Below are 141,638 nucleotides of genomic sequence, written 5' to 3' on the forward strand. Positions count from 1 at the left end.
TATTCAGGGTGGATTTCCTTTTGGATTGACTGGTTTGGTGTCCTTGCAATCCAAGGGACTCTCAAAAGTCTTCTCCAACACCACAGTTCAAAGCATCAATTCTTTGGCGCCTAGACTGCTTTATGGTCTAACTCTCACATCCATACATGACTATTGAAAAAAACATAGCTTTGACTATATGGACCTTTGTCTGCAAAATGATGTCTCTGCTTTTTAATGTGCTGTCTAGATCTGTCATAGCTTTTCTTCCAAGGAGCAAGTGTCTTTTAATTTCACGACTCTGTCGCCATCTGCACTGATTTTGGAACCCACGAAAATGAAATCTGAGACTGTTTCCACTTTTTTCCCCATCTATTTTCCATAAAGTGATGGGACTGGATGGCATTATCTTCGTTTTTTGAATGCTGAGTTTTAAGCCAGCTTTTTCACCCTCCTCTTTCATCTTCATCAACAGGCTCCTTGGTTTTTCTTTGCTTTCTGCCATTAGGGTGGTGTCCTCTGCATATCTGAGATTGTTGCTACTTCTCCATGTCTTGACAATTGTAAATAGTGCTGCTGTGAAGACTGGGATGCAGGTATCTTCTTGAATTAGAGTTTTGTTTTTCCAGATATATGCCCAGAAGTAGGATTGCAGGATCATATGGTAACTCTGTGTTTAGTTTTTTAAAAGAATCTCTATGCTCTTCTCCATAGTGGCTACACCAATTTACATTTCATGTTTAATCTTTTGAGGAACCTATGTACTGTTTTCCACAACAGCTATATCATTTTGCATTCCCACCTACAATGCATAGAGGTTCCAATTTCACCACATATTCATCAATGCTTGTTTCCTGTTTTGTTTTGCTTTTTGATAACAGCCAATGTATATAAGGTAGAATTCTCAGGTTTTTAACCTTGCTGTGTGTGCTGTGCTTAGTCACTCAGTTGTGTCCAGCTCTTTGCAACCCTTTGGATTGTAGCCCACCAGGCTTCTCTGTCCATGTGATTTTTCAGGCAAGAATACTGGAGTGGGTTGGCATTTCCTTCTCTAGGGGATCTTCCCAGCTCATGGATCAAACGCATGTCTCCTGCTTTGCTGACGGATTCTTTATCTACTGAGCCACTGGGGAAGTTTTGTGCTTATCATATTTTATTAATCACCCTTAATTATCCCTAAACAAAATCTCTGTGGGTGTAACTGGTAGGTCTTTTGAGCTTTATAAATGTATTATCATGCTCTTTGAAGCCTTCTAGGACTTTTTTTTTTTTCTTTCGGAGAAGCAATGGCACCTCACTCCAGTAATCTTGCCTGGAAAATCCCATGGGCGGAGGAGCCGGTAGGCTGCAGTCCATGGGGTCGCTAAGAGTCGGACACGACTGAGCGACTCGACTTTCACTTTTCACTTTCATGCACTGCAGAAGGAAATGGCAACCCACTCCAGTGTTCTTGCCTGGAAAATCCCAGGGACGGGGGAGCCTGGTGGGCTGCCGTCTATGGGGTCGCACAGAGTCAGACACGACTGAAGCGACTTAGCAGCAGCAGCAGCAGGACTTTTTTTTTTCATTCATCATCACACTTTATTCATTTGTCAGAACGAAGAAGCTCACTTCCTAGAGAATGGCAGGAAAAAACCTGTCATTCAGCCATTGGTGTGGAGTCAACTGTGGGACTCTGCATCGGAGCAAGAAAGTTTCTCACAGTTCAGCAAGCATGAGCCTCAGTCCCCAAGCCACATGGGTGACACAATGGACTTTACATGCTGAGAGGCAGAGGGCCAAGGGCTGAACACCTTTTGTAGAAAGCAGTAAACAAGCCAGCTTCCCTCTGTCAGGAACGAAACAGTTACACAGAAGTCATGCTGGAGGGTGGTGGGGTGGGGTTCCTGGCAGTCCAATGGTTAAGACTCTGTGCTTCCTCTGCAGGGGCATGAGTTCAATCCCTAGTCTGGGAACTAAGATTTCACATGCCTTGTGGCCCAGCTAGAAAGAAAAGAAAGTCATGTTGTGTAGCCTATGTGCTTAGCTATGGAAACTGCTTGGTCTTGGGAGAAGTATGACTCTGCAGTCTGGCACAGTCAGCAAAAGCCTGCAGGTGGACTTCCCTGGTGGTCCAGTGGCTAAGACTCCAAGCTCCCAGTGCAGGGGGCCTGGGTTCGATCCCTAGTCAGGGAACTACATCCTGCATGCCACAAGAGTTTGAGTGCCACAACTAAAGATTCTGCATGCCACAACTAAGGAACCAGCATGATGTATCAAAGACCAAAAATCCCTCATGTCATCACAATAGTTACAGATGGAATTCAGCTTGGAAATTTGCAGTCCACTCAAACAAGTGGAATAGGTCAGCCCATCATTGTGATGGACAAGTATTAACAGTACCAGCAACGGACATTGCTGAAGAAACTGTTATAAGTGAAGAAGCGCAAAAGACAATGTATCAAAATAATTGAAAGCCAGGTGGAGTCTCCAGAAATAGAAGTAAGGTGTCTTTTACCCAAACAGATAAATACTTTTAAAAAAGCATTAATAATTTAAAAAAAGAACTTGTAGGGTGCTCAGGACCTGCAGGCTGCCTGCACAGAGGTCACGTAGACAGGTGTGCCTTATCCATTTCATAGCTGTATAATATTCCTCCACTGTGTGAAAATACCATGTCATTGACGCTGCTTGCAATCCTGCCCACATGCAAGACTCTCTTGAGGACAGAGTTACTGAGCTATGGGTTACCCCTGTGGTTTAGCCACTTTTTCTTTTATATTTTACCCTTTTTGGGGGGGGGCATGCAGCATGTGGGATGCTAGTTCCCCATTCAGGGATCAAACTCATGCCTCCTGCCGTGGAAGCACAGAGTCTTAACTGCTGGACCACAGGGAAGTCCCTTACTTTTAGCCTTTCTGACTGTTACTTGCAGCCAAATGCACTTATCAAACTCACTTCCAGGGGTGGATCCCACAGCCCCTACCCTGGCCACTCAAATGTACAAACAATTCCAGGTCTTAGGAGGAAACCTATAGAAGAAACCTCAAGAGGAATCTCTGGACTTTACCGAGGAAACCCTGAGTTGAGTAAGATCCCATTTTTACTCCCTGGTGGGATGGGGGATCAACAAAGTCAAACTCAGATATATAGAAAAATGAAGCTTCATTCTTTGCCCATCCAAGTTGATAACATGAGATTTTCACCTGCTATATTAAAAAAAAAAAAAAAAAGCCTTCCAAACATGCTGGATGGCATCACTGACTCGATGGACGTGAGTCTGGGTGAACTCCGGGAGTTGGTGATGGCTAGGGAGGCCTGGCGTGCTGCAATTCATGGGGTCGCAAAGAGTCGGACACGACTGAACAACTGAACTGAACTGGCATTTGTGTCTTAACTTGTTTGAGCAAAGAGCGACAGCTGCCCAGTATCTTGGGTTCAGATCCTGGCTCCATCCCTTCCAAAGTATCTCCCTTCCCTGGACCTGCTTTCTTCTCTGTAAAATGGGACGGACCATGGTAGTTGTAGTGATTTGCGTTCATAGGCAGGCAGTATATTGAACAGTGGCTGCTCACAGTAGGTGCTTTGTGATTTTTTGGCCAATTTAGGAAGACAAGGAGGTCACCATGCATTGAGGCTGTGTGCTTTTTCTTCTTTTAATGTCTGCTGTTAATAAAATATTTTTACAGAGACCAAAAAGTCAGAATAGTGCCAAACATCTCAACACCGTGCATTCATGACCACTTCTCGTTAGTTTTAAACATTTGTTCCAATATTTACAGAGAAATGGGGACATCTGTGCAGATGCCAGACTGATGGGATGGAATTAAAACAGACAAACAGCATTTTGAGTTCACATTTGCAATCACATGCTAAGAGAAGGTGTGTGGAGGAAGAACCTCCCTGGACTGCATGGCCAGGTTTCAGGGTCTCAAGGGGCCAGGGCCAGAGGTGGGGTCTGAGTTTCCCTGACTGTGTAGCCAGGGATGCCTAGGGACCGTCCGCCAGGGACCTGTGCCTCGCACAAGAGTCACTATGGCTGGGCGGGGGGCGGGGGGCAGATGGAGGGGGTCTTACTTGACACTGTCAGCTTGATTTGTCTCTTTAAAAAAAAAGAAAAGGCAAAGAGAAAAGCAACACGTGTCAGCGAAAATGACTTTGGTCCTTGACAATTATTAGGAAAGGATGTTTAAGGGGACAGCAGGGGTCGTGATGTAGAGCAGCTCTGCAGTGAGTTCCCCTCCCTCTCTGCCTGAGCAGCAGAACTGGGGCAACTCTGGGCTGTCTCCCCTCTGCCCCTGTGTCTCAGTGTTCCCACCTGTAAGATGGACATTGCTGGGGGTGAAGGACAGAAAGGCCTCTGAGGTCCCAGCCAGAGAGGTCCCAAGGATTTCTAGTTGGCCAAGTCTTTTTTTTTTTTTTGCATCTCTGATGGGGGCATGGTGAGGTTTCAGGATGTAGTGCCGGAGAACCAGGATTCGGGGATGCCACTGGGCACCTCCTTATTTTAGGTAAATCTTTTGAGGACAGACTGGAGAGAGCAAGGAGGTTCCTCTTCCTTCTAGTTCTGTTTTTGCCCTTTCTCTCCTGTCTCTGCAGCCCCATCTCTGAATCGCTCTCTCTTCATTTCAAAGTTCTGGCTGTTCCCATCCAGGCACGATCTGATCCTCTGACTTCTTTCTCTGTCCGTCTGCCCACCCCTCTTTTCTCTCCTTCCCTCCCTTCTCTTCTTTGGGTCCTTACTGTCTCCTCCCTTTTGGGGGGGGGATTGGCTATGTCCCTCAAGGTCACCTCCACCCCACCTCGATCCCATTACGAGCCTATTTTATCCTTCTCCTGATCCATGAAAATCTGGAGCGAGTTCCCTGCATGGAGCAAGGTCCCAATGCAATGCCAGGACCCCACTTGTGCTCAGAACCCCGGGCACCCCAGGTGAAATGGTGGAAGCCCAAAGGTATCGTCCAGTGCTGGGTGGCCCTCTGCTCCTCTCTGAGCCTTGTCGTTCCCATAGAGGGACGTTCTGATTTCAAACACTTCCAGTCCCCTCTGTCCTCTCTTTACTCTTTGCCCTGTGGCTCAGCCAGTCTGCTGGGAACACCTCCTGGGTGCCTAGATCTGTGTGGGAGGGGAAGGTTGGTATGGACAGACACACGCGAATGTGTGGGCACACACAGAACTCCCTGCCTGAGACATAATTCAATTAGAACCCCCTCCCCGACATCCCCCTCCCCGGGCCCAGCCTTTGCTCACTGAAATTGGGGCTCTTGAGGGGCTTCAGAGCCCCTCTTGCGGGGAAAGAGTGCCTTTCACAGATACCCTCAGCTCCATGGCATCAGAGACAGAGGCTGCGGGAGGGGCAGACAGAGGAGGGACACTGGCTGGGGAAGTCCTGAGGGGGTCAGAGGTTTTCCACAGAAGGGAGCATTTGTGATGAGTTTTGAGGAATGACTATGAGTTCTCTGGGGAAAAGAAGCGAGAGAAAATTTCCCGAACAGTTTTAGCCTGGGAGTCAGAAAACGTCCTTTGACAAATACTCCCTGAGGCTCTCTCCATGTGCCTGGGCCGGTGCTGGGGAACCCTACACACACACACACACACACACACACACACTCTCACTCACTCACACACCCCTAGACCAGAGCACCTCCCAATAAAGTGTTTGGGAAACATCTTGGCTTTCTCTGGCAGAAGCTCAGCTCCCCCTGCCCTTTCCTGCCAGTCATTCAAGAAGTCTTTCAGAGCCTACTCCAAATCACAGATTAACTCCCCTTTGGATGTTGCTCCTCTCCTCATCTCCAAGTCAGCCATCCAGCCCACCTCCACCTCTTGGATGGTCTGAAGTTCAAATTTCCCTCTTGGGCCTCATGACGGAGACTTCAAGTTCCCCGCAAGACACCTCCAGCCTGTCCGTTGTCCCTGGGGCAGAGGGGCCCTCCGGCCCCACCATCCTGAATGAGAACTTTCATCCTAATCTCTAATTCCGAACCGTCAGTCACCTGAAACTGCCTGAATTTACACACGCTCAAAACGCTGAGTCATGTCCGACTCTTTGTGACCCCATGGACTGTAGCCCATGAGGCTCCTCTCTCCATGGGATTTCCCAGGCAAGAATACTAGACAGGGTAGCCATTCCCTTCTCCAGGGGATTTTCCCAACCCAGGGATTGATCCCGGGTCTTCTGCATTGCAGGTGGATTCTTTACAGTCTGAGCCACCAGGGAATTTAGGGGACACACAAATACTTTCAGGTAAATTAGAAATAACAGCGGCTTCATCCAAACTCTTGTTCACAGATGGGGAAACCATTACCATAAATATACAACCCGCAGTTTGCACATGGCCTCCTTAGAGATGCTCAACCCCTGGGCAGTGCACAATCGGGACATCTGTACCAAGGGGCCCTGGGGCTCGTCTAAGGCATAGTTTTTAATATATCCTCCAAAATCTTTCCAAGAATTAATTTCAGTGTCCTGAAAGCATTTTGTCCTCCCTCCCACCCCCATCACCACATCAGTCTATTCTTCATGAGGTAGCCAGAGGGAGAGTCAAAACCTGAAATCCAGACTCTTCCCAGATTTAAAATCTCCTGGGGCCTCCCAAGCCTCTAGGGTAAAATCAAAACTCCTCAGGGCTTTATACCAGATCCCACCTGGTCTGAGACCTCGGCAGGCCTCCCCAACCTCATTAGCATCCCCTACCACCCCATTGGTTGACTCAGCTCCAGCCACCTGACCTGGCTATGCTTCAAGTCAGCCCACTTCCAAGCCTTTGCATCCGAAGTTCCCTCTGCCTGGAACTCTTTTCTCTCCAGTGGGTGGTTCCTTTACACTTTTCACCTCCACAGAAAGCCCTTCCCCATCTGAGGTAGCCCCCATCACTCCAGGAGCCCAGTTAACTCTCTTCTCATCCCTCTGTTTAAATTTTTCCCTAGTACAGCACAATCCTGTATTTATCAGTCTGGTGGGAAAAAACCCATGGCATACACATACTGGTCCAATGTGAAAAAGCAGATCCTGAGCAAAGACAAGCCATGCCAAACTTTCCCAAAATGTCTCCCAAAATGCCTGTGTGAACTAAAATGGAGAAACTTGGCTAAACTGCCCCAAAATCCCTGGTGGAGGAAGAGTTTCAGGCAGCTAGAGGTGCCACCTGGGGTATCCTGTGGCCTGTGTGTTTAAATGAATGAATGAAATTTGGGGGGAGTAAGCTCCCCAGCAAATTTGTATATTCACTCACACACACACATACACACACACCCCTCAAGTTTCTGGTCCCTTTCCATTCTTTCCTGACTGGAGCATTCTAGGGGAGGAAGAAGTGGTTGGGGCAGGGGACTGGGTTCAGGGAATCCCAAACCTTCACTCTATTTTGGTGGGAGATCAAGAGTTCTCAGGTATCTAACCCTGGTGTCCCAATGGAAAGCAGTGAAGGCAGGGGTTTTGCTTGGCAGCCAGAGGTGGAAGGGGGCACTGGGGGACTTGGCCCTGAACCCCCACCTCTTTAAGGATTGGGGGGCAGTCCCCTGAGGGGGGTTAGCAGCAATGGGGAGCTGTATCGGGTTATCCGATCTCAGCTCACCCTTCAAAGGAGCACACAGGTCAAAGAGAATGGGGAGGGGATGTAGTCCTGGAACCCTCGGCATTGTCTTAAGCAGCTCTCTGGGCCCTGGTTTTGCCATCTGTCAAATGAGTGGGTTGAACTCTATGATATAAGGACTGGATATGTGGTGGGGAACGGGGGAGTCAAAACCCCGTAGGGAAGCTGGGGCAGCGTGGATGTCCCAGAGCAGACCCCTTGGCCGGGTCTGGGCGCCCAAGAGCGCATGTGCTTTTGAAATCCCATCCTCCCCCCTCCCTGTTTATTTTTTGCACAAACATCAAAAGGGACTCTGGTCCACCTTGGTGGGGGGGCTCTCTAACCATCACCCTAGCCCCTCCAGTCCCCACACCACCCCAGGGGGCGCGCCAGGAAACCCTGCCCCTTGCCCAAGGCCCGCCCCTCAAGGGAGCTGAGTTCCATACTTGGCAAAATGGTCTCGGGCCCCAAAGGATGGGACCCATCTTATGGCTTTTCCAGGGGGCAGGAGGCAGGGAGTCCAGGTAACACAGCTCTGGGACCTGGCCTCCTCTATAGGGGCTGGTTTTCCTCCCTTGACAGCTCGAAAAGCCCCTAGACGCTGCGGAGTGGCCTCAAGTAGGGGGATGTGGCTTCTTCTTCCTCTTGCTCTGTCGCACGGCCTCCTGAGGGGGCGGGGCGCTGCCATTCACCTTTCCCCAGAATGGGAAACTAAATCAAAGGCGCAGAGGCAGGATGCCTTCCGTTCAGAGCCCGTAGACTCGCCCTCAGGGAGGTCCAAGCGCGCAGGCACCGCCCCGCCCTGCGCGCTCTGCGCAGGCGCAATGGTGCCTGCCTGCGTGCACCGCACTAGGGGGCAGGCCCGGCACCGCCTTCCTCGGCGGAGCGCGTGTCCGACTTGAGCTTGACGAATTCCTTGGCCACCTCGTCATTGCTGCGTTGCGACAGGATGCGCAGCACCGTGAGGCCCGTGTCGTCCATGTGGATGCGGCGGCCAAGCGGCAACCAGCAGGCGGCGCTCCCGCGCTGGACCAGCTCGCGCAGCTGCAGCACGGCCAGCCCCACGGTACGGTCCTCGCGCGCGAAGCAGTAGTCCTTGACGCACACTTGCAGCTCGTAGCACTCGGGGCCTGTGTCAGCGCTCAGCGTGCTGCGGGAGGGCGGAGAGTGAGGACAGGTCTCGCCCTCCTGGCCAACCAACCCCACCGGTGACTCCGCCTCCCTCACCGGGTCACGCCCACACCCGGGCTTTCCGAGGCTGGGCCACGCCCATATTGAGCGATCCTATTTTCATAACCTGGTGCGAAGAACTGACTCATTGGAAAAGACCCTGATGCTGGGAAAGATTGAAGGCAGGAGGAGAAGGGGACGACAGAGGATGAGATGGTTGGATGGCATCAACTCGATGGACATGAGTTTGAATAAGCTCCGGGAGTTGGTGATGGACAGGGAAGCCTGGCGTGCTGCAGTCCATGGGGTCGCAGAGTCCGACACGACTGGGTGGCTGAACTGAACTGATTTTCATAGTCTTCCAAGAGAATAAGCCTGGCTCTGCCCCTGCCCCAGGTGTCTTGCCTCACAACCCCATGCTGGGCCACGGCCACATCCGCTGACAACTCCTCTACCTAGCATGATCCTTGCCCATTCTCTCCACCTTTCCTTCTCTCACTTCTCACTCAAGGACACCCCCATGAAACTACTCCCAGCCCCCAGCCAAGCCACATCCTCACCCCAAGAGCACCATGTTCCCACCCCATGAGACCAGCGCCCACACCCACAGCCGGCTGAACCGCTGCGTCCACCACCGTGACCCAGAGGTGGCACCCAGAAGACCCTTTACCAGGCTCCCATCTGAACTCAAGTTCTCCCCTTGACGTGGCCCCTCCCCCACGCTCCCTAGCCTACTCTTCTTACCCCCAAGATGCCCTCTCCATATAACCCTGCCCTGATGTCCTACCATGAGTGACTACCCAGTCTAGCACTCTTCCCCCTCCTCCAGGTTACAGAGTTCCTGCAGCTGTGTTCTGCCCTGATGCTGGCTAGTCAAGAACTCTCTTCCTTCTGGCTACACCGGCACTGATCCCTTGCATCTCCTTTCCAGGCAGCATTCCTAGCCCTCAACTACTTGGGCCCAGCCCCAGGAGATATCTGCCCCTACTAGGCGGTGCTCTTGTTCCCTGGTATTGCTTTAGGTGATCTACCTCTCCAAAGTCCTCTGACCAGGAGCTCTTCTCTGATAGGATTGGCCAGGCTCCTGTCCAGGGCCCCTCCCTTCAGCTCTGATGCCCCCTTACCCTGTGGCACTCTGTCCCCCAGGAACACCTCCCCAGTGTTACCCTGCCCCAGTAGGGCTCACATATGATCCAAAGATCTGCCAACCCTCACCCTCACCCCAGGTATACCTTGTTCAGACTTATTTATGTTCCCTATAAATCATCCACCCCTCTAGGTCCCTGACGCCCCTGACCAAGATTACTCTTGCTTGTTGCGAAGCCCCATCTAGATGTGATCTCAGCCCTACCCACTGACATGTATCCCCATGCCCTGGACCAAGCCACATTCCAATCTTGTCCCCCAGAGCAGACTTCTCCAGATGACCTATCCCAATAGCACCAACAAAGCTCATTGCTGACTCCAGGAGGTCCACCCCCATGCCCCTCAGTCCCTCAGCCCCAAGTTTCTTGCCTCATCATGACCACCCACGCCTCTTGGACCAGAAGTTTTAGCCCCAGAAATGCCCCAGGTCAACATGTTCCTTCTGGCCAGACATCTTCTCCCCTGCATGAGCCTTTACTATGTTATCCTGCACTAAGGTGCCTCCTTTCCCACCATCCCCACTTACGATGTGATCCCTCCTGTTCCTGTCCCCAGAAACCATGGTGCACCAGACATCCCTCCCACCTACTGGCCCCTGAGGTTCATACAGGGTCATGTCCCCTAGCCATGCTCCCCAAAGCATCCCAGACTTACAACTGAAAGCTCTCATTGTACTTGGGGGCCCAGCTGTTGTTCTTGGATTTGGTCGCAAACTTGCGTTTCTTGTCACTGAGCTGGGGCCCAATGATGTTGACCTCGATGAATGGCCGGAAAATGCCAGAAGTCTGCCACTTGAGATCATTGGCAGCCACCACTGTTGGGAGAATTAAAAGGTAAGACTGCTTAGGGTTCCCCAGTACATAGCTGCGGTTTTCGAAGCCTGGCTGAAAGATTACATTTCCCAGCATGCTTCTGTAGCTAAATATGACCACGCCAATTAGATGTAAGAGGAAGTGATGCAAACAACTTTCAGCAGGGGAATGCCCCAAAGGCAGGGAGAATGCCCTACATTTTCTCTTTCCCCTGGCTGCAGACTGAGAAGCTGATGGGGGCTGAGTTCTTTGGGACCCTCTAGAGGAAGAAAACGCATTAGGGATAAAAATACAGCAAAAATGTTTGGAGCCTGGATCCCCAACACTGTGAAGCCCCCACATCAGTTCTGGGCTGATTGTTCTTGGAGTTACCCCAGAGTAAGATTCATTCCATCTAATAATATCTTGTTTAAGCCATTGTTATTTTAGGTCTTAGATAAAACAGACCAATCTGTGTTCTAACTAGAAAATTAAAGCCCACAACAGGAAAGCAGAGCTGGGAGAGAAAGTGGAATGAGTCCTGTAACACTCATTGTACCTCTTGATCCAGCTGTGCCTGAAGGCGGATACTTCTGAACATTTCAGTTTTATGAAGGCATTTTTTAAAATGAAAAAAAAATTCTTCCTTAAGCCTGTTTGAGTTTGGTTTCAGTCTTAGAATCTAGTGCATCTTGGCTGAGGCACTCTCCCTCCCACCTCAGGCTACTCACCTTTCACTGTGACCTTGTGTTCCCCAGTTCCTGGATGAGTGAAGAGCTCTACGTGGACGGAGACTTCACCCACAGGGTCTTCCACACCCGAGCCTGGGCGGGGCAGGGGAGGATGCTTGGCATGAGCTTCATTCTTTCCCACCCACCAGAAAGGACGTGGACTGCCTCCCACCCACCATATGCTGGCGGCATCAGGTCATCAGCCATGACAGGTTGGCACTGAGGGCAGGCTGGGAAGATGGGTGCTCATAAGGAGGCTGGGAATCCTCAGCTTTTCACTACTTTGTTGTGTGATCTCAGGCACATCTCTTAACTTCTCTGAGCCTAATGTCCTCTTCTTCATTCCCTGTCATCAGACTCAGTCTTCATCTTTCACACCATCTTGGCAGCCTCTGACACTTTGGCTTTCTGTGCCTCAGTTTCTCCCTTTGGCTGCAACAAGGCTACACTTTTCAAGTTCTCATCTTACAGTTAGTCTCTCCTTCTCACTCTCTTTTTCCATTTCCCACTCCTCTGTTGACCTTCAAACTGTAGGGGCACCTATACCTCAGTCCTCAGCCCCTTTTTTGTTTTCACTTCCTCGCTAAGTACTGATATGGTGGAAGATACTGCCAGGTCTGCCTTCAGAATACATCCAGACTCTGGCCCATCTCCACAGCCTCCATCCTGGTTCAGTCTCCGTCAACCATGTGGCTCCATCTCACACTTCAGGTATGGCAAAATGAACCACAGGTGCCCAATCAGAGCATTCTCCAGCCATGGCTGCAGTGATTGGCTCAGGGATGGTCATGTGACCGGAGCTAGGCCAACAGTTGTCGTCCCAGGGCCAACTAGGCCACTCCAAACTGTTGTAGTAGTCTCCACTGTGGCTCCTGACACTTTCCACTCAGCTTCTTTCAGTACACCAGCCAGAGAAATCCTAAGTCAGACTGTATCCCTCCTCTGCTCAAAACCCTTCCAAGGCTCTCATTTCACTCTGAAATAATCAGAGTCCTTTCTGTGACCTACAGTCACTCCTGATATATCCTCACTGTTACCTCTCCTCACCTCCCTCCATTCTCATCCTCCTCTAACACTCTGTGACATGACCCAGAATTCTCAATTCTGCTGAAGTGACAGCTTGTAGAGATATTTTTTATTTTCTCTCCCATTCCTTTTCCAACAGACCATCTCAAGTTTCCACTGAGGCATGTCCCTACCTCACCTCAGACATTGTAGCTCCATATCGCACTTTAGAAATGGCTAAATGAACCAGGGCTGCCCAATCAGAGCTGTCCCTGGCCATGGCTTCAGTGATTGGCTCAGGGATGGTCATGTGACCCAATCTGGGCCAATAGGAACTGGCCCCAGGACTTTTGTTGTAACTCTTAGGAAAGAGTCTTTGGTTAAGCTGCTCCAAGGCCCAGTGAGGGGAGAGCTCATCCCACAGAGGTCTCAACAGAGACCAATGACCAACGGCATTGTTGGAGACTCTAGATCCAGATGGCAAATCAATCCTTAGGCTTTCAGTTACAGGCTCACAAATTCTCTAGTCTGCTTGAATCAAGGTAGGGAACTCTTCAATTTCAGCCATGACAAGCATCCTGATTGATTGATTCTGATGGGGATCATTGAAGCAGCAGTTTAGAAGCTTCTGTCCCCAACCCTCCGTGACTCTTGGGAAGGGCATCCTGTGGGGCCTGGGGACCTGTGACCGCCAGCACCTCCACCAGGCCCCTCCCCTGCCCCTCAGGAAGCTTACCACGCCTGGAGCACCCCATGCATGGGAGGAGGAACAGGGGGAAAGTTGGGGTGGGGTGGGGTAGGAGAATGGGTCAGTCCAAGGTTGATCAGGTTACCTGGCTCTGTGCAGTTAGTGACCAAGGCTCAGGGGGCAGAAGTCCCCCATTGCCCTAGTATTGGGGTGTGCACCCCCTCATCTTTGCCACCCACCCCAGGCTGCCTTCCTTGTCATGTCAGGCTCCCACCCCACTTCCCCCAACCAGTCACATGCTCAGCCTCACCCCCCCAACCCCCACCCCAGGCTGATGCTTCATAGCAAGCTCAATCCGGGCCAGACTGAGAGGTGCCAGGGGAGAGTCGGACAGTGGTGGGTGGGGTGAGGGGTCAGATCACGGCCAAAGCTAGTAAGAAGGGGGAGGGGGGCAGTGCTGGGCGCCCCCATCCCATGGTTTGCTGGCTCCAAGGGGAAGTGTCTTTCCCAGGCCTCTCTGTGCTTGCCCCAACCCCACCCTCACTCCCCCAATCCCAGGCCCCCTTGAGGGGAAGGTTCCTTGGGCAAGGGGCTTAATCTCCTTTGAGACAGCTTCCTCATCTATGGAATAACGGATCACCCTGAGGGGCAACCTAAAGGAATGTCTTCTAGAATACCGAGAAATGCTTGGTACAAAGGCTAGCTCAGAGTTAGAGCCTGAAAAATGCTCGTTTTCTTTGCTCATAAAAGTGACATAAATAAAAATAACAATAATAATACAACTAACAATTGCTGCCAGCTAGTACATGTCAAGAACTGCTCTAAATTTAATTCATCTAGTGCTAAAAATAATCTTATGAATTAGGGTCCTTGATTGTTCTCATTTTACAGATGAGAAAACTGAGGCTCAAGGAGGCAGCCGGTTGCGGGAGGCGCCCACCCACGGAGTGGCACAGCTGGAATCTGAGATGGGCAAGCGCCTGTCTGGGGGACCCGGGATCTGGGTTAAGAGCAGCACCTAGGGAGAAACGGATTCCAACTCGAATCGCTACTCCTTCCCCACGTGGAACCAGCAAGCCGTCCTTCCCCCTGGTCCGCCTAGGCACCCCTGAAGCCAGTCGGGCCTGGGCGAGGCCCCGCAGGCCTGGGAGGCGGAAGGACGGGCCTTTTACTAGCCGGGCCAGGAGGGGTGCAGGCACCGGGCACCGGGCGCGGGCGGGCGGGCGGCGGAAGCACGTACCCTTCTCAGGATAAATGTCTTCACTAAGGGTAAACCTAGTCCCTTTTCCACCATGGACTAATCAAGGGAGTGGGGAGGTGGAGAAAGGAGGGGAGGGAGGAAGGAGGGGAAAGACGAGCGAGCGAGAGAGAGGCGAGGATGGAGGGCGAGTGTGCGTGGCGAGGAGCAGGGTAGGCGCAGAGAGGGGGCGGCGAGTGAGAGGGAGGAGAAACAAGAGAGAGAGAAACGTCAGCTGCAGACGGACAGACAGACAGCCTCCCGCTCCGGGGGGACACCAGGAACACTAAAAGCAGCAGCGTGGGCTGGGCACGAAGCTGAGCGCAGAGCCCCGACACCCAGGGAGGGCCCTAAGCCCTGGGCTGACTCGGGGGGAAGGGGGCAGCTGGTGGCCGCAGGGTTTAGCTCCCCTCACCCCAGCCTCCTCTTCCACTGCCGGTACTAAGCCTGGGTTAGCGGCCAACCTTCTCGCCCGTGTCTGCACTCTTAGGGCCAATTTTGAAAAGGAGGGTCCCCAGGGAGGGGAACTAGGACCCTGGAGTCCTGCCCCCCAGCCCCAGCTGCTGTGTGCGAACTCAGAGATGGACAGGAGACAGAGGCAAGAGAAGAAAGAGAAAGAAAGAATTTGAGAAATAAGAACTCCCTCTCCGTCCGCCCCCTCCAGGTCGGCGTCCCTCCCATCTCTGGTGCTGTCACTCCTTAGCCCCCGACAGTACAGAGGTCCCTCCCAAGGTACTTTCAACCATTCTTCCAGAGGTCCCTCCCCCGGAACTGCCAATCATTCCTTGGCCACGGGAGGTCAGAGATCCCGCCCCTGACAGGGATGTCAATCACTGTCTCCGCCGTCACAAGCCCCTCCCCTAAAGCTATCAACCACTCTCTGGAACCAAGGAGTCGAGGTCCCGCCCCTAACAGCTGTCAATCACTCCTTGGTCCTTGAGGACAGAGATCCCGCTCTACAGATTTCAATTACATCCTGACCCCCTGACGTCATGGGTTTTCCCAGGAGATGCATTCCCTCCTGGCCCATTGACGTCAGAGGTCCCGCTCCTACAAGCTGTAGATCATTCATTGGCCCGGTGACATCCTGGAGCTCACGTGCGCCCCGGAGCTGTCAATTCTTCCCGGGATCGTGACGTCACAGAGGTGAGTCCAAGGCGACCGCCTCGCAGGGCTTGGGGCTGGGCTGCCCCTAGGGTAGGCGGGATTTTCTTCGCGCTAACCAGCGGCTCCTTACCCTGGGCCGACTGCGTCTGCACGAATGTCTTGATGAGCAGGTCGGTGGCCTGCGTGTAGAGGGACAGGGCATAGCGCAGGGACTGCAGGTCTGGGCTCTTCTCCAGGAAAGTTTTCTTGAGGCCCACGCCACCTGCATGGAAGTATTGCTGTGGGGAGCAGGGTAGAGAGAGGTCAGGCTCGGACCTTCGACCTGCCTTTCGGGCTGGGCAGCCCCAACGCCCCTCCCCTACTCTGCTGCCCTCTTCTGTGATGTGTGGGTTGACAGGGCGGGTCTTCAGAACACCCAGGGCCCAGGATTTCCCTGGTGGTCCAGTGGCCAAGACCCTGCGCTTGGTGTGGTTTTAATCCCTGGTCAGGGGAGCTAGATCCTACATGCTGCAACTAAGAGTTCACTGCTGTAACTGAAGATCCCGCATGCTGCCCTGAAGATCTCAGACCCCGCGGGCCGCAAAGACCCAACACACCCAAATAAATAAATAAAAATAAATTAAAAAAATCCAAACAAACAAAAAAACAGGTCCTGCTACTCCCACCCTTACCCTGCCCCAAACCCACAGGTGGGCTACCAGCACCCTCAATAATATCCATGTCTTGCACCCCGTCCCAGGCCCTTTGCAGCTCTAATCTGCAATCTCCTAACCTTCTTTCTCAAAGTCTTCTCTCATCTCAGGGCCTTTGCACTTTCTCTGTTTGCTGGTGAGAAGGTCCTCCCAGTCCCCACTCCTAGTTTTCCATTTGCCATGGCTGGCTCCCTGTCTTTCTTTAAGTTTTCAAAGGGTTTTCCTTAACCACCCCTCCTTAATATGTTGCCAACCATATTTTGCTGTAATTCTCCATTTCAACAAAACATTTCCTTCTACAAGAGTAGTCTTCACACTTCTTATTTCATGGAAACCACAGCTCCCTTTCATGTCTCCATGTTCTTGGAAGGGCTGGTTCCCTGCCTAAGAATGCTCTATTTGTTTTGCCTTGTGAATTTCTATTCCTCAAACTCCACCTCCCATGTGCTGTCTTCCAGAAAGCCCTCCCTGGACTCTCCCATCCTTTCCAAAACCCTGTCCTGACCCAACAGAGCTGGGGATGTCCACAGGGGTCTGCCCTCAGCCAGCTGGGAACTGACAAAGAAAGGTGATCAGGGAGTGTTTATAAATGGAATGGATTAAGGTGGGTTGCAGCCTAGATTATGTCCACAACTAGCCACATCCTCTGCTTGCCCCACCTGGGATGGGCAGGGGAGGGGCCTCTCACCTTGATAGTGTCCAGGGCCAGCTCAACAACTGCACACTGCTTCGGGGTCAAGCTCTTGGCTTCTTCTCGTACCATGTGGTCCTGGATGGATGAACAGAGGGGCCAGGTGGGCAGTGCAAACTCTTCCTTGGAGATCTGCCTATGTATGTGTCTCATCTTCGCTAAACTCCAAGGAGTTGGACAAGTGGGTCCTTCTTTTCATCACTGTGCTCTCAGTGCCTAGCATGTGGCTGACACATGATAGGTGCTCAATAAACATTTGCTGAATAATTATTTTCCTCTTGATCAAGCTGTATCTGAAGCTGAACCTTACAATACACTGAGAAAATAAATTGTGCTTAAGCCATTCTGAATAGGGTTTCTGTCCTTTGAGCCTGCAAAGCACGCCACTATTCTCAGAACTCTTCCCCAGGAAACCCCCCACCCCTGGCCTCACCTTGAGTTTAGATAGCTGACCCAGCTCTTTGGCTGCATTGAAGATCATCTGGGTTCCCTGTGGGTAATAACCGACATAACCCTGTTAAGGGTGGGGCCCTCCTGCCCAGTGCCCAAGCCCCCACTGACACCCTAGCCCTGGACGCCACCTTTGTTCTTGTCCAAAGGCTCTGGACAACCTTGTTCCCAGTTTGCACCCTGGGGACAGATGTTTGGAACCCCCAGAAAGTGCTGAGGAGGAGATGGTGACCTTGTCCCCAGAAATCTCAGTCCTGTGGGGGGCACTACCCATCCTCCCACCTCCACCATGACCCCAGGTTTATGGCACAGAGAAGAAAACAGGGCAGCAGGAAGGGGAGCCCAACTTGATGTTTTTGGGTATGAGTGGGACTTGCCAGCCCCGGGCCATGGAGCCTTGAGGAAACCACAGGACGGACTCTGGTGAAACCTACCACTCACCATGGGCCCGCTCCCTCTGTGGGAAAACTTCCCCAGTAATCAGAGGGGGTGGGTAGGGGAATGTTAACCTGAACTTTTAAAGAAAGAATCCTCCCCCTTAACACCCACCTCTGGACCCATCTCCCATTCCTCCCCAAAACTGACATCAGCAAGATGACATCCTGGTTATGGCTCCGATGGGCCAGGTGGGCCTGGGTTCAAATCCCAGCTCTGCTGTGTGGTCCTGGGCAAGTCATTGAACCTCTCTGAGCCTCAGTTTTCCCATCTCCAATGGAGGAAATCCTATTCCATTTGTGGCTTAGCTGGGACTAAACATGTCTTTGTTCAGTGTTCACAGTTATTACTACTCGGTTATCAAGGTCATGGGCAGTGCTAGGGGAGACGGGGCCCTGGCCTGGAAGCTATATATCCTGTCTCTCACCCCCGATCATGATGCCGAGTGAACTGAGACACGTCTCAAGCCCTCTCTGGGCCTCAGTTTCCTCCCCTGGCCGCTAGGGGCACCTACACTAGCTTAGGGGATAGTGGGGGGTGGGGCTGAGTATCATTGAGGTTAGAGTCCTGGGGTGGCCTGGGAGTCCTGGGCAAGGCTAAGCAGGGAGGAGGGCCATTTTCAGCCGGGATATTTGGAATCACATTGATGCTTTTCCAAGCTGGCCAGTGGGATCCAGTCACCCTGCCACTAGTGGTATTAGCATTATCATCCTGGCTGTAGCTACTCTTCTTAGTCCTTGTCTGTGATTCCCCGAGGCTGTCACAAGGCACAGTTACTCGGGAGCCCAGGCTGGGCCTCGGTTTCCCCTGCCACCCCCTCCTCCCCACTTGCCACCCGCCCCTGCCACCCCTCACGAGCAAGCCAGACAGACAGAGGAAGAAGAGACCGACAGACAGGGTCACAGTACACCCCCAGACGGCACGGATCACAGAAGTGGAAAGAGGCATGGGTGGGGTTGGGGGGCAAGGGGTGAGGGTGGGAGCCAGACAGACAGTGAGAGGCCGGTCTTACATCTGAGTGGCTTGGCAATTTCACCCTGCCCTGTGGAGAGAATCAGGTGAGGGTCAGAGTTTGGGTTGCTGCTGAGAAGATATTCAGTGGGGTTTCCTGCCCCCCTCATCACACAGCCCACAAGCTCCCTCCCAGGTTCTGGGTCCAATGCTGGACCCCCTCCCCAGCTAGGCACCTCCCCTCAGCCCCTGGTGGGGATTCAAGGTCAGACTCTGAACTGCCAGGAGACTAGAATCAGCCTGGGGACAGGTACCCAATGCCACCGTCAGCCTGCCCCAAGATGGGGTGCCTTGGGGAGGGGGAGGAAAAGAGACAGAGCTTGGGGTCTCTCCTTCCTCAACTCCCAAGGCCTTACCCCAGCAGGCCTGACTCTAAAAGAAACATACTAACACAAGTATCACAAGTTCACACAAAACACAGACACACACCCAGGCATATCCATGGGTATGAAAGTTTACGTACACACACACCTGGGTCAACATACAAAGACACATACACATGCAGAAGAACTTAAGAGCTAAAATACACACAGGTACTACTAAACACTTGCCCACGTGTGTACAATCACACACATAAACCCACACACTCTCCAGCCCCACCGGGATGCACATACATGCACAGAGTGCCTGAACATACTGAACACATATGCCCTCCAAAGGGCTGGGTGGGGGAGTTGGAAGCCCTACAACCTCTGTTCATGAAGTGGAGACACACCTTGTGTGCACAGAGGCACGATAGCTCCTGTATGAGTGCACACCAAGGGAAACTGTTCAAGTAGTACCACAGCTCCCATCTCCTTACAACAAACACCCATTAGAATTAACAAAACATGTCTCAGTCCAGGGCAGTCCCGTGTCTGGACCCTTCCAGAGGCCAAAGAATTTCAGCTGAGCCCAGGACTGGGGTTAGCCCTTTGGGCACTGTTGTGAGAGGACAGGGGCTGTGTGCACACACACACACATACTCCAAGCCGTGTCCCTGGGGATCCACTTTGTTTCTGACTCCTAGTTTTGTGGGACTTGGTTAGGGAGCCCACCTCCTACCCATGAACCCCCAGCTGGCCTCCCTGCCCATGCAAATGGACACACACACACACACACACACACACACGCAGCCACAGCAGAGTCTGGGCCTCAGCACAGGCGAGGCCCTCATTACCTTTTCTAATCCCTTGCCATGCTTTCTCAAGAGGGTGCCCTGCAGAGACAATGTCACAGGGTGATCAGCCTAGCAAGCTGTGTGGGGTGGGAACCCAGGGTGAGAAAACACACTCATGGGGATAGGAAGTAAAGCTCATCTTCACTGCACAGTGGGCTGGTGACAGAGTTGCTGGGGGATAATGTGTGTGCCTTAATGACTGACTCAAAAGGTGTGAGAGCCTGAGAGGCAGGAAAGAGAGAGAGAAGGAGAAATAGAAATACAGAGCCAGAGAGAGAGAGAAGTCACTGCCAAAATATAATCCATTTACATTTACTGTATATATGAGGCTCTTGGTTACTGAGTCAATAGGAAAGTAAATGGGCTCCATGTTCAGACAGACCTGAATTTGAATCCTGGCATATATTTACTATGTGGTTTTAACCAGGTGACTCTTCCTCTCTGACCCTCAACTTTCCTCATCTGTAAAATGGAATAATATCTCTCTCACTCAAACGCGTGTCATGAAGGTAAGCTGAAACAACAGCCATGAGGTCTGGAATACAGGAAATCCTCAACAAATGTATATTCCCTTAGCTCTCTACCCACAGACACACTGTCTGTAGTTGGATAGGCTGCGACCGCGTGGTTACAGTCAGACTGCAGCCACAAGAAGTGAGATGAGCCCGAGCAAGTTTTCGACAAAACTTTGAACTTTATAAGAGCCTTGTCTTGCCCAAAAAGAGGATTCCAGAGTGATTCTAACTGATCTCTGCCCTTTTATGTGTCTACACACTACCACCACCACCAATAATATTAGCTCTAACGTAGCGAGCTCTGCCTCAGTCAGAGTTGAGCACTTGAACACATCATCCTACTTGGTTCTGAAAACAACACTCAGAGAGCTGCTACAATTAACCTCTTTCCCCCCCGCCCCCCAGACAAGGAAATGGAGGTTGGGAGGTGAAGTGACTGCCCAAGGTCACAGAGAAAACGGCTGGGCTGAGATTTGATGCCAAGTCTGCCTGACACCAAGGAGCCACAACATTGTCCCCACCTGGGTGCCTGTCTGGGATTCCTGTGTGTTAGCATGTGTGGTGGGAGTCGGGTGGGCAGCGGTGATGGTGCGGTCTGCCTGATTCGCTAGCTTTGGGAACCGGGCTGGTGAGGGTGTAGTTCGTACGGTTACTAACAGTTCAGAGTGGAAAAGGGAGGTCAGAGAAGTTCCATTGACTTTGAACATCCTTTTAGCTTCAGGGAGAGACCCAGATATCCTGGTGGCGTCTCAGCATGGCAGTAAGGGTGAATTCTAACTAAATCATGTGAACAGATGTGAAGGTGGTGGACCCGGGTTTTGGAAGGCGGAAGGCCCCTCCTCCGTACTTCTAATTGGGCGGGGTGGGGCGTGGCTTCCCTCCCTCCCGGCCCCGCCCCTCCCCATGCCCCGCCCCAGACAGACACAGGCACATCTAGGCGGAAGGTGGGACAGTGGGTGGGGGGCCAGTAGGTGAGGAGGGGGCGCTGGGGGCGGGGTGCAGCCACGCGGTGGGCCGAGTCCAGACACAGAGCGGACGGACAGACAGACGGACAGAGGGGCCTCTACTTACGATCATCTGTCAGCCGTGATGGGGGCGGGGCGGTGGGGGAGGGGGGAATAAGTCACCGTGAGTCTCCCGGAAAAGCCAGGGAGGAGGCGGAGACGGCACCAAAGGGCGGACCCCGTGTCCCAGCCCAGCCCAGTCCAGGGGAGGAGGGGGGCGGGGCGGCAGCTGGAGGTCCCCAGCTTCCCCCACCATCACTGCCTCTCGGTTGCCCCCGCCGCCCCTCCCACACCTCCCTCATCCACCCGGAAACTTCCTCCCGCTCTATGCTGTGCCAATAACCACATGCCCTCACTGTCCTTAGGCCCCGACACCTCCCCAGGGGAAGCCACACCCAGCCACACCCCTCTGAAGATGACACAATCCCTCCACCCCAAGCCAGCAGCCTGACTGATCACTATCCCTGGGCTGTGCCCAGAAGAGTCCCAGCAGCACGGTCCTGGTCTCCAGATGACCACGGGCCTCTGCTTGACCTCTGTTACCTTCCGTGCTCTCTATAACCTCTGGTTGACCTCCTGGAACTCTGTTCTATTGGCTTCTGAGCTTTGAAATCTGGGTATCTCCTTTACTTGCCTCTTGATTGACCACCACAGCCCCCTGATGAACCCACTGACCCCTATAACCTCTGTGACTCATGGATGGCCTTGATGCCCAAGCTGATCTATTTTCTGGGTAATCTCTGACCTTTAAATAAATCACTTGTTCCTCCTATGACCCCTATATCCCCTAGATGTCTCTTTACTTGACCTCTCTGACCCTTAAATAACTGACCCCTGAATGACCTTTTTGACCTTTTATGACTTTTCACCCATGTGTGACCTCTCTGATTTCTGAAAGGTCCCACTGACCTTCTGGTGGACCCTCAAATGGCCCTTGTGCCTGGATGACCTCTAAGCCCCCAGTGCCTTTGACATCAAGCTCTCTGGGCTCTCACAGAGGAGGTGGCCCAGGTGTCCCCTCTGGCCCCCTGCAGGCCTCACCGTCTGGTCAGTGAGGGGTGGCAGGACGATGGTCTTCTCCATGGTGTTCATGACCAGCTTCCATAACTCCTTCAGCACCCGCTTCAGCACCGTCTTCTCACAGATTTTGGCAAAGAGAGTGAGGCTGGGGGCAAGGGATAGGTCTGAGAAAGGGCCCAGATGGTCCTAGCCTGAGGAACCCCTTCCCCTCACTACATGGGCAAGGTGGGAAGGCATGCCATGGACATGCAAGAGGGTCTGATGGGGCCACAATGTGTGACGCAGAGGGGGAAGAGTGAAGGATAGTGGGACAGATCAGCAGGAGTGAGACTGGGAAGGAGCCTCAAAATCCAGCAGGAAGGCCTGGGCCTTAGCATGAGGGTAATGGTGGAGCTGTGGAGTGTTCAAGAGAGAGAGCCAGATTTTTCTATTTGAATGAGTAGAGTGGGGGATGAACTAGAATAGGAAGGTTGGAGACAAGGGGCTACGATGGGGCTGGGGCCCTGCTCAGGAGAAGAAGGGAATGCTAGGGAAGGGGACAACCTTGAGAGGGAAAACAGCAGAGTTCATGACTGGCTGTATGGGGTTGACAGAGGGCAATCCATCATGATCCTTCCAACAATTTAGCCACCCTCCACCAAATCATCCTTCCCCCAACCCTAATGCTTCCTCTATCAATTTTTTGAAAAAAAAAAAAAAAGAAGTGAAATTGAAATGACTCAATGGACATGAATTTGTGCAAACTCCGGGAGATGGTAAAGGACAGGGAGGCCTGGTGTGTTGCAGTCCATGAGGTCGCAAAGAGTTGGACATGATTTAGTGACTGAACACCAGCAAGCATCACTTTTCCCTACCTCCCTTCTTTCCTTTCTTCCATCCTCCCACCCATACATCTATATACCTCTCCTCCAAACAGTTATTCATCCATCCAAATATTTACCCAGCTCTCCATCCATCCACTTATCCATCTATCCATCCATCCTTTTATCCATATACTCTCTATATAGCTTTCTAAGCATTTTTCTTTTAATCAACTCATCCATCCACCCATCCATCCTTCATGTCTTTTACCATCCATTCATCCATACAAATACTGACCCACTGATCCTTCCAATCATTAACCCATTAACCGAATCTTTCCATCTCTTCATGCCTCTGCTCACCCGCCCATCCAAACCATTCAACCACCCAGCAAGCATGCCCTGAGTATCCTCTCCAGGCCAGCCCCAAGGTTACTGAGGCCCCTCCCAAGAGCCCTCCCTTGTGGCCCCAGGCCACCCAGCCTGGCTCACTTGCTATCCAGCAGGTCCATGATGGGTTGCAGCACATTGTCAGCATCCTGGGCCACGCTGCTGCAGGCACTGGCTGGCACATTGCCTGTGCCTTTCACCTGGCTGAGGATGTCACCCATCTGCTTGACACAATCTTCAATGTGCGGCTGGAAGCTGGGGACACAGAGAGGAGGATCTCAGATTAGACTTTCCTGGCCTCTGGAAGAAGGGCAGGATGAGGCTGATCTGTGGACATTTTATCACCAGCATCAGAGAGCCACGGCATATAACAGGAGTGGGGTTTAATAGCAGAATTGGGCATCAGGCTAAGATATTTACTTGTGTTGTTTATTCCATCACATGGTCCTACTCAGGTACTACTGTTAATCATCTTTAACATCTGAGCTTCCCTGGTGGCTCGGATGGTAAAGAATCTGCTCGCAATGCAGGAGACCTGGGTTCAATCCCTTGGTCAGAAAGAGCCCCTAGAGAAGGGAATGGCAACCCACTCCAGTGCTCCTGCCTGGAGAATTCCGTGGACAGAGGAGCCTGGCGGGCTACAGTCCACGGGGTCACAAAGAGTCGGACACGACTGAGTGATCAACACTTTCACATTGTTATCATCATCCCCACTTTATAGATGGGTAAACTAACATTCAGAGAAGTTAAACAACTCACCCAAGGCCACACAGTAGTAAGCAGGGAATCTAGGCTTGAACTCAGCTTTGTATAGCTCCTAAGGGCCTGAGGTCTTCGCCACTACATCTGCTGAGTCTCCAGATGCCCCAGGCTGGGGGCTGTCCCCTCCCTTCTGCTCCCAGCTCTGGAGATGCCCCCACCTGGTAGCAAACACTCGGCTGAGCTCATCCAAGACGTTGTTGAGTTTCACCTGTAGCTCCTTCAAGATGTCACTGGCCTCGGCATCCAGCTGAGGAGGGAGAAGGAACATCAGGTCAGGCTCATAGGGCATCCGCATGGATGGGGCATTTTCCCATCCAATTCAGGAAAAAGGGGCTGGAGAGGAAACTGAAGCTCAGACAGTTAAGCTGCTTGTTTGGGTCTGATGAAGTCGCTCAGCTGGAATTCATCAGGTACGAACTCTGGGGCCTGTGGGGACATGGGGGCGATAGTGACCCCGCCCAGACCCTGGCTCACCTCCTTCCCTCCCATGGCTTCGAACATCTTCTCCAGCTGAACTCTCAGCTGCTGAGTGTTGTTCATGAGGATGCAGGGCTGCAGATGGGAAAAGAGGAGGGAGTCAGGGCTCAGGACCTCTCCCCAGGGCCTCCCCCACCCGCCCCACGGCCAGGGACCTCAGATGGTTACAGGGTCTGTGTCCGGAGGAAGCTGGGGTCCCATAACGTCATCTGAGCATGGAAGACAGCATTTGGGATCAGGTCTCTGGGAGTCCTGGGGGGATCTCTAGAGATCAAGAGAGGGAAGGAGAACTTTCCCTCTGGGTAGGCTGGACCTGGTGAGTCCAGAAGGGCTGGACCTCTGTGTGTAGCAGAAAGGGGAGCTCCTGTCACACACCAGCATTCTTCTACATGGGCTCAAAACTTTGTAAGCTCACGTATATACTCCCTGAGGGCTTCATTCACAACAACCAGACGATGACACATTGAAGACGTGTCCCCTCACCTGCAGATCCCTCCGGACTCACACAGCCAGACACAGAGACATGCACACACAGTCAGACATACATGCAGACACAGGTATCAGAGCCTGGGGAAGGATGCTCTGGGGGTACAGAATGGGGTTGAGGGAAAGAGGACAGGGGCCCCCGCAGGTCACCACTTTCTCCTTCTCCTTGGAGCAGTAGGAAGCGAAGTCCTTGGAGATGATGTCTGCATACTGGAGGAGCACATTACTGATGGTCTGGAGGGGAACACAGAGGGTGGGTGAGACAAGGGGCTGGGCTTAGATGGGCCCAGCAAGAACCGTGAGTGAGATCAGGGATGAACCTGAATCCCTACTAGCACCTAAGACGGACCACCGGGCTGGGCGAATTCTCCACCCAGGATGACCACCATGACGAAGAGGAGACATCACCCATGAAGACGATTGTTTCACACAGACATAGCTCCTCTTCAGAGCAACCCAGCAGTCATATTAACCTAACCCCAAGCACAAGCATAACTCAGTCCCAAATTGAATCCCAATGCCTATCTGCAATCCTTTAACCTCTACCCCAGGTTAAAGTCAATCCAACTGAACTTCAACCCCAGGTCAATGGCCCCAACCTTCAAACTCACCTCAACACCTGCTCACATTCTATATAAATCCAAATACTCACTCCAAACTCAATATTTGATTGAGTCCCAGTCCTAATAGTAACCCCAAAACTAACCCAAATCTTAATCTCACCCCTAATCCTAACCCCAGGTCCGAATTCATCTCCAACATTAACTATGACCCTGACCTCAACCCCAACCTCAAACTCTCAACCCAAACCCTGATCCCAACTTCAACTCCAACCTCAATGACCTCAACCCTAACCTCAACCCAACCTCCAACCTCAAATCCCAACCCCAAACTCCAACCATAACTCCAATGTCTATGGGATGACCAATCCCAACACTGGCATCAACCCCTACCTTAATACCAGTGATATTAACAACCCCAACCTTGACCTCAATCCCACCTCAACACCAACCCCAACTTTGACCCTATTCCATCCCCCACCTGGACCCCATCCACGCCCCCAAACCTTGGCAAAGCGCCTCATGTAGTGCCCCACAATCTGGGGGTCAGGACACTCGAGTTTCTTGATGATCTCAAAGCTCTGGTTGAGCTGGGAGAAGACATCCACCACAGAGCAGGAGAACAGGGCATGCTCTGAAGTCTGCTGGAACTGCATTGGAAGGGAGGGTGGAGGGAGGAGGGAGGTCAGAGCCAGACAGTCTCCGCAGTCCAACCCTCCTGCTTTACAGGGAGAACCAGAATGCCCTGGGGTGACAGTGAGATGGATAGTGGGCAAGGTGAACTCAGAGCCAGGACTCTGAGTTCAGAGGTGGATGCAGGGGGATGGGTCAGGCTTGATAAACTCTCATTCATTTGACAGAGGAACAAAAGACCCATCAACACTGTGAACAAGACAATGATGGACATGTTTTCCAGAGACTGGCCTCATCCCAAGGGCAGTTTTGCCCCCAAATTGGATCTCAATGGACCCCAGAAGTAGTGAGGCCACTGTGGGCAGACTGGAAGCTTGGTGGTGGATCACTTTTCTTACCCCATCCTTCTTGTCTCTCTCCAGGGCTCCATGCAAGAAATCTCGGGACACTTCCTCATTCTCGTCCAGCCACTGGATGACAAAGGGCTCAAACCACCTGGAATGGACAGCCAAGATGGGGCCCTACCATCTCTTGTCTCCCTAATCCTCTGCTCAGACTCACCTATGGCCTGGGTGGCCACTCCCCAGCTCCCCTCCTACTTCACCCTTGAAATGGACTGAATGACCATTGTCAGAGCAAGGCCCAGACATGTGGATCCTGGTGGGTAAACTGCCTTTGGGCAAGTGGGTTTATTCTCTGAGATCCTGATACAGCACACAGTAGGTCCTGGTAAATGGTGACCATCCCACTCTCCAACACAGCCCAGGAGTCAAACGTCCCGAGGTCAAATCCTGGCTCTGTCACTAACTGGGTATCACCTTAGGCAAATCTTTCAGTATTTTATCCTCTACTTTTTAATCCACAAAGTAGAAACGGCAATACTCCTATCTCATAGAATTGGCGAAAGGATTAAAGGAGAAAGGACAAGTGGGGCTGCTCAGCATGGTTCCTGGATCTTCTAATCATTAACTGTCTGGCTAGAGAAGTCCATAGTTCAACAGCTGAGAATGGAGAACACTGGGATTGTACCCCACCTGTGCCCCCCTGATGCCCAGGAAGCTCTGAGGAGGTCAACTCTCCTGCCTGGGACCTCAGTCTCGCTGTCTGATGCCCAGGGAACTCGGAGGATGTCAACTCTCCCATCTGGGACTTCAGTCTAGCTGTCAGCACTACAGTTCTGGCTGGGGCTCAGGACAGGGGACTTACGCAGGGTACTCGGGCACGCGGTCCTTAAAGGCAGGCAGCTCAGCCACATACTCATTGTAGAGCCATTTGACCTTGAAGTGGAGGTTCATGTAGTCGGCACTCTTGCAGAGGCGATGCTTATCGTGCTCTGGTGGGGAGAGCAAGGAGGCAACTTAGCTGGAGGTGTCTACCATTCTCTGCTTTGGCAGTGCCCACTATGGCCATCACTGAGGTCTGACTTCCAATACGAGGGACCAGGAAACTCACAACCTTAGGGGGACACTGAGGCACAGCTAACCGCTGCTTCCAGGCTGGGAGAGGTGGGGGTGGGGGGCACTCACCCTCCATTGCATATTTCATATCCTGGGCAAACAGATTCCACATCACTTCAGCGCTGATTTTACCCACGTTCAGCTCCTGGGGAAACCTAGGGAAGGTCATGAAGTATGAAACCTTGGCAGACAGAAGCAGACAGGCTGCTTGGCCTTCCCAGTCCTAGAGGGTAGTGTGGGACAGGCAAGGGGTCTGGATTCAAGTTCACGCATAGCCACTGACTTGCTAAGTGACTCTGCACTAAGGCCTGCTTCTCTCTGAGCCTCCACCTACCCATCCCTCTATTCATTCGCTACCGCACTCATCCATCTGCCTACCCATCCATTCACCCACCCGTCTATTCACCCATCCTCCCATCTCACCACCTATCTATTCCTGCATTCATTCCTTTACTCACCCAACCGTCCGTCCACCAATCTATTCATCCATCCACCTATTAGTCCAGCCATCTGTCTATCCATCCATCTATTCATTCACCCATCCATTCATCCACCTGTCTATATATCCATCTATTCATCTATCCATCTCCATTCACCTGTCCATACATCCCCTCATCTGTCCACCCTTTGGTCCATTCATCCAAAATCCCTGCTCTTAATATTTAAGTAACCAAGAGTCCCTCCAGAGTCAGGAGCCCTTCTAGCATTCACCTCAGGGAGCAAGAAAACACAATAGCTCACTCAGTTAACACAGATGAAAATTCTACAGACATGTGAAGCCACAAACCAAAACTGTGCACACATTCATACATAATTACCCAATTCACATCACATAGTAAAGTATACGACCGTACACAAATAACAACTAAACCCACAGACCACAACTATACACAAAATTACATTCACACATGTAAGAGATAACGCAGTGTACATGCAAAAGATTTAGCAGAGTATCTAACACACCAGGAATACTCGAGCAACACTACTGTTATTTATGAACCTGCGGACACATAAAATCATATATACATGTACACACTGTTACATACGTCAACACATAGAAAATACATGTCTGACTAGACCAGTGGTTGTGTACATACGCACAATTCTGTTTGTAAATTACGCTGTATTTCGTCCATCCACAACCGCACGCACAGCTGCCCCCATATACACATTTCATATAGAATCAGATAGGGCTGCCTTTATACACAAGACTCAGAATCGTGACACACACTCGTGACGACCTCCAGATAATTAATTACACAGACACAGAACTCACTGGTTGAGGCAGGGAGTGTACGAATTTTTGTCTTCCTCAATGATGGACACTATGAGGGTGATCAGCTTGGACCAGAAGTCGAGGTTCTTGATGCTAGGGCCCTGTTCCTCTGGGGGAACTTCCCCCTTCTTGGCCTGGAAAGAACAGTGGGGATGTTGGTCACAAAGGGTTCAAGGGTAGGCAGCTCAGACAGTTCATTATTGAGGGGCAGGGGGTTCGGGAGGAAGGGCCCAATTAACATGTGTATGATTCAGGTGGGAGGTCTTCTCGAAAAGGAATTAAACTCATGTAAACTGGCCTCAATGGGCATGAGTTTGAGCCACCTCTGGAAGACAGTGGAGGACGGGGAAGCCTGGCATGCAGCAGTCCGTGGGGTCAAAAAGAGTCAAACATGACTTAGCGACTAAACAACAAGGATAAAACAGGCCCTGAGAGAGCTCATGTCCACACAGCTCACGAAGCTTAATTAGACGCATAAAAATAAGTGGAACTGAATTTAGCTGAACAAACTCAAGCCCACTAAACCAAACAGAATCAAAATAAATGCAAATCAGGACTACTCAGCTTAACAGATGGCAGTTCTCAGAGTTAATTCAGTGGAACAGGGCCAATTACACCGAATGAATAGAATTAAACTTAATAGGATTGAATTAAACTCAGATGAATCCAATTGGATGGAACCTAACCAATGTGCCCAAGATCAACATCTATCTAAATCAAAATAATGGAAATACATCAACTTGAACTCAATCCAACCTAAAGTAATCTAATTCAGTTCAACCCAAGTCAACCCAATCCAACTTCACCTACTTATCTCAGCCTAACATACTCAGGCCAACTCAATCCAACTTTGGTCAATCAATGGAAATGAGAATATTGGTAGTTAAACTCAACTGAAATAAGTCCAACTCAACTGAACTCAACTATACCCAATCCAACAGTCAATCTCATCCTAACTCAAGCCAATTCAACCCAGTCAAGAACAATTTCAAATAAACTAAATGGAAATGAATAAATTTTCACTCAACTCAGTCCAACTTGGTGATGCTCACTTAATTAGCCTAGACCAATTTTAACTTAAGTGAATAGAAATAAACAGACCTAAACTGATTATTATATTGATAATTGAACTAAACCAAATTCAGTTTAATCTACTTCATCCCAACCCAGTTAAGAGCTACTTGATTTCAACTCAAGTCATCTGAATGTAAATAAACAGAATAAAAGAAAATTGAGCTGAATTCAGCTTATGTGTTATCTCTTATCAGAAGCCCAAGCTGATGCAAGGGCTTAGCTCCCACAGCCTCTTGTGATTTCTCCATCCCAGTGCTAATAACTCCGGTTGTAAATTTCCAATTTATACACTTTCTCCCCAATAGAGTATAAACTCCTTGACCGCATTGACAATCCTGGGATATTATATGTGTAAACAATGTGTTAAAAGATCCCAAATAAATAAAGAAATACTCAAATAAATTGAGTTCAAGACTGAACTGAAGAAATTCAATTCAACTCAATATTTATTGAACAGGGACTCTACTGAAGGCACATTGTACTATGCCAGACTCAACTAAGTTTGTGCTCAGACGCTTCAGTCATATCGGGTTCTTTGTGATCCCAAGGACTGTAGCCTGCCAGGCTCCTCTGTCCATGGGATTTCCCAGGTGAGAATACTGGAGTGGTTCGCCATTTCCTCCTCCAGGGGATCTTCCCAACCCAGGGTTTGAACTTTTGACTCTGGCGGCTCCTGCGTTTGGAGGCAGATTCTTTACCACTGAGCTACCTGGGAAGCCCCTAAAACCAAACTGACTGAGCTCTTGCTGTGTACCAGATGCTAAGTACTTAACTATACTTTATCTAAAGCTTGCATCTCATTGAATTTCCTCCTCAATCCTGAGGTGTGGGTTTATGACTCCATTTTACAGGGGAAGATATGGAGGTTGAGAAGAGTTAGATCACTTGGGAAGTAAGACTCAGACCAGGGTCTAGTTAGAGCCCCCTGGTCCCTTCTGCCTCATCTGAGGTCCTCACCGGGTCAGTCTGGTACTCTCGACTATAGAGTTCATGACAATTGTTGAAAATGTACTCATAAGTAGAGTTGAGGCAGGCTTTCACACAGTCCTTCACCACCTGGCTGGCTCGGGGTGGGCTCTGGAGTTCTTGTACCTGGAGGGAGGAAGGGAGAAGGGCATGGTTGTGCAAAATTGGGACAGGAGGTACCCAGAAAGTGGCTACAGGTGGATCTGTGTTTAATGAAATGATGTAGGAATATGAAAGCACAGGGTCACTGAGAAAGGGCCCTGCTTTCCAGACAAAATGTTACTTATTTAGGACCTAAGAGTCCTGGAGTATCCTTCTCAGAGAGCTAATGAAACTAGGTCCCCTTACCTACCTTCATCCGAAAGAAGGTGATGCTGGTGAGAAGGTCCACAGTGGATTTGAGGTCCTGGAGTCTCTCTGGGCTGCTGGCTGGGAAGTTATTCTATGGGAGGGAGGTGGGGTTATGGAAGAAGGCTAGGGGTTGATGGGAGATCCTGTTTTAGGAGAGACACAAGAGCCTCCAAGTTTCAAGAGGTGTGTTAGAGGCAACTGAGAACATCTTGAAGTATCTGGGGGTATCTTCTTGGATGTACTAAACGTGCTGAGCAGGTGCTGCCCACAAAGGTGCACGTGTGTTGGAGGAACACACTCCACATGTTAAGACGGGTCCTCCGATATGCATGCTTGCTGGTAGCAGTCCCCTTCAGGCACACACATGCACGTGCTGAGTGAATCGTCATACGTGCACTTCTCACCCGATACATGGAGAGGTCAATCCGCAGGGAGTTATGCAGCTGGTCCAGGAGCTTCACAAAGCGCTCTTTCTGGGGAGGTAGAGGTGGAGGAGGAGGTTGGGCGAAAGCAGGGACTTGGGGATCAAGCGCAGCGGCCAAAGTTGGCTGACATACTGGCTAAGAGGTTGGTAAACACTACGCACACCCCATCCACTGTTGAACTGACCCCTCATAACATCCATTTCCATTCAACACAGGGGCAAAATTAGGCTCAGAGAGGGGAACTGAATGGTGCAAAGTCACACAGCAAGTGAGGTCCAGACTGGGGATCTGGGAGTCACATGAGGTCTGACCAGCACAGGGTCAAGCTCTCCCTTATCTCTAGGCCTCTGCTCCTGGAACTGACCCCAAAGTTGGAGGCGGCGAAGCGGTCGGAGGCAGACACGTTGGTGGAGGCGGTGGTGTGAGCATAATAGGCGTTGATGTTGGCAAGCAGGGTGCTCATGACGGCAGGCACCCCGGGACACATGTACTTGGAAGAGAGGCAGGCAAAGTGGCTGGTAGGAGGGAATGGGAAGCACTGGGTCTGGTGTCCAGACCCCAGAATGCCTCTAAGACAGCCCCCCAACCCGTCAAACCATACCCTTACCCTCTGCTTGATTCTGCCCTCTGAGTTTCTCTGAATTGCCCTATCTCGGCCTCCACCTCCAGCTCTCATCCTTGTCACTCAGGTTCCCACCAATGGCACTTCCCTAGCCTTCAGGAAAATTACAGAACCCCAACCACACTCATCTTCTTTCTGGATTCCTCTCCCAAGAGCCCCTTCCACCCCAGATCTGCCAGTGTCCTCTTGGCAACCACCCCTCCCCCACAGTTTCCTGCACCTCACGTCCACCCCAGCCTGCAGCCTTACGTCATGGCTTGGTAGATGGACTCGACGCCGTAGCGCATGGCAAATTCATCTACAATCTCCTGGGCTGTCTCATCATAGTAAACTTTCCAGGCGTCATCACCTTTGGCATCTGGGATCTTCACGACCCCATTGTTCTGCACGTCTGTCACGAAGTGGAACAGGTTCTGCCACCACAAGGGAGAAGGTGTCATGGAGAATATAAGGGGACACAAAGGGCCAGAGATCCCAGGTAGAGGGCAGCTTACCTCATTCACTGATCTGTTTACTCACTAATTCATTCATCTCTTTGGTCCATCCACCACCCATCCATCCATCCAACTACCCCAAATTTCAGTTATCCCTCATCCATCCTTCCAACAGTTCAACTACACACCCATCCATCTGTATGTCTGTCCATCCACCCATCTACCCACCTATCCATCTAGCTATCCATCTATTCATTTACCCATCAGTACAACTACCCCAAAACCCACCTGTTCACTTATCCACTCTTTCAACAATTCAACCACACATCCATCCATCCCATACATTTACCCACAACTTCACTGTCCATCCAATAATTCATCCTTCTACCCATCAACCATCAATCCACCCATCTATCACCCACCTGTCCGTGCATCTACACATCTACCCCCCTACTCCAAAATTCTCCCATCCACACATCTATACTTTCAGTAGTTGAATCACACATGCATCCACCCACCCTTCCTTCCATCCATTCATCTATCCACTCACCTACCTACCCACCATTCCCCAACCCCAAATTCCCCTATCTACACAAACTTCCCTCTTACTAATTCAACCACACATCCTTCTATCCCATCTAACTACCCACAGCTTAGTCTCTCCATTTAATAATTTATCAACCCATTCAACCATCCATCACCCATCTATCCACCCATCAAGTTATTCATCCATCCATCTTTCCATCATCTATCTGTCCATCCATCTACTCACCCATCTATCTATCCAACTATCTCCAATTCACCAATTCAACTCATCTGTACTTCCAACAATTCAACCACACACCCATCCACCCATCCTTTCATCTTTTCACACACTTTTTATCCACTCAGCACTCCTTCATCCATTCAATCAACAAACTGAGTTCTCTCCAGGAACCCCCAGGCAGTTAGAAGAGACAAATCTTGGCACAAAGAACCTAACTGTGAGTGTTCAGGTCTGAGACAGATGGAAGACCTGGAGTTTGCTGGTGGAAGTCCATTCCCCTTCCCAGAGGAGGGGGGCCTGAAGATGGAACTTGATTGATGGGGAGGAGTTTTCAGAGCAGAAAGAATGGCCTGGGGGACAGTCTCAGAGGCCCAGAGGAGTGTGGAGGGTGTGGTCAGAAAGAGGAAGAAGAAGCTGGGGCAGGTAGGAGTGGTGAGTGGAGGGAACGTGGGAGATGAAGGTGGACTTCAAAGGCAAGGTGGAGCAGCGGGCCTCACCTCGTGCAAACAGGTGTACTGGACGTGGTACGGAGCCACCTTCTCTTCGCCTTTGATCTCCACACTGATGTGCAGCCGGATGGCCCCCGACACAGCAGATTTGTCAGTCCGCTTGTCTGCAGAGCAGAGATGATGGCAGTGTCAGAACTTCCCGATATAGCCCCGGGCTACTTTCACATATGCATAACTGTAGGCCGCCCAGACTCCTTGACGAGGCCTAGGAGTTCCTCCTTAGATTGGCTCCCTAGACTTGTCTCTCCCATTAGACTAGAACTCTTAAGCCCTGTGTCTGCTTTCTAACTAGGATCCCAGATCCCTCTCCCAGATTAAATGCCTTGATTTGCATCTCCTTCTTTATACTCAGAGCCTTGCTTCTTCCCGAGGCTGAGCTCTCAGACTCTGTCTTCCCCATCAGATCAAGCTCCCCAGAATCTACTTGATTGATTCTCTTAGACAGGATTCCTGGATCTGTGCCTCTGTCCTCAGACTAGTATCCTCAGGTCTTGCTTCCTGCCTCCCCCATCAGAATGGGAGACCTAGATTTCCTCTAACCAACCTAAGAAGTTCTGAGACTCCGCTCCCCCCTCTCAGACTGGGGTTCTTCCTCTGCCCTTGGTTTGGGCTCACAGATCCTATGAGTTCTTGGAGTCTATAGATCTTAGAGTTCTTGGGTCTATAGCCCCCGCTCTCAGATTAGGAATCCCCAAATCTACCTCTTCCCTCTTCCCTTAGGCTGGATTCTCAGAGTTCAAGTCCCCTTCTTAGTTTAGATGCCTGGCTCTGTGCCTCTCTCCAGAGGCTCTTGTTTCTGCCTCCCGCATCAGAATGGGATATGGAGATTCTGTCCCTCCCTCACTCTGCCAAACTGAACTAAGAGACGCCTAGGTTCTGCTCACCTCTCAGCGTGGGGGCTTCCTGCTCCTATCAGACTGGGCTCACAGACTCTGCCTTCCTCATCAGATGGGGCCCCACAGACCCTGCCTCCTGCATTAGACTGGGCTCCTAGACTAACTCCTCTGGACACAGTCTCTTCCCTCCAGCCGGGCTCCGCACTTCGGCCTGGGACTCCCCCTCCCTGCCCCCCACCGAACCCCACCCTTGCTCACCCAGGTTGTACCACACGTCCATCTCGCCACTGAGCGTCCGCACCTCGATGATCGTCTGACCCAGGAAGTCATCGGATTCCCTCTTGAACCGCTGCTTGACGCGAGATTTGATATCGTCGTCCTCATCCCAGACGCGCACCTTGATTCGGTCTGAGGAGTTGTGGCATTCACTGCAGAGGGGAGGAGGAGGTCCGGGCAGGGTTCTTGAAGCTGCCCCCCTCCACCCCCACCGCCTTCAGCTGCCCCCATAGGAAGCTCAGTATGGGGGGCCGCAGCCAGACACTTACAAGTGAAAGTTCTCCTCCCACACGGGGTTCAAATTTCCATAGATGGTTTTTGTCCGTTTCTTGGTCTTCCCAACCTGGACGGTGACATAGGGGTCACTGGATCCCGTCTTGTCCTTTGCCTGCAAGCCCTGGGCACAGACCACTGGAAGACACACAAAACAAATATAAATGTGGGCTCCAGGAGTAGGCAGGCCAAGAATAGTCACTCCCACAGGCTCCACAGGGAACCCCTGTGCGGAGGACGGAGGGCTTTGCCCTGGCCACAGGAGCCTTAAGCATACCCACTGCGCATGCAACCTGGGGAAACCTCACCCAGTGAAGAAGGTGAAGGTGCCCCAGGGTCACCCCTGGGGTGGGTCACTCTCAATCATATGCGCTACACTGCCCCCATAAAGTCCCCAGAAGAATTGAGCCGCCACTTGCCCACAGTATGACCTGATTGGCATCCTCCTCTGAGCTTCTTACCTCCCTGCTCCCAAATTCAGGGAGGGTCTGGAAGTCCTGCTTAACTACTTGTTTAAATCCTTCCTGCTGGCATCTCCCACTCCATCCAAGTCTCCATCTCCCACTGGGACTTTCTGGGACAACATCCCGGGTACCCATCTGCCCTGAAAGCCTCATCTTGTCATCTGTTTCCAGGGAAATCCCAAGGAGGATGAGGAACGGATAAACACTACAAGGCCCCAGCTCCTGGGACAGACCTCTCAGGTCTGGGAGCTCAATACTGTCCCCTAGTGGTTGCAGGTGTTCACTACATCGCTTGCTAGGTGGCACCCTGCGCGCACGCTAAATCGCTTGTCGTGTCAGACGCTGCAACCCTATGGACTGTAGCCCTCCAGGACTGTAGCCCTACATCCCCTCTGTCCATGAGATTCTCCAGGCAAGAATACTGGAATGGGTTGCCATGCCCTCCTCTAGGGGGTGTTCCCGACCCAGGAATCAAACTCGCATCTCTTGTCTCCTGCATTGGCAGAAAGGTTCTTTGCCACTAGAGCCAGTTGGTAGGCCTTATTCCCTCCTGGTGTCACTTCCCAATATTCCTGGGTGCTTCCTGGGTTCACCTCCCAGATAAACTGCTTGCCCTCATCTCTTCTTCAGGTCTGGTTCTAACGTCTACGAACCGAGAGTTTGGAGGCATATATGCCCAACTGTGGCTGCAAACGCGTACACCCAGCCACGAGAAAGCCACGGAAACCCTCAGATATGTGTAGCAAAGGGAAGGAAAGAGCGTGGGAGGGAGCACAGGAGGCTAAGATGGGACCCCGCGGCAGCCCCTCCCCCACTCCGCGGCCTCACCAGTGATGCTGATCTTGGCCGACCACTTGGATGTTCCGTCCAGCACGCTCTGCTTGACCGCCTTCATCTGCTGCGTGTGTGCAGTCTTGGTCACCGCGAAGATCTCCTGGATGAGCTCGAAGATCTCGGGCTTGTTGCGCTCCCGTATCTTCATGCGGTCCTTGAGCACCATGATGATGTTCTGCGTCCGGTCCTCCGCCCCGTGCTTGGAGCTCTTCTCCGCCGCCCCTGCGGACGGACGCAGACAGGCGTCACCTTACACAGTGCACCCCGTCCCAGAATCGACAGCCCCGATTCTCACTCCAGGGCTTCCTCGTCTGCTGCCGCAGATACGGGATTCAGGCGAGTCACCGCCCCCAAGCTAGAGATAGCAGTGCGTGCTCAGTTGTGGCTGACTCTTTGAGACCCTACGAACTGTAGCCCGCCAGGCTCCTCTGTCCATGGGATTTCCCAGGCAAGAATACTGGAGTGGGTGGCAACCCACCAGGCTCCTCTGTCCATGGGATTTCCCAGGCAAGAATACTGGAGTGGGTGGCAACCCACATTTTCCTTCTCCAGCGGATCTTCCAGACACAGGGATCGAACCCGAGTCTCCTACATTGGCAGGCGGATTTTTTTTTTTTTACCACTGAGCTACTTGGGAAGCACTAGAGATACCAGAGCTCCTACCAGCTCTCTGAATCCTCCCCGAAACAGGCCTTTCCCTCTAAAGTTCCCACCCTCTGTCAGCCCCTCCTGTCCGCGTGAGTCCCCTCCTGCTCTGACCCCAGCCCTCGCCCAGTCCCTCCCCTTCTCTTACTCCTCTGCCCAACTTGAGTCCTCTCTGTCCTTTGAGTTAACCCTAACCATAATCCATTTTTCTCCGTGGAAAACCTCTACCTCCCATTAAGCCCGCCCCTTGTACAGTTTATTCGCTTTCCAGGTGGTGCTAGTGGTAAAGAACCCTCCTGCCAAACGTGGAGAAGGGCATGGCAGCCTACTCCAGTATTCTTGCCTGGAGAATCTTCGTGGACAGAGGAACCTGGCGGGCTGCAGTTCATGGGGTCGCCGAGTCGGACACGACCGAGCATGCACTCGCATCCTTCCATAGTGTTCAGTTTAGCTGCTCCCTGAGTCCTGCCGCACCCCTCTAGGACCTCCCGCACTTCTCCCTTCCAGATACTCCCCAGCACCGGCCAGCAGCATAGCTCCGCCCCGTCCCGCCCCTCCTCAGAGCCCCGCCCCTACCACTAACAGTCCCTCCCCTTGGTCTCCGCTCCGCTCCCGCCAGCGTCCAGCACTCACGCTGCAGACAGTCTGCATTGAGCAGGTCCTGGCACTTCTCGTGGCACTTGACACCGCACTCGGTACAGCGCATGCCCTGCCGCGCGATGCCCCACAGCAGCCCCTCACACTCGTAGCAATAGGTGGGGGTGGTGGCCGTCCACACCTCGAAGTTGTGTGGCGTCGTGCACGAGATAGGGTAGATTAAGGCTTGCAGGGTCTTCTTGTAAACGTGATTTTTCTGCAGGGGAAGCCGGGCATGTGACATAGAGCCCTAACCTGGGGGCACTGGCTTCTTCCCTCCCCCTCTCCCCCTTCCACCCCGGCTTGCTGAGTGTGGGAAAGTCCCCGTCCCTCCCCCAGCTCCACGCAGTCGGAATCCACGGTTTTGGTGCATAGACTATGCGCTGTGTTGTCGGATTCTGTAAAGTGAGGAGTGCCTGTCTCTGCCACACCCCACTTCCTTTCCTCCAGGAGCCCCCAGCCCAGTCCAGCCTCCAACCTGGGGAAAAGAGCCCCACGCACCAGCTCTTCGTTGTTCAAAGTGCTGGATGCCAAGGCCGAGGTGATGCCTGCTTTTCTGGACTGTACAAGGGACTGGAAACAGGGATGTCACCAAGGCAGTCAGAAGGGTCCATTGACACCCAGGGGTTATCACCGCAAGCAGAATCCGCGGTTTGAGGCCACCAACCACCGATTCAGGTCACAGCCACAAACAGGAAACAGGTCACAGCAGTGAGAGCATAATGGCAAAAAAAAAAAAAAAAATTGGGAAGTAACAGAAGCTCCAGGTTAGAAGAGACCCTGGAAGGGGAGCAGCTCCATGTCTCTGACTCAGCCATCCCTCACCACCATGGACCAGACTCGGGAACTACACTTGGCCGTGGTCACCAGCCTCAGAACAAAACCAGCAGCCACAGCATGAACCAAAGTGGGGAGTCAGCTGCTTTCTTCCCCACCAGTGAGCTGCAGGATATGCCAAGGCTCCCTCCCCAGAACCCATGTGCTGGGGGCCAGCTGGAAGACCCCAGTGCGGGGCAGGGGCCTGGGGAGGACATTCAAGGGCCTGGGTCACCATCACTCACCATGGCCTGAAGTGTCCAGGCAGCATGCAGAATAGAAATCAGATCACATTAGTTTCAGAGAATGCCTGGCCAGCCCCTAGCCCCAGGTCTGCCCTGGGCAGTTGTACAGGCTGAGCACTGCCTGAGGCAGGGCTGCTCTGCTGGGGGAGGGGAGGGCGCAGGCGCTCACCAGGTCGCTCACGAGTGGGATCGGCTTCCTCTTGCGGATGTCCGGCATGCTATCAATGATGATGAGACCACCGCCAGGGCTGCAAGACATCCAGGGACGTCAAGGGCCCAGGGAAGCCCCCCTTCCCTCAACAGACATTATCTTAGCCCTGGGGAGGATACCTGATCTCCCCAGGTATTAAGGATTGAATTATGTCTCTTCAAAAGATACACTGAAGACCTAACCCCCAGTATCTCAGAATGGAACCTTATTTGGAAATAGAGTTCATTGCAGGAATAGTTAAGGCAAGATCATACTGGAGTAGGATTCACTCCTAATCCAATATAAGTGGTATCTGTATAAGAAGAGAGACTCACAAGGAGAAGACAGTGGTGTGATAATAGTGGCAGAGATTGGAGTGACTCGTTTACCACCCAAGGAATACCAGGGACTTCCAACAACTAACTACCAGAAGCTAGAAAAGCAAGGATTCTCCCCTACAGATGTCAGTATGACCCTTGCCAACACTTTGGTTTTGGAATTCTGGCCTCCGAGAACCACAGGAGGATAAATGCTGTTGCTTTAAGGGCCCCCATCTGTGGCAGTTTGTTAGGGCAGCCCTAAGAAATGAAGACACTGGGCCTCAACTTCCTGGTCTGAGGAATGGGGAGATGATGCAGTTGCCCATGTTTAATGAAAGTTCGAATTAAGGCAAATCTAAATAAAAATATATTTAAGAAAATCAATGAAAACTTTATGCTCAAAATTGGAAATATATGTGCATATTTAAAGTCTATCCTGGAAGAAGGGACTTCAAAGCCCATGGGAAGGAGGAAACAGGAAATGGTATATGTGCTATTTCCTCTCTGCTGCTTTGGTGTAGCTGGTGAATTGGAATGAGGGCTGTGGTGGATGCCCGCCGGCCTGTCCAAATCCACTTTACTGACAGACTAATCCCGGAGACAATTCAGGTATGGTTACTCTCCTGAATGTTCCCATTGGCCAATGAGAGTGATGCCTGCTGCCAGTGACCCCGGACAAGCCCTGGGGTGCTATTCATACACCAGCACTCCCTGAAGGATCAGACAGAGGCTTGGAGATGGCTGAACTCTGTCTCTGCTTGGCTGCTTCCCCTGCCTGGCCCTGCCTGTGAGGGAAGCACTCTTGAGAGTGCTTCCTGCATAAATCATGCACACAGGAGCCCCACTTTCAGACCCTGCTTCCAGGGCTCCCCACCTGGGACACTCGCCCACCTGGGAGTCATAGCTTCAAAGTATGTACAAGGGAAAGTAGTAACCCTCCAGCTGCCATTTAAAATATTAGTACAATGTACAGACATCTTTTGCATCCCCTAACCACACTTAACCTCCCCAGGAATTAAGGGTTGCGTCATGCTGGAATGCACAAATGCTGAAAGAGCACCCCGGAAAATCAGTAACTTAAGAAACTAGATATGGAAAATGTTCCCTGTAAGAACAACTAGTGTCATGAAACAGCCAGCAACTGTAGCAAAATTCTGAGAAATGCAGAACTGAAGCAAAAAACTCACTCCAAGGTTGCAGCTGTTATCATGTAGGAAGTGGGTTTCTTCTTTACCTTACATTTTGTCTAGGGGGAAATGGTCTTGAATTATGAGTGGCTTGGGCAAGACCTCTCTGGACTCAGTTTTATCATCTGTAAAATAGGGGTAGTGGGCCCCCCCATGGGTTCATTGTGAGGATTTCATGTGTTACTATCTTTGGCTCATGCTGGTCATGAGTGTCTTTCACTCTTGCTCAATCTGTCTCCTGTCTAAATGGAATCTCTCCCTGCTCTGGTTGGGCTGAGGCTATGGTGCGAACTAGCCTTAGGCTCTGGATTCAAAACTTCCTCTTTCTCCCCACCAAGATCCATTACTCACCCGCCTTTGAACCACAGGGACTTGGACATTTCTCCTTCTCCCCGGGCCTGCAGGACAGATAGATAGAGTCAGTACGGTTGCCCTTTCCCAGGTCAGCACAGGTATCTCACCCACAACCATTTCCCCTTTGTGCTGAGAGTCAGAAAGCCTGCGTCCTAGTCCTCACTGTGTATCCTTAGGGAGCTCACTGACTTTTTCTGAGCCTCAGTTTATCCATCTGTAAAATGAGAAGAAAGGAGATACTCTCTGCCACCAACTGCAGTGAACTTTAGTCCCCTTGTCTGTGAAAATGGAGGACTTTTTTGAGCATCATCTCAAGCAACAGCTCATGCTCTATAGTCCTGGAATTCTTAGAGGCTGGCTCATAAGATCCTATCATTTGATTATCTCACCTGATTATCTGATCTCATGCCCCAGGGCCTTTGCCCACTGCACCTCCTGTTTGTATGCTTTCCCACATTCATTCTCAACCAGCCTCCATCTATCATTTAGGTCTCAGCTAGACCCAAAGTCAACACCTCCCACTATGCAACTAAAGGGTGGCATCATGGGGGCGGGGACGGTGGGGGGTGTGGCGTGGTGGTGGGCAGGGCAGGGAGAATGGTCTGACACTTTCTCCTGAAATACTGTTAAAGTATTTTGAATATCACTTCACTTTAAGTAGCACCTCTTTCAGTGAGTTTTCCTGATTGCCAGATTAGCTTTATGCCCCTTCTATGAAACCCAGAGGTCCTACTCATGTTTATTTTTTCTTGTCATAGTATTAGTTTCATTACAAGGGTAGCTGCTGCATTTTTCATTTAATTTGTTGACTTAGGGAAAGTTAGTAATAGCCTTTTCACAGTATATTCTTTGCTACTCTTTGAATCTAGAGCCATGGGAATGTATAGTAAAAGAAAATTTTATTGCACAACTGATAAGAAATTTGACTTGAAACTTTTGTAGCTCTGATAATTGATGGTCTGAGACTTTGGGAGTCTGTTTAGGATCTCCTCCTCCTGCCAGCCTCACCCCAGTTTGGGAGGTCGCTCTGGATAACAACACTGCTCTGTCCCCAGCCCACAGAAGGCTGAATGAATAAAGCAGTGAATGAATGGCCTCATTCCTGCTGCCCATTAGAACAGTTATCCTGACCCTGACATCAATTCTATTTTTTACCTAATTCCTTTTCCAATACCGATCAGACTTCAGACCTTTCCCTAATCCCAACACTGACACCCAGTGTGACCCCAAGCACTGACCTCTTCCCCTAACACCAAGTCTAACCCTGAACACTAATGTTTGGCTGCTGCCCTAACCCCGATGTCCATTCCTATCTCTGGCCTGTATCCCTGTCCATGAACCTGGTCTCTGAACTTGGCCACAGCCAGGCTCTCAGCTTAATTTCAGCTCCAGGTTCTACTTCACTTCTCCTTCTTCCCCACTTAGAAATCCAGGGCTGCCCTGGGGAGGTTGGACGTGGCTTGGTGGAGCCAGCAGGTTGCACCGAAGAGTAGGTAGGTATGGGTAGGGCTAGGGAGAAGTCAGATTGGGCATGCGCTGAGCTGAGAATGGTGGGGCTAGAGCCAGGGTAGGCGTGGGTAGGGCTAAGGAAGGGGGAAGTGGGTGGCATGGGCTAGCGTGGGCAGGGCCAGGGAAAGGACCACAGTAGTAGACTGGGGCTTGGAAGGAGTGGGGAAATGGGCGTGGCCAGGCTGGTCACGGGTGTGGGTGAGGCGCGGGCATGGCCAGGCTGCTGCTGCCACTCACCTCCTGCAGTTGCAGCCGCACTTTGTTGAAGGCTCGCAGCCAGTTGGCCTTGGCTCTAGACATGGAGTCCTGACCCTCTTGGCCTTCCTCGTCTTCTCGTGGCCTGAAACTTTGGCAAGGGGTTTCGTGATGCTCCAGGACCGGCACTCTCTCCACCCTCCACTGTCTAAGTGATGCTGGGCCCTCCACGGCCTCCCTGGCACTTCAGAGATGCAATGGCCCACCCACGAGCCTCTGGCCATCCTCAGTTTCCCTCCCCACTTCCCACATGCCCATTACCTCTCTGACACCTTCGGGTCCCCCGTGTCCCCTTGCCATCTTCCTGGACCTTCTGCAACTTTGTAATCCTCCCTGCCCAAGATTCTTCTGATGCTTTTGTGACCTCTCCAACCCTGGAAAGCCCTCCAGCCCCTCACAACCCCCAAGATGCCTTCATGACCCTGCTTGACCCACTCTGACCCCACTGAGCCCTTTCTGACTGCCAAGACCCTCCTATCCCTTCCTAGACCCGTGACTCTGTGAGAGCCCTCCTCCCCATTTCCCAGGTCTACACTGACCCTACCATGACACCACTGACCCTGTGACCTTGTGATACCCTCAGCCCCTTCCCATTACCTCTCCTCAGCCTTGGGGGCCTCAGGCTCCTGCTCAGATGCAGGTGCTTCCTCAGGCACGGCTGGCTCAGGGGCCACCTTGGCTACGTCGGGGGCTTCAGTGGGCATGGCTGGGGCCTGGTCCTCTTTCTCGGGGGCGGCAGGTGGAAGGCTGACACGCTTGAAGTCCTTGGGCTCGGCCACAGCCACCTCCTCTCGCATGGCATAGCCTCGGATGTCATCCGGCACCTCCTCCTCCTCCTCCAGCTCTTCCTCGTCTTCAGGGAGCTCCTCCTCCTCCAGGAAGTCCTCCAGGTCCTCCTCCAGCTCCTCCTCCAGCTCCTCATCCAGCTCGTCCTCATCCTGGTCCCAGCGCGGCGAGTCCTTGTGGTAGCTGACCGAACTGTGGCAGGAGTGGTAGGAATCCCGGTCCCGCTCGTCCTCGAGCTCAGAGCCCTGCAGGCTCTGCTCGTCCGGGTCGAAGTCCTCGCTCAGCTGCGAGCTGCCTTGGCTCAGCTCCCCTGAGGAGGCGTAGCGGCTGCTGCCTGTGGGGCTGCAGGGTCGGGCCAGGGCTCAGGGGCTGGAGCACGGAGCTGCTGCCCATCCCAGCCCTGGTCACACAGGTTCCCTCGCCCAGTCACTCCCTGGGCTGGTCACTCCCTTTATTCCCAGCACTGGTGGAACACCTCTGGGCACCAGGGAAACACAGCCGTGAACCAAAGAGACAAAACACCTGTTCTTAGTCACTATCTTGGGGGGCAGGCAATAAAATCAGATTGATGACAAATCGGTGCCCTACTGCACGCCTAGCTAGGCACTGTGGAAGCTGGAAAGCATTCACCCACATGTTGAGGACCCCGAATGAGTGTCCCTGCCACAGCCCCCTTGGAGACCTAGCCCTCCTGCAACAGACTTAGTTGCCCCTGTCCCCTGATGTCTCCCCTACCCCCGCCTCAGCCTGGTTCTCCCCCTGTTGAGCCCCCTCCATTCATCAGGACTCCCCCTCAGCTCCACCTCAAAGACATATGTGTAATGCGTCCACTTCCTTGCCTCCTGGGTCCCACGTTAGTCCAGGCTCTGCCATCTCCATTAGAGGCTATCTTACTCAACGTCCACTTCTCTCCTGGACATTAACATTTTCCATGAAAGCCACGAAGGGGTTTATCGGAATCATAAACCCAATCACAGACCTCCTCTGTTCCAAACTCGACCATAAAAGTAAGTTAGTTGCTCAGTCGTGTCCGACTCTTTGTGACCCCATGGACTGTAGCCCACCAGGCTCCTCGGTCCATGGGATTCTCCAGGCAAGAATACTGGAATGGGTTGCCATGTCTTCCTCCTGAGGATCTTCCCGACCCAGGGATCGAGCCTAGGCCTCCCACATCACAGGCAGATTCTCTAACCCCCCATGCCATGCTCTGCACCTCCTTGTGGCCCAGGCCCTCCAACTTCCCTACCCTCAGCTGCCTCCATCCTCCCTTCTCTCCCCCTGCTCCAGCCACACTGACCTCCTGACTGTCCCTCCAACACCCTAAAGTGCTCCCACCTCTGGACCAGGGGTAAACAATCTGCCTGCCAATGCGGGAGATGCAAGAGATGCAGGCTTGATCCCTGGGTCAGGAAGGTCCCTTATAGAAAGAAGTGGCAGCCCCCTCCAGTATTCTAGCCCGGAAATACCATGGACAGAGGAGCCTGGCGGATTACAGTCCACGGGGTGGCAAAAAGAGCAGCACGCAACTAAACAACAACTGGGCCTTAACACTTGCTGTGCTCCCCCGGGAGCCTCCTTCCTTGCCTGCTTTACCTGGGAAATTCCTTTGGTGCCCACTGAAATAGCACTTCTTTGGATGAATCGAGTCTCCTTCAACCTCTAGTCAGGTCAAACCTACCCCCATCCACATTATATGCTCCTTATATGCACCCTGGATCACACTCAGCATAACCAGGAAAAAATATCTGCGTGAGGGCAGACACACAGGCCACCTCTCAGCCCCTTCTAACCACTCATTCAGACACGTAATAAACAGCGTTCCTTGTCTTAGACACTTCCTCCACTCTCAGTGACGAGGATCCTCTTTCTCAACCAGCCCCTGGGATGCTTTAGGTATCAAACAGGGGTTCCCCTGCCCCGCCCCGCCCCATCCTTATTTGCTCAGCTATGTGTGTGATTGACTGCTTTTCATTGCCTGTTCTTGTAGACAGCAAGGATGGGGGAATCCTTAGGTATTATTGGGCTGGAACAGACTCCCAGCTCCCTCTGCTGGTGAATACTCCCAAAGATCACTCCCACACATTCTGGGTTCCCAAGTGAGGAGCACGCCTAGGACTGGGGTCCCCACACAGGTCCCACCTGTGACACCAGGCACCATGTAAATCGCTCCAGGCCGCAAGACGGTGGGACCGATGGTCCCCAAGACACCTCCCACCTCAGCTCTGACATTCAGGAGCCAACGCAACTCTGATCCCAGACACTTCTCCTGGATCCCATTGAGTTAGCCGCCAAGTACCTCCCTGTGTGATCTGGCCATGTCTACCTTTAGCTGAGCTGTTTTCTCTGCCTGGAATTCTTCTCCTCAGACTCCTCATTTATCCTTCGAGGGCTAGCTCCGGGGCACCTTCCTCCAGGAAGCCCACCTTGCCCTTTCCCACCACCAGGGCGTTCAGTTGTGTCCCTCCCTTAAGCCAAGCCCTGACCTGCAGGATGGGATGTCTGTTCCTCTGGGAACACGCAGTGCCCACACTGGGCAGCAGGACCAGGGTGGCACGGGATGGTGTCTTGAGTCACTGTCAGACTGTTTCTGCCTGTGCTCCCGCTCTCTGCTGTGTGACCTGTTCATGGGGAGAGTGGACAGGGCTCCCCCTTTTCCATTCCCACCCCTCATTCCATCCCAGGGTTGCTTACAATAAACAGACTCTCCCTGGGACATACAGACACACCCAGGGCTAGAGAAGGACAAGACAAGCCCATGCACACAGAATGGGAGCCAGTCTGGGACCAGCTCTGTGCACATCCTGCTTTGAGACCCGGGCAACTCGCTCCTACCCTTTGAGCCTCAGTTTCCCTATCTGTAAGATGGGCACTCTTCTGCTTTTTTCCTCCAAGAGAAGACTTTCCCACCTACTAAACGAGCTCGTATTTTCTTTATATTTGGTATCTTAGTCTCCTTTCAGCTGTTTCCCATACGTTGAAACTTTGTTCCAATAATTGCATGAGTCTGAGCCAGCTTGAATATGCAAGTGAATGACGCTTTACAAATGGTAGTGGTTGCAAAAATGGTAGGAGAGGCTGTTAGGGAGACAGGAATGCTTCTGAAGATATTTGGAATAAGGAAGTCACTAGTACAAACAGAAAGGGATCTAATTCTTTGTTTTCAGGATTGCTCACACACAAAGGAGTTAAATGAAGGATGCTAGAGTAAATCCAGGGTAAGACTAATTCTACTCCCTCTTATATCACTAAGTGGTTTACCTTGAGTATGTCATTTCATTCCCTTGGACCTAAAAAATAAAGAGGCTGGACTAAATGCTCAATTTTATTTTCTCTTTTTTGAAGCCCAGTTGATTTACAAAGTTGTGTTAATTTCTGCTGTACAGCAAAGTGATTCAGTTATACGTTCTTTTTATATTCTTTTTCATTATGGTTTATCAGAAGATATTGAATATGGTTCTCTGTGCTGTACAGTAGGACCTTGTTATTTGTTCATTCGATATATAATAACTTACCTCTGCTAAGCCAAACTCCCATCCCATCCCTTCCCCAAACCCTTCCCTTTGGCAACCACAGGTCTCCTCTCTACGCCTGCAATTCTCCTTCTGTTGCGTAGACAAGTTCATTTGTGTCATGTTTTAGATTTCACATATAAGTGATGCCATATCCTAAATATTTGTCTTTCTCTTCCTGAGTTACTTTACTTCTTACGATCATCTCTACTGCTGCTGCTGCTAAGTCACTTCAGTCGTGTCCGACTCTGTGCGACCCCATAGACGTCAGCCAACCAGGCTCCCCCATCCCTGGGATTCTCCAGGCAAGAACACTGGAGTGGGTTGCCATATCCTTCTCCAATGCATGAAAGTGAAAAGTGAAAGGGAAGTCGCTCAGTCGGGCCCGACTGTTAGCGACCCCATGGACTACAGCCCACCAGGCTCCTCTGCCCATGAGACTTTCCAGGCAAGAGTTCTGGAGTGGGGCGCCATTGCCTTCTCCAATGATAATCTCTAGTTGTATCCAAAAATGCTCTGGAAAAAGTTCCTTCTAACACATGTCATCTATAAACTATCTGAACTTTCTATGGTACGTGCAAAACATAGGCAAGTTTAGCATAAAGCTTGTTTAAATATCTGCAAAAAAATATTGTACTGGATGGTGCTAAAGAGAGTAGGGAGGACTTCCCTGGTGGTGCAGTGGATAAGAACCCACCTGCCAAGGCGGGAGACACAGGTTCGATCCCTGGTCTGGGAAGAGCCCCTGCGCCACAACTGCTGGGCCTGCGCTCTAGAGCCCAGATGCCATGACTACCAAAGCCCTCGCGCCTACAGCCTGTGCTCCGCGACAAGAGAGACCAATGCGATGAGAAGCCAGAGCAGCTAAAAGAGAGTAGCCCCTACTCGCTGCAAACTAGAGAAAGCCTATGCAAAGCAAATCCAGAAATAAGAAAATAAAAGTTAAGGAAAAAGTACTGAGTAGGGAGCTTATCAAGGTTTTCTCCAACTTATGTTTTCCCCAAACTCTCTAGAGTGTTGTCCAGTGGAAACGTTTTCTGTCCATACTATCCAACAGAGTAGCCATCCGTGCATGGCTGTTGAGCCCTTGAAAAGCTTCCAGTATGCTGGAGGGACTGAAATTCTATTTTACTTATTATTTAAAATTTGAGCTTCCCTGGTGGCTCAGATGGTAAAGAATCCACCCTCAATGCGGGAGACCTGGGTTCAGTCCCTGGCTTGGGAAGATTCCCTGGAGGAGGGCATGGCAACCCACTCCAGTATTCTTGCCTTGAGAAACCCATGGACAGAGGTACCTGGTGGGCTACAGCCCATGGGGTCGCAGAGAGTTGGATACAACTGAGTGACAAAGCACAGTGCTCAGCGTTTAAAATTTAACTTTAAAAAGCCACTTGGGGCTGCCACGTTGGATGGCACAACTCTGAAAGTTCATTTACTTCGATGGCACAAAGAGAAACTATTTAAGATTTCTTTTCTTACTGCTTTATTCAAAATAAAGTGATTCTGTGGGTCTCTCCAAATCTCAACACTTGTTTACATCATTAAAGTTTTTGTCAAGAGTTGGAGAAGGCTTGCCATTCAGGAGGCTGGATGGCTATGTTTAATACTAGGTTTGCCCCTGAGTTTTTAATTGAAGAATAATTGCTTTACAGAATTTTGTTCTCTGTTAAACATCAACATGAATCAGCCAGAATGTGGTCAACCCAGGGGTGGTTCTAAGACGCTGCTGGGAGCAGAGAGAAGGGACCATCTCTTTGGTGGGTGTCCTTGCTGATGATGTAGAAAGAACACCACTTCTGTCCAGCTGTAGGATCTTGGGAGCCTAACTTTGCGGCATGTGGGTTCCTAGGTGTCTTTTTAGGGCTGATAGGCAGTGTGGCATTGTGTCTGTGGTCATAGACTCAGAAGTCTGCTTGACAGGGTTTAAATTCTGGCTCAGTCACTTGATAGCTGTGTGGTCTTAAGAAAGTCACTTAATCTCTCTGCTTCATTTTCCACAGCTGCCCCAAGGCATGTGGGATCTTAGTTCCCCCACCAGGGATTGAACTTGCATTCCCTGCACTGCAAGGCGAATTCTTAACCACTGGACCACCAGGGAAGTCTCATAAAAAAAAACAAAAAAACAAAAAAACCTAGCACATAATAAATGCTCAATTAGCCAGCATTATTTTTGTTGCTTATAGACATGGCAGGACCAAGATCAGGATGAGGCAGGTGCAGCCGAGTTCTGCAAGTGCAGGTTCAGGTCCCGCTTTTACTTAAACTGTGTATTTTCCTCATCATGGATTTTTTAGAAAATTCACTGAAGTGCAACTTACATACAACAAAATCCACTCTTACGAAGATATATTTTGGTGAATGTGAATTTTTTTGTCATGGGCTATTTTGGCACTCATTTTGATTTTTTAAAATATTGCATTGACATATTGATCTTGATGACTGAGTTTTTTGGCACCCTCTAAATTTTGTACTTGAGGCAACCTCAAGTGTACCACACTTGCCCCAGCCTAGTCTTAGACCTATGTTACAGGGTTTACCTCCAACTCTGCTATATCAGAGGCCCTGGTGTATGTGTGAACTGAGCCTAATATCTTATTTATTTACTTATTTATATGTTCTAGTTTTAATTTTCTTGGCCACATGCCATGAGACATTTGGGACCTTAGTTCCCTGACCAGGGATAGAACCCACAACCCCTGCACTGGAAGTGAACTAGTGAAGTCCTAACTGCTGGATCACCAGGGAAGTCCCTGATCTAATATCCTACAGAGATTTGAGGGGTCATATTAATAGAACTGGGTTTCCCAGGTGGTGAGAGTGGTAAAGAACCCGCCCGCCAATGCAGGACTTGTAAGAGATGTGTGTTTGAACCGTGGGTCAGGAAGATTCCCCTGGAGGAGGGCACGGCAGCTCACTCCAGTCTTCTCGTCTGGAGAATCCCATGGACAGAGGTCTCAAAGAGTCAGACACAAACTGAAGCAACTTGGCACGCACATGCATTAATAGAAGTATAGGTTCAACAAGAGAGTAGAGAACACTCAAAATTTTCATCCTGCCCATCTTTTAATGAAGGAAATGCATTCTTTGGGGAGCAACATTTCAGAAGAAGACCCATGACCAGTAATTCACCAAGCCACTGCTTGCCACCCAGTGGGTTCACCACAAACACTTGTCCTCATGATGATTTACCAACTGTGTGACCTCAGGCAAGTGACTTAACCCCTCTGGGCCTTGATTTCCCATCTGTGAAATGGAGTCAATAATATTCCCAACCCAGAGAATGAAATAAGATGAAGGAGGAAAAATGTTGGACCGCAGCTGGGCATCCAGTTAGCTCCAAATACTATTATTTGTGTTATTTACCTAACAGTCACTACACAGCACTTTCAGGAACCACCCAAAGTGCTTTACAAATATCCAAGCTGTTTAATATCATGTTTGCTGCTGTTAAGAAACCAGGACTGGGGAGATCAAGTCAGCGAAGAGGGGAGCAGCAGGCACACACGTCAGTCTCCTGGGCTCAAGGGCCAACACGCTGCGCCCATGTAAGCCAGGGGACCGACCCTGAGGTAGGTCTGGGGACAGCATGCTTTGAAAAGAGTAGTGATGGTGGCTGGGCTGAGAAGGAGTAGCTCCTAAGCCACTACGCCCGGGTAGCAGTGGTAAAGAGCCTGCCTGCCAATGCAGGGTTTGTAAGAGACGCGTGTTCGATCCCTGGGTCAGGAAGATTCCCTGGAGGAGGGCATGGCGATGCACTCCAGTATTCTTGTATGGACACAGGAGCTTGGCAGGCTATGGTCCCTAAGCTCTCAAAGAGTCGCACACACACCCATGCCTGACTAGCAGGGCCCATGGCTGCTGGTCAGGAACACAGAGTCGGGGGCCACCAGGAAGGCTGAGCGGGACCACGAGCCACCCACGTGCTGGGAGTCTTTCCAGCATTACTATGTTTCACACCACCCTCATCCCCTCCCCATCCCTGGTAATGCCCACCTCTTCATCCGCCTCCTCGCCTAAGCAGTTAGAGAGTACACAGGGACCAGAGGCCTTTAGTTGGAGTGCTAAGGAGCCCCCATTTTGCAGGGGAAACTCTTAGGGGCTTTGTGACTTCCTTCTCCTCCTTCAACCAAAGCAAACCCCTTTTCATCAGGCTTGCGGAGTTTTCTCGGTAAGATTTTGGGTAAAGAAAATTTCTACTGCCTACTAGAAAGCATGGATGCTGCTTCCTTAGACTACTTGCCTCCAGCTCCCTCCAGCCTCCTATTCCTCTCTCCACTCCAGGAGATAGAGTTGGACAGACACAGACACACACACACACACACACACACACACAGACACACACACAGACACACACACACACACCCTCCACCCCACAGCAACTACCTGAGGGCCCGCGGCTCGGAGAACTCCTCATAGCTGTGCATGCAGTCACTGTAGGATTCCCGGGAACCCAGGGGTGGTGGGCGGACAGAATACTGGTGGACCGAGGCATTGGGCTGGGACGTGGTGTAGTAGGGTGGCGGGATGCTGTTGCTTGTCTCACTGCGGTAGTCACTGTCTCGATCGTCCACTGCACTGTCAGGGTCATCATCTGGAAGAGAGAGGAGGTGAGGGGAGAGAGTGAGCAAGGGAGGCCGAGAGAGAGTGAGCACGCAGTGGAGGCCAGCACAGTCTCTCAGACTTAGGAGGGTCTTCACTGACTGCTAACCCAAGAAGAGGAATCTACCAAAATGAATAAAGGATCTTGGGTCATGTTAATAGAGATATAAGTTTTAGAATAAAGGAGGTGAAAACCCTGCTTTTCTGTATATGGGTCAAATGGGACCTAGAGTCTGGGGATAAGGGTAGGTCCTACAATGTGAAGAGGACAGGAACAAATTGGAAGATGTCTTTCAGCTCAGATGTGAGAATGGACCAGTCTAGGCTTTCTAAAAACAATATGGGTTTTTCCATCAGGTAATGAGTTCCCCATAATGAGAGTCACCCAAACACTTAGGGGGAAGTTGGAGGGAGATCAAGAAGACAAGGTAGAGTATAAATGCTCTTTAACCTTCAGGGATTTCTTGATATCCTAGAAAGGATGTATAGGAAGGGGCTCTGACGAGGTATTGTCTCCCTCAGAAAGATTAGATTATTGGGTTGGCAACACCATCACAAGCCCAGAATCTATCGCTCAAGTGGAACAAGGTAGGGTTGCCAAACTCCAGGTGTTTAGTAAGAATTAAAGGATACTTTAGTTCAGTTTGCTTTCCTTAGTAAAGAGAAAACATATTTTCTTTCTCAGTAAAAAGAAAACAGTCTCAAAGGATGTTAAATTGTGGTGGGAACAGGAGAGACTCAATTTATTTGGAAAGCAGTACTTGAGCTGAAAAGAAGTGAGCTGCCTGCCCCAAATTACCTTCCTGATTGGGTCCCCCATGGTACACTAGGCTGAGGTACCAACTTACTGGTGATTTTAAACACCAAGAGGGTGGGTTATACTTTTTATTTAAAGATTTTTTTTAACGTGGACCATTTTTCAAGTCTTTATTGAATTTGATACAATATTGCTTTTTTTTTTCAATCTGTGAACTTAGCTCCCCAACTGAACCTGTGCTCCCTTCACTGGAAGTACAGAGTCTTAACCACTGGGCCACCAGGGAAGTCCCTGGCTTATACCTTTTTTGATGTCTTTAAGCATTTTTGCTCATCTCCTAGATTTTTTTTTGTTTTATTATTTTAACTTTCTAATTCCTTTTCCCTCTAATAGAGTCTATCTCTTTATACTAAAAAAAAAAGTTGAATTTTTTAAATATGGTAAACAGTTAAAATATTAGTTCCATCCTTCGCCTAGAACTAGCTATCTGACTCAGTCCCTATTTTGCCTTCAGAAAAACCTTAAGTTCCTTTTTGGCAGCAGTGCTGGCTGTAGCAGCGTCGCTCTGGCTGTCCTTAGCGTAGCTCTGGCTTCCCGATTTCTCATTTAATGTGGGCCACTGTGACCTGCGAGCTTTTCATCCCGTCCCTGCCGTACGACCACCACCACCTGATGCGCTGTGTGCTGACAGCGCTGGCGTCAGAGGCAGAAACAGATGTGAGTTTCCACAACTTAGATGTCTGAGCTTCAGGGTGAAACTGACGCGCCTTCAGGCCTGCAGTGGGACACCTGAGACTGGGGACAACGTGGCAGGGCTACCAAACTGCCCCTCACCCCCACTTGTTTTCTACAGTTATTTGGGTTTGGAGTCTACCAAATTGCCCTTGACCAGGCTGAAATATTTCCAGTCAACTCACATGAGACTGTGCATGTTCACCAAACTGATTTTTTTTCGGACGGATTATCAGTTTTTAAGGGGAAGATTGCTCTCTGTTGGATTCTTTCTGCTTTTGCCCAGACTCTGCTCTCTACCAAATTGTTTTTGACCAAATTGCCTGCTTCTGGATAAGACATTTTCAGCCACTTTTGTTTTGACAAAATGATCTGCTTTGGGCCCCATTGTCTTTGCTCTTCTTGACCCAATTATTCGTACAAGCTTTTGCTAAATTGGTTTTAATCCAGAATGTCTTTTTTTTTTTTTTTTTTAAACCGTATTGCTTGTTTGTGTGAAACTGCCTGTGACCAAGCCTTCTTGTCTGCCAAATGTCTATTTTGGCTAAACTGGCTTCTGATCAACTTGCTTTGACAAATTCTTTTGGGTCAAAATACAGCTGACCCTTGAACAATCCAATGGCTAGGGACGCCAACCCTCTGGGCAGTTGAAAATCCATGTGTGATTTTATAATTGGCCCTCCACAGTCACACTTCTGCATCCGTGGATTCAACCTACTGGGATTGTGTAGCACTGTAGTAGTATTTACTGAAAAAAAATCTGCATATAAGTGGACCTGCGCAGCTCAAAGCCATGTTGTTCAAGGGTCAGCTGTATCTGTAAACAGTTTTCCTGATTCCGGGGTCAGGAAGGTCCCTTGGAGAAGGGAATGGCAGCCTACTCCAGTATTCTTGCCTGGAGAATTCCATGGACAGAGGAACCTGGCAGGCAATGGTCCATGGGGTTGCAAAGAGTCGGGACACAACTGAGCAACTTACACTTTCCTGATCCTGAAGGGAGGGTGGGGTGGAACTTGTCCATCAGGATGTGGGGATGGGGTGGAGGAGCCTCCAGTTGATGGAGCAGAAATCAGGAGGTAGATACATGCTCAGAGTAGAGGACTGGATTTCTCGGGAAAAGGTATGGGGAAAAGGGAGCTATTTCTTAGATAGAACATAGTCCTCTAATCTGGGGAGAGGTGGCTTGTTTCCTTTCCCTGGAGGCAACTTGGAGGAAGCTGTGTGTGTTGGGGGCAGGGGGTGGGGGGGCTTTGGGAGCTGAGCTCTCCAGGGTGCTATCTGCCTGGGGGATTCTCTGCCCAGCTGCTCTGTCTGAGACCCTCTCCCCTCCCCACCCACCAGCCTCTGAGTGACACTGGGGCTGGAGGAGGGCTCCAGGTGGAGGAGGAAGATGGGGAAGACAAAAAGAGGAAGGAATCACAGGAGAGGAAATGAGGTTATACATGGGGAGCGAGGCGGTGGGGGGACCACAGTGCCCAGCTGGAGACAGGCAGGTCTCCTGTCTAAATGCCCACCCCTCCCTGCTGAATCCCCCCACCCAAGTGATGGGACCCACTCCCTGTGAGACAGATGATGACCCTCAAGCAGACGTTAGTGATGGGGGGCGGGCGGAGGGCACAAGAGTGGTCTTGCCGGCCCTCTGGCCTCAATGGATCAGCCACAGGCTCCCCGCTTCCCTGATCGAAGGGGCGGGGGCCTCATAGTCTCCGAGGTGCCTACCTCCCCGTGGCCTCCCAGAACACCAAGCTGAGTACTTACTCTGCTGCTCACCCCAGCCAAAATAATTCCAGTTGCCTACAAAGAGAAGGGGCAGAGATAATAAAAGGGAGCAGACAGAGGGGGAGGCATGGGGAGGGGGGCTCCCCCATCCTCCTCATTCTCCCCATCTCCTCCTCCCACCCGGGACCCCATGCCCTTTTGCCCTGGGGATCTTTCTCGAGTATCACTTTAACCACTGACTTCTGTTATACCTTCACTCACCATCTTGGGAAGAAGGTAGGATATCCTCATTGTTTGACAAGATCGCAAGCTCAGCCAGGAAGTGATAAAGAAGCCATTTGGACCCAGGGTTTTCCATCTCTGAAATCTGGGGTCAGCATGCCTCATTCCTCTCCCCCCACCTCCCCATCCTCCAGATAATGAAGGAAACACTGAACTGGAGATCTTCAGCTTTGAAACATCCCTGTTGTGTGAGTTTTTATTTTAACTATTCTTATTTTATAAGTGAGGACACAAGGCTCAGAAAGGTAGAGTGAACAGCCTAAAGTCACACAGCCTGAGTGTCAGAACCAGGGAGAGAATGACACCTTCACTGCCTTAGCCCATCTTCTGGCATCTCAGAAACACAGCTTGGACCAGAATTCTGACTCCTCTGACATTCAGCTGCCCCCTTTGTGAAATAAGGGTGATAAAACAGTCCCAGGAGAACCTGGAGGTAAATGCTAGGTGGTAGGTCCATTCTTAAACTGAACCCACCTCTGGCTTCAGGTCACCGGCCCAGGTGCTCTTTGGCATCAGCTCCTGCCCCCACCTTGCTTGGCCCTGCTCCCAACACAATCCTTCAATGACCCCATTCACCAGAGAGGGGGTTTATAATTTCTCCAGAGCAGTGGTGATCCCTTCCCTGGTGTGGAAATCAAGGGACTTTCTCCATCTCACACCCCCAAGTGAGTGTAGGAATGGGGTCCTTCATTTGCAGTTGCTCAGCTCCTCCCTCCACCAATCTCCATCATCACATATCCTGGGCATATGGCAGGCAGGGTGGACGACGGATACAGGAGAGACCATGAGAGAGAGGGGAGGAGAGGAGGATGGGGAAGCGGATGGAAGAGGAGAAAGAGGTTGAAGGGTGGGGTGGGGGCCAAGTGTCGTGGGTATGGATTTTGCCCAGAGACTATAATTTTCACTTCCCCATCTCAGAGGACTTGGAGGGCGCTTAAAGGAGAAAGACATCTCCTACATCTTTGAAGAGCTGGTCTGGGGGCATCTGAGTGTCTACAGGGCCAACCAAGGAGGATAAACACTCTCGAAAAGTCCAGCCTTTGGTGAAGGAGCAGTGTACAGAGGAATACAGTGACCATCACCATTAAGAGACATAGCACAGTGGAAAGACAAGACAACTCGGAGTCCCTGGGACCTGGGTTCAAACCCTGGCTCTGCCTCCTGCCATATGTGTGACCTTGGCAAGTCACCCCTCCTCTTGGACCTCCACTTCTTTACCTAAGAAAATAGGAGCCTGTTATACACGTGTTGGCAGGATCGTCTGTCTGCACCGTCTGACTGTGGCCTGCTTGGGGGGTCTGTGCTGGCCTCAAGAAAGTTTGTTGAATGAGTTATGGGTCCTCATCCAGGACCTAAGGAATGGAATTGAAGACTCTGCAAAGTGCTTTTCAACCCTCTAGATGTCCTGCATTCCTCCAAAGAAGATCAGAATGCCGGGGGCTATCAGATGCCCCTGTTTCAAAGAGAGGAACTCTAAGGATCAGACAAAGACCCTGGCATGCCAGTGGCCACACGGCAAGGCAATATTCAAACCGAAGTGCCATATCTTTTCTTCTTTCCACTACACTGTGACTGGATTCTGTTCACTCTTAGGACCCGTATCTTTGGAGGGGAGTGACCCATTCATTACAGAGGACAGTCATGGGGTAGAGGAAGGATGAGAGTTTCAACTGGTGCCCAGGAAGGAGCTGAGAAGTACTTACAACACTGATTGCTGGGAACAGGAAGAGGCTTGTCTTGCTCATCCTGGAATGAATACTGAGGGGGAGGGAAGGAGAGAAGGTTTATCTCAGTGGGCTGCCAGAAGCCATGGCCCTCTGTTCTCTTCCCTCTTGACTTTCCCTGCCTCCTAAGTTCCCTCCCTCTGGAGGAGGATACAGCTGTCCACAGAGGAAGAGGGAGAGAGATACACAAAGACAGTGAGAAACAGATACAGAAAAAAAACAGAAAAAGAAACACAGACGAGGGGAAAAACCAGAGGGGAAAGAGAGAGAGAAGAGAGAACATTGAGGCAGGGAGCTAAAGAAAGAAGAAGGTGAGAGCTGAGTTTGGGTAAAAATTACTAACAAGTGAGTGATACTCCCTCTGCCCCCTGCCTCCAACTAAAGAATGTTCTAAACTTGCCTGCTCTTTCTTCCCTGCCCTTACCTTTTGAAGACTGTCTTCTGGGCCACACTGGGTTTTTGAACTGTGAGAATACAGAGCCCAGAAGAAGGGGGATGGCAGGGAAGAACAGGTACAGGGGCAAGGGGTGGGGGGGAAGGCAAATTTTTAAGAAAACCTGAAAGTGTGACTTGAGGAGTTGAGGGCTGAGGGGCAGAAAGGGGGTTGTAAGAACTGTAATGGGGCCTCTGCATCTCCTTGAGAGTATTTAGCAAATGCAGAACCTGAGTCCATTGATATCATCGCGTCCTTGGGTGGGCTCTCTGTTCCTTGACACCATCATTGGTTTGAGACTGGACCACGTGAGTCACAGAATTTAGTCAGGTTACAAAGAGTTAGAGACACAGACACAGGGGAAGACAAGTGGAGAGAGAAATAGAGGGTGGAGGACAAGGGGGAGACAAGGAGAGAGAGAGAGGAAGGAAAGAGAGGAAGGTGATGCCAACGCTCACCTCATCCTGGTCCCGCATGGCGTTCAGCTGCTCCAGCTTCTTAGCCCAGTAACGGGCCTCCTCTTCGGGGATGTCTGGAGGCAGAGGCCTGGCTGTGAGCCTGGGAGCCCCCCCCTGCCCCTCAGCCTCCATCCAGTGCGTCCTGCCCGCCTATGGGGCTGGTCTCCAGTGAGTGGGGAGAGAGGACAGGAGAACAGAAACACCCCCTCCACCACGCCACCCAGAGCTGCCCTGGGAATGAATGGAAGACGGGAGAGGAGGCGCATCCTAGCATTACCAGGAGGGGATGCCATGGGTTCTTGGAAGGATGACATGAAAGAACTGAGCTGCTTCCAGGAAAGGTAGAGAGGCTTCTGTGTGCTCTGTCTTTGCTTATCTCTACATCTGTCTCTCTCTCTCTGATTCTCTGTCTCTCTTTGTCTTTCTGCCTCTGTCTGTATCTTCTCCATATCCAGCTCACTTCTGCAGCCTAAGACCTCACCAAGGGCCAGCCAGGACAGCTCAGATCTGAACCCCAGAGGTTGAAAAGCACTGGCAGCCCATTGGTGACCTGCAGGAGCTGGAGTGACCCAGCAGGCCCCCATCTCTGCTGACTGTGATCTGGGAGACTCTCTTCTGGGGAGGGAGAGCCTCATCCTCAGAATGAAGGGTCATCTGATGAGATTGGGCGCATTCAGGATGGTATGGCTACAGACATGAAGGGTTATCTGGATCCACCCAGGCCTGGTCATTCTCCTGGGGCTGGGCAAGGGTTCCTCCCCACGCCTCCCCAACCACACTCACCTAAGGGCAGCTCAAAGCGGGTGTCAAGGAGGATGCGGTGGAAGGTGGGGTCCTTAGTGCCGCAGATCTCACTGTCCGCCATGATGACCTGAGAGTCCAGGGTCAGCCACTCTCCAGGGCCCTCCTGCGGGGTGGGGTGACAGGGGGTAGGGTCCCGCGTGAGGCCAGGTGAGTCACACGTCTGCTGTGCATGGGCCAGCAGGCCTCTGCTCTCACGAGACATGTCTCTCTCCATTCATCTTGCCCTTATGCCAAGAACAAGGGCCACATCCTCACTTCAGATAAGGAAACTGACAAGAGAGGCCACAAATTCAATGCACCATGGTGGGTCTGGGGAACCCAGAGAGAGGGACCTGCAGGCTCAGGTAGGGGTGGTCCCAGCCTTGCATAGCACTCCTCATCCCTACCGAGGGCTCAGCTTCAGACAGAAGACCTGATCTTACCACCATCCTGGGAGGAAACCCCCCGAGTGAATGAACCAGTCCCCCTTGGTTCAGGAAAACGAGCTCTTGAGCAGTGGGGTCCACTCTGAACCTCAGTTTTCTTCATCTCTCAAAGGAGACTGATGCTCTGTAGCCCCAGGGAGAGGCTGGCAGGGGTCAGGGGAGCAGTCTGGGGTCCCCGGCCATAGGTCATGGTTGTCCCAGAGGCCCAGGCCCTCCTCACGCTTCGGGGAGGGGTCACTGAGGACACTGTGTTTCAGCCACAAGGCTTCCTTTTGGAATCACCTGCCTGGACTATTGCACCCCTTTCTTCCCTTTCCGTTCACTCATTAAAAAATAAACCTGGGCTTATTGGCCTAGGCCCCAATAAGCCTGGGCCATGTTGGGCAATCTCTGAGAAGCCCACAATCATATAGAGTCTGACACAGACACTCCTAGCACCACGAAGTCCAGGGAAGGCCAGAAAAGGGGAGGGGAGCTGAGGGATTCAGGGGGTGCTTCCTGGAGGAGAGGACACTGGAGCTGGGCTTAAGGGTGATGGAAAGGAGGACACTTGAAACCCAGAGAACAGCGTACGTGAAAGAAAGCTCAAAAGCCATCTGTGGGGCCCATGAGGAGTGTAGGTTGCGGTGTGGGGGAAATAAGGCTGGCAAAGTTGGTGGATGCTGTCTGGAAGACCTCCCAGGGTGATAGGCAGGGAGGGCAGGATAGGATTCTAGGGGCCAAGTGGAGGGGGTGAGATTTAAGGCCAGGAAGCTAGAGAAGGAGGCCAAGGTTATTTTCTAGTACTTCTTCGGGACTGCTGCAACCTCTCTCCCTAATGCCCATCTGGGCACAAAGTGCTAGTTGCTTACAATATCCCTTCTCCTCTCTTCCATAGGGATACATTTCTAGTGGGGCTGTGCAGCTAAAGACTGTATTTTCCAGATTCCCTTGTAGGTAGGTGGGGCCACAGGACAGTTCTGGCCAATAACATGTGAGTGAAGCGCCTTGAGCAGTTTCCAGGTTGGGCCCTTAATTGGGAGCGCAAACCCGCTCCCTTGCCACTTTTCCCTCCACCGACTGGAATGCAGATGTAAAGGTGATCCTTGACCTGCTGTCTTGGGCTATGAGATGGAAGCCACGTGGGCAGAAAGCCACGTGGGGAGACAGCCTGGTGACTGGAGCTGCCACAGCCACCCTGAACGCCTGTGTGAAATTGTCAGGAGATGGAGAGAGAGGCCTGTCTCGTTTAGACCACTGGCCTCTGGACCCCTCCCAGGCACTCCTATCCAACCTTCCTCCTACCACTCACTTCATTGGACTGGCGGATGGTCCTCAGGGGGATCCACACAGTACCCACCATCGTGTCCCAGATGAGACCCTTGTTCCACACCTCCACCGTCAGCCCCAAATCCAGGCGATTAATCTCACTGTTGAGAGAGGACAGAAAAGTCAGTTCATAGTGTTTGGACACACGACCGACTGGAATGCAAACCCAGGTCTGAAAGAGTGCCAGCCAGGAAGGTGACACAGTAGTTCTTGTTTTACAGAGGGGAAACTGAGGCCAGAGGGCTAAGTTACATGCTCAGGGTGTCACAGCAGAATCAGGATTCCAAGTTGGGAAAGAAGGAGTGGGGACAAGTATTACACGGACGTTCAGTTCACCTGGCCCTTCCTCTAGCCCTCAGACCCTGAGAATGCTGGTTAAGTGAGGAAGAGGCTCCAGCACCCTCCATGGCTCCCTATTACTCCCATGATAAGGGCAGTTCATCCTTCCCAGTGTCATCCCTCTCCAATCATCCGGGAACACCCTTAAGCATAAGAATGATCCCACCTCTAAGCACTTTCCCTGCAGGAAATGTGCAGATTTAGGGGGAAAATCTTCATGAATGTCCAATTCACTGAATCTACCAATTTACCAAAGATTCATCTTAAGGAATGTTCTCCTTGAATATACCTGGTCATTCAGTAACTGGCTTTAGGGGAAGTTGAGGACTATTGTTTCCCCCTCCCTTCACCTTTTCCCTAGATTGGAGGACTAGCACCTTCCTTCCCTTCTCTAGGTGCCCCCTTGCTCCAGAATCCCAACTCTGGATTCTCCCATGGCCTCCCATAGTCTCCAGCCAGCCTCTGCTCAGGGCTTGAGGGCTGCCTGGGTCCCCATTCCAGCTCTGCCAGATAGAGGCTATATGACACTGAGCAGGTGGCTTTGCCCCTCCGGTCCTCTGTTCCCTCATCTGTAACATGAGGATTGTATTAGCACACTCTCCCAGGGCTATAAGGCAAAATGGATTTAATCAAAGCCTTGGAAGAGGTCACAGATGTCGGCCATCATCAGAGTAGGTAGGATGTAATAGGAGGGCTTCCTAGAGACTTCCCTGATGGCTCAGACGGTAAAGTGTCTGCCTACAATGCGGGAGACCTGGGTTCGATCCCTGGGTCGGGAAGATGCTCTGGAGAAAGAAATGGCACCCCACTCCAGTAGTCTTGCCTAGAAAATCCCGTGGATGGAGGAGCATGGTAGGCTATAGTCCATGGGGTCGCAAAGAATTGGACATGACTGAGCAACTTCACTTCACTTAATAGGAGGTCTTAAGTGGCTCCAGGTTGAGAAGAGGGTCCAGGTCATGAATTCATTCAGTTCTTAGACAAATATTTATTGAGCACCTGTTGTGTGTCAGCCTCTGTGCTTGGCATGGAGGTCACAAGGGCAGAGACCAATAGGGCCTTACCCTCTTGGAGCTCATAGTCCAGGGGAAGGGGCCAAAAATGTGTCAAATGTCACACAAATGAATAAAGTTACAATTGATGGTGAGGCATGACACTACTCTTCAATTACAGTTTGAGGGTGGTGATCAGAGGGGACTGCCCTGAGAAGGTGACACAGTTGAGACCCAAAGGACCGGAAGGAGCCAGCTGGGATGGGGGGAGGACAAGAGCAAAGGTCCTGCGGGCAGGAACAAGCTGGACATGTTGGCAGAACAGTGCAGAGGTGGGTGTATCTGGGGCAGGCGAGCCAGGAGAAATGGAGCAGGTACTGGTGTGAGGTCACAGGGACGGGTCTAGGGGGGCTGCAGGGAGGGATATGGGCTTTGTTTCAAGGTTGATGAGCCACAAGCCAGGGGCAAGTTCGGAGAGTGGCAGGATGTGATTTGCAGTTTTAAAAATATCCCCCTGGCTGCCTGGAGGAGAACAGATTGCGGGAGGCGGATGGCAGCAGGAGGCCAGGGTGGAGGCTGGCGGGCAGCGAGGACTTGGCTGCTGGCCTCGGAGACAAAAGCAAGTGACTGGATTCGAGAAGCGTTTGGAGGCAAAGCTGATGACTGGACAAGCGGCTGAAGGAGGAGGGAGGGGAGTCTCAGACAACACCCGAGTGTCTGGCTGTGCCCTGCGTGACCAGCGACAGGCCTGACTGTGCCAGGGGGTGAGGCCATGCAGGTTCCAGTCACTGCAGACTCACAACATGAAATCCTGCTCCCAGCTAGGCTGGCTGCCTCGGACAGCGATAGTCGTGCTTTTGACATTCTGCACCTTCAGGGTCACGTAGGTGTTGAATTTCTCTGTGGCAGTGAAAGCAGATGTCAGGGCAGGGCTCAGAGACCCCCCCCCCCCCCGGCCCCGTGTCCCTTCCCAAGCTCTCAATGGCCCCACTATGATCCCCAAGGGTCTGTGAGTTCTTGGCGCCACCCCAGATCCAATACACTGGGGTGATTCTGTGCCTCCCACCCCCAGGTCAGTGCCCAGAACCCCACCCCAGTGCCTCAGGGCACACCAAGGAGGGGCCTTGGTGCAGGGAGATGGGGAATTTGGGGATGCCTAATCTTTATGCTTAGAAATGAAGACGTCCAATATCCACGGACATAAGAAATTTCCTTTGCCTCTCTGAGCCCCAGTTTTGTTCCCCATAGCCTAATCTAAGAGTCCCTGCCCTATCTCTTAGGATCCTGGGAAGCACCACTGGCTCAGGGTGAGCCCTATTCCCATTAGGGTTTTCAGGGGATGGTAGAGAAGACTGCTGGGGGACCCTGGACCAATTCCGATGCTCTCTGTGACGCTCGCAGACATACAGCCCAAGTTCCCCATCACTGGCGCAGACACCCTCCCTCATCTCTCTGAGACAGACAGACAACACAGGACAGGACAGGAATAGAGGGCACTTACCTTGGGCACCATCAAACTTCGCTTTTTTGACTGTGGAGAGAGACAGAAATAGGGAAGGGAGACGGGGAGAGTGGTGGGGAGGAGAGAGACAGAGAGACACAGGAAAATAGAGACATAAGGAGAGAGAGAGAGGAGAGAGACACAGAAAGAGAGAGAGAAGAGAGGCAAAAAACACAGAGCAAAAGAGGCAGATAAAGAGACCAGATTAAAAAAAGAGAATAAGAAAGACAGAGGCAGAGATGAGAGGAAGAGAAATAAGGAGAGGAGGGAGGCAGGGGTGAGTGGGAGAGAGAGAAGCCATCAGACAGATGAGTACAGGCAGACCTGTGATGGAAGGAAGTTTGGACCTTGGGAATATTCTCTGTCCCACCCTCCTCCCCATCAAATTTCCCCAAAGCTCCCTCCCTCCCTCCAATGGTGACTTTACTCTCAACTGAACAAAAATTCAAAAGAAGATACCTCCTACAGGAAGCCCTCCATGATTTCTTTAGAAGGAGCCAGGGAGTTGGGGAGAAGGAGGTAGAGGAGGAAGGAAAATCAGTCTCCAATGACTCTCATCCCTCAGTTAGATTAGTGAGACTTCTCCCCTAACTGTCCAGCTCAGTCTGTCCTATCAAATGCTCCCAGGGTTTAGAGTCCAATATTCAAAAGGGATTGGGAGAGGTGAGAAAAATCAACCCAGAGAGCTGAATCTGCAGTATACATAGAGACATCCCAGTCCTGTCCAGGTAGGTTGTTAGTTTGTCCAGCCCTACTTGACTGTGAAAGGTGCAAGCCAGATATACCTCAGGGTCCCAGGTGGTCCAGTCTCTTCATATTTTACATAACCCCACAGCCCCAAGTGATTCAAAACAATTTCATTCATTAACTGGACTTTCTTACAGGGTATTAAACTTTCACTTTTAATATCTCCCAAATTCTATATCTGCCTTCAATGTATTTCTCTACCATTACTCTCTACTCCCACCCAAAAGCTGCTGCCAAACTGAGGCCTCGCTCCTGGTTTCTATATTTCCTTTTCCCTTTAAACTTTTCAAGAGACTATTTTTGTTTGAGCAAGCAATCATGCATATTTTACAAAATCCAAAGCAACCCAAAGATTATGCGATGAAAATGAGGCTCTTTCTACCCCAGCTCTCACTCTCCCTCCAGGATGCAATCAACATTAGCAGTTCCTCGTGGGACTGGAGACAGATAGGCCATGCATCAGCAATCGTGGGCACGTGTGCGCTATTTCCTGCACAAATGGTAACATTTTATACCCTCTGCATGTCTTGAAGAGTGTGTGCAAGTAAGTTAAAGGATAAATTCCTAGAATCAGAACTGCATTTCTATTCTTTCTCTCTCTTTTTTTTTTTTTTTTTTTTGAGAGCCAAGTTCAGCCTTTTCCCCTGCAAGTGCAATGGCCTCCCATCTGGGATTCAGTCTCCCATAGGGATTTCATTTCTCTGTCCTCATCACTTGAATTTCTTTCTCAAAGAAGTACCTGAATGGAGCCAGTGAAAAGAGAATTCCCATCAAGGGCTGGGGAAGTAGAACGGCTCTAAATACTAGTCAGTAAATACTACTTGTTCCCATTGCAGACAGACTGTGGGGGTGGGAACTGATGCCCAGAAGCACTGAGTGAGCTCCCTAGAGTTGCAGAGCAGAAGAGGGAATGAGCGCCTTCCTATACCAACACCACCATCACCCTAAGACCCAGATTTTAAATGCAAATGCCCACTATACCTGGATTTGGTTTTGGAAAGCAGAAGGCAGATAGAGCCCTTGACTGGGCATTAGGAAAGTTGAGCCCTGATTCAGCATGGAGTCAGGTGGAGCTGGATTCAGACTATGGTGCTGTATGACTCTGGGCAAGTGAACCCCCCTCTCTGGGCTTCCATCTCTCTCTGTGTGTGTCTCTTTCTTCCACATGCAAAATCTTCCCACTTGAGGCACATAACTGCACATGTAAAGTTCTCTCTCCCACAAGGTCCTCTCCCTGTCCCACATGTCCCTCTCTCCTACCCTTGGCCCCACCCAGACTACAGAGAGCCCACCCACCTAGCCCCTCACCCCTGGGACTGAGTGAGGCTTAGGGGCACTTAGGACAGTGCCCAGCAGGAGCTCCAGGCCTCCCTCCTGGGAGAGCTTCAGCGGGCAAACCTGATGACTCTGTAAAGGGGGAGGAGGGTACATGGGAAGGATGGGGAGGGAGAAGGATGGGAGAGACACAGAGGCTCAGAAAGGCACACAGGGGGCCATCGACAGGAGAGAAAGGAAAACGAGGGGAGAGAAGTGAGGGGCGATAAGACATGAGAGTCAGACAGAGACACAGAGAGACAGAAAGAGACACACAGATTTCTACTAGGGAGGGTGGGCAGGGGAGATGCTGCAGAGAGGAGAGGCGGGGTTGGGAAAGAAAAGTTGGGAGCAGGTACCAGAGGCAGGTAGGTGCCTGGCCCTGGGGGATCAGAGGGGCTCACTGGTGTCTGACCCGACCTGGGCCCCTGCAGCTCTATGAGGGGCAGGTCTCAGAGGGGAAGGAAGCGTGTTGTCCAAGGTCTGTCCTTCCTCCTCTCCTCCAGGAAGAAGGTTTCTCCCTGTCTCCCTCCTTCCAGTTCTGTGTCTCTCCACTCCTGTTATCTTTCGGTCTTCTTCCCTTTCTCCCCCCGTCTCTGTCTCTCTGGTTCCTAGTCCCTCAGTCTCTCTCCCTTCCCTCCTCCCTAATCCTTTCTAGGCCAGAGGGTAAAGGGCTCAGTTGGGGTCCACTGGCAGTGGGAGATTGTCAGAGAGCTCTAGCTCTAACAGCAGGGCCCCAGGCCCCTTCAGAAAATCCAGGGTGAGGACATCACTGTTCATCATGGAGACTCAGAGGGAGGAGGGTCAGACTCAGGGTGGGAGTTGGAGTTCAGGGAAGAATGGAGAATCAGAGAGGGGGGTTCAAAGTAGGAAGCTCATGGCGGGGGAATGGGGTATGAGGTAAGGAGGAGTAAGGTAGGGGACTAAGGGATGGGGGCTCAGAGAGCGGAAGGAGGCTCACGATGGGGGAGGGGACACAGGCAGGGGGAGGGGAATGGAGGGGCGGGCAGCCTGGGGGAGGGGCTCTGTAGGAAGAGAGGGCTTGGAGGCAGGGGCTCGGAGAAAGAGTCACGGCTCTCTCTCCATCTCTCTTCCCCGTCAGCAAGCATTGTCATCACATCTCCGCCCCGCCGCCTTCCTCCTGCCCGCGGTATCGGGGTCACCAGGGCGGAAGCGCCGCCCCTCCTTCGCGAGCTCCTGGTCACAAGCACCGGGCTATTTATAACGTGGGCGCCGAGGGCGTGAGCTACGCGACCGCGGGGAGTGCTGAGAGGGGGAGGTGCCCACTGGGCTGGAGATAGCGCGTCACGACCAGGTCAGCAGCCTGCGGACTCCTCGGTCCCTGCCCACCCCACCCCGCAGCGCCCATCGGCGCTGGCTGATTAATGAGGTTGCACAGGCAGTTGTTGCCGGGGGCAGAGCCGGTGGAGGTGGGAGCAAGGCATTGGCACTGCCAGGCTCTGGGCCTCAGTTTCTGTGTCTAGAAAATGGCCCTACTTAGTCTCAGTTTCTCCTCCTCTTCCCTTCTTCCTTCCTCTTCTGACTTCTCCCCTTCTTCATTATTAGCATTAGCATTATTATACTGTTGTTCCTATTATTATTACCAGCACTAGTATCTTTATTATTTGGTTGAATTTTAAGTGTACCCCCTGGCCTGGATGACTCTGGATTCTAATTGAGATAGACTTCCGTCCTTGGGGTCCATTAACCTGCCAGGCCTGGTGGTGAGAGTGGAGGAATAGAGAGTTCCAGCCATCAATGGAAGCAGCTAAAAGCCCACCCACAGGAGGTTCTTCCCTGATAGCTTAGTTGGTAAAGAATCCACCTGCAATGCAGGAGACCCTGGTTCGATCCCTAGGTTGGGATGATCCCCTGGGGAAGGGAAAGGCTACCCACTCCAGTATTCTGGCCAGGGGAATCCCATGGACTGTATAGTCCATGGGGTTGCAAAGAGTCAGACACAACTGAGCAACTTTCACTTTCCAAAAGCCCACCTACAGGAGATGCTTATTGGGTGTCAGAAGACACTACAAGTGGTAGAAGGGAAGCATAGAGAATTCAAAACTGGATTCTAGGAAGTCTGGTATTTAATATGCGATGTCTGTAGTAGACATGGACTTTGTGATGAGGACATTGGTTCCTCTGACTTGGCATCTGGAAGAGAATAAATGAGGACTCTCATCATCCATGGACAGAAATAAGCCAGAACCCAATTGAAGCCATAGGTGAAAAAAACACACCAAGAACCTTGACAGATAGTCAGTGTTGTTTACCAAGCACCACTTAGAACTATGTCTGGCATATGCTGCTGCTAAGTCGCTTCAGTCGTGTCCGACCCTGTGCGACCCCATAGATGGCAGCCCACCAGGCTCCGCCATCCCTGGAATTCTCCAGGCAAGAATGCTGGAGTGGGGTGCCATTTCCTTCTCCAATGCATGAAAGTGCAAAGTCAAAGTGAAGTCGCTCAGTCGTGCCCGACTTAGCGACCCCATGGACTGCAACCCACCAGGCTCCTCCGTCCATGGGATTTTCCAGGCAAGAGTACTGGAGTGGGGTGCCATTGCCTTCTCCGTGTCTGGCATATAGTAGGTGCTTATTAAATACTGGTCATTGAAAGAATGACGTCATTGCCTCCTCCAGCAGTCCCCCACTGAGAGCGGGTCCCGCCACGCGGAACCGTGCTGTCCACGGTGCTGAAATCTATGGCTTTTCTCTGAACTGTCCGCGGTGCTGAACTTTTCAGCACCCAAGTACCTCCAAAGAATTGGTACTTCTTTTGCCCCCACTGTGTATCACTGAGCCATCCTCAGGCCTGAGAACGCAGTGAGCTCTCAGGAAATGCCCTACACTCATGGAGCTTTTAGTCCCCATTAATAAAAACACCATCATTGATTTTTCCTGCCTTTGGCTCACACTTATTGAAACTTTCCACAAGCCATGCATCATGCCAGTATCTCAGCATGCCTCATCTGACTGGAGAGTTCCGGTAGATCTAGGCAGTGGACACTACTAGTGTGCCCATTCTACAGATAGACACATTGAGGAGTGAAAAAGATATGGGACTTTCCAGGAAGTGGTGGATTTGGGGATTCAAACCCAGGCCTTCTGGACTCAGGATGTCCTGGTCAGCACCTCAACAGGTAAGTTGATAAATCTAAAAATAAAATAAATTCACAGAGGAAACTCATTGTATGCAGGAGGAAAGTGAGGTGCAAGATAGGCAGATAGCTAAGATTGCGGCCCTGAAGATGAATCAGAGCCAAAACCAGAGGCATTCTAAAAGGGTGGTAAAAGCAAATACCCAGATGCAGTTCCCCCACCCCCTGGCTGGATGGTATCAGAAATAGGGCAGCAAGAGACAGAGGAATTTGTGAAGGTTTCCTGGGAGAGAGGCAGGGGAACAGCCATGATGAATGGGGAAATCATGGTGTGTTTGTTTACTGAGTGGATGAAGGAAAAGGATGAACCTGAGACAGATTCTCACCCCATGACAAGGACTTAGGTGTCTCCAGGTCCTGAAGGCTGAGTAGCCAAGACCTTCACCCTTCACTCCTAGTAGATTGTGGAGTCAGGCAGCTACACCTCTGACTCTGTGGCACCAGGCAAGTTGTTGAACTTCCATGAGCCTCAGCTTTCCTCATCTGTAAAGTGGGTTGCTCTGAGGATTAAAGTGAGCAATGGGCATAAAAATCCTCAAAACTATGCCTGTGGAATGCTGGATAGATGGAACTTGTTGTAGATATCATTATTAGTTGTGAGGCAAACTCACCTTCAAATGCATTGCTAATTTATATGCAACATTCAGTCATCAACTATTTATGAAGCCTTTTAAACATTGAGTGGCCTAGCAAAATGCCACAAAGCATATAGGACGGTCTGGAACCAAAGCACTACCATCATGTTTTTGCATATGCCCTCCACCTAGAGCAAGATCTCTCTTCTGCTCAGTTTCCCCTCATCTTCTGAGATGCAGGCAAACGGTGATGATAGGAATGGGGTAGGCTTGCCAGAGCAAAGGGGCCATGGAAACCCTTCTCCTTAGCTCCCCACCTCTCCCAATCTGACTCCCCCAGCATGAAGCCAGGGGTAAGGTTGAGTTCCAAGAGTCAGGAGCAGTGCCTGTCATATAGTGGGTACTCAATGCTTGTTGAGTAAATATATGAATAAATTCACAAAGGAGTTAAGTGGCACTTGCTATTAGCAGCCTCAGGACGCTGCCAAGACTTAGAAAGTGAATTAAGGTTGGCGAGGGGCAACAGGGCTCTACAGAAAGAAATGAGAGGGGGCAGAGGCCAGGTCTACACAATGTAGTCTCCCATATGTAAGTTCAGGATATGCACACAAGAATTGCATTGTGTGTGCTTGAATGTGTATTTGCTCATGTTACCAGGGTAGGCAAGTGAGTGTACATGAGTGTCCGTGTGTACATGTGTGGTGTGGTGGGATAATTACACATGTGTACCATCTGAGTGCAGGTGAGGGTCTGCACATATGTGCTGGGGAGTGGGATGTGACTGTATGTGGGACATGCTGGTGTGAGCTTAGGTATGTGCAGGCTTTTGAGTGACATGTTAAATACAAACACATGTTGTGTGTGTGTGTGTGTGCACTATGCAGTTGCATAGCATGTGTATTTTTGTTTACTTGCATACACGTGCAGACTCCTCTGAAGCTACATATATTAGTGTGTGTGTGAGTGCATCATCTGCTACCTGTTCAAAGCGACAGCTTTGAAAGACCAGGGAAGGGTTATCATGTGTGTACCTATATGGCCTTGGCATGTACTCTTGTGTACATATGTGTCTCTTGTGATTTGGGGCCCTAACAGGTATACATAGGCACAAGCCTGAGTGTTAGGGCATGGGTTGATATTTAGGTGACATGGATACTGTAAACATGCTTCAAACATGTGCGGATATATCTGTGTGTGTGTGTGTATGTGTGCAGATACACATGCCTGTATCATGGGGACCATGTCTGTGGCACAGACTGTGTCCAGTGTACATGTATGTGTGTGTCAATGGGCGTGTGAATCGGCACATGTGTCCATGAATGCGCAGTCACAGGCACATGGTCTTCATAGAGACTTGGTGAATCCTAAGCACTTCTGTTCACACAAGGCAGGCAAGCCTGAGCGTGAAAGTATGGGCCCCAGTGTATGCCGGTGTGGGCAAACATGGGTGGGTCCCTGGGTCAGGGGCAGGTGTTTCCTCAACTCTGAGGATGAACTCAGATCCAAGGAAAGCCCTGATCCTTCCCCCTTCACCCTCAGCCTTCAAGACCTCCCACTCTGGGCATCACCCCCACTGCCTTCTGCAATTCTTCCTCTCCCTGCTTCTCCTGGTCACCACCCCCACCTCCCCACACACAGCCTCTCCCAGCATCAACTGTTCTCTCTACACCTCAGGGCTCTACTTCCCACCTCATCCCCTTCCTTACTCCTCCCAGCGAGCCCTCTCTACTCTGCTGATGACTCCTTTCCTATAAGTTCCACAAAGTCATCCAATACAATTTTTTCTCACCCCTCTTACTGCCTCCGCTTCACACCACCCCTGTAGCCAAGACTCCAGTTTGCATCAGAGTTAAGGGTGAGATTTCAAAGAAGAGATGGGGCTCGGGGGCAGAGGAGAGTGAGCTTGGCGGAGTCAGCCAGGAACCCACATTGACCCCCTCCTCCAGGGCTATCCCCTCTCAAGTGTTAGGCAGTTCAGAGAAGGGGGGAGGGGCAGTAGGGGGTTTGGATGTTCACCTCCCCCTCCCCTTGGGCCTAGACTGTGAGGGATGCATGGGGGTCTGCTCTCCTAACTCCGTAGGCTAAGGGCTGAACGAGTTGACTTGATTTTACTGGCCCTTCGCCCACCACCAGCCCCGCCCGTCAGGAATGAGTTCAAGGAAAAGAGGCACCTGTCCCTTTAAGAACACCCGCGTCCACGCCAGCACAGCCCCGCGCTAGCAGTACACGGGAAGCCACCGCGGCGGGGAGCGGGCGGGCGGGGTTGGGTTTGTGAATGGAGAGTCACAGCACAGGGGGAGGGGAGAAAAGGGGAGGGGCAGCGGGGGCGGTTCCCGGCTCCCGGGCCTTCCCACCAGGGTCCAGGAGAAGGCCGGGGTTCATCATCCTTCTCTCTCTCTCTCTCTCTCTCTCTCTCTCTCCCCCTCTCTAGATTTCTCTCTCTCATTCTCTTTCACACACACACACACACACACACACGCACGCACGCACACATCACACACACACATCACATTCGGGGCTGCCTAAGGTGTCCTGAAGCCGGCTCAGGCTTGGGGGATACACCTCTTCTTCCACCTCAGCCTTCTGGAAGGGAGTAGAAGTGAGGGGAGGCGGACCTCGGTACTTAAAACCCAAGGTTGAGACCTGTATAAGCCTTGAACCCTAGTTGGGCCACCATCCCTGCCGCCAAGGTCCCCTGCTGAGAACTCAGGAGTGCCCCAGGCGCCTTGGTCCAGGTGGGCTGGCTTCTCCCCTACCCTGCTTCAGGGGTGCGGCGGCGGGTTGAGGGGGGAAGGAAGGAGTCATGCCCCTCCGGAATCTCTCACTCCACCCACCCAAACGCAGAGCGTGGGCCTGGGCGTGGGCCTCGGTGCAGATGGCGTTCTGGCCCCAAAATAGCTCCACCCCACCTCTCCCTCCCTCCCTCCCTCCAGCGCAAAGTGGGTGAGGTGAGGATGGGCCGTGAGGGGTGCAGGGGGTACTGCACTTCCAAGGGGTCGGCTCCCTGAGGAGAAGGTCGGATAGGCGTTTGTTCGGCGGGGCCAAAGAGGCGGAGAGGGTGAGGCCCTCAGGCAACTCCCCCAGCCCCCATTAGGGAAACCAAAGAGTTAACTGGAAAAGCGCCTCCAGATCCCTCCATCACAGCTGTCTTAGGATGCTGGAAGGGGTCTCCCCGGCCTCCTCCCCCAGTCCTTTCCACTCCCAGGGTGAGGAGTACCTAGAGCTCACCGGTAGTCCTAATAGTCAAGCCCCTCTACCCAAATCTTACACGCCCAGGGCTTGGAGACCGCTCCCCCTGCACTCCTCTCCGAATTCCGAGGCGGGTCCGCAGCCCAGCCCACAGGACAAGACTCCTTCCAAGGACCCTGCAGGATTCATTCGAACTACCCCGCTCCTTCCACACGAAGCCGCTAATAACTTATTCAACACAGACAACCCAGACTAGACCGTTTCCAGATGGAGCCCCGAACCCTCGCCCGCGTCCACACGGGCCTCCGCGTTCAGCCGTGTCCACACGACCCCAGCAGCGGCAACCAGGACCCCCTGAGAGCCCAGCTGTGTCTACACGGATCACCTTCTCAGGCACCCTGACTCGGCTACAAGGGCCACCCCCCCCCCAGAAGTCAAGCCGCGTGTACGCGGGTCACCCCCTCAGGAGCCCAGCCGCATCCACACGGACCCCGAGCCCAGTTCGGGTCCACATCTGCTCCCCGTCCCGCAGCCTCGCCTCCTACCTCCAACGCAGAGCAGAGACATGTCTCCAGAGTCGCCGGCGGGCCGGCTCTGTCAGATCAGGTTTAGCTGCCGCTGGGGTGGGGCATGGCGGGGGCTGCAGCCCGCGCTCGCTCAGCTCACGCCGGGGCCCGGCCTCCGCCGCCGGCCATCTTGGTTCAGCACCGGGGGCGCGGACAGCTCCTGACGTGGTGCTGATGTGAGCCTGGCGGGCGGAGCCCACGGACGCCTGATGGGGCGCGGGCGCAGCGAGCTCGAGGGGTGGGGGTGGGGTTTAAAGGGCCGGAGCGGGGTGGGGGCTGAGGGCGGCCACCACGCAGATTCCCTTCTGATTCTACGTGTTTTCGTTTCTCCTTTAGCTCTCAACCTCGAGATCTTGGCTGTCTCTCTGCTCTTTCTGAGTATCTCTATTTCTCTGTCTCTTTGCCTCTGTCTCTCTGTCTCCCTCTCTGGGTCTCTCTGTTCTCCTCTCTGACTCCCGGTCTCTCTCGGTAATGTATCTCCCTCTGTGCTTCTCTCTGTCCAGTCTCTCTGTGTCTCTGCCACGTCCTGTTTAGGTCTCTCTCTGTGTCCCTGTTTTGCTCAGCCTGTGGATCTTTGCACACACTTGAACTGGATTCCGTCCTTCACTCCCTTGTGTAACTGGCAACTCCTATTCATCCATCAATGCCCAGTTTGAATATACCCTTCTCCAGAAAGCCTTACCTAATTCCCCCAAACTGAGCCCCGACTCCACCTTTCTGGACTCCCCTGGATTCCAACTCTTCCTCTGGTTGGGCCCTGACCCCAGCATAGCTCTGCTCGCCATCTCTCTCCACATCTGACCCGCCAGTTCCAAGTGAGCTGCTGGCCAGCAAACCTGTTCACTCTGTAACGCCAGTACCTAGAACAGTCCCAGAGGCTGAGCCCCAGCGAGTCCCCAGCCCCCAACATATATGAAGGAACTTCATCAACACAAGGCGTATATGGAGTTAGTAAAGCCTGTGTTCAAAACCCGACTCTGCCTGTAATCACCAGCATGACCTCAGACAAGTCATGTGACCACTCTGCCTCAGTTTCCCTGCCTGTAAAACAGAGGTAACAGGAACTCCTTCATAGAGTTGCAGGATATACTGTATAAACTAACACCTGAAAGCACTTGGAATAGTAATGTATAACACTAACCATTGTTGTGATTCTCATTGCTTTAACATTTTTTATTCCATATCCATTAACCATAGGTAAGGAATTTGTTGTTGTTCAGCCACTCAGTCGTGTCTGACTCTTTGGGACCCCATGGACTGAAGCACGCCAGGCTTCTTTGTCCTTCACCATCTCTCAGAGCATGCTCAAACTCATGTCCATTGAGTCAGTGATGCCATCCAACCATCTTGTCATATCATCCCCTTCTCCTGCCTTTAATCTTTCCCAGCATCAGGGTCTTTTCTAATGAGTCAGTGCTTCAAATCAGGTGGGCAAAGTATTGGAGCTTCAGCTTCAGTCCTTCCAATGAATATTCAGGGTTGATTTCCTTTAAGATTGACTGGTTTGATCCCCCTGCAGTCCAAGGGACTCTCAAAAGTCTCCTCCAACACCAGAGCCCCAAAGCATCAATTCTTCAACATTCAGCCTTCTTTATGGTCCAACTCTCACATCAATACAACTTGAAAAACCAAAGCTTTGGCTATATGGACTTTTGTCGGTAAAGTGATGTCTCTGCTTTTCAATATGCTGTCTAGGTTTGTCATAGCTTTTCTTCCAAGGAGCAAGCATAAGGAATAAGGAGCAGCGATGACAGGTGCTTGAGTACAGAACAGTATCCTCACAGTGGAAGATCCTGTGGACCGCTGCCCCTCCCCAATCTATTGTCTCATCTCTGAAGGATGAACTATGTTGAATTTTGTTTTTCATTCTACTTTTCCTCATAGTTTTACCGCATATTTATCATGGTTTCTATATTTTTTACTTGACACAACTAGAATAAAACTCACATTCTTATAACTTTGTGTGTGTGTGCAACATGATTTTACTGATATCCGAGTTTCCGTGGTTAGCTGTAGAGCATACATTTTCACTGCTGTATAGTATTCCTCTGACCTATTACATTTTATTAAAGTATTTGTTTATTTAATTATATGGAATGCAGGACCTTAGTTCTCCAACCAGGGATTGAACCCATTCCCTCTGCAGTGGAAGCGAGGAGTCTTAATCCTGGATTGCCAGAGAAGTTCCTGATTAGTACATCTTTATCTATTTTCCAGTTGGTGAACTTTAAGGCTGTTTGCCCACTGGGATTATCACAAACACAGCTTTTATAACCATTCTCAGAAATGTAGGCTGGTACACGCGAGTAGTGATAGCTTGATCATAAAACATCTACATACTTGGCTTCATGAAATAATATTCAACTTGTTTTGATGTGGCTTCAGCAATTTACATTGCAATAGTACCATATAAGCATCTGACTGTTCCACATCATTGCCAACACTTTGAGTTGTCTGGGTTTTTGAATTGTTCCAAAATAGAAAGGGTGAAATGGTGCCTCATTTTGGTCTTGATTAGCTTTTCGATTGCTCATAAAGTAGAACACTTTATATAATTTTTTGGTTTCTTATTAGGGTGAAATGCCTGTTGAAGTCTTTTATTTAAAAAATATGATGGTCTTTTCCTATTGATTTGTAGTTATGAATCTTTTGTTGGTTTCATGTGTTGTAAAAATCTCCAGTTTTGTGGCTTGTTTCTATTCTATTCATGGTGTCATTTTCTCAACAGAAGCTCTTAATTTTTAAAATAACCTTTTTATTTTGGAAAGATGTTGGATGTATAAATAAGCTGCAGAAGTACAGAGCTCTAAAAAGCATGGAGCATTTCTGCATATCCTCCATCCAGCCGCCACTAATATTAACATCTTACATATGGTTACAAGGTACATCACACTCAGTTGCTCAGTCGTGTCTGACTCTCTGTACCTCATGAACTGTAGCTTACCAGGCTCCTCTGTCCATGGGATTTTCCAGACAAGAATACTGGAGTGGGTTGCTGTTTCCTACTCCAGGGGATCTTCCCGACCCAGGGATTGAACTTGCATCTCTTGCATCTCCTGCTTTGGCAGGCAGATTCTTTACCAGTGTACCACCTGGAAAGCCCTACAAGATAAATACGTCAAAACTAAAACATCAGCATTGGCATTTATTATTCACTTATTGTTAACTAAATTGCAAACTTTATATTTCACTAGTTTTTCCACTAATAGTCTCTTTCTGGTCCAGGATCCAATCCAGGCTCCTGTGCTGCAGTTAGTCATCTTATCTCCTTGGTCTCCTCCTCTCTGTGAGTTTCTTTAGTCTTGCCTCATTTTTCATGGCCTTGATAATTTTGAAGAGCACTGGTCAGGTCTTTTGTTGAAAGCCCCCTGATCTGGGTTCATCTGATATTTTCTCATGATTAGACTGGGGTTATTGGGTTCGAGAGGAAGACCGCAGAGCTGGGGTTCCCTCCACATCATTTCATACTGGAGGTTCCTGACGGCCAGTGACGTCACAGAGCATGTTAATTTTGATCACCTGGGTAAGGTGTTATCTGCCAAGTTTATCCACTCTCAAGCTATCATTTTCACCTTTCCCTGCTCTGTCATTTGTAAGCAAATCACTAAGCCCAGCCCACACTCGTGGGGAGGGAATTCACCATGAGTGAAGTGGTGAATGGAAGTGGTGAGTGGAAGTTTCTAAGAAGCTCTTAATTTTACTTTCCTTTATCTTACTGTCATAAAATAAACATCGCAAAATTTACCATTTACATACATTAAAGTGCACAGTTCAGTGGCATTTAGCATATTCACAATGCTGGGCAAGCACTACTTAGTTCAGTGCAGTTCAGTCACTCAGTCATGTCTGACTCTTTGCGACCCCATGGACTGCAGCACACCAGGCCTCCCTGTCCATCACCAACTCCCAGAGTTTACTCAAACCCATGTCCATTGAGTCAGTGATGCCATCCAACCATCTCATCCTCTGTCATCCCCTTCTCCTCCTTCCTTCGATCTTTCCCAGCATCAGGGTCTTTTCAAATGAGTCAGTTCTTTGCATCAGGTGGCCAAAGTATTGGAGTTTCAGCTTCAGCATCAGTCCTTCCAATGAATATTCAGGACTGATTTCCTATAGGATGGACTGGTTGGATCTCCTTGCAGTCCAAGGGACTCTCAAGAGCCTTCTCCAACACCACAGTTCAAAAGCATCAATTCTTTGGCGCTTAGTTTTCTTTATAGTCCAACTCTCACATCCATACATGACCACTGGAAAAACCAGTACTACTTCTATCGAACTAAAACATTCCATCCCCACCAGCAGGCCCTCCCTGTGACCCTCTCCCCTGAGGCCCTGGCAACCATTAATCTGTTTTCTGTCTCCATGGATTTAATTTTAAATTCTTCCACTTGATCAATATTTATCTTTACAGTAAGCACACTTTTTTTTCCTTTGAGGCATAATCAACATGTAACATTATATTAGTTTCAGATGTACAACATAATGATTTGATATTTGCACACATTTTGAAATGCTCATCATGAGGAGTCTAGTTAACATCCATCACTATACATAGTGACAGATTTCTTTTCTTGTGATGAACAGACATTATGTTTTGTTTAAGGAATTCTTTACTGTCCCAGGATCAGAAAGATATTTTCATAGCATCTTCTATATCCTAAGCCTTGTCATTTACAGCCAAGTCTTGATCTCTCTCAGAGAAGGCGATGGCACCCCACTCCAGTACTCTTGCCTGGAAAATCCCATGGACGGAGGAGCCTGATAGGCTGCAGTCCATGGGGTCACTAAGACTCGGACACTACTGCGCAACTTCACTTTCACTTTTCACTTTCACGCATTGGAGAAGGAAATGGCAACCCACTCCAGTGTTCTTGCCTGGAGAATCTCAGAGATGGGGGAGCCTGGTGGGCTGCCATCTATGGGGTCACACAGAGTCAGACACAACTGAAACAACTTAGCAGCAGCAGCAGCAGCAGCTTGATCTCTCTTGGAACTGATTTGGGAGTGTGGAGTGAGATAAAGTCCAATTGTATATATTTTTTCCAATGTGGATAATCAATTGTCCCAACACTCTTTAATGAGACAGTCACAAAGCAAGTTTTTGTACAAGTGTGGACTTCATAGTGGACACAGAGCGACCAGAGTACACAGTGCTGCGGGGTGTCTGCCCCACCCGGGGTCTGTTCTGGCTCTTTCTTCTGTCCTGGGACCATCTACCCCTGTTACAGAACTTTATACCTGCCCTTGACATCTGCTAATAATGCCATTCTTTCGTCTTCAGAGCATCCGGATTATTCTTTTTCTCTCAGCTTGTTGGGTTCTGTGGAGAAATCCAGTTGGGACTTTGATTGAAATTGCATTGAAGCTATAAACCAAATAAGGGAAGAATCTTTTCTCATATTGACTCATCTGAAGCGTGCATACAGGTCTGTCTTTCCATTTGTCTATCTTTCAATAGAGCTGACAACTTCCTCCATAAATCTTCCACGTCTTCGTTTTTCAGATTTATTTCTAGGTAATTTGTATATTTGAGGCTGTGAATAAGTAGTCTTTTTAGGTTACTTTTTTTTTTTTTTTACCTGTTAGTCACAGTAGTTTAAAATGCAATTGGCTCAAGTATCTAAGAAACTTGATTAACCTTCTGTAAATCCAAGAAATAGATCTGCAGATTCTTTGAGATTTTCATTGTACACAAAGATGTCATCTGTAAATGAAGACATTTTCATTTCCTTTCCAGTCCTTTGGCCTTTCTTTTTTTTTCCTAGCCTACCATACAGGTCAGGTACTTTAGTACAATCTCGGACACCATGGTAACAGGCATCCTTCCCTTGTTCTGCATTTGAAAGAAAACATTTCAACATTTACCATTAAATATTACATCTGCTATGGGTTTTTAATAGAAAATCAAATAAAGGAGATCTACTTCTATTTCCAGTGTGTTAAAATGTTTTTCTTTTAAAAAAATTTTTTTTTTCTTTATCATGAACAGGTGGTGGATTTTAGCAACTGTATTTCCTACATCAGTCAGGATAACTATGTAACTCTTCACCTTCCATTTGTTAGTGTGAATTATGTTCTCTTAATATGTTTGATACCCATCGGTCTCTCTTATTCTCTCTCTCTCACCCATCCCTCATCTCTGTCCTTTTGCCAAAGACCCTGATAAATTGATCACTCAAATCCAATTAATTTTTAAGCCCCGGTGTCCCATTTCACTCCCAGCAACAACTTGGCTCATTCCAAAGCTATTTATCTGAGCTATCTCATCTCTCCACTTAATTATGCCCTGCTGTCTTTCTCTTGCCCTCTCTTCTCTGGGGTTTCCTCTTTCCCTGACTCTCTTCACTGCGCACCTACATTCATGAATTTTGCAAACTCCCTTGCACTCTTTATCTATCTCTCCTTCCATCTCTCACGTAGCTTCTGATGTCTCACTTTCTCTCCACCATCCTATGAAATCCACAGATAAAAACTGTTGAAAGAGAGATGATGGGAGATAGCTCACAGACTGGTGAAAAGTGCAACACACACATATAGACACACATATCTGTGAAGAGTGCACCCGCCCCCCTCCCCACTCCACGAAATGCACACACACATCCCTCCCAGCCATCCAAGCTGCTGGCCATCCCCAGAGACTCTGCTCTTATTAAAACTTTCCAATCCCTGGTGCCAAGAGAAGCTGTGGAGACGTTTGGGCTTTGGATAAGAAAATTCCTCCTCCACAGCATCTGCTGAGCTCAGCTTTCTAGTGGGGAATGAACAGAGCTGTTTCTAGAATCCCCACACAGGGCAACACTGTTTGGTCTTCAGATAAATTTCCAGTCCTTATTGGGTACATGTGATGCTTCTGGCACTGAGCGAAGCTCCACGGAGGAGACAGATATGAGTCAGATGTCAATCAGTTTGTCCATCAAACACTTCTTGGCACCATCTGGATGCTGGGAACTACTCTTGTCAACAGGTTCCAACAAGTGACATGGTCCCTAGCACGAGAGTTGGAAACAAAAATAAGCAGAGAAAATCAAGGAAAATTAGGAGGAAAACAGGGAGGGTCCCATGATAGAAATGGTGGAGGAGAAGGTAACCGCCTCCTCCTGGTGGAGGCAACACAGGAGCTGAGACCCAAGGAAGGAGAAGGAGACAGGCATGGGGAGAGTTGGGGGAGGGGGAATCTAGACAGAGGGCAGAGCAGACGCAAAGGCCCTGAAGTGTGACTATGTCTGGTGTGTTGGAGGAATACCAAGGAGGCTAGTGTGGCTGGAGCAGAGTGAGAGAGGTAGGAGATGAGCAAGGGTTATAAAGAGCCTAGGGGTTGTGGGGAGGAGTCTGGGATGCAGAGAGACAGATGAAGAGAGGGAGACTGAGAGGGAGAGATGAGACCTCAGCCGGGGGGGCAGAACATAGGCCCAGCAGGACCAGAGACTCCATGGGCACTTTGTGACCACCAAGGCCTCATCTTCACCCACAAACCCCATGCCAGACCTCTCTCTGGTGCCCCAACTGCCCAGGTTGGGGGCGGGGAGGGGTGACTGCACTGTGCTGAGCTCAGTGTCATTTTAAGAATCTCTGATTGATCATTTTAAGGATCTCTCTGAGGCTGCTGAGGGGAGCAGGGATGTTCAGGGTGGGAATGTAAGTGGTGGAAGGCCAGGGAAGGATCCAGGAAGGGGCTGGCAGGACCCACAGGAGTGCTGGGCAGGTTTGGGTCATTCTGAAGTCTGAGCCTAGAGGACAACTGGATAGACTGGACATGTGGGGTGAAGGAAGAGAAGTGATGAGAATGAGTCCAGGCTTTGGGACCTGGGGAGCGGAACGATGGTGTAGCCATTCACCTGCCATGCTGATGAAGAAGTTGATCTCAGGGTGAGAAACTGGGACCTGTGCTTCAGACTGGCTGAATGTGAGATGCTTACAAGGCACCCAGTGAGAATACCCAGTACCGTTGGATATTTGAGTCTGAAGTTCAGAGGAGAGTTTGGGCTGGTGATGCAAATGGGAGAGACATCAACATGAGATGGGATGTAGCCACTTGGGGCCAGAGTGCAGACAGAGGGTAAAGGGCTGCCTGGCTTCTAGGACCAAAATCAAGACATCAAACTCAGGCTTCCACCATCCAGCTGTTTGTCTGTCTGTGACTCCAGTCCCTGTAATCAGGGTAGCAAGCAATGTTATATGTGCGGGACATGGAACTCAGAGCCCTTGGGACTGTCCTATGGAACAAATCCTCCTCTTCCTCCGACAGTTCTGTTATCAACGGCCTTGTCCTGGGGCAGGTTGGGAATGGGGGCGGGTACTGCAATAGATGAGGCAGGACATGAATCCTGAGGCCAATTTTCTCATAATTATTTCTCATAATTGGAGAAGACAAGAGAGCTCACGTGGTTCCTGAAGGCCTATTGTGTGCTTGTCAATGTGCTGGGTGCCTGACATATCCTATTTTTCTTAATCCTCTGCAACCCAAGGTGGGTGCAGTACTGTGCTCATTTCACAAATAGGAAGACTGAGTTCCTGAGATATTGGAGAGACAAGGCTGGGATATAAAGTAAGATTAGACCAACTCTCGGAATAGGCTGTTTATGCAACACAGATGTTCATGTAATCACTCATTCATTCAAAAAACACAGCCTGGATCCACACCCATGTCCACGCCACGTCCAAGGCCTGGGGAGGGGATAGATCCTGCCTGGAATCCGGGAGAAGGATGTGGGGCCACAGAACCCGGTCTCTGCAGTCAGTGCTGAGAGATGACTAAGGAGGAAGGAGGCTCTGATTGGTACACTGGGAAAGGTGTCCTGGAAGAGAGGAAGCCGGAGAGTGAAGAGGTCTCCCTAGGCACTGAAGAACTGGAGGAAGGGCATTCCTAGCAGAGAGCATAGCAAATATTATATCAGTAACCTCAGATACACAGATGACACCATCCTTATGGCAGAAAGCAAGAAAAACTAAAGAGCCTCTTGATGAAAGTTTAGTCACTCAATCGTGTCCAACTCTTTGCAGTCCCATGGACTGCAGCATACCAGGCTTCCCTGTCCATCACCAACTCCTGGAGCTTGCTCAAACTCATGTCCATTGAGTCAGTGATACCATCCAATCATCTCATCCTCTGTCATTGCCTTCTCCTCCTGCTCTCAATCTTTCCCAGCACCAGGGTCTTTTCCAGTGAGTCAGTTCTTTGCATCAGGTGGCCAAAGTATTGGAGCTTCAGCTTCAGCATCAGTCCTTAAATGAATATTCAGGACTGATTTCCTTTAGGATTAACTGATTTGATCTTCTTGCTCTCAAGGAACTCTCAAGAGTCTTCTCCAACACCACAGTTCAAAAGCAACTTAAACTTTCAAAAGGAAGTGAAAGAGGAGAGTGAACAAGTTTGCTTAAAACTCAATTTAAAAAACGAAGATCATGGCATCTGGTCCTGTCACTTCATGGCAAATAGATGGGGAAATAATGGAAACAATGAGAGACTATTTTATTAGGCTCCAAAATTACTGCAGATGGTGACTGCAGCCATGAAATTAAAAGTCACTTGCTCCTTGGAAGAAAAGCTATGATCAACCTAGACAGCATATTGACAAGCAGAGACATTGAGGACAAAGGTCCAACAAAGGTCCTAACCAAAGGGTTAGGCAAAGGGAGGACGCCCTCCCTCATAGCTCATCCCATTACTCCTTTATGCCTCGGTTATGAGCTCTGATGGATTGGCCTGAGGAGGCTAATAATACAAGACAGCGATTGAACTGGCCAAGAGCGTGAGGCCTCGAAAGGGGCAAAGTCATGGGACTGGCCAGGCGGGGCTCCGGCCTCAGAGGCGGGGCTCAGTCTAAAGTCCCCAGAGTGACCAGCAGGGGGCAGCACTGGGCCAACGGCTGATGCCCACGGTTGGGGGTCACCTGGAGTAAGGTACCAGCTCGAGAGGAGTTAATTTATTTAGCAAGTTCCTTCAGTGTGCCAGGTGCTGGGCAAAACTCTACAAATGTTCACTCCTTTAATCTCCAATTTGATTATATGGGCAGGGAAACAGAACAAAAATTTTAAGTCACATACCCAAATTCACACAGCTAGGAAGTGGCAGAGTTGGGGGTTAAACCCAGGGAATTCAGCTGCAGCCCTTAACACCTACATTCCCAAATCCTCTAAAATGATAGTTTTCGTTCGTTTGTTTTTTAAAGCATGGGCTCCCTCTCAACAATTACTGAGTTCTCGCTTACCTTTCTTATGCACCATCCTCCCAGGTGTATACAATCATTCCCCTTCCCCAGGTGTGTACTTTCCTCCTTTATGCTTCGTTCCATTAAATCAAAGCATAAAGGAGTGATTCTTGGAGTCGAGACGCTTTTTATGTCCAAAGTGAAAATCTCAAGAGTTTGGGAGGCTCATCCACCCTCGGGCCTGGATCCAGCTCAGGGAAGGAACCAGCAGGAACCCAAGGCCTCTACCTTTTCCAGTCTCCAGGCCCCTGCTGCCACCACTGCCCAGTCCAGGCCCTCGACATGCCCCAACTCAGACGTGCACCCTCATTCATGCCACCCTTCCGAGACCTGCTTCCCCACCCCAGACTGGCTGAAGACCCCATGGACTCCCGCCCAGCCAAGGGAGAGGGCCGAGAACATTCGACAAAGGGGCTTCAGTGATGTTATCTTTGACAGGTGGGAAACTGATCAGAAATGCCAAAACATGTGCCCAAACTGCTGACAGTAGGAGGTACAGCTGGACCCGAAGCCATGCCTCTCAGACTACCATTAAGGCACTGTCAGGCAGGTATGTATGAGTCCGGGGTGCCCAGGGCACCCGAGAACAGCAGAGAATCCTTTGAAAATGTTTGAGACCCAGATGCATAGACACTGGGGCTCTAGAATGCAAAAGGGGAACGCCAAGCCCAAATGAAGCCATGTTTTATTATGTTTAAGAACAGGATGTCACCTTTATTGTGGTTAAAATCGATCCATCTGGAAAGAGGCCTGGGTTGGGAATGCTGTCCCTGAGAAGACCCCAAGCAGATCGCCGGCAGTTGTCTACTTAAGAGAGCTGCCTGTGGCCAGTAGATTTCCAAAGCAAAATTATAAATTACAAGGATAATTAACCCGATGCGTACTTAGCACGTGGAGCTTCTGCTTCGAGCTGGGAGTGTTTTAACTCCTTTAATCCCAACAGCGCCTCTACTGGGTGCGGCTGTTTTGATACAGGTTCAAGCGACGGGGAAACTGAGGCACAGGGAAGTCAAAGAGCTGAGGAGGGACACAGCTGGGGTCTGCACCTCACCAGACTCCCTTATGCGGTCGGCACCCTTGACCCCTGTGTCGTCTTCAGCCTTGTGTTGCACGGCGGCGTCTTCAGTGGAACGGGAGATGCGGATACCATGGTGACCGTTTGATTTGGAAAGGGTCTGGATGTCGCGTGCGGCGCAGTTTGGGGTTCCAGATCTGGACGATGGTGGGAAACTGGGTCAGGACTCCTCTATGTCCCCTCCAATCCCCGTTCTCTCCCCGGACTGCAAGCCACAAGGCAGGTCGCCTCCCGCCCTGGACCTGGATGCCTGCCAGGATGCAGCCCCGCCCCTGACCACGCCCTGGTGGCCGGCGCTGATTGGATCCGCGGTGTAACCGCTAGAGCAGTACTTCATACAACAGCTGGTAGCGAATTAGAGGACGTACTTCGAAAGCTCTGCCCGCAAGGCTCTCCTTGCGCGGTGATTGGCTCCCAATCTTCCCTTCTCCTCTAGCATCTGCCTCCAAACTGTGCCTCAGTAAGATGTCTTTAATTCCTCTGACACACCTTTTGTGCAGGCTTCTGCACGCACTGTTCCCATTGCCAGAAACACCTCTTCCTCTCTCCTGTATAGGCTGCTTTCTCTAACCTTCCCAGCTGAAATGTCCCCTCGTCTGGGAAAGCCCTGATGCCCAAGGCTGGTTGGAGAACACCCCTGGGGCCTTCAGCATCTTCTGTTCTTATACCAGTTTTCTTGTCTGTTTCCCAACCAGGCAGCAAGTTCTTTAGAAGCTAGGGCTGGGGCTCAGAAAACATTGTCTCCCCGTTGCCCAGTAGCATACAGAAGGAGCTCAGGCAATATATGTCGGACTTCCCTGGTGGACCAGTGGTTAAGAATCCGCGTGCCAATGCAGGGGACACGCATTTGATCCCTGATCTGGGAAGATTCCACATGCCAGCGGAGCAACCAAGCCCAGTGCACCTCAGCTACTGAAGCCTGAGGGATCTCGAGCCTGCGTTTCGGCAGATACTGAAGCCTGTGGTACTCTAGAACCCGTGCTCTGCAACAAGACAAGCCAACAATGACAAGCTGGCACACCACCACTAGAGAGTAGCCCCGTTTTCACAACTAAAGAAAGGCTGCGTGCAGCAACAAAGATCCCACGCAGCCGAAGATAAATAAAATTTTAAAAGAAATAAATATCGACTGGTATAATTAATGAATTAATCTGGTACCAGAGATTCGGGAGCTCTCCACCCTCTGAAACAGAAACAGGCCCTGTGGGGTCTTCCCAGTGACAGACATCTGTGTTCCCCACTTCTTGCTTGTAGAAAAAGGCTTTTAGCTTCTTAGGCCTTCCGCGAGAGCAGACTCAAGCAATTGATGATTGGAGAAGTGGAAAATCAGGGACAAAAATGAAGCAGTCAAGCGGGAAAGTAATAGCAAATTAAATAACAGGTCCACCAGAAAAAAGAGTCACAAAACCCCTAGTTTCTCCTTGAGGTTACCCCTCAAGGCTATGTGCCGTCTGACACATATTCTTATGCTGTTTTTGCAGAAACCAGGACCCCACCAGATGGAGACTGCTGACCTCAAACATATAGAGCCTAAACTGGTTGGAGGCAGAAGATTGATTACCCTGTTAACTCATCACCAACCAATCAGAAAAATGTCCATGACATGGTCATACACCCTGTGACCCTCACCACCCTTTCCTGGAAGCCATCAGAGGTTTGACACCTTTGGCACTTTAGCTACCTTCTCTCCTTGCTTGGCACTGTGCAAAGGAGTGCTGTACTTTCCTTCCACAACTGGTATCAGTTGACTGGCTTTGCAGTGCATTGGGTGAGAGGACCCGAGTTCAGTTTGGTAACACTTTTGGGAGCCCTGAGCTAGAAGCTCCTGAGGTCAGGACCAAGACTCCCTCACTACTGGTCTGGCATTCAATACATGTGTGTGGAATGGGGCAGGGAAGGGGTACTGGTCCTTTGTGAGGATGACGTCGAGGATGTGCTCCACAGTGACTCATGGTTCCCCTACATGATCCTGTGCAGCCCCCAGGGATCCAAGCCACTCCAGCTTGACACCTCCCTCCCTACTCATCCTCTATCTAGGGCCCACACTGAGCTAGGATTTGAAGTGGCCCGAGGGAGAGGAAGGGACGGGCATTCATGTCCGCGAGCCTCTGTTAGGTGTCCGAAGTGGGCTGTCTTGTCCAGTCCCCCAGGGGGGTGGAGCTTGGTGGGACCCTGAGCTGCTAAGAGGAGAAAGGAGGGAATCACCATTTCTGGGGGCATCTTTGCACTAATTGGGGAATTTGGGGGAGTGGCTGAGAGATCGCCCAGCCAGAGAGGACTGGGATTATAAACAAGAGGCAGGCTTCCTCCCCCATCCACCCACCCCCACCCCACATCCTGGTGATTTTATGACATAAACTCATTGCAAGCAAGTGGCTATCCCCGTCAGGTCACTCCTAGATGCCTCTTTCCTTTTTGCTCCATAGTATGGGGTTTAAGAGGGCTTCCTTGGTAGCTCAGACAGTAAAGAATTCTTCTGCTATGCAGAAGACCCAGGTTCGATCCTTGGGTCAGGAAGATCTGCTGGAGAAGGCAATAGTGACCCACTTCAGTGTTCTTGCCTGCAGAATCCTATGAACAGAGGAGCCATGGGCTACAGTCCAAAGGATCGCAGAGTCAGGCATGACTGGGAGACTCAGCGCACACACACACACACACACACATGTTGTCTTGGTCTCATTTAACCCATGCAATATATTTCAAAACAAAAACATTTAGCATCAACTCTCTGCTCTGCAGGAGCGAACTGAAGCCACATCCTCCTCTCAGGAGACCCCTGAAGAACTTCTATGTTCCTCCATTTGGAGCAATACCAGCCCCTTCTTCCCCTTCCAGCCCATCCATGACTCTTTGGGGAGTCCATGTCTGGTTCTGTCTCTCCTAGCTCCTTGCAACCAGGCTGAGGTGAGGTTGGCACAGAGGATTTGGCTGAGGGTGTTTGCTGAATTAATGAATGCAAGATCTGCCTGATGAACTCAAGTGCATTCTTCAAAAGCCCAGCTTCAATGTCCCTTTTCCCAGGATACCTTCCCTGTCTCCCCATACATAGCCTTCACTGCCCCACTCTGGACTCCTCCAGCTCCAGGTCCACCCTCTAGCCCAGCCCTGGCTCCTCAGTTAGGGGGCATCTGTGGCCAGCTCTTCCTCCTGCAGACTGGGGTCTCCTTGGGGACCTCTTGGAGGCATAGGAAATTTGTCAGAGAGTGTTTACTGAACGGATGTGACTCTTGCAGGGCCTGGAGTCACATACCCTGGGCTCACATCCCCGCTGGGGTGCTAGATACTGGATCTGCCCCTTAACTCTCCGAATCCTTTTTTCTCCTTAATTAAATGAGTTTATTCAGAGCGTGGGGCCAAATTTTTGCAAGAATGAAATGAACTGACATATAAGCATACAAGCCTCAGGCTCCCTCCCATTCCAGATTCAGAGTGATTTGCACCGAGGACCAGTAATTTTGTTTCCTTCTCAGCACCCAGAGCTAGAGTGTTGTCAACGCAAGCACTTAATGCATGTTGATGAACAGGATTGCTGATAGGCATGGGGGAAGAAGGGGAAAAAGGCAAATATTAAAATGGCTGTTATAAAAAAGAATAAAATAATGACATGGCAATAACATGGATAGAAATAGAATTATCATACTAACTGAAGTAAGGCAGAAAGAGAAGGATAAATACCATATGATCCTAGTTGTATGTGGAATCTAAAATATGACATGAATGAGCTTATCTAAGAAACAGACTCATAGTCTTGGGGAACAGACTTGTGGTTGCCAAGCAGGAGGAGGGGTCGGGGAGGGATGGATTGGGAGTTTGCGGATTAGCAGATGTGAGCTATTATCTATAGAATGAGTAAACAAAGTCTTACTGTGTAGCACAGGGAATAATCTTAAATATCTTATGATAAACCATAATGGAAAAGAACATGAAAAAGGATGTGTGTGTGTGTGTGTGTGTGTGTGTGTGTGTGTGTGCGCGCGCGCGCACATGTGTAACTGGATCACTTTGCTGCACACCAGAAATTAACACAATATTGTAAATAAACTATACTTCAAAAAATAACTTATAAAACAAAAACGCTGAAATCTAAGTGTTGGTAGGACATGGGGGACATTTCCTCCCTCACAGCCTACCTGAGAAAACAGCCTGACCGTTTCTTACCCCATGACTCAGCCATTCCACCCCTAGGCATTCACCGGGGAAGAAAAGAGTATAGTCATCAAGAGACATGTACAAGTATGCTCAAAACAGCTTTATCCACAATTGCTCCAGACTGGAAACAACCCAAATGCTCACCAATGAGGAAAATGGATGAATCATGAAAAATTGGTACCCAGTGGTTACAATAAGAAAGGAAAAAAAGTCTAATTGTTTGCAAGGATATGGAGCCTTTGGAACCCTTGTACACTGCCAGTAGGAATGAACAATTTAACAGCTGCTGTGGAAAACAGCCTGGCAGTTCTTCAAAAGCTAAATATAGACTTACTATATGATCTAGCAATTCCACTCCTAGGTACAGACCCAAGAGAATTGAAAGCAAGTTCAAGCAAGTTCAAGAAAAACTTGCACAGGAATCTTTACAGCAGCACTGTTCGAAAGAGCAGAAAGGTATTAACAACCCAAATGTCCATCAACAGATGAGTGGAAAAGCTGAATGTGCTGGGTCCACAGAATGGAATAAAGTGGTCACATGTGATACAACACGGACACACCTTGAAAACATTATGCTGAGTGAAGACAGCCAGAGAGAAATGGTTTCGTATTATATGAAATATGTTCAGAACAGGACAATCGACAGGGACAGAAAGCAGATTAGTGGTTGCCAGTGGCTGGGAGGGAGGGGGTTGGGGAAGACTGCTAAAGAGTATGGGGTCTTTTAAGTATTTTGGAGCCAGATGCTAATGAGGGTCATACTACATTGTGAGTGTTCTAAATACCCTGAATTATACACTTTAAATGGTTAAATAATAAGTGCATGCTTAATCACTCAGTTGTGTCCGACTCTTTTTGACCCTTTGAACTGTAGCCCACAAGGCTCTTCTGTCCATGGGATTTTTCAGGCAAGAATACTAGAGTGGGTTGCTGTTTTCTTCCTCTCGGGGATATTCCTGACCCAGGGATCGAAGCTGCGTCTCCTGTGTTTCCTGCATTGCAGGCAGATTCTTTATCTGCTGAGCCATCAGGGAAGCCCCTAAAATGGTAAGTAATATGTTATATTTATTTGATCACAATATGAAAAGAAAGAAAAGATACTTGGGAATACTACATAACCATGAAAAGAGACAAATGCCTGTTCCACACACATCAGGAGCAAGAGAAGCCAGAACCAAGAGTGGATACCCTGTGCAATCCCATCTCTGAGAAGTTCAAACTCAGGTAAATTCACCAAAGTGATGACAGTCAGATAAATGGTCATCTTGAGGGAGGGGAGAATGAACTGGCGTATCCAAGGTGGTGCAGCAGGGGCTGGAAATGTCCTAAACCCTGACCTCCATCAACCTCCACTCCTGACATTCATGAACTTGACCATGTCTATGTTCAACCTCAATAAAAATGTTAAAAAGAGAAAAGAATTGCCAGGCGAAGGAGATTAGAGCATACAGCAGGCCTGACGGTTGAGGGTTTTCCATTTACCCCACAATTTCATCACTTGATCCCTCTGAAAAGAGGCATGGAGCTGGGTGGGGACAAAAGCAGGAGGGCAGTGACTGGAGTCTATTGCCTGGGATTTCAGAAATGGTCCCCAGATGCTTCTTTCATCTCTTGGGAGATGCTCCCCCCACTCTTCACATTAGGGTCTCCAGACTGAGAGACACTCTGGGACAGGAAAACCTCAGGACTGCAGAACACTCAGAACATCAGGTCCCAGATGCCTTGGCAACTCAGAGCCCTTTAAGACCCACTAGTATGAACGTTAGGGCTTCCCTGGTAGCACAGCTGGTAAAGAATCCACCTGCAATGCAGGAGACCCCAGTTTGATTCCTAGATAGGGAAGATACATTGGAGAAGGGATAGGCTATCCACTCAGGTATTCTTGGGCTTCCCTGGTGCCTCAGCTGGTAAAGAATCTGCCTGCAATGCAGTAGACCTGAGTTTGATCCCTGGGTTGGGAAGATCCCCTGGAAAAGGGAATGGCTACCCACTCCAATATTCTGGCCTGGAGAAGTCTATGGATTATTCCATGGGGTCACAAAGAGTCGGACACGACTTTGCCACTTTCACTTTCAGAATGAACACTAGCCATCATAATTCACAGCCTTGGGCAGAAGAGAGAGCATAGACTTCCAGCAGAAGGTCCCAGGTTCCAGTCCTGACCTGATCAATCAATACACATGAGTGAATGGTGGATGAAGGAGCTTTCCCCTCCCATTTCACACCCTTTATCATGCACTTCCCAGATGCTCAGCTTTGTCCTGCAAAAAAACTGGGATCCCAGAGAAACCTCAGCCTGGTCTGGGCTCCAACAATCTCCTATCCTGCTGGGGGAGATAGACCCTGACACAGACGCTCCCACTTTCATTACTGTTGAGAGCAATAATAGAAGAAATCACAAGCAGTTAGCAAACAGGGAAAGGAGCCAAGGGGGAGGGACTGGGATAGAGGAAGGATACCAGGGCCATAAAGAGAGAGGAAGTGGAGCACTCAAACGTTAGACGGACGGCGCGTGGCCAGCGACTGTTATACACTGACCAGGGAGGAAGTTGGACTGAATAGATAATGAAGGGCAGTGGGAGATTAATCCTTCTTGGCAGATCTTTTCATTTGTCTTGGTTGGTTTTGTATACCTCCAAAGATGGGGAGCTAACTCCTGAGGGATGCAACCCAGCCCTTCCTAGGCATGATCATCTGTCAAGAAGTGGGACGCAACATGGTTTTTCAAGTGGTGGTCACCAGGGGTAAAAAGGCTGAACGCAATTGACTGGGGAAGGAGGGCTACCCATGTGAACCAGGCAGCCAGTCCCTGTCGCAGGTTGGATCTGGAATCAGACCCACCTGAATCTCTCCTCTACCTCTTATGGGCCTGGTGACTTCATCTCTGCAAGTCTATTTCCTCTCCATTCCTCTGAAATGACTGTGCCCACAGCCTACTTCATAACTACCAACTTCATAGATTTATGCATATCTTCAATGAGCAAAATGCCCTGCAAACTGTAGATGCAGAATAACTGTGGTGCCCTGCTACAGATCCAGAGTGCTCTGGAATCTGTCTCAACTTCGTATGTACTTTCCTAATCTCAAAACTCTGCACATGCTCTAATTTATGCCTCACATGTCATTATCCCATAACCCACACCTGGCAAACTCCTACGCATCCCTCAAAGTTTCCCTTCTTTTCTCTATTTAAGCCCTGACCCAGGGGACCAGGACCATCTGGGACCTGGTTCAGACTGGACCCACTGAGATGTGATGTGAGTTTCTGGAGGGCAGAGATTCCAATTGGCAAGTAGTAGGCACTCAGTAGTAGTGCCTTCTTGGACAAGGAAATGGCGATCCACTCCAATGTTCTTGCCTGGAGAATCCCAGGGACGGGGGAGCCTCGTGGGCTTCCGTCTATGGGGTCGCACAGAGTCGGACACGACTGAAGCGACTTAGCAGCAGTAGCAGCAGCAGCAGGCACGCAGTCAGAACTTGCTGGATAAATGAGTGAGAGAGTGAATGAATGAATGAATGAATGAAACAGTCATTTGAGAGAGGTGCCCACAGCCGAGATTCAAGACTCTGCCAAGGCTTCCGAGCCTGTAACCGCACGTTCCACAGCCGCAGAGGGCGCAAGGGGGCAGATAACGAGCGAGGAGGGGCTTCCGGGAGGGGTCTTCAGCCCTTCCGGTCCGGCCCCTTTAAGGGGCGGGGACAGCAGGGCGGGCGCTCGGAGCGTCAGGGCGGCGCTAAGATGGCGGCGACGGTCGCAGGGTCCGTAGCGGCCGAGGTCCCCAGCTCGCTGCTGCTCGTAGTAGGCGGCGAGTGCGGGTGCCGGGGGCTGCTTGCCTACGTGCTGGAGGAGCTTGAACGAGGTCGGACCGGTCCGGGAACGCGGTGCCGGGGAGGCGGGAGCGGCCGCGCATCTCGGCCTGAGAGCCGGAGGATGGAGCGGTCGGGGCGGGGGCCGGCCGGATCGAGGGGCGGGGGTGGCCCGGGCCCCTATCCTCTTACCTTTAGACGCAGGGCGCAGGCGAGTCTATGGGCGCCCGCGGAGGAAGCAGCGCTCGGGGTCGGGCCCAGCTGCTCCGCCTCGAGCGTGGTGCATACCGAGGAGGGGACACGGGCCCCGGCTTTGGGGGCCTGCGCGATTGGCAGCATGGGCAACGGCTCCGCTTCCCGCCCTCCGGGCGCGCCTCGATTCCCCGGCTCTTAGTAGCCTGGACGTCCTGGAGGGAGGAGCAGGGATAGGGAGGTTGGGCCCAGAGCCCCGGGGGCCACTTTCCGTAGCTCCATGAGGAACTGCTAATTGGGGTGTGGGCGGGTGCGGCCTGCTTAGGGGATTTGGCACCTGAATATGTGAGTCATAGATTCACCTGCAAGATTCACCTGCAAGCACTTGGCCCAGTGGGACCGGCGGGCGTGGTGCACCCCACACCGTGCTGCTTGGAGGGCATCCATCCTTCATCCTCCATCTCTCAGATCGTCAGCGCCTGTCCTCCATGGCCAGTAAAATGAGACGGCAGCACACAGCTCATGGGTTTGGGGAATGTCACCCCGCAGGGCATCGAGGGTAGGGCGGGGACCTCTGGCAGGTTCAGACCTGTCTTCTCAGGACTAATGGTCTGGTGGGGAGGGGGGCAGGGAGATGGATCAAGTTTTAAGCTCAGATGGTTTCAGGACTGTTCGGGGGAAGATGCCAAGGGCTGAGAGGACCTGAAGGATGGGAAGGCAGGGAGAGGGGCCTCTGGGCAGTGGGAACAGTTCCTGCAAAAGCTTAGAGGTGGAACCTGTGCGTGGCAGTGCTGAGCATCAGTGAAACCAGTGGTGCGGCTGGGAGGATACTGAAGGGGACAAGATGACTGTCTAGGAGGTGGGGACTTTCTTGCTGAGGCCCTAAATCTTCTTTGTAAAGTGCCCGAGTTTGGGGGTTCCTTGATGGTGGATGCAGTGAGATCCAAAGGCACACTGGATGGTTCTGAATCTCCTGGCCTTCATGTGCGGGGGCAGGCTGGGGGAAGAGGGGGCTGTGGTGGCCCTTGCCTGCCCTCTGCTAGTTATTGAAATATTCTGGGAGCTGGGGAGCCCAGCTGATTTCCTATCTTCCTTTCCCGCCCGCCCCACCAGGCATCCGGTCTTGGGACATTGACCCTGGCGTCTGCAGCCTCGATGAGCAGCTCAAGGTCTTCGTGTCCCGGCACTCAGCCACCTTCTCCAGCATAGTGAAAGGTGAGGCTGTGAAAGGTGACCCTGCGTCCACTAGCTGCCCCTCTTCTGTTCATTCAGTGGGCGGATGTTCTCCGAGTGCCAGCTGTGTGCCTCAGGGATGGCTGTAAACAACAACAGTAATAATACAGCTGATATCCCCTGAGTAAGAGCAGGGGCAGGCCCTGAGCCAGCACGCACTCCCTGTCATCAACTCCTGAGGTCAGAACTTGCATTTTTGTTCCCATGTGACAAATGAGGCTGTGTGGTGTGGGGGACAGGGAGACCTTTGAGGAGGCTCTTTTTAGATGAGAAGCAGCTGGTGGGGAGGGTGGAGGGAAAACACCCAAGCAAAGGGACAAGACATTTGGAAAGTGAGGGGCTGGTGCGTGTGGGCGGGGCCTGGCAGGGACTGGGTGTGGTTTATGGCTGTGATTCTTGCACAGGGTACAAATAAGTGCTCAGTAGATGGGGAGCTGAGAAAGCAAGATCGAGGAGGGGGTTGGGACTCTCGGGCAGCCCTACATGGCCCGTGCTCCCTGGGGATTCTGGGGTGACTAGGGTGAGCAGAGGAGCTGCTGGGGGGCCCTGGGTGTTGCCTAGCTACCCCCTGCTCAGCTGGCCTGTTGAGTCACCTCCAGGCTGCTTCAGGAGGGGAAGGAAGTGTCCGTCACCTCATTGTCCCAGCAGTTCCTGGTGGCTTCCTGACCCTCACTGTATCGGATTGGGGAGGGGTGGAAATCTCATCTGTGCTCTGTGACCTTGGCGGCCACTTCCCCTCTCTGTGCCTTACTTTCCCTGCCTGAATGGGGCAGTATCTGCACATGATAAGAAGCCTGTGATAAGCTGATAGAGGATAAGGGTTCAGATCCTAGGATCAACCTCACTCCCCTCTCCATGACCCATGAGGCCTCCCTGCTCTCGACTGCCTCTTGCCGCCCCTCACTCTAGCCCCTTCCTGACCCTTGGACACCGAGAGCTCAGTCCTGCCTCAAGGCCTTTGCCCATGTTGTACCTTTTTCCTAGTGTACCCTCCTTGGCCTTCCCTGGGCTCAGGCTCCTTGATTATAAAATGGGGTGACGATGCTGTCCCCCACAGGGCTGACAGCTGCAGTTGGGTCCTGCCAGCAGCGGAGGCCTTGTCCTTGCTTTCTCCAGCATGTGGCCTTCCAAGGCGGTTTCCTGTTCTTGCCTCATCCTGACCTGCAGCTCTATCTCATGTCTGTTAATCTCTGGGTGACCCCCTGGCTGGAGGTCCTGGGAAACAAGAGTCCTGGAGGGGCTCCTGGCCACCTAGGATCACCCAGTGAGGTGGGATTTGACCCTGGTCCATGTGGCTCAGCCCTAAACTCAAAGGGCCCGGTTCTCCCACAGGCCAGCGGAGCCTGCACCACCGTGGTGACACTCTGGAGACACTGGTCCTCCTGAATCCGTCAGACAAATCCCTGTGTGACGAGGTAGGAAAGGGAAGGCTTCTGGGGGGAAATGGGCTGCTGGGACCAGCGCCATTCCCTGGCCCCAACCTCCAGGGGCCCCCGACTTGATCTGCCTGAAATTCTCTTCCTGACACCCAGCAGCAACAGAGTCTCTCCTGATGATTCCAGCCTCGATTTAGTCCCTCCTCAGAGCTGCTGATGGGCGTAGGTGGAGTCAGAAAAGGCTGGAGCATGGGCAGATTGAATGGGATAGGGAGGGGCTGGGGCGTGGGAGGGCAGAACCCAACCGGTGTTTTTGGGTCTCATGTGTTCCCTTGGGCTGGGCCCTCCTAGTTGTCTGAACTGACTTCTTAATAATTCTAGCTTGTGGACATCAGCACTCTTCTTTCAGTTTCCCGTGAGATAGAGCCCTCTAGAGATCCTTGTACAGGTTGATGCCTTTGATCAAAAATGCCCTGTTTTGCTCCCTGAGGAGGCTCTGGTGGAAACAGCCAGCCACAGTCCCCTCTTCCCTATGGCACCTGGGCTGGGCCAGAGGGAAATGTGGGCTTGGGGGGCCCAGACAGACTTGGAGGGGGCACTGGAGCTCGGCTTTGAATGAGCAGGAGTGGGCAGGGAGGATGGGGGCCAGCTCCAGCAGGAGGCCCACAGGCTACAATCCTGGCTTCCAGTCTAGTACTAGCCAGGCCACTTGGGGGACAGATTGTTGTGTTTTGGGCACTAAGTTGTGTCCAACTCTTTGTGACCCCATGGACTGTAGCCCACCAGGCTCCTCTGTCCATGGGTTTTCCCAGGCAAGAATGTTGGAGTGGGCTGCCCTGTTCTTCCCCAGGGGATCTTCCCTACCCAGGGATCAAACCCGTGTCTCCTGCATTGGCAGGCAGGTTCTTTACCCCGAGCCGCCAGGGAAGCCCTGGTAGGACAAGACTGGGGTGGTTATACATAGATCTGGGGCTGGGCACCACCCCAACGAGGGGTGCTAGCCATCTCACTGCATGGAATAGGGCTCTGAACACTCTCCCCGTCCCTCAGCTCCGGAACCTTCTGCTAGACCCTGCCTCTCACAAGCTGCTGGTGCTGGCGGGGCCCTGCCTGGAGGAGACAGGGGAGCTGCTGCTCCAGACTGGGGGCTTCTCACCCCGCCACTTCCTCCAGGTCCTGGGGGACAAAGAGGTGAGCTGCACCCTCGCCACCCTGGGTCTGAAGCCTGGCTCATCCCCACTGGGCTGAGCCGCCCAGGTGACCTACTGCCCCCCGCCCCGAGCACTGCCCCTTCTTCCTCTGTAGGGCGATGGTGACAGCGTGTCCTGTCAGCCTCAGCCCCATGGCCCACTGCAAGGTGAAGGCCTTTAGATCAGATGGTGCAAAGGCTCCAAGTGGCACCCCAGATTCTAGGTCCCGTCTGGGACACAACTGGATGGGGCCCATTCTGACCCCTTGTCTGAGCAGGGCAAACGAGCAGAAAACCCTGGGAAACCATGTTTTCGTACTGTAGTGATGGTAAGATAAAGGCCAGTAGATGGAGGTGGGGGTGGGGGTGTGTGTAGAAAGTCTCCCTGGAGGAAAGTGTGCTCTAGGGTGTGAGAACAGCAAGTGCAAAGGCCCAGGGGCAGGGAGAGTGAGAAGGTGGGGGAGGGCGGGAGGGGAACAGGTGGTGAGACAGGACCATGGGCCCTGCTGGGCTGTGGGGAGAGCTTTGTTTTGTCCCGAGGGTGACAAGGGCAGGCAAAAGTGCTTAGCTTTCCCAAGGGGCTGGGTGTTGCCTGGCTCCAGGTAACCCCTTAACCATTCCCCCTTGTTCAGATCCGGGATCTCCTGGCCTCCACACCCCCGCCTGCAGAGCCGCCCAAGGTCACCATCACCTGCCCAACCTTCGGTGACTGGGCCCGGCTGGCCCCCGAAGTGCCCGGCCTGCAGGGCGTGCTCCAGCTGCGGTTGAACCCTCCGGTGCAGCTGCCGGCTTCCGAGGGCCTGCGCGAGTTCCTGGAGTACGTGGCTGAGTCACTGGAGCCGCCCTCCCCCTTTGAGCTGCTCGAGCCTCCGGCCTCCGTGGGCTTCCTCAGGCTCGCCCGGCCCTGCTGCTACATCTTCCCCGGTGGCCTCGGTGATGCCGCCTTCTTCGCTGTAAATGGCTTCACCGTGCTGGTCAACGGTGGCTCCAACCCCAAGTCGAGCTTCTGGAAGCTGGTGCGGCACCTGGACCGGGTGGACGCTGTGCTGGTGACCCACGCGGGCGCCGACAGCCTCCCTGGCCTCAACAGTCTGCTGCGGCGCAAGCTGGCAGAGCGCGACGAGGCCGCTGCTGGCGGGGGCTCCGGGGACGACCGGCTCCGCCGACTGATCTCCCCCAACCTGGGCGTTGTGTTTCTCAATGCCCGCGCGGCTGCCTCACGGCTGGTGCGTGGCGAGGATGAGGCTGAACTGGCCCTGAGCCTCCTGAGCCGGCTGGGCATCACCCCTATGCCCCTGAACCGAGGGCCACTGCCTGCCGAGCCCACCGTGCTCTTCCAGAAGATGGGCGTGGGCCGGCTGGACATGTATGTGCTGCACCCGCCCTCAGCCACCACCACCGACCACACCCTGGCCTCCGTGTGTGCCCTGCTGGTGTGGCACCCCGCAGGCCCCTCCGAGAAGGTGGTGCGTGTGCTGTTCCCTGGCTGCACACCCCCTGCCCGCCTCCTGGATGGCCTGGTCCGCCTGCAGCACCTAGGGTTCCTGCGGGAGCCGGTGGTGACGCCCCAGGACCTGGTGGGGCCTCGGCGAGCTGAGAGCAAGGAGAGCGTGGCCTCCCGGGACAGCTTGAGGAGAGAGGGCCGCACGACAGTGCCCTCCAGGCCCACCCAGGAGCGCCCTGGGGTGGCCCGGAAGGACTTCGCACGGACTGAGGCCCCTCGGAGGGCTGAGAAAGAAGCCAGGCCCTCCCGGGAGGTGAAGAAGGACTCCAGACCCAGTGCCCCTCGCACCCAACCCCGGGAGGTGCGCCGGGCATCCTCCGCCGCCGTTGGTGGCAAGAATGTGGGTGCCCAGGTGGCTCCTAAGCCCCGCAGAGCACCCAACACACCCCGCCCAGGGGTCCCACCAGCTGAGAATGGGCCCCGCAGCCCCCCCAGCTTCCGGAGCGGAGAGGCCAGCCCCCCGACAGAGGCCTGCGGCTCCCCGGCCCCCCAGCTCGTGGCCACGCCCAGCCAAGAGAGCAGCCTGGATCTGGGGCTCAGCCCAGCAGGGGAGGAAGGCGGCAGCTTAGAGGAGAAAACCCTGGAGCTGCTGTTGGCCGCCAGCACCCCCCAGCCGTGCACACCCTCTCCCGCTGGGGCCCAGCAGGGCCCAACAGAGAGCAGCGGGCCTCTGTCGCTGAGCCCCCTGCGGGGTGGGGAGCCTGGGCCGGATGCCTCCCCCACAGTGACCACGCCCTCGCTGCCCGCGGAGGTGGGCTCCCCGCACTCCACGGAGGTGGACGAGTCCCTGTCCGTCTCCTTTGAGCAGGTGCTCCCGCCGCCAGCTGCAGCCGCGAGTGAAGCTGGGCTCAGCCTCCCGCTCTGCGGCCCTCGGGTGCGGCGCTCAGCCTCCCCGCACGACGTGGACCTGTGCCTGGTGTCGCCCTGTGAGTTCGAGCACCGCAAGGCCGTGCCCATGGCGCCGGCCCCCGTGTCCCCCGGCAGCTCCAATGACAGCAGTGCCCGGTCGCAGGAGCGGGCGGGCGCTCCGGGGGGCGCCGAGGAGACACCGCCCACATCCGTCAGCGAGTCCCTGCCCACCCTTTCTGACTCGGACCCTCTGCCGGCTGCCCCTGGCACTGCTGACTCAGACGAGGACACGGAGGGCTTCGGGGTCCCCCGCCGTGACCCGCTGCCTGACCCCCTCAAGATCCCCCCACCGCTGCCCACCCCACCTAGTATCTGCATGGTGGACCCGGAGATGCTGCCTCCTGAGCAGGCCCGGCTGAAAAGAGGCGGCAGCCGTACCGGGAAGCCCCTTACCCGCCCCAGCTCTGGCACTACTCCCCCCAAAGCCACTCCAGTGACTGCTGCCAAAACCAAGGGGCTGGCCAGTGGGGACAGGGCCAGTCGGCCACTCAGCGCCCGCAGTGAGCCCAGTGATAAAGGAAATCGGGCACCCCTGTCCAGAAAGCCCTCGGTCCCCAAGACAACCACTCGAGGTCCACCCGGTAAGTACCTGTGGGCTGGAATCCTGCAGTGGGTTTCCTGTCTGCAGTGTGGTCTCAGCCACACCCACCACCCTCTCTGGCCTCTGTTCCTCCTATAAAATGGAAGCTTTGGCCTCACTGTCTTAAGCACTTACAGTTCTAAGGTGCTTGAGCAGTGTTGTCAGTGGAAACATCATCCCAGTGAGTATATCTGTGGTGGTGATGTTTCCAGTAGCCACTTGAAGCAGAGAGAAACCAGTGAAATTAATTTTAATGGTAAATTTTTATGAAACTCCTTTGTGTCCAGGGTCCCAAAACCACCTCCAGGTTTGATGATTGGGTAGGAAGATTCAGTATGTGGTCATACTTGTAAATGTATTACAACAAAAGGATACAGAGGAGGATCAGCAAAGGGATGAGGCATGGGGAAGTCTGGGAAACCAGGCATAAGCTTCTGGAACCTTTGTTGTTCAGTTGCTAAGCCATGTCCGACTCTTTGCAGGAACTTAGGAACTGCAGCATGCCAGGCTTCTCTGTCCTTCACTACCATGGAATTTGCCCAAACTCAAGTCCATTTTGTCGGTGATGCCATCCAGCCATCTCTCTGTCGCCCTCTTCTCCTCTCAATCTTTCCCAGCATCAAGGTCTTTTCTAATGAGTAGGCTCTTCATATCCGGTGGCCAAAGTATTGGAGCTTTAGTTTCAGCATCAGTCCTTCCAATGAATATTCAGGACTGATTTCCTTTAGGATTGACTGGTTTGATCTCGTTATTATCTAAGGGACTCTCAAGAGTCTTCTCCAGCACATAGTTCGAACCCTAGTGGAATTACACATCACGTGCTTGAGGCCCTGATCTCCGAGCTGGGACAGCACGTGTGACGTGCTGCCTTCCAGGGTAGCTTAGAGACTCAGGGCCCAGGGTTTCTGCTGGCGCTGGCCGTGTAGGCACCTTCTGCCTCACACACATACTGAAAAGGCTTCCTGGGTCCAAATCTTGGACACCAGTTGGTGGGGCCCAACATTCCCCTGTGTGTTGACACCTCTCCCTGGAGAGAGAATCCCATTCCACAGGCAAAAGGCTCAGTCCCACAAGCACCCTCCACTCCAGGTGCCAGTCCCAGTGCAGACTGGCCTGTGCTTCTCACTGGCTGCAAATCGGGCTCCCGTGACCCCTTTCTTCCATTTGTTAATATGCCAGAGCAGCTGACAGAACTCAGGAAAACCTGTGTACTTACTGCTGCTGCTGCTAAGTCGCGTCAGTCGTGTCCGACCCCATAGATGGCAGCCCACCAGGCTCCTCTGCCCTTGGGACTCTCCAGGCAAGAACACTGGAGTGGGTTGCCATTTCCTTCTCCAATGCATGAAAGTGAAGTTGCTCAGTCGTGTCCGACTCTTAGCAACCCCATGGACTGTAGCCTACGAGGCTCCTCCATCCATGGGATTTCCCAGGCAAGAGTACTGGAGTGGGGTGCCATTGCCTTCTCCGGTGTACTTACTAGATGACCATTTTATTATAAAAGGCTCCTAAAGAATACAGATCAACAAGCAGATGAAGAGATACCTAGGGCGAGATACCACACAAGGGATTCTCTTTTTGCACAAGCCTTGGGGCCCTGTGTGGTTCTGGTTCCCTGAGGTGGGAAGCTCTGAAAAAGTGCTAGAAAACTTGAGGGTTTTATGGAGGCTTTATTACATAGTAATGATTGACTGAATCATTGGTCAATGGCAGTTGGTTCGGCCTCCAGCCATGCCCCTGCTCAAAAATCAGGGGCAGGACTGAAAGTTCTGACCCTCCAATCAAGTGATTGGTTCTCCTAACAACCAGCCCCACCCTGGCCTGGGGTCCAAAGTCACCTTCATTAGCCAAACCCGGTTGTGATGGAGGAGAGCTTCTGAGGAATAACAAGACACCCATTTTACCTCTCCGGCTCTAAAATATTTTTTGGAACTGAAGACCAGAGGGGAAATACAGCAAAAGATGCTCCCATTGCTCTTATTGATCAGAAAATTCCAAGAGTTTGAGAGCTGTGGGTCAGGAACTGTGGATAAAGACCAAGTGTATCTGAGCAAGCTCCAGGAGTTGGTGATGGTCAGGGAAGCCTGGAGTGCTGCAGTCCCTGGGGTTGCAAAGAGTCAGACACGACAGCAACTGTACTGATGCCTGAGAATGACCAAATGTATTTATTTCTCATAAATCACAGTATTGCAGTCTACCCCCTGGTGGAACAGATCCCTTATGGCAAATGACACCCTGTTTTTGTGGATGGAAAATGGTTAATCAAAAGTAGCGGAAAACCGTGGGTCCCTGTTACAGACTTAGATTTGGGATCACGTTTATAGAACAGATACAACGATAGTACTAACACCAATAGGCCTGACATTTGCAGAAAGCAGTGTGGGATAAGGGTTGATTTAAAGAAACGTCATTGCTGCTTGTACCTTACAGTCAATTTGTACAGAACTATTTGGCACAGAAATCAGCTGGTGATTAGCTAAATCCTCTTCCTCCTCAGCCCAGTCATTTTCCACAACTGTTACATCCTCAGGAGACTTAACTCAGGCTCTCAATAGATTTGATCATCAAAATGCGGTGTTACTAGGGAAGCCACTGGCTCCCACGGTGGCTCAGCAGTAAAGAATCTGCCTGAAGTGCAGGCGACGCAGGAGGTAAGGGTTCTCTCCCTGCTTTGGGAAGATCCCCTGGAGGAGGAAACGGCACCCTGCTCCAGTATATTCTTGCCTGGAGAATCCGGTGGTCAGAGGAGCCTGGGGGGCTACAGTCTGTCTGTGCATAGAGGTGAAAAGAGCCAGATATGCTGAGTGAACACACACACATGCAGAGCACTGAGGTAGTTGAAACTTACCAATGCCAGGGTTATACCATACCAAAATATGGCCAGGGTACAATTCCGTGTCATTACAGAACAAATCAGTAAGAACTATGGAGGTATTCACTTTGCCTTCCCAACAACATCTGCCTTTGCCCGTGTACCAAATGTTATTAAGGATAGAGGTTGTAACAGTTGACCATAATTCACTTAGCTCTGAATTCCAAGGTAACCAGGGACAAACTCGCAGGCTTGTACTGAGTCTGTGTTTTACAGCAGGGCCCACCTCTCCTATAAGGAGAACATAAATGGCATTTAGGTTATTCCTGTCCCTACTGGCTGTGCCACGGGGTATATTTTATTTCTAGCTTTCCTGGAGGCGAGAGCAGTCTGGGTGCATCTGAGTAGACCGTTAATGCCTCTAGAGAACTTCTCTAAGCTTGAAGAGCCATAGCATTGCTATAAGTGTGTGTGCCCCGAGCCTCAGTAGCTAGAACAGAGGGCCACTTGCCCACTGGCCGCTTCAGCCTCTGTTCATATTAAAACAGTCAAGAGGCCTTGGGCTTGTTAGATCAGGGTACAGCCCCCTTCCCAGTGCTGGGTTCTAGCATAACCAGCATTACTGGCTGAATCTGCCTGACCCACTTTGCTTCTACCTTATTCTCTTTCCCTGGTCCAGGAAGATCCCCTGGAGTAGGAAATGGCAACCTGCTCCAGTAGTCTTGCCTGGAAAATCCCATGGACAGAGGAGCCTGGGGGGCTACAGTCCATGGGATCACACAGCATTGAACACAACTGAGCAAACACACACACACACACACACTCTCTCTCTCTCTCTCTCCCCCGCTCCCCCGCCACTCTCTCCAGGCTGGCTCCCATCCTTCGCCTTCCACCTGGAAGAGAACTCCCCTTGATCTGCCTATTCTAGTTTATCTTTTTCCTCTGAATGCTGCTTCTCATTAAAAGCAATTCCACTTGTCCTCAGATCCCCATTAGCACCGGTTCACCCTCAGACTCTGGCTTGTGGGCCAGCATTATTGAATCCCCCAGGGATGTTGATGCCACTGCATATTAGTGGCCTGGGTGCACTTAGGATGCATGTTTTGCACCCCTAAATTTTGGACCCCCCAGACTAGAGTTAGATGCATGGTAAGCATACCTAGAAAGAAAGAAAGTGAAGTCGCTCAGTCGTTTCCGACTCTGCAACCCCATGGACTGTAGCCTACCAAGTTTCTCTGTCCATGGAATTTCCCAGGCAAGAATACTGGAGCAGGTTGCCATTTCCTTCTCTAGGGGATCTTCCCAACCCAGGGATTGAACCCGGGTCTCCTATGTTGTAGGCAGATGCTTTACCATCTGAGCCACCAGGGAAGTCACCTAAATGTGGTTTAATCTAGTTGGAGCCTGCCACGAGACTTCGCACAGCCTGCCTTGTCTCTGGTGGGATCGTTCCCCCAAGGAACTTTTTTCCCTCTTTTTGATGAATAGTTTTCTGTCTGCGAAAACAGGATGCCATGTGCTTGGGCATGGCACACCCTCAGGTGTGCGTGCGTGCTGCGTCACTTCAGCTGTATCTGAGTCTGTGACCCCGTGGACTGTGTAGCGCACCAGACTCCTCTGTCCATGGGATTCTCCGGGCAAGAATGCTGGAGTGGGTTGCCCTGCCCTGCCCCAGGCGGTCGTCCCGACCCGGGGATGGAACCCGTGTCTCCTAAGTCTGCTGCACCGGCAGGCAGGCCTTTACCGCTGGTGCCACCTGGGGAAGCCCCGTGTTGGGCATGCTGCCGTTATATTTTGACCATCATAACAGGGACGTTTCTAAGCAATTGATGATCAAGATTTGCAGTTACACAGTGATTACATAGACCAGTCTGCTGGGAGCCATACACCACACGGTTTGCAGTCCCAGAGGAAATGGTTCCCAAATGTTGTCCTTTGTGTAGTAGATGTAGCCTAAAAATAGGAGTCCGAGATATAGGAACATCGCTTGGATTCCAGTTAGTCCTGAACAGTTTTCCTGTTCGTTAATGTATCTTAGGACCAGAATGTCTCCCAGAGTGACACCGTTCAGGTTTGCCGGCTGCTGCTGCATCGTGTCGGGTCCCCAGATCAGGGCTAGTCTCAGCAAACTAGCTTCAGCCTGCCAGGCATCTGGCATGCTTCTGCTAAGAGATATTATTCTGCTCTAAGCCTCTCTCCAGGTATTAATAAAATGTTGGGTTTCCCTCATTGCATAACCCACTTATTCATCCGTTTACCCTCAGAGGTTATTTTTCCTTTCTCCTTCCCATTCGTCATTTCTCTTTCACTCACACTTCTGCACCCTTGGAAGGGACACTAGTTTGGCCACTACACTGGTCCATCTTGCTGCCAGGAAGCAAACCCAAACCTCCTCCCTGCCTCCTCCCCACCCCCAGAGTTGCACAAGTACAGAACCGGTGGGCTTTCACAACCTCTAGACAACAGCATTCACTGTCAGCCCCAACGTTGCCAGAGAGGATGAGGGCACATTTCACCCTGTCAGGCCCTTAGAAATTCTGACAAAGACTTAAAGGTGTAGTTACAGTTGCCTGTTTGGGACTCGGCTGCGCTGCTGGCACCCGCAGTTGCGTGCCTGGTTCTGGGGCCACTGCAGCAAGTAGCTGGGGGCGGGGCGGGGGTGGGCTGCTACTGGTGTGGGGAAGATGCACCAGCATCCACGCCTGCTTCCCCATACCCTCCAGAAAAGTGGAGGGAGCTGTTCAGTGGGGACCCTCCCTTAGCCCCCTCGTGCTGAGTGAGAGCACACAGTCAGGAAGGCGAGTAAGCCAGCCTCTCAAGCCTTTATCATCTCCCCTGGTTTTAGACAGCAAGTGTTCTAGCTACTCAGTCGAATTTTCGATTAAACCATTACTCAGAGGATGATACGCAGCACCTCTGATGTGAAATCTCTTGCCCCACTGTTGGACAATATGGCCTGAAAAAGTACATTTCTTTGTCTGTCTGAGGGAATGTAACTCGGTGGCTCAGACCGTTACAGTATTTTCTGTTCCAGTCCTTCAATAGTATTCTGAGCATTTGCGTTGGACCTTCAGGTATGCAAACCTAGAGGGTCTGTTCCTGCTGGGACTCATTTATAGCCCCCAGGGTTACTGGCCTTGGTCCACTGTAACCCAGTTGCCAGCTCCATCTCCCAGGGCATTTCCCCCAGAGCCATCTGCAGTTTCTCTTGTGGACAGTGTTCTCACCTGCATTTTTGTGCCTCGCAGGGCGCCAGACGGCTAGATCTAGGTCTAGATTTGGCTCCCTCCTCCTCATTGCTGAGAGTCTGCCTACAGTGAGGGGGACCTGAGTTCGATCCCTGGGTCAGGAAGATCCTCTGGAGAAAGGAACAGCTACCCACTCCGGTACTGTTGCCTGGAGAATCCCATGGATAGAGGAGCCTGGCAGGCTATAGTCTTTGGTTTGCAAAGAGTTGGACACAGTTGAACAACTAACAGTTTCACTACTGAATTGCTGCAGCCCACCTCCCCATGCTGACTCATTCTTGGACCCCCAAAACATCTACTTTATGGTTCAGTGACCTTCCCGATCTAGAAGGGGTTCTTCTGTTGGACGTTGACATGTCCTACTTGACCACATCCTTTAAATTCTCAGAGTGCTTTCCATAGGGCTGTGCCCCTTGCAGATATCCCTTTTATAGCCCAGGTTTCCATTGCCCATCTACCTGATCACACGGCCAGGAGTCAGTAAAAACATGAAGGGGTTTTTACCATTGCTCAGTTCTTCTACCACCGCTAGGAAAACAGCATGCGCTTCAGCCCACGGAGCCAATTTGTTCTTGCTGCCTTGAATCACAGTCTCGCCATCTCCTGGTCTTAATCCAAATCACAGTCTCGCCATCTCCTGGTTTTAATCCAGTCACTTGCCCGCCATCCATAAAGCAAGCACTCTCTGTGGTCCACTTGAGAGCCATCCACGGGGCTTGTCCTCATGTCAGTCGGTTCCAGCAGCTCCTCGGTTGGCTCCGAAGTTGGTCCTGGAGGGAAAGAGGCTGTGTGCTCAGGATACAGTGGGTGCCTCCCTGCCCCCCCTGGCAGCCCGCAGCCCTCTGAACCAGTTGCGTGTAACAATGGAGCTCTTAGGACTTTCCTGGTGGTCCAGTGGTTAGGACTTTGCAGTTCTACCGCAGGGGACCGGGTTTGCTCTCTGGACAAGAAACTAAGATCCTGCAGGCTGAGCGGTGTGGCAAAAAAATAAAAATAAAGTATTCTGGAACTCTTCTGGGCACTGTCCTCCTCATTAGTGTTTCTCTGACATCGCCCGAGACATTATGGGCACCTCGGGTTTCATGATTTTTTTATGTCTGTCAATCATCAAGGCTATCTCAGTGAATGCCCAATCACAGGTTACTAATTGTCTCTCAAGTACCTTGTTTAGACAGCAGCATCTTGGAATTATGTGGTCCCAAATCCCAACAGTCGTTGCTAGAAGGCACTTGTGGACTTTTGCCCGAAGCTCCAGTCTTCAGAGTATGGTGGCAGAGATTCCCCAAGTCATATCTGAGTTGGGGGGTCAGCAGGGCCCAAAGGCCAAGTTGAGAGGGCTGCCGTCATTTATAATTCAGACGCAACCTGCTCTTGTTTGGGTCCCCCATTCAGATAGAGCTGTCTTTCAGATGGTCTTACAGATGAGAGCTAGCACGGTTCCTAGATGAAAACCCAAAGCAACCAGCCAGATGCTGGGATTCTTGTTCAGTCCTGGGGACGGTAGTGACAGCAGTTTATTTTTAGTCTTTGGGGGACTCTCCAGGCAGCTCCTGCCCAGGTTCTCCCTGAAAATTTGACTGTTTGGGCCGGCCTGGGGACTGGTGCTGGGTTTATTAACACACCCTAGTTGGTCAGTGGACATGAGTTTGAGCAAACTCCAGGAGATGGTGAAGGACAGGGAAGCCTGGTGTGCTGCAGTCCATGGGGTCACCAGGAGTCAGACACGACTGAGTGACTGAACAGGTTGGTCACGTGTGTCCCATTGCATTCAGATCAGCCCTCGCCTGCTGTTTGGTTTCCATGGCCACCAAGTGCCATCAACAGCGTGCGTGAGTACACCGGGGATCTGCCTCGAGGCCACGTCGCCTCTGAGCAGATTATGACTGAGTTCAGGGATCCCTTAGCAGTGCAGAAAAAGAATGGTGGGATCCTTCCCATGTGAAGGCCAGTTGCTGCTGGCCCTCTCTGAGATCAAGGCAGAGAAGAGCATCCGCAACGTGAGTTGCTGAGTAGCAGCCTCCTGGCATTTTCTGTGTGGTTGAGACCGTGTCCAAACTGCTGAGCCAGTGGGCAGTACAGCTTGCTTTAAGCCTCGATAGTCTGCAGTTAGTTTCCACAAACCATCTGTCTTTTTCAGGCCACACAGGGCTGTATGGTACGATGAATTCTTTGGTACCGGCACTCCAGCTTCTAGTCTGTGATGAATTAAAGTAGCCAACTCTTCTTGCTTCCCAGGCACTCTAGATCATTCTGCGTTGGCCACCTGTGTGCACTCCTCAGGTTCCCATCTAGTGTCCCCGATTAAAACTGGCCAGAGGGCAGACTTAACAGGCCTCTGCTGTACAGTGTTAACTAGGGAAGACAACCCCGAGTCAGACGTAATCTCCATTGTAGTTATATATTCGTGTAAAGGCGATGTGACCATCTCACACAAAATCTGTTCATACACCCCAGTTTTCATTCAAATGTTCACCTTAATCCCATCAGTGTTTCACCTCCATTCATCGCCATTCATCCGAGTCTAAGCTAAGCTGCCCGCTAAGACTTCACCAACAAGGGTTCGAATCACAGTGGGCTGGGCTCCTGGGGAAGCCTCTCCTCTCCTGGAATCACAGTGTGCTGGGCTCCTGTGCCTAGGGGTCCTGGGGAAGGCCACTCTCCTCTCCTGGCCGTTTTATCCACACCTGCACATGCCTGTGGGCTCCCCAGGGGGCACTAGTGGTAAAGAACCCGCCTGCCAGTGCAGGAGGCATGAGACACCTGGGTTCAGCCCTTGGGTGGGGAGGGTCCCCTGGAGGAAGAAATGGCAACCCACTCCAGTGTTCTCTTCCTGGAGAATCCTGTGGACAGAGGAGCCTGACGGACTACAGTCTGTGGGGTCTCAAGGAGTCGGACGCGACCGAGTGACACCGCTCGCACGCATTTGCATGAGGCCTTGGGTTCCTGCCCAGGCGTGGGACCAGGAGACCCTGGCCCCGGGTTCAGTCTTTATCTTGATTAATCAGTGAACACCCAGGGATCCCTAGTCAAGTTTCTTATTTAATTTTTTGCTTCCAGCTTTTGAAACTCTTCCAAACTAGAGTAAATCACGAACTTCCTTGGGGCCCTTTAATGTTGGGGTCCACACTGATCCACTCCGTCTGGGAGTGCTGCAGCAGTTGCTGAAAACTCGGCCTCTGGGCCCCGGCGCCAAATTGAATCTTGGAGACAGTTTTGGATGAAGTAGGCAAAGAGGACTGTTACTGCTTTGCCAGGCCAAAGGGGATGTGTGGGTTTGTACCCCTGAAAAACTGTCCCCCAACCCGGGGGGATTTGATGAGTTTTATAGCCGAGGTTCCAGGGCACAGTTGCTGATAAGATTAGGGTGTGTGCCGGGCCTGCGCACCTGTAATCTGGTCTTAGGTAGCCTCTCTCTCTCTTTTTAAAATTTACGTTTCTGGTTGTGCCGGGTCTTGGTTGCTGCGCACAGGCTTTCTCTCCGTGTGCAGGCTTCTGATTGCAGTGGCTTCTCTGGGTGGGGAGCACGGGCGCTAGGCTTGCGGGCTTCAGTAGCTGCCACACTCGGGCTCAGTAGCTGTGGCTTGCAGGCCCTGGGGCGCGTGGGCTTTAGTGGTTGCGGTGCATAAGCATAGTAGTTGCAGCTGGCGAGCTCTAGAGCACAGGCTCGGAGTGGTGACGCAGGGGCTTCGTTGCTCTGGGGCACGCGGAGTCTTCCCAGAGCAGGAATCAATCCTGTGTCCCTGCACCGCCAGGCAGATTCTTACCCACTGGACCACCAGCGAAGTCCTGCAGGTGATCTCCGGATGAGCGTCCTTTAATTCCTTTAACCTGGTGGTGGTCTCTGGCGTGAAGAATGCTGGCGTCTTCCATTTGTTGGTTTTAGTTCTGTAAAGAGCTCCAAGTAGCCCTTGAGGTAGAACCAGGTTTCTTGGCTACTCCTCTTTTCCTCTGCCTCCCCTCCCATCCTTGATTTAGCACCTGCTTGAATCTGCCCTTTGGACCTCAGGGAACGTCTGCCTTGGAGGATGGAGTCTGTTCCCTACAGATAAGGAGGGACACAGAGTGGCTTCTGTACCCACAGGGTCCCGCTTGGTTTCACATAGACCCCTGGTTCAGCTCCAGCCGTGCTTCATTCACTCCTTGTTTCAGTAGCCATCTGAAGACTCCCACTCCGCCTGGTTGAGTCCCATGACTCTCCTTTGTCTCTCCCCGTTTTCTAAATTACTTGAATATTCTTGGTGCCATAGGGGAAGCTGAGATAGCAGATCTGATAAGGCTTCTGGAACAGTTTTGTAAACTGGGAAGTGATGTTCCACGAGGTGCCCGTGCAATAAGGGTCCCTTAATCACAGCATTGACCAAAACCTGGGTAACAGGCATTGTCAGTGGGGTGAGTGTCCCAGTTCTAAAACCAGCCCTGTGTGGCTTGCACAGGAAGCATTTCAGCTGCTTCATCTGGGGGTCCTACTCGCATTTATAGGGCCAGTTGGGCAGTCCCCGTTCTCAGGATAAACACCCTTTCAGTGTCTTTTATCCAGTTGACCAGGCTGACTATTCCTTCGGGAATAACCTCCTGTGTGTCTGGGGTAGTCTGTGACTGTTCAGCAGTGAGCTACGGGTCCTGCATCCACCCAAATGTATTCTTCCACTCCAAAGCCTTCAAAACCAAAGACAGCTGCTCCGGGAAACCGGCGATACCAATCCGCAAAGTGGATCACACTCCATCCCTTGGTTTTAGTTGTTGCTTGGTTTTGCCCTCCCCCGACAGTAACTACCTTCTTGGTGACCAGAGAGACACCTTAGAGGTACTTCTGTTGCCCTTGCATAATTGGGGGCAGCTTTGAGGCTAATGGCCAAAGCTTGGCTCTGTGTAAATCTGAACTTGGTGCAGGATCAAGGCCTGAGTGAGCACTTATAAAACATTTCATTTAGGCTATTACAGATAACGTTGCTGTTAAAATCTTGGCTTTTTCTGCCCACTGAAGCCAAATTTTAAAAAAAAATTCAGAGACAGGGTTTGGAGGAAATAGAAAGGTGGTTTACTCCTCGGCCTGAAGAGTGGGTGTCTTGTCTCGAGCTGCGGCCCCCCTTCCGTGAGGAATCTGGGGGATTATACAAGATGAGAGCACGCAGTCGGGTGGGTGACGAGGAACAAAGGGGCGAGGATCTTGTCTTCTTTCTCTTGCATTGTTTCAAAAACAGCCGTAGGCTGGCGTCAGGTAACCCGGTAGCTGGGTCCATTGTCTTCTGTGTATCGTACTGAGGCCTTTCTGTAATGCAAAAAGAGAAGAAGCCCAAGGGGTAGTCTGTGAAGAGGTAGCACTGGATACAAGGTGTAATTAGCAGAGAGTCAAAGAATGACAGGTGCAAAATGTAGCTCACGCCAAGTGAGGGGGCAGAAAAGCAAACTTACACACTGCAGACGAGGAATAGTTCCAATGAAAACTAGGAGTGGTCAAGCCTGCTCACTGGTCTTCTGATAAGAAGATCAGTCTTTGTTCTCAAGAAAGAAAACTGCATTCCTCTTTGGCCCCTTCCACTGCAGCAGTCGTCGGGAAACTGTATTGTGTGTGCTGCTTGTAATTTTGCATCTCTTTATATATCCTACGCGCCAACTGCTTGGAAGTTGGCTCCACTGTCCTGTTTAGGTTCCACTGGTAACAGTTACCTTTAGTAACTGACTGCAGTGCAGCTGCAGTTTGATTGTGGTTGCCTAGGTAGCCAGCCTGGGCCCAGAGTTTCTTCATCCCCCATCTTTTTATCCTTACTCTTGAAAAAACACGTATCTGTCAGCCGAGGCCATTCTAGTGAATCCCACTACTGACACCAACCAAAGAGGGTTGCCGGACCCAGGTCCAGTGTGTAGGTTTTCCCACACTAGCAAGCTTGGGTGCCAGCAGGCTGTCCAGGAATTCGACTCAATCCTGCCACCATCTACCCAGAGATGGAATTACGTTCCATTCAGTCTCACAAGGCCACTCTCCATTTTGGATGCGAGTCACAAGCCCAGGTTTCTACGTGCTTTGACCAGCTGGTGCAGACTGGAGGTTCTGATGACCTTGTGCAGTTCAGGGTGCCACTTGCAAGTCTGGCTTGTTACCTAAGCTTCTGACTGACTAGCTATAAGAGGTTCCCATGGCCCCTCCTTGGCTTTGGTTAATTCGGTAGCACAGCTCACAGAACACAGGGAAAGACAGGTTTACCCACTAGATTACCAACTTATTATATATATGAGGCTATTAAAGGATATAAATCAACCACCAGATGAAGAGATATGTAGAATGAGGTCCAAAACAAGGGATCTGGTGTCCTTGTGGGGCTTGGGGCTCACGCAGCAGCATGCAGAAGCCTTCGGGTTCCCTGATGTGGGGAAGGGCCAGAAAGCTGTCCTTTGGAGCTTTTATGGAGGCTTCATTACACACAGTTGTGAGTGACTAAATCATTGGCCAGTGGCATTGATTCAACCTCAAGTCCCTCTCCCTTCGAAATCAAAGGGCAAGACTGAAAGTTTCAACTTCTTAATCACACGCTTGGCTCTCCTGGGAGCCAGCCCCAACCCTGGGGTGGGGCCCGAAGTCACCTTCGTGAGCAGAAAACCAGTTGTGATGGAAAGGGTTTTGTTTTGAATAACAAGACACTCATTTCACTGTTATGACCCTGAAGTGCTTTCAGGGACTGAGGACAAGAAACCAACTATTGTGACAGATAACTGACATTGCTCTTACAAATCAGAAAATTTCAAGGGCTTTAAGAGGCAGAACTGTGGATAAAGACCAGATACATCTGCAAATGATGAGATTATATATATATAATAAATCACAATATTGTATACACCAAAATTTCAGACACCCCCCCCACACACACACACCAGAAAGGAGCGAGCTGGTGTACAGCATGAAGTACCTTGCTGTACAAGCCGCGTAGGCACAGTGAGCCACTTTCACCATTTGGGAAACTGTGGGAGCCCTTTCGAAACTCAAGTTCCCAGAAGGTAGCCAAGGGCTATCTTGTCAGCTTTCCAAGGATAGCAGTCTCAGGCTTCGTGTACTAACTTTTTCTTTTCAATTTTTGAGAATTGTGATAAAATTAATGTAACATAAAATTAACCGCCTTAAGCCATTTTTAAGTGCACAGCTCAGTAGCATGAAGTGTAGTAGACTCACATTGTTGTACGACCATCACCACCATCCGTCTCCAGAACTCCTTTAGTCTTGTGAAACCGGAAGTTCTGTCCCCAGGAGATACTAACTCCCGGCTCCTCCCTGCCCCCAGCCCATGGCAACTGCATTCTACTCTGCACCTCAGGGGACCTCATGTAAGGGGGATCATATAATATTGGAGTTCTTTGGTGACTGGTTTCTTCCACTTGGCATATTGTCCTCATGCTTTATCCATGTGGCAGCATATGTCAGAACTTCCTTTTTCAGACTAAAAAATATTCCATCACGTGGATGGGCCACATATCCATTCATCCGTTGATGGACCCTTGAGTTGCATCTGCCTTTTGGCTGCTGTGAAGCTGGATGTACAGATACCTCTCTGGGACCCCTGGTTTCGAGTCTTTGGAGTACATACTCGGAAGTGGGGCTGCTGGATCTTATGGAGAGCCGATTTTTATTTTCTCGAGGAACTGCCACCCTGGTTTTCCACAGCGGCTGCACCGGTTTAGAATCCACCAACAGTGCACCGGGGTTCCAGTCTCTCCACGTCCTTGTTTACCAGCTTCTTGATCGTAGCCGTCCTAATGGGTGTGAGGTGGTTTCTGGTGGTGGTTTTGATTTGCATTTCACTAATGATTAACGATGTTTTGTGTGCCTGTGGGACATTTGTATATCTTTGTGGAAACATCCTTTGCCCATTTTTAAATCAGGTTGTCTTTTTGTGGTTAGGTTGTGAGTTCTCTGTATATTCTGATACTCATCAGATACATGATTTGTGAATATTTTCTTCCATTCTGTGGGTTGCCTTTTTACTCTGTTGCTAGTGTCCTTTGATGCACACAATTTTTTAATTTTCATAAAGCCCAGTTTTCCTGTTTTCTCTTCTGTTATCCGTGCCGTAGGTGTCATTGCCAAGCCCGGCGTCATGAAGCTTTTGCATTATGTTTTCTTCTAAGAATTTTATAGTTTCAACTCTTATATTTTGCTGTTTGATCAGTTTTGAGTTAATTTTTGGATACGTGTGTGTGTGTGTTAATCACTCAGTTGTGTCCAACACTGCAACCCCATAGACTGTAGCCTGCTAGGCTTCTCCGTCCATGGGATTCTCCAGGCAAGAGGACTGGAATGGATTGCCATCCCCTTCTACAGAGGCTATTCCTCACCCGGAGATTGACCGCGGGTCCTCTGCATGGCAGGCGAGTTTTTTACTGTTCGAGCTACAGGGAAGTCCCAGTTTTTAGATATAGTGCTAAATAAACAGTGAACTGCATTCTTTTGCATGGTGATATCCAGTTTCCCAGGACCATTTGCTGAAAAGACTGTCCTTTCCCCCACTGAACGTTCTTGGCATGCCTGTCACAAATCATTTGACCATGTATGTGACAGTTTATTATCTATTCTGTTCCATTGATCTGTAGGTCTGTCTTAATAGTCTTACCATATTGCCTTGATTACTATAGCTTCATAGTAATTTTAGAAATCATGAAATGTGAGTCCTCCAATTTTTTTCTTCCTTTTCAAGGTTATCTTGGCTATTTGGGATCCTATGAGAGTCCATCTGAATTTTAGAATGTAAATTTTTATGTCTACCAAAAAAAAAAAAAAAATCCAGTAATGTTGGCATCCTAACAGTATTATCTTCCAGTCCGTGAACATGGGGCATCTTTCCATTAAGTCATGTTCTCTTTAGTTTCTTTCGGTACCGTTTTGTAGTTTTCGTGTACAGATATTTTACCTTCTTTTTAAGTTAATTCCCAATTATTTCATTCTTTTTATGCTATCTGTCATAAAGGTTACTGTTTCCTTAATGTTCTTTTTGAATTGTTCGTTGGTAGTGTATGGAAATGCAATTGCTTTTTGTGTGTTAATTTTGTATCCAGCTATTTTCTAAAGTCCTCTAACAGGAATCTTTTTTCTTAAAACTGTTTGTTTATCTTTGACTGTGCTAGGTAATCGTTGCTGCGCGGGCTTTTCTCTGGTGCCTTGTGGCAAGCAGGGGCTGCCTCCCTTTGTGGCGGACAGGCTCCTCATTGCGGTGGCTTCTCTTGTTTCGGATGCCCAGACTTCAGTGGTTGTGGCACCTGGGCTCAGCACTTGCATTTCTGGGACCTAGAGCATAGGATCAATAGTTGTGGCGCACGGGCTTAGTTGCTCCAAGGCATGTGGGATCTTCCCGGATCAGGGATTGAATTCATGTCTCCTGCATTGGTGTGCTAACAGGTTTCTTTTGTGTGTGTGAAATCTTTAGGATTTTCTACCCATAACATTATATGACATGTGAACAGAGATAACTTTATTTTTTCCCTTCTAATGTGGTTACCTTTTAAATTCTTTTTCTAGCCTAATTGTTCTGGCTAGAATTCCTAGCACTGTATTGACTCGGAGTGGCTTGTGTCGTTCAGTCACTCAGTTGTGTCCGACTCCTGGCGACCCCATGGACTGCAACACGCCAGACTTCCCTGTCCTTCACCATCTCTTGGAGCTTGGTCAAACACATGTCCATAGAGTTGGTGCTGCCATCCAACCATCTCGTCCTCTGTCATCCCCTTTTCCTCCTGCCCTCAATCTTTCCCAGCATGAGGGTCTTTTCTAATGAGTCAGCTCTTCAGGTGGCCAAAGTATTGGAGTTTCAGCTTCGGCATCAGTCCTTCTGATGAATATTCAGGATTGATTTCCTTTAGGATGGACTGATTTGATCTCCTTGCAATCCAAGGGACTCTTAAGACTCTTCATCAACAACACAGCTCAAGAGCATTAATTCAGCCTACTTTATGGTCCAGCTCTCACATCCATACACTACTACTGGAAAAACCATAGCTTTGACTATATGGACCTTTGTTGGCAAAGTAATGTCTTTGCTTTTTAATATGCTACCTAGGTTGGTCAAAGAGCAAACATATTTTAATTTCATGGCTTCAGTCACCATCTGCAGTGATTTTGGAGCCCAAAAAATAAAGTCTGTCACTATTTTCATTGTTTCTCCACCTATTTGCCATGAAATGATGGACTGGGTGCCCTGATCTTCATTTTTTGAGTGTTGAGTTTTAAGCCGGCTTTTTCTCTCTCCTCTTTCACCTTCATCAAGATGCTGTTTAGCTCCTCTTCGCTTTCTGCCATAAGGGTGGTGTCATCTGCATATCTGAGGTTATTGGTATTTCTCCCAGCAATCTTGATTCCAGTTGTGCTTCATGCAGCCCAGCATTTCACATGATATACCCTTCATCTAAGTTTAAGTAAGCAGGGTGACAATATACAACCTTGATGTACTTCTCTCCCAATTTGGAACCAGTCTGTTATTCCAAGTCTGGTTCTAACTCTTGCTTCTTGACCTGCACAGAGATTTCTCAGGAGACAGATAAGGTAGTCTGGTATTCCCATCTCTGTAAAAGATTTCCACAGTTTGTTGTGATCCACACAATCAAAGGCTTAGCGTACTTAATGAACTAGAAGTAGATGTTTTTCTGGAACTCTCTTGCTTTTTCGATGATCCAGCGGATGCTGGCAATTTGATCTCTGGTTCCTCTGCCTTTTTCTAAATCCAGCTTGAACATCTGGAAGTTCTTGGTTCACATACTAGTCTCCAAGCCTGGCTTGGAGAATTTTGAGCATTACTTGTGGTAGCATGTGAAATGAGTACAATTGTGTGGTAGTTTGAACATTCTTTGGCATTGCGCTTCTTTGGGATTGGAATGAAAACTGACATTTTCCAGTCCTGCGGCCACTGCTGAGTTTTCCAAATTTGCTGGCATATTGAGTGCAGCACTTTCACAGCATCATCTTCTAGGATTTGGAATAGCTCAACTAGAATTCCATCACCTCCACTAGCTTTGTAGTAGTGATGCTTCTTAAGGCCCACTTGACTTCACACTCCAGGATGTCTGGCTCTAGGTGAGTGATCACACCATCGTGATTATCTGGGTCGTGAAGATCTTTTTTGTACAGTTCTTCTGTGTATTTTTGTCACCTCTTAATATCTTCTGCTTCTGTTAGGTCCGTACCATTTCTGTCCTTTATCGAGGCCATCTTTGCATGAAATGTTCCCTTGGTGTCTCTAATTTTCTTGAAGAGATCTCTAGTCTTTCCCATTCTGTTGTTTTCCTCTATTTCTTTGCATTGATCGCTGAGGAAGGCTTTCTTATCTCTTCTTGCTCTTCTTTGGAACTCTGCATTCAGATGCTTATATCTTTCCTTTTCTCCTTTGCCTTTCACTTCTTTTCTTAGCTATTTATAAGACCTCCTCAGACGACCACTTTGCCTTTTTGCATTTCTTTTTCTTAGGGATGGTTTTGATCACTGCCTCCTGTACAGTGTTACAAACCTCCATCCATAGTTTTTCAGGCATTCTATCAGATCGAATCCCTTGAATCTATTTGTCACTTCCACTGTATAATCATAAGGGATTTGATTTAGGTCATACTTGAATGGCCTGGTGGTTTTCCGTACTTTTCTTCAATTTAAATCTCAATTTGGCAATAAGGAGTTCATGTCTGAGCCATAGTCAGCTCCTGGTCTTGTTTTTGCTGGCTGTATGAAGCAAAAGTGGCTAAAGCAGACATTCTGGCCTTGTTCCTGATCTTAAAGGAAAACCTTTCAGTCTTTCTGCACTGAGTATCTGTGAACTGTGGGTTTTTCATTATGTGGCTTTTATTATGTTAAGATGGTTTCCTTTTAATCCTAGTTTGTTGAACACGTTTATCATGAAAGTGTTGGATTTTGTCAAATACCTATTCTGCACTAACTGAGATGATCATGTGGATTTTTTCTTTCCTTCTGTTAATGTGTTCTGCTGATTTTTATGTGTCAGGCTAGTTATTCCTGCATCCCAGGAATAGCTCCCCCTTGGTCATAGTGTATAATCCTTTTAACATGCTGCTGAATTCAGCTTGCTAGGGTCTTGTTGAGGGGCTTTGCATCGATGTTTATGAGAGGTATTGGTCAGTAGTTTTCTTTTCTCATAATATCTTTGTGTGACCTTGGTATCAGGGCACTGTTGGCCTCCGAGTGTTGTCAGAATGAATTGGAAAGTATTTCCTGCTCTTCAGTTTTTTGGGAAAGTTGGAGAATTGGTTCTTCTTTGAATGTTTGGTAGAAACTCAGTGAAGCCCAGGAGGTTTTTGATTACTGATCCAGTTTCTTTACTAGTTTTGATTCTGTTCACATTTTGTGAGTCCGTCTAGGCAGGTTTTGTGTTTCTAGGAATTTATACATCTCTTCTAAGTTATGCAGTTTCTTGGTATATAATTGTTCATAGTTTTCTCAAACAATGCTTGTTATTTCTTTACCTTTTTTTTTTTTACTTTTTATTTCTATAGGATTGGCAGAAACATCCCCTTTCATATCTGATGTTACTAATAGTCTTCTTTTTCTTTCTTAGTCAGTGTAGCTGAAGATTTGTTGATTTTGTTGATCTTTTCAAAGAACCAACTTTTGGTTTTGCTTTTTTTCTTCTGTGATGTTTTTCTATTCCCTGTTCTTAAGATCTCTGCTCTAATCTTTATTATTTCCTTCCTTTGCTGGCTTTGGGTTCAGTTGTAAAGTTAGGTTGTTAATCTGAGATATTAATAACAGCATTTATGCCTGTAAACATCTCTTAATCTCTGTATCACTGTATCTTTGTTGTTGGGCAGTTTGATTAAGTTGTGTCTCAGTGTGGTTCTCTTTGAGTTTATCCTATTTGGAGTTCATCGAGTTTCTCAGATGTTCCTATTCATGTCTTTCATTAAATATGGGGAGATTTTGGCCATTATTTCTTGAAATAATCTCCCTGCCCCCTTCTCTTTCTTTTTCTTCTGAGATTTCCATAACGTGTATGTTGGTCGTCTTGAGAGTATCTGATAGGTCCCTTAGACTCTGTTCACTGACTTCGATTATTTTTCTTTCTGTTCCTCGGACTCGATCATTTCCATTGTTCTGTTATCAAGTCCACTGATTCTTCTGCTTGTCTGGGCCTTGAGTCGGCTCTCTGGTGGCCTTTCTGTTTCAGCCGTCACACCCCCAGCTCTGGACTCTCTTCGTTTACTTTCATGCTTTCTGTCTCCTTATTGGCGTTTGTGCTCTGTCCGTACATTGTTTTTCTTGATTTTTTTCCACATCTTCCTTTAGTCCTTTGAGTATCTTTTGGAGAGTTTTTTAAAGTCTTGTCTGGTGATCTCCCCTTTCGTCTTCCTTGAGGACGGTTTCTGTTCATTTTTTCTCCCTTTGACTGGGCCATACTTTCCTGCTTCTTTGTGTGGCTTGTGATTTTTTATAACTGAAAACTGTACACTTGAATCTAACAAATGTGATGACTCGAGAGAGCCAAAATTTCCTCTTCCCCAGGGTTTGCTGTGGCTCTTTTGTTTGGTTATTGTGGGCTGTTTCTGTGCTGGAGATCAGTCTGAGGTATAAACTTAAGGTGTTCTTATGCCTTTTCTTGGAGAAGGAAATGGCACCCCACTCCAGTGTTCTTGCCTGGAGAATTCCAGGGACGGCGGAGCCTGGTGGGCTGCAGTCCATGGGGTCGCTAGGAGCCTGGTGGGCTGCAGTCCATGGGGTCGACTGAGCAACTTCACTTTTGCTTTTCACTTTCATGCATTGGAGAAGGAAATGGCAACCCACTGCAGTGTTCTTGCCTGGAGAATCCCAGGGACAGAGGAGCCTGGTGGCCTGCCATCTCTGGGGTCACACAGAGTTGGACACGACTGAAGTGACTTAGCAGCAGCAGCAGCAGTATGCCTTTTCTGATCCTGTACCTCTCCCTGGGTGTCTGTGGTTCCTTTCTAAATTCCCCTGTATCTGCTTTTGAGTGTCCTAGTCCTTGACTGTCTGGCTCCCAAAAGGGGAAAAAGAAAAAAAAAAAATGAAGGGGGAAGAAAAGAAGAATTTAAAATTTGCAGTTCTTAAATCCCATATAAGTAGCTCCAGGGGCTTACCTGGTAGCTTGGGCGGTAAAGCGTCTGCCTATAATGCAGGAGATCCGGCTTCGATCCCTGGGTCTGGAAGATCCCCTGGAGCAGGAAATGGCAACCCACTCTGGTATTCATGCCTGGAAAATCCCATGGACCAAGGAGCCCGCTGGGCTACAGTCCGTGGGGTTGCAAAGAGTCGGACATGACTGAGCGACTTCTCGTTGTCTTCTTCAAGTAGCTCCACACCTACAGGGCGAGGCTGCCAGAACAGCTGCCTAGAATGGGAGACAGATTGCTGGAGCTTCCTGCTCTGCCGTCGTCCCAGATCCTGCTATGTCCATTCTTGCCTGCATACTGCTGTTTCACAGTGACAGTGCAGCATATAACCAGCATTGAGCATCTCTAGGCAGTTCCCTTCTCCATGCTGCATCTTGGGCGCCTAATGCGCGCTTTGCACCCCCAGGTAGCTCGGCGCACACCGTGCTCCAGTGCTCAGTGGCCGATGCGTCAGTCAGAGCGGGCCTACAGCTACCAGAAGGCTGGCGAGAAAGCAGCCACAGCAGTGGCAGGAACAGTAGCCCCAGCTCATCTCACTGAGTGCTTTCTCTGTTGTCATTTAGTCTCTAAGTTGTGTCCAACTCTCTGCGACCCCATGGACTGCAGCACACCAGGCTTCCCTGTCCTTTACTATATCCCAGAGTTAGGCCAAACTCATGTTCCTTGAGTCAGTGATGCTATCCAACCATCTCATCCTCTGTTCCCCACTTCTCCTCCTGCCCTTAATCTTTCCCAGCATCAAGGTCTAAAGTATTGCAGTGTCAGCTTTAGCATCAGTCCTTCCAACGAATATTCAGGGTCGATTTCCTTTAGGATTGTCTTGTTTGACCTCCTTGATGTCCAAGGGATTCTCAGAGAGTCATCTCCAGCACCATAATTTGAAAGCATTACTTTCGCGATGTTTCCTTATGGTCCAGCTGTCTCATCTATGTATGACTACTGGAGAAGCCATAGCTTTGACTATATGGACCTTTGTCAGCAAAGTGATGTCTCTGCTTTTTAATATGCTGTCTAGGTTTGTCATAGCTTTCCTTCCAAGGAGCAGGCATCTTTTAATTTCATGGCTGCAGTCCTCGTCTGCAGTGATTTTCGAGCCCAAGAAAATAGTCTGTCACTGTTTCCACTTTTTCACTTCTACTTGCCATTAAGTGATGGGACCAGATGTCATGATCTTAGCTTTTTGGATGTTGAGTTGCAAGCCAGCTTTTTCACTCTCCTCTTTTATCCTCATCAAGAAGCTTTTTATTTTGCTTTCTATCATTAGAATGGTATCATCTGCATACCTGAGGTTATTGATATTTCTCCTGGCAGTCTTGATTCCCGCTTGTGCTTCATCCAGCCTGGCATTTCACATGATGTACTCTGCATAGAAATTAAATAAGCAAGGTGACAGTATACAGCCCTGATGTACTTCTTTCCCAATTTTAAACCAGTCTGTTGTTCCATGTCCAGCTCTAACTGTTGCTTCTTGACCTGCATATAGATTTCTCAGGAAGCAGGTAAGGTGGTCTGGTATTCCCATCTCTTTTAAGTATTTTCCACGGTTTGTTGTGATCCACACAGTCAAAGGCTTTAGTGTAGTCTGTGAAGCAAAAATCATTGTTTTCTGAAATTCCCTTGCCCTCTCTATGATCTAACAATTGTTGGTAGTTTGATCTCTGGTTCCTCTGACTTTTCTGGATCCAGCTTGCTGTGGGCTGGGCAGTGTGCTAGTTGCTTGGGGTGGCCCTGCCCTCCAGGAGCTGAGAAATATCTCAGCTTCTCTCCCCATATGGCCTGTCCTGGGTTCCTGGCCACCTTGGTCTCTTGATTTGCCTCTAGCCTCACCGCCTCGCTGAGCCACCACCTCTTGTCTTTCGTGGGTAGATTACAAGAGAAGCACCTGGTAGGCTCCTGTGACCTTTGGCAAGTCAAGGGTTCCCAGTACAGTGGCAAGAGGAGAGAGGGTGGCCCTCAGGGTGATGAACAAGGCTGGCACCCAGAGACTGGGGGTCATCTGAGGCCCTCTCTGCTGGGGTGTTTGGCCTCTTTCAGAGACCACACGTCTCAGCCACTTGGGGGCTCCTGCTCCCACTGCCTCTAACAAACCAGCGGCCCACGCCAGCGCTAGCCAAGCTTGTCTTAAAGGGCCGGAGGGTTCTTACCTTTGCAGGCCAGAGGGTCTCTGTCCCAGCAGCTCAACTAGGTGTTATAGCACAGAAGCAGCTCAGTGAGTACCCAGATGGGTGTTCTAGTAAAACTATCCGCCAAAGCAGGCCGTTGCTGTGTTTGGCCCCCAGGCCGTAGCTTGCTGGCCTCTGCCCTACCCTTGCCCTCCTACTCCCTGGCTTCTGTCCTCATTCCCCTTGTCTTCTCTTTGCCATTCTGCCTCTCCTGTTCCCGTCTGCCTCTCGCGTTCCACAGCTCTGGTGGCTTTCCCTTCCTGGCGCCCCACTGTCCCCAGTCATAAGTGAGGGATGCTACTTACTGAAAGCTGGGGGATTTCATTCATCCTGCAAATGCTCCCCCACCTCACCCCCGCACCGTGCAGCAGCCCTCTGGTCGCAAGCCCTGGTCTGGGCAGTGTTTAGGATCTTAAGATGATCAGACATCTGACAGACTTCCTGCCCAAGAGCCGGCCACATCCTCAAGCAGCTGACGGGTTCACTGGCCCAGGAGTGATGGCCCTGTCCCCCTCGCACCAGGCTCTGGGTCCAGGGTGCAGACAAGGCCCCGGTGCAGCTGCCCCAGCCTGCATCTCCCTTTCTCAACTCTCTCCTGCCCACACCCACTCTGGCTCCCCATCAACCCTGAAGGCAGGGACTGTTATTTGTTCTGGTCACTGCTCTGTCCCTAGGATGGCTGCGGTGCCCAGGAGTAATTGAAAAACAACAGATAAACTCCCCATGAGTAATTAAACAGATGGATGCTGCTGCAGAGCGTTCCAGATACTGCTGCTTCAGGGGCTCAAGCTCCAAAACCCCCTCTTTCAGGAAGCCCTCCCTGAATACCCCTCCCCTCAGGTGCTGGGGACGTCTATGTCCAGGGACTGGCCAGGGTGTGTTCTTGAGGGGTTAACTGGGGTGTATGCAGGATTCATCCAGTTACTAAACCTGCCAGGGAGGACTTGTCTACCTTGAAATGGTGAGATCAGGCCTCCTGCCAGGGAGGGAGCCACTCTGAGAGGTGCAGATAGACCTGGGAGGCTTGTCCTGGGCCCTGGGTCTCCAACTCTTCCTTGTTCCCCGGAGCTCACAACTGATCTCATCCCTCTTACCCACAGGGTCAGCTGGCAGTCGGTCAGGAGGGTCAGCGGCCCCACCAGGCTCCCCTGTCTACCTTGACCTGGCTTACCTGCCCAGCGGGGGCAGTGCCCGCCTGGTGGATGAGGAGTTCTTCCGGCGGGTGCGTGCGCTCTGCTACGTCATCAGCGGCCAGGACCAACACAAGGAAGAGGGCATGCGGGCCGTCCTGGACGCGCTCCTGGCTGGCAAGCAGCAGTGGGACCGGCCGCTCCAGGTGTGTGATGACCGGGGCATCGGATGGTCCCGATGCCAGCACAGGTCCCAGGGTCGTTTTCAAGCTCCTGGCGCTGGGCGGGGCAGCACTTCCCGGTGTCTTCCTGCCAAACCCACACAGTCCTGTGAGGTTGGTGTGACCTTCACCCACATCCAAAGAGGGAGTGGGGCTCAGAGGAGCTGATCCCTGTCCCCAAGGCCATGCAGCTATGAGGGCAAATGCAGGACTCGCCCAGCTCGCGGGGCTCCATTCCTGTTACCGCCACTTCTTGTCTACAGCACCCCTGGGTGAGGTTGCAGGGTGGGGCTGGTTTGATCACCTCACCTGAGCCCTGGCATTGAGTCTCCCCAATATTATGAGGATCAGCCAGGAGAAAGGGATGGGGTGTATGGTGTCCACGCATGTTGACAATTGACCCTTGAAGGCTGGGGTTGTCCCCATGAGAACCCTTGAAATAGAGCCTTGAAGCACAAGGTAAATTTGGGTAGAAGGAGCCTCCAGTACCTGGCCACCCACAGGGTCTGAGTGTGCTGACACCTGGTCAGGCACACAGGTTACAGAGCGGCTAGGAGGGAGTGTTCCGAGCGGAGGCAGGAGCACGCGTATTCAGGGAGCTGGCGGGAGGTCTGGGCGAGTGAAGCTGGGACATAGCAGGGGAGTAGCTGGGGAGGGAAGAATGGAGAGGAATTGGCAGAGGAGTGATCTGGTCTCCAGGCTGTGAAAGGGCGCTCAGGGTGCCATGGGAAAGAAAAGGCACTTCAGGGACAGGCTGGCCGCCAGCTGCAGACACCTCGGCAGGAGAACAGAGGCAGCACAAATGTGGTCAGAGAAGAGGGCCCTCCGATGCCTTGGGGGTGGGCCGGGAGGGCAGAGGGTGCGCCCCTCACTGTCGGTCCGTCTGTCCCACCCGCAGGTGACCCTGATCCCCACCTTCGATTCGGTGGCGATGCACGAGTGGTACGAGGAGACACACACCCGGCACCAGGCGCTGGGCATCACGGTGCTGGGCAGCAACAGCACCGTGTCTATGCAGGATGAGGCCTTCCCCGCCTGCAAGGTGGAGTTCTAGCCCCCCGCCCTGGCACCTCCGGCACCTGCCACTGTCCTGGGATGCGCCTGCGTCAGAAATAAACCGGGTGCAACTCAGCTGTGGCCTCAGTTCCTTCTGCCGGCAGGAGACGCGGCCGCACTCCAGACATCACTGCTGCCATGGGGTGGTCCCCAGTGTGGGGAGGGACAGCCTCTGTGGAATCCCCAGCAGCCTCCAGGTCAGATGTGCTCTGGCCACCGTGTCACAGATGGAAAACCCAGGCCTGGGGAGGCAGTGCCTCCCAGGCCAGTGGAGCTGGCTGCCGACATCAGCCCTCCAGCCCAGCACCTGTGCCCGTGGGTCCCCCGGTTTATAGACAGGAAGGCAGCTGCCAAACCCCAGCCGCACAAACCAAGGTGAGATCCGAGCCCTGACTCTGCTCCCAAGCCATTTCAACAGAAATCACCCTCTGTTCCTAGAGATAATTGACGCTTATGGCAGGACAGTCTTACACTCTACCGCAAGCTCTCAACTCATTATCGTCTGGGAAATTTTTGCAGACACTAATGCCCGTGGCCAGCGTTTTTATTTTGGTCGGCCAAAATTTTATTCTGTTATTTCACTGACACTGTGTGGGTTATTACGTTCAGTAGTGCACCCGACACCCCTGTGACGTCTTCTCCAGCTCCGTGAGCTTCAGTTTCACTTCCGTGTCAGAGTCAGTCACTGAAGTTTCTTGTCTTCCCGTTGGTCGAACATTCACACCGTCTGAGTCGGAACTATCTTCTGAAGAACTGCCACCTTTGGAGACACTACTGTGTATTTCACTCGGACAGTCAGAGCAGGTATCTGCGTAAAATTCACTGAAAAGTCCTCCCCTCAAAATTTAGGAATACATCATTTTTGAGGAATGTATGGTAACAAACTTGTGTTTATAAAATACACAAGGTTGGAACTGACGGAGGGAAACGTGAATAGCGGCAGTCGAGAGTTGTGTAGAGAGCCCTTGGTCAGTTTTAAGCTCTGACAACTTTGCCTGGTGTTGTCAGTCGTGTTACTGGCTAAGTATTGATGCGTCTTTGGTCGATACTGTTCAGGTAACAAAAGACGCATTCATATGTCTTCCGTCAGCAATGTGTTTAAAACGCAGTCTGAAACCTACAAGCTACAAAACAATCTCCTGATGGACCCACTCCCTGATCTCTCTGTTCTGCATGTATAGGAACACCTAGATGTAATTTTCAGTAAGATGCCATCTCACTGGATTGGATGGCGACCTAAAAAAATGTGACAAGTGCTAGCCCCTCAGTATCTTCCTCGTTTTCCTGTAAGGAGAGACTCCTTAGTCTGGGGTCTGAAGAAGGGTTACTCTTTATACACGAGGCCGTGTCACCCTGATTTTTCATCTTGAGTGCAGGTGCTGCCTCCTGTTCTCATTTCATTTCTTTCCAGGGACATTTTCTTATATTTATTTTTAATTAGTTCAGTTTTTTTATTTAGACATTTGTCTTTTTCTCATTCAGATATATTTTTTTTTTCTAAATAGGCACAATAAACTTGTTAAAATTTTTAATTGTAAAAAAGTACATAACATAAAATTTGCCATTTTAACCACTAATAAACTCTTGTGTTGTAAATTTTTTTTCCCAAATTCGCCTTTCAGTTTTGTTTAGGAGCAGTTTTGCTGTAAACATTTTATTTTTATGATTTTCAAACCTCAGTTCTTTAAATGTCTCTCCTTTGTGCTTTTAGAGGTCCTTTCACAGTTGGCACAAATTCTCCCAAGGTTGGTTTGTAGTTTTTTTTTTTTTTTCTGTTTATTTTTACCCACGTAGGGCTTATTTTGGGATAAAGGGAGAAGTAGGGATTGCCCCAACCTGGACAGTTCAATTTTCAATGTAATGTACAGATTCAAAACACGCCTTCCTCCCTGAAAAAGATCCCAAATGTGTTGCTGTTTATTTCTGAATCTATACTAATCCATCGCCAACCTTTCTGGCCATCTCCTTGCTTTCTCTGTTATAGATTTCTGTGCCTCAATAGGTCATCAGGCAGGTTCTTTCTCCTCTATTTTACTTTTTCCTTTCATAAAAGGTTGTTTTTACATTCTCATTCCTCTTGGAGCTCTAGAATCTCCACAGAGGGGGCCCAAACACATGCTTAAGAAAAGCTGTCAACTTCTGCTTCTGACCAGATAGTGGGCTAGAGTCCCAATAAAGACAACTAAAATTGCTGGGTGAAAATGAGTTAAGTGTTGGTTAATGTATCAGTGAGCACCCAAAAAATGAGGAACAGTCAGAGGCCAGAACGGTGCAGACAGAAACCCCAGGAAGGAAAAAGGAAGCAGCTTTTCTGTTACACAAGGCGCTCTTCATCTTCTTTTCATGGACCTTCAAGATGGTGTGTCTGATAAGTAGAGACCTCAAAGCATAAAGCAGACATCAAAATAAGATCTTCCCAAAGATGGAAAGCAACCTTAGGTGAATGACATGGTTTAAAGCAGTCCAGGATGCTGGAGACCCTGGGGGAACTTTAATCTTAAAGAGTGAGCCAGCACCAAAATTCACAACCTGTCAATGCCAGTGGCTAAGACCTGGTGTGTTTAATCCTGGTGTTTTGGCTGTGTTTAATCCTGAAAATGAACAAAGTGCAAGAGACAGTAATATTTGTAGAAGAGCCAAATAGGACCAAGAGAAATGAAAATGCAAATAATTGGGTTGGATCAACAGTGAACTGTAGGTAGCTGAAGAGAAAATAGGTGAACTGAAAGATGGAACTGAATGAGTTTCCTAAACAGGGGAAGGGAAAAGGGGAATGAGGAGACAGGAGAGAGAGCAGAGGCAAAGTCTGAAGGGGATAATGGTGGAGAACTTTTCAAAAGTAATGAGAGGTGTCAGTTCACTTGCATTCAGAAAGCCAGCCAAGTCCCAAGCAGGATATATAAAAAGACAACTTGGCAAACCTAGACAGCGTATTAAAAAGCAGAGACAGCACTTTGTTGACAAAGGCCCATCTAGTCAAAGCTATGGTTTTTCCAGTAGTCATGTACGGATGTGAGAGTTGGACCATAAGGAAAGCTGAGCGCCAAAGAATTGATGATTTCGAATTGTGGTGTTGGGGAAGACTCTTGAGAGTCCCCTGGACTGTAGGGACATCAAACCAGTCAATACTAAAGGAAATCAACCCTGAATATTCATTGGAAGGACTGATGCCGAAGCTGAAGCTCCTATACTTTGGCCACCTGATGTGAAGAGCGGATTCATTGGAAAAAGACTCTGATGCTGGGAAAGATTGAGGTCAGGAGGAGAAGGGGATGACAGAGAATGAGATGGTTGGATGGCATCATCGACTCAATGGACATGAGTTTGAGCAAACTCAGGGAGATAGTGAAGGACAGGGAAGCCTGGTGTGCTGCAGTCCGTGGGGTTGCAGAGTCAGACACGACTGAGCAACTGAAGAACAGTGCAGAAAACCAAAGTCAACAAGGAAAGCAAGAATAGTAGACGGGGAGAGCTCCTCAGCCCCACACATGAAACTCAGGACATAGTCAGGCACCGTCTTAAGCAACCCAGAAGTTTTCATTCAACAGAAGCATCTTTGGAGGGTGAGAGAAATGAAGACCCTTGTTGCGTGAAATCCTGAGGGAATTTTTTTCAGGTAGAAAATGATCCAAGTGGAAGAGCTGACTTGCACAAGGAAACAGCAAAGAAGTTTGAATAACAGCTGAAGTGTCACCCTAGTTAACAAGAATTATAGTATCCAATATGTAGGATGAAAAATTGCATTAGGCAACAGTGGCAAATAAGTAAAAACTTGGTGGAGTAAGCTTTTAAAATCTTTACATTGTTTGAGGGGAGGGTAACATACTGCTTAGTTGAGCGGAGTAGCAGTATTAATAGTTACAGTAAATACTGGGTGAACAGAACTAGTCTATAACTTCCAGATTAGTAGAGGGGAGAAATTACACTGAAAAAGAAAATCCCAAATTCTTCCATAAGGAAACAGGTACAAATAGAAAGCACAAGATAATGAAAATACATACATAAAAATTTGCCAGTTATTAAGTAAATGCAGACAGGTAGAAAACTCCAGTTAAAAGATAGATTTTTTTTTTCAGACTGTATTTTTTAGTCCAGTTTTTGTGCTACTTAAAAGAAACATCTAAACATGAAGATGCTGAAATTTTGAAAGTAAATGATGGAAAAAAAAAAAAAAGAATAAACCTGGAAAATACTAAAAAAAAAAATTAAAGCTGATATATCCACACTAATAAAGTTTTATTTTTGGTGTATTACTAGAAATAAGGGATTTCCTGGGTGGCTCAGTGGGTAGAGAGCCTGCCAATGCAAGAGACATGGGTTCGATCCCTGGGTTGGGAAGATCCCCTGGAGGAGGGTGTGGCAACCCACTCCAGTATTCTTTCCTGGAGAATCCCCATGGACAGAGGAGCCTGGCAGGCTACAGTCCATAGGGTCACAAAGAGTTGGACATGACTGAAGCGACAGCACAGACATACTAGAAATAAGGACTATCAAATGAAAGCTTGTAACTCACCAAGAAAAGGTAACAGTTCCAAATTTGTATGCATCTAATAACAGGGCCTCAAAGTCATGAACCACCAGAGGGAGTAAGTTTATCTTTAAAAAGAAAATCGAGGGGCTTCTCTGGGTCCAGTGGTTAAAACTGTTTAAGACTTCAAGCTTCCACCATCGGGGGTGCAGTTTCAATACCTGGTTGGGGAACTAAGATCCCACATGCCATGGAGCAGGGCCAAAATGTTTTTGTTTTTTTTTTTAATCTCTTAGTAGGTTTTCTAATATTGATCTGTCTTTACGTTCCTAGAAAGAAGAACACCTGGATTATATTTCTTTTATTATACTTTTATTTCAATAAGTTGTGTATGTGTTGTGGGGAGCAGGGAGGGTTCTGGGCTTTTGCCCTCAACACTCGGCGGCTCTTTCCCTGCCCTTCAGATTTCCCATGCTGCTGTATTTTCTCACCACCCTCACGCAGCAGCCCAGCATGACAGAGCGTCCACCGCCTAGAACATCGGGTGGCCAGACAGGAAGGGGACGTGACAAATCAGGCACCAACTCCTAAGGATTTCCAGCAGGAAGCTGTGTGCCACTTCCACTCGCGTCTCATTGGCCAAAGCAAGTCACATGACTCTGCCCAATACAGGAGCTGAAAGATAGATACTCCTCTCTTGTACCAGGAAGGAAGAGAATCAAATAGTGATGAAAATCAATGAATAGCCACTGACAAGTACCCCCAGAGAGATAGTTTCATTCTGGCGGGCAGGAGGTTTGGCAAGCTTGTTCTAATAAATAATAATTTTTTTTTTTTTTGGTGTTGCGGGCCACAGAGTCTGTCCAGACCTCAATTCTGCTGTTATAGCTGAACAAATGGAAATAAATAGCTGCATTCCAATAAAATCTTGTTTACAGAAAGAAACCAGTGGGCTGGATTCAGCTTACAAAGGCTGTGGTTTACCAACGCCTGGTGTCAGGCATTACTCTGACTTCCCATCTTACCTCTTAGAGCAGTTAGGGACCTGGAGTTCCCCACCCCCTTTCTCCTCTCTCTCCTCTCTGCTTCTTCCCTCCCCACTCCAGTCTCTGCTGACAGCTGTCTGGCCCAGCTTCTACAGAGCATGCACTAAAAATACCCCGGCAGCAGCCTGAGCCTGGGGGCCCTGGAGCCCTGGCAAGAGCCAGATGTGTGACCCATGTGTGACCTTGTCCTGGGCACCCACTCTGGGCGCCACCTGCTCATCGGCAGCCCCTCCCCGATACTTGCCTAGAGCCTGAGCAACAACCACCCCCTGATTTCTTGGTGTTGCTCCAACGTCTGGATCACGCCTCCAGGCCTTTGCACCCAAGGTGTCCCCTCCCTGGAATGCCACCATCCAGCCTTGCATCAGTCAACACATACTGGCTGCTGCCCTGTCGGGGAGCAGTGTCAAGTAGGGGAGCCAGACATATAGGAGGGGACAACACCCCACGATGCTGGGCATGTTGGGTGGCACTGGGTGCCAGAGGAGTCCACCACACCTGGGGGTGGGGAAAAACATTAAGGATGCAAAGGATTAAGCCAGTATTAGGGGACGACCAAGAGCAAGGGTGGCAGAGGGACCCGCAGAAGCAGAGGCTTGGTCTTTTTGAGGAACCGAGAGGAGACATAAAATTGAAGCCTCAAGAACACTGGGAGGCTGGGGGTGGAGCCATCCCTACAGCTTCATGGACACCCCACTGAGCAAATGGAACTTGCCCTTCAAAGGACCGGGTGTTGGAAGAGACCAGCCAAGCTGAGGAGCTGTGAGCACACCAGGATTGGCATGTAGAGTTGGCAGTCTTTCCAGAGGGGCTTGGGGCGGGGCTAGGGGGAACTGGTCCCTGGTGGGGCGTGGCCAGGGCACTTATCTGGAAAGATGTGGACTCGGAAGGCCAAGATGGAGGGGGGAGGGGTAGCCTTTCTCCAAGAAAGCAACATAAAACCTCTCATCTTCCAAACCCACCACCTAGGGATCCTTCTCCAGGAAGCCCTCCCTGCTCTCTTTCTGGTCTCCACCCCCAGCCCAGGGCCTCCTCTGGCTCTTCCTGACCCACTCCCTTTTAAACGCCACCCTGGATTTCCCTGGCGCTCCAGTGGTTAAGAGTCTGTCTGCCAATGCAAGGGACATGGGTTCGATCCCTAGTCTGGGAAGATCCCACATGGCAAGGGGCAGCTAAGCCCAGGCCACAACTACTGGAGCCCTCTCTCTGCCACAAGAGAAGCCACTGCAGTGAGAAACCTTCGCACCTCAACTAGAGAGAGCCCTCACTCACCTCAGCTAGAGAGCCCGTGCACAGCAATGCAGAGCCAGCACAATCAAAAACAGATCAATTTAAAACACCACCCTGTCCACCAGCAAGTCACTCTTGTGCTGCCTTCTGGGCTGCAACCAGGGTTGCTGCTGGGATAGGACATGGCTGGCACCCTACCTGTATACCATGTGCCTTTTCCCTTCCTGACACACAGTAGGTGCTCAGGCAACGTTGGTTGTGTTCCAGCTTGGCAGCACTGGGACTGTGGCCTGGGGAATATTACTTAAGCTCTCTGGACCCCACACCTTCATCCCACACCCAGTCACGGAAGATTGGCATGAACCTCTGGGTACCCTCGAACTGTATTGGTGGTGACCAGACACCTGGGATCCCTTACCCACCCCCAGACAAGCCTGTTCTGCATCCTGTCCTCCCCATGCTCACAACATCATCTGGGATCCAAGGTCAGGACCGGCGAGAGCTTAGGCCTCAGTGCACCTGGGCCAAGCCCTGCCTCTGACATGTCTTCGTGTGTGACTTCAGAGAGCAGCCTCTTGTCTATCAGCCTTGGTCCCTTCACCTTTAAAACAAGAATCAAAGCTCTCTCCCCACCTTGCCCCTGGCCCAGGCTTGAGGAAGCCATGTATGGGGGTATGAATGAAGTTCAGACACCACCTAGCTGGTGTGGGTGGTGCCAGAGCCCCCACGGACCTCCCAGCTTCTGATGGGGAGGGCGCCAAGCCTAACTGCCCCAGCCCTGAGGGGTTATCTCTGAGCTGAAAGAAAGCCAGACCAGAGCTACCACGCAGGAACTGAGAGCCAAGTTACCAGTCAGATGGGGAACTGAGAGAACTCCTGGAGGAGGGGACCGCAGAAGCAAAGGCTCTGAGGTGAGACCAACTTTGCAGAACTGCCGTGAGAGGAGCAAGGCCAGACTGCACTGGCCTGGAGGGCTTAGGGATGGGGAGGCCCGGGGTGTAGGGTCTTTACTGAGGGTCCTGGACACTGGGGCAGGGTTTGGAGCTAGAGAGGCAGGTGATCGCTTTCTGTTTGAAACCTGCTCCCTGTGGGTACAAGTTAACTTCCTGAGCCTCTATACCTGTGGCCCTGAATGGAATAATCCAGCAAATGGAGAGGGGGTGGTAGGAGCCAGGTTTCTCCCTATTGGAGTGGGAGGTTATGGACAGGCAAAGCAGAAGTTTAGGAGGATCAGTTTAGTAAATGTAAAGGCATCTGTATGAATTCATGTTTAATTCCTATAGATACAGTTACGTATGGGAATATATATAGATCTGGGTATATATACAAGTTAATATACACACATATATGTCCTTGCTCTGTCCACTGAGAGGGCCTAGAAGCAACTATACTCCAGCAGTGATGAGCACACTTACTGCCCAAATGCTGGTTTTCTAAAAGTATTTTCCAGCGAAGGGCACCAGGGTTGCTCCTTGGAGAAAGGCTGATTTTAGGACTAGGGCAGGAAATATATCAGATGAGCTTGAAGCATGTCGTAGTGACAAAGAAAGGGAAGTGCTAAAAGAGAAAAAAAGACGAAGACAAAAAGACAAAAAATACAAAAAACGGGGGTGAGTTAAAGCAACATGAGAGCCAATTGAATGAGCTTCCAATGGCCAAAGCTGGAACAATGTGAACAAGAAAATCAATAAAGTAGCATTGGGTTATAACCCAAAGTATAGAATAAATATCCATGATTCCATACCGATATGGGAGAAGAAACTTATTTCCCATCAGAGGAATTCCAAGTAATTTTTTGCCCTTGAGGTAGAAGAGAGTGATTCCTTATCCCTTGGATGTTGGCTGTAAATAGTGACCTTCCTTCCTAAGGGCAGAGCCTGGAAAGGCGGCAGAGACTAACCTGATCATGGAAACCCCTGCCAGACTCTACCTTAGCCAGGCAATCTCAACATCACTGAAATTTCATGTGGAAGGCATGCGCCCTGGACACAATGTGATCAGAGGAGGTTTCACCTCTGTGATCTTCTAATCCATCACCCCAGTCAAACCCAGAGAAAAACATCACCAAATTTCAATTGTGGCAATCATATAACAGTATATAAACATATCAAATCAACAGGTACTACACAGGAAATTCACACAATATTATATGTCAAACACAAATTAAAAAAAAAAATTTTAATCCCCATTGAGGGACATCCTACAAAATACCTAACCAGTTCTCAAAACTGTCAAGGTCATTAATATCAAAAAAAGTCTGAGAAACTGCTTAATTCAGAAAAGCCCTAAGAGATATGATGACTTGATTTCCCGGGGTCCTGGGACAGAAAAAATTAGGGAAAACTGAGGAAATCTGAATAATGTATGCATTTTAGTTAATAATAACATCTCATGTGAGAAATGTACCATATTATGTCAAGTATTAATATGGAGTGTTAACAGGAGAAATTGGGTGTGGGATATATAGGAACTCTCTGTAATATCTTCATAGGAATTCTGTAAATTGAAAACTGCTCTAAAATTTAAAATGTATTTTTAAAAACCTCTATAGGGTTTCTCCGGTGGTCCAGTGGTTAAGAATCCGCCTTGCAATGCAGGGGACACAGGTTCAATCCCTGGTCTGGGAAGAGTTGCCACGTGGCAACTAGACCTGTGTGCCACGACGACTGAGGCTACACGCTGCAACCAGTGAAGCCTGTGCTCCAGAACAAGAGAAGCCACCGCAATGAGAAGCCCATGTGCCATCACTAGAGAGTAATCCCTGCTCGCTGCAACTAGAGAAAGGCTTTGTACAGCAACAATGACCCAGAGAAGCCAAAAACAAGTTAAGTAAATCTTTGCTGGGGGGGGGAGCCCTATAGTTGCCATGTGGAACAGCGATTGTCAGGAGGAAGAGGTAAAGACAAGAAGAGGCACACATACCAATAGAGAGCCGAGGCAGCGTCCAGGCTGCACCCTGGACCCAGGCCACTGCAGGGTACAGGAAATGAGCAGACTGTGACCACTGTGGATGATGAAGGGAAGAGAAGGATCTCAGAGACTCCCAGGCCTCTGGCCAGGTTCCTGGGCGGCCTTTCTAAGCTGGGGAGCCTGGTGGAGGAGTAGGCCTGGAGGCAAGCAGATCAGCCAGGAACAGAGATTTGAATCTCTGTGGGAGGACCCACAGGCGCTGTATGAATCTCATTTTAAGAGCACTCACTTGAGGGCGACCAGAGCCTCTCAGGTTTATGACATGACAACATTCTGAAGGATGGCTCTAACCAACCCCTGGCACCAGATCCTGAGGTTGCCTGCATCAGGTTGTAGACTTGCTGTGAAGCCTGCAGGAGCCTTCTCTGAGCCTCAGTTTTCCCATCTGTAAAATGAGAATCAATATGTGCCGCTCACAGGCTTGTAGGGGAGGAATCAGAAGAGTCCTTCTCAGTGCTTGTCACACATTTGGAGACTTCCCACCGAGTCTCAGGTGGAAGGAACCGGATCTATTGCTTTAAATTATGCAAATAAATGCGGGTAGCGGGGCGGGGAGATTAAAAAAAGGAGCCGCACCCCCAGACAATCAGGGCGCAGGGCTGGTGGAACTGGCCGCCTAAATTGCCCAATGGCTGGCCGCGCGCACTCGCAGCCCGCCCCTGCCTCCCAGGCCGCCGCGGAGGTGGGGACTCTCCCGGCCACGCCCCGGAGGCGGGGCCATCCGGCGGCAGCGCCGCAGCCGCGGCGGGAGGGGAGGGGAGGGGAGAGGAGGGGAGGGGCGGGGCGGGGCGGGCTCGGGTATCAGCTACCGAGCCGCAGGTGGCGGCGGGCGCGGGGCTCGGCCCGAGCTCGGGAGGTGAGTGCTGTTCCCTGAAACACCCCGAACCCCCCTGGCCCGCGCAGCACCCCGTGCGCACCGCGCCTGGCAGCCCGGAGGCTCCAGGGTCGAAGGCGCGGCGGGATGTAAGGGACAGAGAACAGAGGGTGGGGGGCTGCGCGGTGGGTACCCGGTCCTTCCTGCTCCTCCCGCGTGATAACCGGGGATCCGCGGAGGGAGATAGAGACCCCTCCTAAATCCTCCATCTCCTGGCCTAGAACTGGAGCGTGCAGCGGGGCTGCTATGAATCGAGACCCCTCCCCAAAATCCCTTTATTCTAAGCCTGGATCTGGGTCTAGGTTCCAGAGCTGCAAAGATGAGCTTGTCGCTCTCCCTCGAGCCTGGGACCCAAGACAGATGAAATGGAGACCACCCCCAATTTCCCTCTTCCCAGCTCTGGCCTGTAGATCGCCCCACCCCACCCAACCCCCGGCCCCGAGACCAACATGAGGAACCCCTTCCTCTGTGAACCCCTCTCTAGGCCTGGCTAAGGAGCTGGGGGTCCCCTGGTCCCTCCTGTACAGTGTCTTTTTCTAGCTCCCTACCACAAGGATGGGGTAATGGAGGGACATTTCACTGGCATCCTCTGCAAAGACCCCAAGATTGGAATTCTGGGGAGGGTCAGATGGAGTCCCTTGTCTGGCAGGGCCAGGCCGGGCCAGGATTGGAAAGACCTGGAGCATGGACTCAGTGGTGGTCCCTGCTTCAGTGGGAGATGGGCAGTGAGCATCTGTTCCCAGGGATTAAAATAAATCGAGGTAAATTAGGATCTTGCTGGAGGCTGACTGAAAGTGGGGTGCGGAGGAGGGTTGGGGGGTGGGCGGCCCCTCCATCTGCTTCAGATCCCGGAATTCGCCTGCCTCATCTGCAGTAGGTACCAGGAGGTAGCTTCGGATGGACCTGCCTCACTGGTGACCTTGGACAGATGACAGACCTCCCTGAGCCTGTATTATTATTATTATTTTTAATTTGAAAGTGGGATTGAGGCTTCAAAGCTTGTACTCTACTGATTCTGAAATCCACCCACTCCATCTTTTGCTAAATTGTGACTCCACCCTTTTGCTAAAGATGATGGTCAGAGGAGAGACAGAGATAGGTTTGGAGATCCCTCCATATGCCTTGCTGGCCTCAGAGCCTCAGTTTACTGCACTGCAAAATGGGCTGATGGTCACACTCTGGCATTGCCAGAAGAGTTGCTTTGCCAGACAATAAAACGTATTACCAAGCTGCTATCATCAGAACAGGGGCTCCTCCACCCTCGTCACGCTGGCGGGACTGCCCGGGGCATATCCTGACCCACATACCTTCACCCACGCCAGGGGCAAGCCAGTACCTAGATAGGATCCTGGGTAGGACGAGATGGGAGGTGCTGGGGCAGTCTATCCCCTGTCCCTTGGGGCTCTGTCCCTGTGGTGGGGGTGCAAGTCCAGAGTTCCCAGGTTCAAATCCAGCTTTCCTGTGAGTGGCTTTGCCCCTTTGCACCTTGGTGTGTCCCTCTATAAAATGGGCTGAATTCCCCTTGGAAGATCAGAGCAGACTGGCAGAACGGGAGCGCTGTAAATGCAGACATTGTAATACTATAGTCATTATCGTATTATAATCATTACCATATTGTAATTATAATACTAATTGCAATATTAGTGAGCATAAACAGGGTCAACAGCTGATTCAGGGCAGGGCAGGATAGGAAAGGAGGAAATCCGCAAGGGTCTTGCCTGCTGTGTCTCCAGAGCTCAGTAGTCAGTTGGTGCTCAATAGGTGTTGGCCAAGGACAGTGATGGAGAGAGAGGAGACAGCAGGGAAGACTGAAAAACTCCTGAGCAGAAGCTCAGAGGCTGTTCACCACCCAGTTACTGTATGACATGGGGCCACTGCCTCAGTTGCCTCGCTGGGGGTGATGGCTGAGTCAAGACCCCGCCTCCAAGTGCCACTGTGAGAATCAAGCCAGACGTGTAAATGGGCACAACCCTGGTGGCCAGCCCTAGAGGGGAGCAAGTGCATGACAGAGTTGGTCCTTGAAGCAGCATAGCCAAGAGGCCGGTCACAGGAAAAGAAGAAAAGGACCCCAGACTGGCCCTACTGTGAGCAAACTGGAGTCCGAGGGAGAGCAAAATGATAGATCCTGTTTTGCAGAAGCCTAGAGGCCCAGAGAGGTCAGGGGCAGCCCAAGGCCACCTGCTGAGAGGTCAGGAGTTCCAGACAACCGGTCAGGAACAGGAGCCCTGCCTTCTTTGCTGACTTGGTTCCTGTCTTGTTTTATCTGCTCCCGGACCTGCTCAAATGCTGAACTGGCAAGAAACCCCAGGGTTTTGGGAATTGATGCTGGGGAGGCTGGATCTCCAGGCAGCGTCCAGAGCTTGTCAGCCATCTCTGGGAAGGACTCTGTTCCCCACTTCCAGCAGCCAGAGGATGGGGGCATCCGGGTCAGCTGACAGCCTGCTTTGTGACCTTGGGCAAGGACCTGTCCATCTCTGAGCTTTGCCCTGGCACTGAGGAGGCTGAGAGACCTGGGTTCACACAGGGCTGACTTCATCAGACACAGTGACCACCATGTCTCAGGCACAACCTTGGAGTCCGTAAAGATGTTTTTAACTTCTTTTAAAATCAGAAGGGGAAAAAAAACCCAGGCTTTGGGGTCAAAGAAAACATTTAATATATGGTGTTAATATATTCGTCTCTATGTCAAATGTAGTTGTAAAAATAGTTTAAACTCTTTTTTTAGTGGAGGAAGGGACTCTGAAAGCAAAAGTGCCTCAGGCCTGTGGAAGGCCTCATGCCGCCCTGGGTTTGAGTCTTGGTGCTCCCATTCACAGGCTGTGCAACCTTAGGCACATGGACTCCCCTCTCTGAGTCTTGGGTTTCCCACCCCCACCCACTGAAGCAGGCATCACTGGCCCACCTAAGAATGGTGAGATGTGCAATGTTTCATCTACATGGTTGGTGCTCAAATTTGTGGGTACTATTATTTGACAGTTGTTATCAAGATTGTATTTGCTCACTAATAATAGCCCCAAGGTGGGGGCCTCAGCTTTCCCACCCAGCACCTGCTCAGTTCTAGGGAGGTCCCAGGGGTGCTGGTCTGGCGGGGGAGGTGAGCTGGCAGTTGGGCCATGGGCGGGGCGGGGTGAGCTTCCTGTCCCCCAGGCACAGGGGCCTCAGCTAACGGAAGCGGCGGGGGCCACGTGGTTATCTCCTGGTACCCGCCCTGTCTCAGGGGCTCTGTTCCCACTCGCTGTCCGGTGAGTTTGAGCTCAGGCCAGGAGGCCCCCACTGCTCCTCCTTTCCTCTCTCAGGGACAGAAGGGAGACCCTCCTACCTGGCCCGGGTTTCGAGAGAAACAGTAGGTGTCACTTCCTGGGCCTGCGCAGGGTCACCCTTTGCTCTGCCACTGTGCTCCCCGACTTTACAACCCTGAGCGGCAGGATGGATGGCAGGGCGGTCGCAGAAATATGGCGAACCAGAGCCACATGTGGTAGTTTCGAACAGGGGTTCTTCAGCAGACAGGTCAGGGACAAAGCCATAGTGACCTGGGGACAGTCGGTGACCTCTCTGTGGTTCAGTTTCCTCATCTGTAAAGTTGATATTGAGCCCCACGTTGTGCTTGTGAAGGTTGAATGAGTGTGCGTTGCCTGAAAGGAGCTGGACCCAGTGTCGCACTCACACTGGTGCTCAGTGTATGTGTAACGGGGAGGGGCAATCTAATGGGAGTTGTAAAAACAGTAGCAAAGATTCTTGGTTTGGGGGGGAACTTAGGCCCTCTGGCTCCTAGGATCTTCTAGACCTGTACTGTCTAGTAGGACTCCATCTGTGCTGTCTAGTACAGTGGCCACCAGCCTTGTGTGGCTACTGAGCCCTGCAAACGAGGCTGGCACAACTGAAGAAGTAGGAGGTTAATTGCATTTAATTTTATTTAGTTTAAAATTAAGTTGCCACATGGGGGCTAGTGGTTCCCATTATCAGTTAGCATAGCTCCAAGGGATTTGGAGATGCTCAGGGTCTAGGTCATGGCCAAAATCTAAGAAATGAGATGGGAATTTAGGGCTTTTCCCTCTTGGGATGTCAGCTTTGTATGTCCCCAGTTTGACTAGGTTTCCTTATGGGCTACACTGGGGGCTGGAGTTTCTCAGGGGTCCCAGCACCACCCAACACAGGGTGGTGGTTGGGAATATTTGTTGAATAAAATAATTGTTTGCTTGGTGAACTCCTATTCATGCTTTAAAACCCCAACTCCCATGCCCTCTCCTTTAGTTCAAGTCCCCCAGCCGAATCATCTCATGGACCCTGGTATTGTCCTGGCCAGGTAGGCACATGGTGAGTGCTGGGTGACTTATGGAAGTCATGTAACCAGAGGCTAGCTGATAATGGGTCAAATTAAACTCTGTGGCTTAGAGAGCGGCAGCCTTGCCCAAGGTCCTTGCTCAGTCCTTTCGAGTGAGGCCCACATAGCTTTCCCATCCCTGCGGTCACCAGCCCCGTCTCTGCTGCTACTGTGCCTCTTAGGCTCCCAGCTGCTACTGAACTGTCCTCAGGGTCATGAATTATGGATGAGGCTTGTGGGCTCCAGTGACAAGCCCAACCTCGACAACATGCCAAGGACACCAAGTGTCCCTTCCTCGCCTGATGGCTTGGCTCATCCCCTTCTCCTGGGAGACCTGGGGTCCTCCAGTAAGATCCCTTCTAGGCATTTCCTCGTGTTTTGCAGATGGAGAAACTGAGGCACAGAGCTGGACAGTGACTCAGATACCTACCAGGTGAACGCACTGGCTTCCAGGGGGCAGGGTCAGGACTCATGGACGCACCAGTGTCAGCTGGGTCACCTTGGCGAGGGTTGAACTTTCCATCCCAGGAATGTGCATGGCATGGGGACTGTTGTAAAGGGATTCCGGAGACCCTGAGGGAAGCTTAGGGCCACTTGAAGGACCCCCGCTCCCACGTGGCCAATCACAGTCCCAGTGTCCACCTCTTACCAGACAGGAGCTGGTAAGAGCTTACCTCTTCCGACAGGAGCTGCCCAGTGCAGAGCCGAGTGCTCACGGGACTCAGCTGACCCAAGAGCAAATCCGCTGTCATTTCCTGGCTTTGTTACCTTGGCAAGTAGCTTGAGGGGACTCAGTTTTTCTGTCTCTGAAATGGCCCAGGGCTTTTCTACCCATCCCCCACCCTGAACTCCTCTTCATGCTTAAAAACCCCACCCGCGTGCCCCCTCCTCTAGTCTAGGCTCCCCCAGCCCCTATCCCTTCATTTAGTTTAGCTCTGACCCCACAGGGCTGGGGGTATCTGTATCCAACTGTGTCCCCCTAAGCTGGGAGCTACTTGGGGACCATGCCCAAAGCTGAATCACTCCAGGGGCGCTGGCATACTCCCAACTTTGGGGCTTTTGGTTCCTCCTCCATCCTCTTTCTCCTTCCTCCACAAGGAGAGAAGTTGGAATTTCCCCTCCTTAGGCCTGAGCTGGCTGTGACTACAACTCAAATTTGCCTCTCTCTTTGTACAGGCACAAGATAGGAACCTTCAGGGGTCTCCACAGAGGCCATCAAAATGTCATATTTTGGGGAGTATTTTTGGGTAAGTAAGATTCACTCTTATTTTGGTGGGGTGTCCTGGAAGGGCTGCGGGGGCTTTTATGGAGATAGAGAAACCTGGTGGCTTGTGGGCAGAGTCTTGGGCAGATGGACGTTTTGCAGGGGGTAGAAGTTAAAGTGGGAGGAGTCAGGCTGGATTTGAATCTATAGCCCCAGATGTCACAGGCCTTGTGGTCTTGGGCACATCACAGCTTGAACAGGGTGACTGAGGCCCAAAGTAGGAATCTCTTAACCTGAAGTTGTCCAGCAAGAAAGTACAGAGTCAGGTCTCAAACCCAGGGCCAGACCGAGCTTCCAGGATCATTCCAGCCAGGGAATTTCCATGTCTTCCCCATGCTGGAGAGTTGGGGGGTTTTCTTGACTTGACCCCCAGGGACCTGCTCACCTGTCTGCTCTCCAGACTGGGGACCACATAGTGTGACTCAAGGAGCCAAGTGAGACAGATTTGTTTTTACTCGTTCACTCTCTTCCTCCCTTCCTGTCACCACCACCCACCCAGCCCACTCTGGGAGATGTTGGAGCCCCAGGAGACTGCCTTCCAACCCTGACCCTGAGGAACCCCCAATCTGGGGAACACAGAGCTAGTAAGACACCTCTAGTCCTACTGAGTCAGGACAGAGCCCAACCTTGGGTGTGCCAGAGAAGGAGCAGGATGCAGAGCTGTGTTTGCCATGGGCTTTGAAGGATGCCAGAAAGGCATTCTGGGCAGGGGGAGCCACCTGGGCAAAAATAAAGAGGTGTGACACGGGGTGGCCAGTGGAGGGCACAAGACTCCTCTTGCAGAGCCAGGCTAATGGGGAGACACAGAGGACATGTGAACAGGAGAATAGGGTAAGACCCAGGGCAGAAAGCCCCTTCCTTGGTTGCAGGCCCAGAGCTTGCAGAGAGGAAGCCCGTTGCTAGGCAACTAGTTGCCCCTGGCAACAGGCCTTTCTCCCTCCCCAGCTGGGGCTCCTCTTACTAGCATTTGCTTTCTTAAAGGGGCAGCACCCCCTTGCCACCTGCAGGCGGTGGGTAGAGGGGTGGGAGGGATGGGAGGAGGGCTGGACCTCCACCTTTTTTCCAAGGGTCATAATCCCTGGATTTGCCTTTGAATGGCTGTGTGACCTCATCCAAGGGCTGCCCCTCTCTGAGACCCCGGTGGCACTTTGTGTAAGGGGGTTTGACCTTTTGAGGATCAGTTGTTTCCCACATTTTGCAGTCCTGACAGGGGCATCTACATGTATTTTAAATTCTTTCTAATTGTGTGAGGCAGGCAAGTTCACTGCAGAACATTCAGACTAGCAAAGAGAAAATAGTAGCCACCCCTAACCCCTCCCTCCAAAGATACCATGGTACAGAGTGGATAAGAGCTTTGAGTTTGGGATTTGAATTGGGCTCTTCTG

The 141,638-nt window shown here is 50.8% G+C and overlaps 3 protein-coding genes across 5 annotated transcripts in view; 2 read left to right on the top strand and 1 right to left on the bottom strand.

Annotated features, from left to right (window-relative positions):
* Window positions 1-3,600: 3,600 nt before the first annotated feature.
* UNC13A (unc-13 homolog A) lies at window positions 3,601-73,191 on the bottom strand. Of its 2 annotated transcripts, XM_040241075.1 has the most exons (45): window positions 73,109-73,191; window positions 63,581-63,610; window positions 62,880-62,979; window positions 60,732-60,849; window positions 58,995-59,118; window positions 58,212-58,285; window positions 57,300-57,354; window positions 55,354-55,389; window positions 51,891-52,098; window positions 43,810-44,340; window positions 43,195-43,303; window positions 41,446-41,492; window positions 39,567-39,645; window positions 39,398-39,403; window positions 38,838-38,909; window positions 38,334-38,553; window positions 37,050-37,277; window positions 35,754-35,895; window positions 35,467-35,636; window positions 34,361-34,476; window positions 32,913-33,076; window positions 32,406-32,556; window positions 32,021-32,089; window positions 31,618-31,707; window positions 31,257-31,391; window positions 29,226-29,359; window positions 28,019-28,104; window positions 27,699-27,825; window positions 26,891-26,987; window positions 26,366-26,509; window positions 25,450-25,533; window positions 24,811-24,888; window positions 24,495-24,583; window positions 23,677-23,829; window positions 22,406-22,529; window positions 21,432-21,437; window positions 19,846-19,884; window positions 18,688-18,717; window positions 17,224-17,280; window positions 16,788-16,868; window positions 15,538-15,685; window positions 14,304-14,360; window positions 11,371-11,463; window positions 10,503-10,662; window positions 3,601-8,682 (listed from the first exon to the last, which is right to left on the bottom strand). In XM_040241075.1, the coding sequence occupies exons 1-45, from the start codon at window positions 73,128-73,130 to the stop codon at window positions 8,382-8,384; spliced, it is 5,184 nt and encodes a 1,727-aa protein (XP_040097009.1). In that variant the 5' UTR covers window positions 73,131-73,191; the 3' UTR covers window positions 3,601-8,381. The 2 variants fall into 2 exon arrangements, with proteins under 2 accessions (XP_040097009.1, XP_040097010.1); XM_040241076.1 differs by lacking the exon at window positions 14,304-14,360 and having other exon boundaries at window positions 8,382-8,682.
* Window positions 73,192-92,268: 19,077 nt separating this feature from the next.
* MAP1S (microtubule associated protein 1S) lies at window positions 92,269-127,885 on the top strand. The gene is made up of 7 exons (XM_040241098.1): window positions 92,269-92,421; window positions 93,674-93,775; window positions 95,126-95,208; window positions 96,220-96,360; window positions 96,991-99,352; window positions 122,774-123,009; window positions 123,923-127,885. Exons 1-7 carry the CDS (start codon window positions 92,301-92,303, stop codon window positions 124,076-124,078), a joined length of 3,201 nt encoding a protein of 1,066 aa, XP_040097032.1. The 5' UTR covers window positions 92,269-92,300; the 3' UTR covers window positions 124,079-127,885.
* Window positions 127,886-134,586: 6,701 nt separating this feature from the next.
* The window catches only part of FCHO1 (FCH and mu domain containing endocytic adaptor 1), a 28,803-nt gene continuing 21,751 nt past the window's right edge, over window positions 134,587-141,638 (top strand). The window contains exons 1-3 of one of the 2 annotated variants that reach the window (XM_040241099.1): window positions 134,588-134,650; window positions 139,374-139,422; window positions 140,166-140,236. In XM_040241099.1, the coding sequence (XP_040097033.1) occupies window positions 140,210-140,236 (27 nt within the window). In that variant the 5' untranslated portion in view covers window positions 134,588-134,650; window positions 139,374-139,422; window positions 140,166-140,209. Of the gene's footprint in view, window positions 134,651-139,373; window positions 139,423-140,165; window positions 140,237-141,638 lie in introns of both variants that reach the window. The other variant, XM_040241100.1, reaches the window with a different exon arrangement.

Source organism: Oryx dammah, unplaced genomic scaffold, assembly GCF_014754425.2.
Source record: "Oryx dammah isolate SB20612 unplaced genomic scaffold, SCBI_Odam_1.1 HiC_scaffold_5, whole genome shotgun sequence".
In the NCBI taxonomy this organism is placed as follows: domain Eukaryota; kingdom Metazoa; phylum Chordata; class Mammalia; order Artiodactyla; family Bovidae; genus Oryx; species Oryx dammah.

Excerpts from the sequence above, each read along its gene's own strand:
- UNC13A (XM_040241075.1), bottom strand. The coding sequence starts at position 73,130 with ATGTCTCTGCTCTGCGTTGGAG. Across the intron at positions 41,493-43,194 it reads TGCGGCTGCAACTGCAGGAG|GCCCGGGGAGAAGGAGAAAT; the intron begins GTGAGTGGCAGC and ends TCTGTCCTGCAG. Across the intron at positions 27,826-28,018 it reads TATGAAATATGCAATGGAGG|AGCACGATAAGCATCGCCTC; the intron begins GTGAGTGCCCCC and ends TCTCCCCACCAG.
- MAP1S (XM_040241098.1), top strand. The coding sequence starts at position 92,301 with ATGGCGGCGACGGTCGCAGGGTCCGTAGCGGCCGAGGTCCCCAGCTCG. Across the intron at positions 96,361-96,990 it reads AGGTCCTGGGGGACAAAGAG|ATCCGGGATCTCCTGGCCTC; the intron begins GTGAGCTGCACC and ends CCCCTTGTTCAG. Across the intron at positions 99,353-122,773 it reads AACCACTCGAGGTCCACCCG|GGTCAGCTGGCAGTCGGTCA; the intron begins GTAAGTACCTGT and ends TCTTACCCACAG.